This window comes from Protomyctophum bolini (genome assembly GCF_963924005.1).
Source record: "Protomyctophum bolini genome assembly, chromosome: 20".
Classification (NCBI taxonomy): Eukaryota; Metazoa; Chordata; class Actinopteri; order Myctophiformes; family Myctophidae; genus Protomyctophum; species Protomyctophum bolini.
Window position 1 is genome coordinate 23826535 of NC_137881.1, and position 129261 is coordinate 23955795.

General features: G+C 43.8%; 4 protein-coding genes across 4 annotated transcripts; 2 read left to right on the forward strand and 2 right to left on the reverse strand.

The window, feature by feature from the left end:
* Positions 1–197: 197 nt before the first annotated feature.
* Positions 198–26918, reverse strand: sh3tc1 (SH3 domain and tetratricopeptide repeats 1). The gene is made up of 24 exons (XM_080791999.1): positions 26330–26918; positions 24324–24395; positions 20449–20579; positions 18913–19018; positions 18527–18673; positions 17504–17702; positions 16674–16750; positions 15646–15841; positions 14467–14597; positions 13874–13915; positions 13216–13547; positions 12644–12976; positions 12002–12163; positions 11543–11754; positions 10827–11031; positions 10299–10515; positions 9936–10076; positions 9030–9254; positions 7913–8099; positions 7134–7284; positions 5548–5670; positions 4647–4797; positions 3340–3536; positions 198–1424 (listed from the first exon to the last, which is right to left on the reverse strand). Exons 1-24 carry the CDS (start codon positions 26523–26525, stop codon positions 1098–1100), a joined length of 4260 nt encoding a protein of 1419 aa, XP_080648125.1. The 5' UTR covers positions 26526–26918; the 3' UTR covers positions 198–1097.
* Positions 26919–29670: 2752 nt separating this feature from the next.
* On the reverse strand, positions 29671–35931 carry LOC308335265 (gamma-glutamyl hydrolase-like; the record flags this gene model as incomplete). The annotated part of the gene is made up of 8 exons (XM_080792283.1): positions 29671–29681; positions 30601–30738; positions 31743–31833; positions 33033–33139; positions 33930–34068; positions 34248–34332; positions 35622–35736; positions 35853–35931. 8 exons carry the CDS (start codon positions 35929–35931, stop codon positions 29671–29673), a joined length of 765 nt encoding a protein of 254 aa, XP_080648409.1.
* Positions 35932–39745: 3814 nt separating this feature from the next.
* On the forward strand, positions 39746–44403 carry LOC308335504 (histone H2A.Z). The gene is made up of 5 exons (XM_080792551.1): positions 39746–39881; positions 41087–41164; positions 41614–41727; positions 42185–42314; positions 43183–44403. The coding sequence occupies exons 1-5, from the start codon at positions 39879–39881 to the stop codon at positions 43242–43244; spliced, it is 387 nt and encodes a 128-aa protein (XP_080648677.1). The 5' UTR covers positions 39746–39878; the 3' UTR covers positions 43245–44403.
* Positions 44404–53450: 9047 nt separating this feature from the next.
* mllt3 (MLLT3 super elongation complex subunit) lies at positions 53451–121020 on the forward strand. Its single transcript, XM_080792170.1, has 15 exons — positions 53451–53589; positions 55254–55434; positions 80029–80111; positions 80995–81138; positions 83596–83637; positions 86243–86374; positions 91562–91908; positions 92807–93254; positions 108995–109070; positions 110676–110729; positions 114702–114843; positions 115441–115540; positions 116452–116520; positions 116980–117051; positions 119754–121020. The coding sequence occupies exons 1-15, from the start codon at positions 53578–53580 to the stop codon at positions 119883–119885; spliced, it is 2034 nt and encodes a 677-aa protein (XP_080648296.1). The 5' UTR covers positions 53451–53577; the 3' UTR covers positions 119886–121020.
* The last annotated feature ends 8241 nt before the right edge of the window (positions 121021–129261 follow it).

The window sequence follows — 129261 nt, forward strand, 5'->3', positions numbered from 1 at the left end:
ATGCATTTAAGCACTTTCCGAAATAGTGACAACAGCAAATGTACAAGCTTTGAAAATTGCTTCAAATGCAGCATAAACAGTATTAAGGAGGGGTTATGACAGTGACTACAGCAGACAGGATATCTGATTCATTCACTCCTCACCAAGAACAATAAACACTCTCACATTCTTGTAAAGTTTAATTTCAGCATGGTGGATTTGCATAGTGATTGTTGATGATAACTAAAATTGAAGAGAAAACTGCCGTACTGTTTTTGTGTGACTTCTCTCCTCACAGCAAATATGAACCTGTATGAGAACAGAATACAAAATGACGGTATAGCAATACTATAATGTGATCTCACTGTGTGAACAAACGGCTCTCAAATCAATACTTGGCAGCTCCACACACACACACACACACACCCACACACACCCACACACACACACACACACACACACACAGACGAACACTGATTTTGTTTCAAGTCATTCCATCGTCGCTGTCGCGCAAGGCCATCGGCCATCGCCGCCGAGGCTCGCTACCCCGGGTGCAGCTCATAAGCCTCAGGCCTGACTAGTTTGTTATGTCATGTTGTGTTGACAAAAACCCAGTGTCCCTCTTCTCGAGCCACGCTTGGAAAGAAACACAATATAATAATACTGTATAGATTCAGAACCACAAGTATCTTATCATCATAACCACCTCCAACCAGGCTTCACTGGTGGTCATTATAGCTTTTAATAATGTGCTTAAAAGCTTTCGAAATTGTTATGAAATAATAATCAAAAAAATCTCAAATCTGTAATCCTGGTCTCTATACTGCCTCCCCCTGGCCAGCCGGGGCTCCTGATGGAGAGGAAAGGAACTGGTTGGAATTACGTGTTCCTTCCATGCGCTATACGTCCAACCGGGGAAACCCCACCCTATCAGGTGAAAACAAAGTGGCTTGGACTCCTCATTCATAGAAGGAAGCATGAGGTCAGTCCGTTGCTCTCCCCAGGTTGGCAGAGGGAGTGTGTGTGGCACCCAGGATTTCACTAGACAATTGACACTGGGTGAAAAAAATGGGATACAAAAATCGTGGGATAAAAAAAAAGAAGAAAAAAAGAAGAAATCAGTCTTGATCGTTGAAATGTCTCTTCTCCTCGCGGGACCTCTTCCTCTCCTCGACGGACGTCCTGTACTGCGTCGGGGCGGTGTCGTCCCCTGGCGACCCCTGGTGGAGGTCCTCCGGGGGCGCGATGTTCACCCGCCTCACGTTGAGGTCGGCGGCGAAGCCCCGCGCCTTCTGGTAGAAGAAGAGCGACATGGTGCGGTCCAGCAGGAAGTTGTGGTAGATGGTGGCGAGGCGCGTGCACAGCTCCAGCTGCGAGCGCTTGTTGCCCAGGTCCATGGCGGCCGCCAGAGCCAGGTGGTAGTAGCCGGCCGCGTCGAACGGATCCTGCGAGTAAAGAACGTACAGTAAAGAAACCATCCAGCACATAGCCTTTGTTTTATTCAGTGGTGGATGAAGTACTCAGATGCTCTGCAGGAAGCTATACGAGAGGCATAGGCTCTATATCGTTGATTTGGTATCCTAATTGAATGTGTGTGCTCCTGCCTGCGTGTGTGCGTGCGTGCCAAGTTGCCAACTATGAGCTGGGTGTTTCTTGGGTGTTGTTGATTACAACTGACTGTGGTTCACAAACATGTTCATGTAAAAAAAATATATATTAATATGTATTTGGCAGAGGACCCCCATCTGAATATAAGCTAGGGTCCCCCCTACAAAATTGTAGTTATATTTTATAGCAGATCTACAAGCTCACAACACGAGCAAGCTTGTAGATTATAGCTATTTTCAAATAGCCGATGTACCGGTATATAGGTTTAAAGCGGTTAAACTGATTTTGATAATATATTAATATTTTTCTTAACCCCCCCCCCCCCCTTAGGGACCCTTTCTGGAAACCCCTCAAGAACCCCTCGAGGGTCTTTGAGAAGCAGTAGTCGTAGAAGCAATAGTATAGTAGTAGTAGTCTTTGAGAAGATGTAGCCTAATGTTGGTATCAGTGGGCAACTGTGACACACTGTGTCTCAGATATTACTACTGGTGATAACCATACTCAAAGAGCAACCACTACTAGCCTATATTTAATAATGCACGGCAATGTTTCCAGGCAATGTTTATTATTAATAAACATTCCCTGGACGTTCAATTTCTTGTGCTCACTGTGCAAGCAGCAGCCTTAGATCGCCATCTGCTGGCTGAACATATTATAGTCTACACAATTTTCTGTGTGGAATCCATAAACCAACTGACAGTGAGTCCCCCTCCTCAGCACATGGACTTGGACTGTGTTTATTATCTTTGGACATTTAGACCTAATTATGTTAATTATGTTCTGTTTTAGTCTCGTATTCTGGTAGTTTTGTTAATTCCCCAGTGCTTCTTATTTTGTAGTATCGTTCCTCTAGTGTTTCCTGCCTAAATGTAGTGTTTTATGTAGTTTATGTAGATCAAGGTTTGATCATAGGGGGAGCTGTGGGGAAAAAAGCATGTTAGCAATAGTTCCAGGAAGTGAGATACCAGGAACATTTATAAAAGTACAGGAAGTGTAAGCCAGGGGTTCCATTTTAGGTATCAAAAAGAGTGTTTGGTGATGGTTTGTCAAAGAGACTTTTAAGGCTAATACTAAACCATAATCAGGAATCAGAGACAAAATACTCTAGTGGGGCCGGAATTATTTTTAGATCTTCAGAAGGAAAGTTTGGTAAAAGCAGCACTTCTGACGGTTTAGCTCTGAATCAATTCAGAGCTTTTGGACAAAGGGGAACCTCCTGTCCTGTGGACCACTGACTTGAAGGTTGGGTGAGGAATACACTTTTTCCCTTTTTGAGCAATGCATTGCCTTTTTATTTGATGGCTTTATGGATTACTTGATTTTTGGAAAATAGATCTACAATTTTTGGTTCTGATTGTTATACAAATAGTATAACAATTATATCATGCCCTTAAATAGTGCTTGTACTTGGAACTGTTTGGCCGCCGTGCCAATTCTTAAAAACATTTTAGTTCCTTAGTTGAAGTGCGATGCTGAACTCTGAACTCTCAAATGGTTTGAATTGGTGAGAGAAAACTGCAGAGTGGCCGAGGTTTGTAAGACCTGCAGTTGCGGGGATGTTTGTTTTAAAGCGATCTAACGTCAATCTTTGATGGGTTATCGTGTCTTACGGTGGTGGTGAGTTTGGGGGAGGGTCGGTTGGGTGCCCTCTCCCTCCCCCCGGCCCGGTAATGACTTGTTCTGCCAGTGAGCGACCATGTCGTACTACAGAGTATAAATTAGACTTCAGAAACATCGCAAGTTGTTTTTTACCTTCAGGTCGTAGAAGATGATGTCGCCCAGTGTCTGGTACACTCTGGCGTAGTACAGGGTCTCCTCGTCGAACTGCAGGGGCGCGGGGCACAGCGCCAGCGTCTTCAGGAAGTAGTGCTCGGCCAGTTCGAACTGGCCCAGACGATGGTTCAGCGTGGCCAGCCGGTGATACGCCACGCGCTCGTTCAGACGCTCACCTGGCAACGTTGAAACCAAACATATATACACCTGTTACTTTTATTTACCTCACTGGTACATTTTAGCTGTTATCCACTTGGGGGATTGCATGGGGCGGAAACCCCTTTTGGTGTTAGCATTATGTTATGCTTTAGCTATTTTTGAAAAATAAAAGAACCACTGACATATAAACATAGCTTTTTCAGAAAACTGTCAGGATGTAGAAGACATTTTTAACCTTTTGTGGAATTATTTAGGGTATACAATATATAGCAAATGGCAGCAGACTCTCTCAGCTGAGGGTTCCTTGGCCTGAAAATCGTTGAAGACCCCTGGTATAGACCTTCTAATTCTCTGAAGACAAGCGTACTTTCGAGGCAGCATTCTGAATCTCTCAAAGGGCTCGTTCTTCTCTCAATACACAGGCTCGCTGCACACCATACTTCTGGCTGCATTGTCTACAGTACTGTACATAGCTACACCACACTGACAGCACATAATGAGAAGTCAATGCCAAGAAGAGCAGACAGTGTGAAAAGCTAAAATAGCCATTTGATAATCTTTTAAAAGTGCAAATTAGAGTTAAATTATACATGTGTAACAATAATACAAAGAACTTGAAAGAAAAAGGCAAAACTTTAAATACAGGAGCAGCGTATACTTAACAGTTAGGATGGCACAGTAAACATAGGTGTCTCCATACATAGACACATCATTTCTATTGTCTCTCCCTCTGTCTGGTGTAGGGGGTCGTGTCCAGAAAGCATGGATTTGAGTGAACCGGTGCTCTGGATAATTGGATATCATGTCCAGAGAGCGAAAGTGTTTTTTTCCCGTAAATGAACGGGATACTTGAATGATCACACTACACCGTCACAAAAAATGTATTAATTTCAGACAATTCAGGCATTTGGCAGACACTCTTAATCCAGAGCGATTTACAGTAACCAAAAAAACATATTAAAAATAGCAAAGCCACAAGCTCGAAGCTTGTAGATCATTGAGCAGAATTTAAGTTTTGAGAAGTGACGTACCCAGAGTGACGCTGATGTCCAGAATAAACGCTTTGATAAGTGACGTACCCAGAGTGACGCTGATGTCCAGAATAAACGCTGTGAGAAGTGACGTACCCAGAGTGACGCTGATGTCCAGCGCTGTCTGAGCGAACTCCACCGCCTCGCCGTACATCTTGAGGCTGAGCAGCAGCTCCGTCAGTTTGTTACACATCCTCAGTCTGGTTCTGGTGCTGCCCGTCTTCACTGCGATGGGCAGCGCCCGGTCCTGTGGGAGCACCACACACACACACACACACACACACACACACACATTTGAGCCACAGACCACCATTTGATGAGATTTTGCTTATCAGACCCAAAACTTGGATACGATTTTGTCCACAATTCCATGCTGTACTGATGTTGGTATACCATAAGGAGAGATAACAGGCGAATGTTGATCAAAATAACAATTCTTCTACATTTTCTAATTGTGTAGACTTCTTGTAAAGTATGTCATGCAGATATTTAATTATAATTTAACTCCTGAGAGTGTAAAATGAAATTTGGTTTCCATTTGTAAGTCTCTTCTTTCTGCTGACGACAGTGCACTGGAGGGAGACCTCTGAGATGTTGAATTACATTTCGTACCATTCATTCATCATAGATACGCATAACAACGCAGAACCACCGGACATACCGCGCAGTAAGGGCGGCCTTACTTACTTTGTGATCGGCTACTTTCAGTGTGCAGCAACTACTTTAACTCAAGCTTGAGAGTGCATGCTATAAGCTCACACCTGGCAGGAGCAGACTTATGTTAGGGTCATCGGTCATACTCTTATTCATATATACTCTAAGGTCATACTCAGTAGAAGCTGAGTGTACAGTATGTTAGGGTCATAGGTCATAAGGGTCATACTCTGTAGAAGCACACAGTCTTATTTCGGTCCTAACAGAGTGTACAGTATGTTAGGGTCATAGGTCATACTCAGTAGAAGCAGAGTGTACAGTATGTTAGGGTCATAGGTCATACCCTGTAGAAGCACACAGCCTTTTCTCGGTCATGGCTGCTGTTGAAGAACACGTCTCCTGCTGCCTCCAGCAGACCCAGGATGAAGCTGGTGTTTCCTGTTCCCAGACCCATGTCCTGAGCTACCTGAATGAATGAATGCATGAATGAATGTGTCTCCTTCTACATCCAGTGGTTTTACGTAGACGTGTAAAAGGACTAGTTTGTCTCACAAAGGAGGCAAAAAGGAAAGTTTAGTCACATAACGACTCCATCTTATTCTGTAGAATCTTGTAAAAATTTACATGTATAGAGGGTATGCGCATGCTTAAAGTGAATGGCACATCGAGTGGCAAAGCATCGTGCAAAGTGAGTTTAACATTGTTTAATGTTTAATGCAATCAGATGGGACTTTTCTGTTTGGATGTATGGGCTGTCAAGGCCAGGAAGTAGTTTTTTGCCACTCATTAGGCATTCCTGCATAACTTCCCGGTTTGATGATGATGTCACGCGCATACCCTCTATTGTACAGTATGTATGTTTCGCGCACACATGCACGCACGCACGAATCTACGGCCTTGCAATATGCATGGAGATTACTCAGAGGTGGTGATATTTTTTGTAGTTTGTAATTTTTTAGATAAAGCGGTTGATGTACAGAAGGTACCATTCACTCTACTAAATGGTAGGTTCCTGTACTAACAAGAATCTGCTGGTTCCAAATCATTGTGTGCAGTGTGTGATTCCACAACAAATGACCAGTTATTTCACTAAATGACCGCCTTTTCACAACCACTGTAACACATATGTAGGCTACTGTACTGTACAAACAAACAGTATAAACAGAAACATATACTTAATGAAAGAATGTACAGCTGATTGTATACTGTGAGTCTTACAGGTCTGACTGTAACTCTGAGAGTGTGCAACGTGAACCTTCTGGACCATTTGGTTCACTTTCTACACTCTCAGAGTTAAATTGAAGTGCCTGTCCACATGTCTCATGGTGTTATAAAATTGCAAACAATCATGGCCATGGTCTTTATCCAGAACGACTTACAGTTGTCAACTAACACGTTACTGTCACAAGCGTTGAGTGTCACACAGTGCGACGTGTCGGTCGACACTTCAATCATAAATCATAAAAATCATAAATCTCCTTACATACTTCCTCAGTGACTAATACTGTGTTTACTCAGGCTCTGATTGGTGTTCGGTGTGTGACGTCACACCTTGTCTGAGTTGATTGCCATGCGTCACACCCGTTTTCGGTGGACGATATTGTAGTCCGAAAACCAGGAAACTACCAGGATTTACCCGTCTGAAGTGAGTGGTACTGTACTGTACTGTACTGTACTGTACTGTACTGTACTGTACTGTACTGTACTGTACTGTACTGTACTGTACTGTACTGTACTGTACTGTACTGTACTGTACTGTACTGTACTGTGTGTGTGTGTGTGTGTGTTAGGCTACGCAACAGTGTCACTTGGTGGTGAACAAATGCTATAACGCTATTTCCGTGCTCGGACAAAGCCAGGGACACACATTGCTGGGCAATGCTCAAAAAAGACATTAACCAAACAGATTGTTGGGGTGTGGTTTCAGACCTGGATGTACAGGTCAACCAGCTCCGTCTGACCCAGCATGTGGTAGATCTTCCCTGCCTGCAGCCAGCCATACGCCTCCTTCTCCTTACGACCCAGGTCGATGAAAATACCCAGACTCCTCTTGGTGTAGTCCAGAGCCATCCGGTAGGCTCTATGACACACAGAGACCATTTAGGGAATGTTAATTGGTAAGAATCTGACAGGGGTTACAATTCAATGTATTGAGATATAGAGTGTCTCGGTCCCGCCCCGACGAGAGGCCCGGGAAATAATTCCCCGTTCATTTTCCCCATAGATTTTTCAAAAAGTGTTTATTTAAAGACGTTTGCGCCACAGACAAAGCCAACTAGGCTCGTGACAAATCATGACGATAAACACAATGTTTTGGGCAGATCAAATAATTAGTAAGGGGGCAGGACTGCAACGCTCTATATCGGCTTCTAGCATGTTCATTCAAATGGCTATTTTGTCTAATCTAACCAATCCTAACAAATTATTGTATTATGGAAGTTTTACTATTAGTTTATAGTGCTAAAACCGTGTGTTTATTGTGTATTTAAATCCCCATAGTAGCAGCTACTCTTCTCCTAGAATGACAATATGGTATTGTACATCATTGCATAAATATAACATAACTCACCGACCATAAATATAACTTCCGTACACACCCGCACGCATGCACACGAATGTGCAAGTGTGTACGGATATTATATTTATGGTCGGTGAATTATGTATGTATGTATGCACACGCACACACACAGCACCCCAGTAGCAGTAACCTGGGTGTTCCCAGGCTGAGGTAGCGCTGGCTGATGGCCTCCAGGACGTGTCCCTCCTGTCCTCTGTCCCCGTGTCGCTGCAGCAGGTTGACCAGGTGCTCGTTATAGAGGATGCACTGTCCCAGGGCCCGGTCGGCGCTCACCTCCCCGTACAGATGGCACAGCCTCTGGGTGGCGCTCAGCTGGCCTGGAGGCATGCATGGCGACACAAATGGTGCATGTCGTTTTGTACTATAGCCAATGGTGGACAGTATCTAAGTACATTTATAGAGGGCATGCGCATGCTTAAAGTGAATGGCACATCGAGTGGCAAAGCAACATGCAAAGTGAGTTTAACATTGTTTAATGCAATCAGATAGGACTTTTATGTTTGGATGTCTGGGCTGTCAAGGCCAGAAAGTAGTTTTTGCCACTCAGTAGGCGTTCCTGCATCATGATGATGCTGATGATGATGGCACGCGCATACCCTCTATTGGATGGCTTGGTTGAATGCTTGATTCTGATTGGTCAATCGCTGAATTCAGCTGTGTTATTTCTGTATGACCGCTCCGCTCTATAACAAACCGCTATCTATAATTGAAACCTCAGAGCACCTGCTGTGCTGTTTGGATTTTATGCTGTATCCATGTAAGACGGACATGTAAACAGACACACAATGTCATTTACAACTAAACATTGCTTTCAAGAATGTCTTTGAAAACATTTGAAGCGAGAAATAGACAATTCAGTAACCTGAATCTGATCAACACCGAAGCGACCTTATGGAATTCTTTCATTACCGTAAGCAAGCAAGGAAATACTAATAATAATCAGGATAATTGACAGTGAGTGGTGGTCATTATGGAGAACATTACCGACATGATGATTAGGCACTGACGCACCGTCAATTATCGCTTACTTATTGCCCCTCGCGACGTCCCTTCATGTCCCTCACACGAGGACTAAGAACTTCTGCATTTCTGACACCAATTTGTGCACCGAGTTGGAATCAAAACCTGCTCCTGTTCCGAAACCGAGACTCGCAACCCACATAAAACAGAGAACATGAAGGGGCAATCATTGTGTGTGTGTGTGTGCGTGTGCGTGTGTGTGCGTGTGCGTGCCTCTCTCTACTCACAGACAGCATGGTCCGCGTACACAGAGAGCAGCAGTGCCCACTCTAGGCAGCCTTTAGCGTTGTGCAGGTTTCCCTGGTCCACATAGTGCTGTCCCAGCTCCAGTAACACCGTGATGAAGTTCTCCTCATGGTGGTCCTCTCTGTCCAGCTCAGAGAAGATCTCCACGGCACCGAGGAGATGAGTCTCCGCCAGGCGTTTAGCACCAGCCTTCAGGCACAGCATGCCTGCAGAAACACAGGAGACTGACTAAAGTGGGCGTTGAGAACTCAAATGTGTCTATTTGTTATTTTGCATAAGAGAGGGAGGACGGGTCCGGTGGGACACATCCATCGACAGACAAAAGGAATAAAGTACTGGATTAATTATTAATTAAGTGACTAACGTTGATTAAGTGACTCGTTTTGTCGTTTCGATACCAGAGTCTTGACTCTGGCATAACACAGCGGCAGTGACTCAGGCTGCTTGGGAAACATAAGGTTCCCAGTTCGATCCCAGGCTCCCCTGAGATAGTGTCAAAGTGTCCTTTTGCAAGACACTGAACCCTCTGAGCAGGTTGGTGCCTTGCATGGTTTCCTCCGCAGTCGGTGTGAGAATGTGTGTGTGAATTCATGCATTCATTCATTCAATCATTCATTCATTCATTCATTCAAACCATATTTTATTCTCGAAAGATATTGACGTTGTCGTCCTGATGCATCGCAGTACAATTTCATTTTCACATCAACATTGGGAATGGCTAAATGTAATTCACATTGGAAAGGTCTTTGGAGAAAGCCCCTATAAATAAATTTGCAGTGTTTTATTGATATATTGATTAAAGTCCCTGATTGTAGCTTTAATGTAATGCGATATTATGTTATGTATAATATAAAGAGTGTAAACATGGAGCGGTAAGGGTTTTTCACCTAGATTAGCCAGAGCTACAGCCCAGTTGTGTCGGTCCTCAAACTCCTCACAGATGTCGATGGCAGACTGGTAGCTCTCTGCTGCCCTCCGCAGGTCACCCATGCACCGCAGGGCCACGCCACGCATGTTGAGCACCACACCTAAACACAGACAAAAGAAAGTGTATTTTATTTCAGTCGTCGAGGCTAGGGCAAGTGCTAAGGCGAGTGCTGCGCGCTAAGATGGAGTCTGAAGAGGTGAGAGGTTCTTAGACGTGGACCGGAGGCTAAAAAGGCCATCTTCACCTTTCTGTGACCCTTGACCTCTCCCCTTTGGAATAAAAGAAAACGACATTACAAAAAAGCATTTAATCGGTAACAGACCTTCCTGCGGCGTGGTGCAGTGCTCCGGCATGGCCGCCAGGATGGCGTCCAGGATCTCCACCGCCGTCACCGGCCGGCCGTCGCAGACGTGGAGCCACGCCAGCCACACGAGGGCGCTGTTTCTTTCGAGGGCTGCTGGCACAGGGGCGAGGCTCTGAGAGGACTGGGGAGGGCTGCGGATGACCAGCGTGTGCATGGAGCGCACGGCGCGGCCCACCTATAGCGTGGATTTGGACAAGCATATTTTTATTTTAGTTGTAGTCGTAGTCTTTTGGATAAAATTCAATTTAGTCAATTTAGTGTTAGTCTAGTTTTAGTCGACTAAATGTCTTAGGATTTGAGTCGACTAAAATGTGTTTTGGCAGGCCTTTATGGCGTCGTAATGGCAGATTTTTCACTTGGTTGCGCTCTGAAAATAGCCCATCTACAAGCTCACAACACGTCGCAGCGCGACGTGTTGTGAGCCGGCGGAAAAAAGGTAGTCGATGAACGTTTTTTGCCATAGTTTTAGTCGACCAAACGACCCACCATGCCGTGCTTGTGGAACAGCTGTGAGAGACACAGAGTGACGGCCTGACTCAGGCCATGGTGGTGCTGGTCCTGCCCTCCTGGTCCGTTCAGTGCCGCCGTCGTGGGCGTGGCAGGCTCCTGAGTGAAGGACAGCGCCCGGGACAAGTACGGCGCTACCTGAGCCGGAATGGAGGAGCCGTCCTTCTTGATCCTGAAGATGGGGCTGTCGCCATAGTGACATTTTCATTGGTTTGGTCGATGGTTAGTTAATAATTGATGGTTGTTTTTTATTCATTGATTACAAAATTACATTTACATTACAATTACAAGTAGTAAAAAGACAATCTACAACTTGTAGTGTGTGTGAATGGGGGGTTGGAAAATGTATCATAATTTTTCAACATTTTTTAGAAGGGCGCAGACAACCATGTGGACACATTAATTCTACATAATGTGAAACTTGGGCCAAGCGAATCGGATGCTACAGTTTTAGGCGTCACCATCCATCCAAAAGCCAATTTTAGTATAATAAAGATCGGCAACAAAGTTGCCGATCTTTATGCACACCTGTATGCACACCTGTATGCTCTGAGGCGGGTGCGTAGGCAGGGCTCAATGTATTCAGAAGAATGTGCACAAAGACCCGCACACCGCCTGCACTTGCAATACGAACTTTATTTATAGTCAAAGACCTTCTTTGCTCAGTATAATAAAGACCCAAGTGGGCCTCCTACCCGTAGAAGTGTGCGGCGTTCTGCAGGACCAGAGCCAGGGCGCTGAGGCAGTCACTCAGCCTGGCCGAGGGGTGCAGGGAGGCCTGTCTGCTGGAGCTGAAGCTGAGCTGGGGCAGGCCCAGCTCCCGGTACAGTCTGCCCAGGAGCAGGTACCCGTGGCTGGGGGAGACGCTCCCCCCTCCGGGGCCCGCCGCCTCCTCCGTGGAACGGGGCTGTCACCAGGACACTTACATTTAAGTTGACGATGAATTGTCACACTAATAATTTGCGATTAACGATTGAATCACGTTTCTTAACGCGCTTAAAACGTGTCACTTCGTGCCGTGTTGTAAGCTTGTAAATCTGCTATTTCTGCTTTTTTTTATGTGCGAACAGTTTCAACATTGGACACGATTATGACAAAATAACTGCGATTATAATTGCGATTAGACGATGATGTAATAATGGTGACAACCATACCGTGGAAAGAACCAGGAGTCTCTCGATAAACGGCACGGCGCCCGCTGCCTCGACGGCGTCGCCCCCCCGCCTCAGGTGAAGCTTGGCCAATAGATAACAGGCGCGGGCCTCGGCCATGGCGTTGTGCGACAGCACGGCTTTCTTCAGGACGTACTTCATCACCTAAAGGTCATTGGAGACAAACAATTGCAACTTCAGGACATACTGTATGCAACCGCTCCATAACCAAAACGGCAATTCAGATTTACAATGACTCTACCCTCCCTCCCTTGCCCTGAATTTGAACTCTCAAAAAAAGAAGGGTTACAAGACGTTTGCGCCAACTGCAGTGGATTAAATAAGACGATGCTTAAATAGCTCCACCACATAATCCCCTCAGCCCATGATCACTGTTGCTGCGTTATGTGAAATGCATTTCATACAATTATTTTAATGCATTTGTGTATTTTATGTAACTAGACCGGTGTCCGGCTGTAGAGCACCGAGTCGGTTCCTGCATACACTAACTGAGACAGAGACATGGTGCATTCATAGATAGATGTTGTTTTTTCTGGTGTATACTGACTGCCAAAGGTGTGCCAAAGGCAAATTTCCATTTAATGTCAAATTGACAATAACATTTTCTTGATTTATTTTTTTTACCTCCGAGTCCTTGGTCTCCATGCTCTCCGCGCAGTACGGGAGGCCCATGAGCAAGGCGCCGACGCGCTCCGCCAGCGCAAAGTACTTCTCGCCGTTCTTCTGCACCAGGTACACGGCGGCCAGGCTAGCGTAGACGCTAGCCAGCAGTCTCATGTCCGCGAAGCCGTCTCGCGGCACGCTCAGCGCCTCCTCCAGGTAGACCCGGGCCTGGCTGAACTTTGACCTCCCGGCACACAGCTTGCCCAGCAGGAAGCACAGGCGGCTCTGCGACCAGTACAGCCGCTTCTTCCTCGCCGCCTCCCGCGCCGCGCCCAGGAAGGCCGCCAGCTCGTCCTACAGTGTCAATATTTATATTTAGATGAACTGTCTACAATCTACAAGCTCACAACGCGTCGTGATGTGATCTGCTATTTTCAGAGTGCACCTGAGCGCAACCAAACATAAAATGATCTCTTCTCCACTAGTCCCTCCCTAAGATGTTAGTATAGTTTTTTCATTTGTTGACGAAATTATTATGATCAATTTTGTGAATTCGTTTTTATTTAATTTTCGTCAGTGAAAATCAACACTACCTCATCCGATTGGCCGACGAAGGCGGAGGAGGCGAGGAGCTCCGGGGTCAGCCCGTAGAGGGCGCCGAACTCCGGCTTGCAGTCGGAGCCGTCGAGGAAGGCGAGCAGTGGAGCGAAGTGCTCCGCGTTGTTGTTGCTTCCTTCCACCACCGGGTGGACGGTGAAACGCGGAGCCGGAGCCTCCGGGACTGGGTCTTCTCCTCCCCGGGTCGGATCTGTCTTCGCGGCGGTGCAAGAAGAAGGCGGGTTTTTGCCTTGGTTGAGAATCCGCAGAATATTCCTCTTGAGTTCGGCCGGCGGCTCAGCGTCGACTTGGCCCGAAGAAGAGCCGCCTGCAAATGGTTAGCGAGAGGATTAATGTGTTGTGAAACAGCGGTAGAGAGACTGCATGCTTGGAGACGAATACTCAATATGAATTCAGCATGTCAAAATCAGTGTGGCCAGATTCTGCGAGAGAAATAAGCAACCAGGTGTATGAAAACAAGCACAAAAGAAGCGACTAACACATGAGCACTTTAAACCTATATACAGTACATTTCAAAAATAGCATATCTACAAGCTCGCAACGCGTTGCGATGCGTTGTGAGCTCCTAGATCTATTTTCAAAAAATATATATTTTAAAGAAAAGTGGCACATTTTAAATATGGAAAAACCTACTTGGCGCTGCTTTCTTGTCAGGATCCTGTTGATTACTTGGATCTGAGAACAAAACGATGAAAAGGAAAAACTGAACATAAATCCAACCATCCATGAAAACACATTAAATCAACAACAGAGGAGTGAGTCGTAATGAAAGCAAGCTGAACATTCAAGCCTCCTCATCAACATGGTGCTGCTGCAACAAAACAGCAATGTGTTTGTAATAATCGCTGAAACCCATAGGGGTTCAATCCAGTCTAGTTTATATGCTGTTGAAATCAACGAGGCCCCACATTTAGCTCCTAATGTGTCTTTTTAACTTGAAATCTGACTAGAGCAATGGTATTTGCAAACTGCATGATTTGTGACACTGCGTGATTTGTGAGTTGGGAAAAAGTTAAATATGCGCTGACAATCGCATTCTCACACTCGTGACGTCAACCGGGTGACGGCTGAGGACAGGATTTGAGTATATGCCATGATACAGCACTATTTGACATTTCGGGAGTACCTGCAAACCAAACCTTGCATGCTGATGGCGGACATGATCATTTACTGTTTTCTGTCCTTATGGGCACGCAACTCAAACGGCGCTGAGTTATCTGTGTTACCCAGCTTGTAGATGTAGCCGACATCAATCTGAGCCGTCTTCTTCAACAAGTCCACGGTCTCCTCGATGACCTGCTCCTCTCTCAGTCTGAAGAACTCCCGCTCCTCTCCATCCAGGAAGATGTCTGTCGATCTGAAACAGAGACAGATTGTTCAGAGTACTGAAGAACTCCCTCTGCTCTTCATCCAGGAAGAAGTCTGTCGATCTGAAACAGAGACAGATTGTTGAGTACTGAAGAACTCCCTCTTTTTCTGAATGTAGCCTTTCTTATTTTTTATCTTTGATTTTATACCTGCACTAGATGCGCCCAGACCTCTGTTTATGCTATGGTGTCTCATGTCTGTTGTCCTGTATTGTTTGTATTGTTTGTATGTTTTAAACCACTACTCTTGCTGTAAACCTAATTGCCCTTCTGGGACATTAATAAAGACCTTGAACCTTGAACCTTGAACCTCTCCTCTCTTCATCCAGGAAGATTATTGCCAATCTGAAACGGGGGCAGATTGGACGGTCTCTGCTACTTTTCTGTCTACCCTTGTGTCCTCCATGCACAAGGCACATTGTTGTTGTTGATGACAATAATACACATTATTCTTACACGGCTTGGTTTAATGCTTGACTCTGATCACTGAATTCATCCAATTATTTCTGGATTAATGGCCGATGAACTCAATTAAGAGGCCGCTGTCTAATCAAATCACACAACGTTGCTCTCAAAAGAAATTGAAGTGAGAAATAGATGATGCCGTAATCGAAAACTGATTATATTTGATCAACACTTTCCGAGGAGACCATGTCCGCCCAGGACGGACTTATACTTTCATTACCATAAGCAAGCAAATACTTAGTTTTGTTGTTACTTTTGTTGTCAATTTAGGAATTAATTTAGCCGTGCAATAAGCGCTATAATTGACGGCCAGCCGGTCATTGTTGAGAAATTAAACACTTCAGGGTGATTATGGCACCTCTGCGAAATTATCCCTGACAATATTGAGTATAATTACTTAATACCTGGCAGTTAATGTGTTATTTAACTAATCTAGCTGGGGTCTCCGGACCGCACTTTGAGAACCATTGAAATAAAAGCTTCTAATTGGACCAGTAAACAGAGGCGCTTACGCTCCACTTACTTTATGAACTACTGAAATAAAAGCTTCTAATTGGACTACGCTTCACTTACTCACAAATGTCATTGGACGGTTTGACCAGGCCGGTCCTGACCAGCCCCACCTCCCCCGTCGCCTCCAGCCTCCCCACGAACCAATCAAAGCAGGACACCAGCAGTCCCACGATGATGATGTCATCACCGGATGCCACAGTGAGCTCGTCGGGTCCCTCTGAGTCGTAATCTGCAGAGGCCACACATCTGCCTCTGGCTGAGATATTACATTATATGAGATTAGTTTAGATTAGATTATATTTATATACCATTATATAGCATAGGCCTAGCATCCATAGGCCTCTCATTGTAGAAACGGCGTACATGATAATCCGTGGTACTCGTGCACGCGCACAGGGTTATTAGTGTTATTCATGCTCAGAATGGCATAAAATGCCATGTTTATAGCCTAAATAAAATGTTAATCTAAGCCGCACTGAACAATACATCACTTATGCTTATTTTGCGGATTTTGCTGGCACTGGCGCCACGCTCTGGTCTGGAGGGCTGGGTTGGACTGGGCAGTATTGTGTTAAATTATATTATATTAGTCTCGGTTAGATTAGAATAGTTCAACCCATTAAAACCGGTAAAGCATCATAATTGTAGCATTGGCTGTTAAAAAATAGCAGATCTACAAGCTCACAGTGTGTCACGTCATGCTGGGCTGCGAGCATGTACATCTGCTATTTTTGAAAAACATCAGGTCTTAATGGGTTGAATTAAATTACATTCAGAATTAGACTTTATTGTCACAGTCACAGTAAACGTTTTTGTGCATAGTTCCCAAGGCAGGAAAGAAAAGGTGAAGTTTAAAGCTTTTTCCACAAATTGTACAAATAAAGGACTTTCCCATGTGTTTCCCACATTCGATGTGGCAAACATTTGCTACAAAACTACAAGGATTTCTTTTGCTTTTTTTGGGCACAAAAAAAGAACATCCTAATGGTTTGGTTCCATCACGTTTGTCTTAATGTTCTCATATAATATGTACAGTATATCCAAACATAAACAACGTGGAGGTCATTTGGCTCTTAAGTGCTACTCACCGAATTGGAGAGCAAACTCACAGGCCGGCTTGCCTCCACCAACCAGAATGTTTTCTGGACAGGACTTCAAGAACCACCTGTGGGCAGACATAGCATATCATTCAATAAGTCGATACTCAGTTAACCACTTTTTTTTTTTTTTTTTTTATAATCTTTATCCCATGATTTTGCAACCCATTTTTCACCCAGTGTCAATTATCTCCTGGGCGCTACACTTCCTCTGCCACCCTGGGGGGGTTGGCAGAGTAGTCATGAGTAGTCCTAGCTGCTTCTTTTCACCTGACAAGGCAAATATTTTCGAAGAGAAGACTTCCGCACACTCGACTTATTAAAAGCAGGTGTGTAGGCGACAAAGCAGCAAACGTGTAGAAGGAGGGAGACCCGCACACTGCCACTTGCTGGTTCCAGAGCTTTTTATTTCATGTCAAAGTGCAACGTTTCGGTCTTTCGACCTTCTTTAGGCAAATATTTTCCAAAACTCTGTGTGACTTTCAAATTCTGTGTGGATGTACTCATGCCATGACTCATGAGTCATCATGACACAAAGTTGTGTATAATGAACTTAACCGTGAACCCAATCTTGTCCTAATTGTATAAGCCAAACTCCCCAAATCTTTTTTATAACCATAAGACAACTATTTCTCTTGTGAGGATCTCGAAAGTTATTTTAGCTAATAATTCAAGTACATGCACGCACACACACACACACACACACACACACACACACACACACACACACACACACACACACACACACACACACAGTATATATACATACACACACACACACACACACACACACACACACACAGTGTATGATAGTGACCCACTGATAGAAGGGAACAACAGGCTCCAGCGTAGGGTTGGGTTTGGTTCCTCGGGCTCCATCGCCCAGGCAGTGCACGGTCCACCCGGAGCCCAGGAAGGGAGGCTCGAACTGGGCTATGTCTCCCTGCTCCAGGTACAGGTCCCCTCCGAAGGTGGAGCTGTCAAACATCTGGTTGGCAGTGCAGTGGGCGAACAGCGAGCCTGTTGGGACAAAAATAAAAGAGTGCATAATTGCTATTTGTGACAATCTTTGATTAAACGTTGTGATGCCCTGTTGTGAGCCTGTCGATCTATTTTCTGCAATCTTCAATTTCCAATTGAGGCATTTAGCAGACACTCCGAGGCCTTGGTACATGTTGACCTACCGTTCTGCATGAGGAGGCTCCGTGTGTTTACCTTCCTGCATCAGGAGGCCTTGGTACATGTTGACCTACCGTCCTGCATGAGGAGGCCTTGGTACATGACCTACCGTCCTGCATGAGGAGACCTTGGTACATGTTGACCTACCGTCCTGCATGAGGAGGCCTTGGAACATGTTGACCTACCGTCCTGCATGAGGAGGCCTTGGAACATGTTGACCTACCGTCCTGCATGAGGAGGCCTTGGTACATGTTGACCTACCGTCCTGCATGAGGAGGCCTTGGTACATGTTGACCTACCGTCCTGCATGAGGAGGCCTTGGTACATGTTGACCTACCGTCCTGCATGAGGAGGCCTTGGTACATGTTGACCTACCGTCCTGCATGAGGAGACCTTGGTACATGTTGACCTACCGTACTGCATGAGGAGGCCTTGTTACATGTTGACCTACCGTCCTGCATGAGGAGGCCTTGGTACATGTTGACCTACCGTCCTGCATGAGGAGGCCTTGGTACATGTTGACCTACCGTCCTGCATGAGGAGGCCTTGGTACATGTTGACCTACCGTTCTGCATGAGGAGGCTCAGTGTGTTTACCTTCCTGCATCAGGAGGCCTTGGTACATGTTGACCTACCGTCTTGCATGAGGAGGCTCAGTGTGTTTACCTTCCTGCATCAGGAGGCCTTGGTACATGAGGCTCAGCGTGTCCTCCTGGATGGACACCTCCATGCCCACGGCCCTGTCCCCGTCCACACTGTCCAACCAGAACTCCTGGTCCAGCAACAGACTCTCCATGCACTGACCCACAAAACCTGCAGTTGATGGGGAGGGAGAGGAGAGGAGAGGAAAGGAGAGGAGAGGAGAGGAGAGGAGAGGGGATCACGGGACAAGACAAGGAAAGAAGAGATTTGATATGAATTCTATTGTCTCATTTGCATTTTTGTCAATTCCCAAAAAGTCCCATACATGCAATTTCATTAGGCCTACGACAAATATACCCATTTATTTGCACATGAATGTAATCAAATAATCACACTCCATGAGTACATACCTAATGTGCAATATGTAGTGAACTTCCATATTTCTTCAAATGTTTTGAATGTTACAAACATGACGTTCTCGTCACAGTTGATGGACAGGAGGTGAGCTGACAACTCCTAGAGCGAGAGAGAGAGAGAGAATATTTTAACTCATTTACGAAGGGATCGCCTTTTGACGCCTCCTGGTCCAACTGCCCTCCCTGCCGAGATCGCATTTTGACACCTATTTTAATATAAATTGATTCCGGTTCACAACTGTGTTATGTACGCGCTCGTAGTGAGGCACAAAGATCATGCATGACCTTTTTCTTTCTTCCAGGAAATAAAATGTCTGGGTTTCCGAGGCTATGCGCATGACCTGACTAAGATGTAATAACATGGGATTGTTGTCTTTCCTGCCTCGCACCCTGGACTTGCTCCAGTGCACACCTAAGTTCTGGCTAGTTGCTCATTGACTGTAAAACCAGTTTTTCAGCTTCTCCAGACAGAGTACCTGTGATCTGATCCTCTGATCTGTTTATTCACTGTTTTCAACAGTGACCACACAGGCTTTAGTTTCTCTCTGTAGGCAGGGAGAAGCTGATGCAACTCGATTATTTGAGTAGTTTAAAAACATAAATATCACACATATGTCACACAAAAACATCATAAGTAGCAGATCCACAAGCTCGAAGCATGGCATGAAGCGATACGCTTCGAGCTTGTAGATCTGCTGCTTTTGATGCTCTTGAATTTGAATCCTGAAAAGTAACAGTTTTGGACCTATGAGGACAGACAGACGACATATAGTAAGCAATAATACCCTTGTTGAAACATCCTTTACTCTGATTACAGTATGGGAATGATTACTTTACTGTCCACAGTGGCAATTAGATCGCACTGTAGCCATAACAGCAGCAGAGAATGCCCTCTGTTATACACGTATTACTGTTATGATAAAACAAAAACACATACTATTCATGTTTTGAAATGGAATGTGTGTGTGTGTGTGTGTGTGTGTGTGTGTGTGTGTGTGTGTGTGTGTGTGTGTGTGTGTGTGTGTGTGTGTGTGTGTGTGTGTGTGTGTGTGTGTGTGTGTGTGTGTGTGCGTGTGCGTGTGCGTGTGCGCGTGTGTGCAAGATGCTAGTTTTTATTGTCTCCACCAGGCCGAAGACATGGGGAGAGAGTATGTTTTGCACTCCGTCCGTGCGTGTGCGCGTCCGTCCGTCTGTTACCAGCTAATCTCCGGCACCGTTAACCAGGTCGATGCCAAATTTTGCACACACTCTCCCTGGATGCCTCAAATCATCCAATTGCCATCCAAGGCGTAAGAACAAATGGCACCCCGGGCCTTTTCACATTGGCCTATTACAGCGCCACCAGGAGGCCACAACCTGACCTGGCCTGGTGGAGACCTGTGCACCGAGGGGCACTTAATCTAGTTTCAGTTCATTTTAGTTAGTTTTGTAAACGGTTTCATTTAGTTATCGTTTTAGTTTTTTTATTTTGTTCTGTGTGTGTGTGTGTGTGTGTGTGTGTGTGTGTGTGTGTGTGTGTGCGTGCGTTACCGTGAACAGAGCGGTGACCTCGGCACTGTCGGCCTCGAGGAGGCGGAGCTTCCCGCGCAGCACTTCCTGTGAGCCCTCGTCCGCAGGAAGTCTGTCAGCACCCTGGACCATGGACAACAGCATGGGTAGGGCTGCGCACGCAGCCACGCACACATAGGCATGCACATGCACACACACACCCACACACACACACACACACACACACACACACACACACACACACACACACACACACACACACACACACACACACACACACAGTAGCCTACAGTTAGCTGACTTTAAGATTAGATTACATGACACTGTTAATGAGGTGAGGAAAGATTCATAGAATGGAGAAAGATTTAATTGGATGAATCGATGCCAAGAAATCAACTTTGTCGACTCGTCTGTAATTTGATTTGGTGAGCAATGCATGCACAACAACCGATTAGATGGTCTCCAGTCATTCGTGAAGTGTTTGGGATTGGAAACAATGTGGCAAATAAATCTGATTTCAGGCAGAACAATGTGGAATGACATCTTATTGACCTGAAAATGACCGAAAAAACAGCGCATCCCTGTTGTTGTTGAACGAAGGAACGGTGGGGGGAAAACAGCAGTGTCACATCATCCAAAGTGACACTTTCAAATCGGTTCCACATTCCCCAAACTGTCCAAGGCAGGACAAGCTAAATTACTCACCTTGGCCCTGTCATTTATTGATGGCAACACTCATTTTATAGCACAATGACAATGTGTTGTAGCTAGCTACAGTAGCCAAGCCTTCATCACAGCACATTACAGCTATCATCATAACCCTTATGATAAACATTAGACGCGCAAACACACCTCTCAAATGTTTGTCTAAAGTTCAAAATCTGTAACAATATACAGTATGTGGCGTTATGTTATTATTTTTGATAGTATATGGTTTTAGACTGATGCTAGGGTTCGTGCTTTTGTCGCGAGCATACCTACATTGTAAATTGTTATTATTTATATGTGACCAACGTAAAAAAAAAAGTTCATTGAACTCAGAGTTAAATTGACACTGATGATTCAGTCTCACATGAACAATGGTGGCATTTAGACAGACAAAACACAGACTATGGCAGCTCTTAGAGGCCATGAAACCGCCACTCAGTCACAACCCTCACTCCTCTCTAGTTAATGTTTGTTAAAATTTAAATAAAACTGTGTGTGCGTGTGCGTGTGTGCAGCTTTCTGCTCGTTCAACCAGTTAGTGCACACATATTTTAACCACTTAAGCCCCAGTTTATACTTTGTCGTATACTGGGGGACGGGGGTTGTGTACTGAAAGTAACCAATGTATAAGCCATTTCTCTAGTTGGCATGCCCCCAAAAAATAGGGATCCCAGATACAAACTGCAGGTTGAAAAGGACCTCAGCTCTGAACTCACTAGAATCTGCACCAGGTCTAAACTTTCTTTAGACCTGGGAAAAACTGAATTCATTCTCTTTGGATCAAACAGTAATCTCAGCCAGGCAGATGGCTTCTTGGTTAGAGTGGGTGACAATATTATCACACGAAATATGAAATTAGAAATGACCTATTTAGTTTCCATCCTTGAGGCAAATCTTTTCAGTGATAAAATGGCCAACAACGTAATCAAAAAGGTCAACCAAAGAGCAAGATTCCTGTACACTGTGTACAGGATCTCCTCATTGGTCAACAAAAGACAGGAGCCCTTCTTCTACAAGGTTTCTTCGACTATGCATGCACGTCTTGGTACCACAGCAGCTCCAATGCCCTTAAAACAAAGCTCCAGACTTCCCAAAACAAACTGGTCAGGCTACTATTTGGCCTCACTCCCCGAACCCACCTTGCCCCTGCCCATTTCCATAGGCTCCACGGCCTCAGGGATTGTTGTTATCCTTACAGCATTACTGTATAACTGTACCTAGTAGTATTCAATCAAGGTGTGAAGCAATGCAAAACATGCATATCTATATATTATGCATATTATACAATGATGATCATGACATGTCAGTGCCCGACCGACCAGATGTGACCCTCTGGGAGGGTGATTAATCAGTGACTTTAGAAGACATAGGTTCAAGGTACAGGAATGAATCATTCCATTATCATTCTCTCACATGATTTCCTGACCGCTAGTCAGCTGCAGGCTTTACGAGCCTTCATAGGAAAGAAAGACTATACTGTTTTATATAGTACTGGAATTGTAAAATCAAGAGAAATCAAACGTATCATCAGGCCATAAACATTTTCTAGAAGAAGGCTTAAGCCTTAAGTTTGATGATACGTTTGATGATAGTGTGATGCTGCTGTTTCTACTGCAATGATGGCCAGTTCAGCAGAACAGAATAGAATAACATGGTCATAGTATTTGACACCAATATGATCATGACAATAAATTAAACAATGCATTTCCCACGTGAACGTATATTATCGTCCCTACTCTTGGGGTGAACATTTTGTTAAAAATAGCCGATCTACAAGATACATGCTACAAATGGCGACGTGTTGTGAGCTTGTAAACCAGTTATTTTTGGTGAAGAGATTTGCTGCCCTATAGCTATCTTGCCCTTTAAAATAGTTCAAATAGGCGTTTTACAACTCACAACACTTTTTAAAATGTTTTTCAAAATAGTTTAAAAAAAATGCCATTAAGGCATAAGGGGCAAGGGTCCCCATTGGTGACATAGAGGGGGGAAAGGAGCGTACTACCTAGCATTGACCCTTGAGGGCCCCCGGTTCAAATGAAGTATTTAGGGTTTAAATAAGTGATTAAATAATGATTGAACTGTGTCTAAGCATGCACCAACTCACTTACTGTACCCCCGCTATTGGCAGGAGGGGTGTTTAAAATGGGAGAGAATACTTTGGAGTTGGTTCATCTGTGGACAACAATGTGCCTCAGAATAATGTTTGCTGGACCAAAGGTTGAGGTTTTTGAACTTTTGTAGCTCCCGAGCCACTGACATGTGACATCCTAGCCTCGGACATCGCAGGCGTTTTGTACTGACATCCTAAAGACGCTGCTCAGACGGGATAATAATGATCATGATGTTTGACAACGGCTCTAACCACTGTGGTGGAAACACGACGGTCGCTGTGGTTTCCATGGGCCTTCTAACTAGAATATCGTCTCTGTCGGATGGCAACCTCTTATCTCCATATTCCTTTTTATTTTTATTTTTGTAAATGAACGCCCTACTAAACCTACTTGATTACACTACAGCGTCACACCAAACCATCAAACGTAGCACACTTGAAACGCAGCGCAAAGTGACACGTTTTGAGCTTGTAGATCTGCTACTTTTGATGGTTTCAAAAGAGACAATATTATCCATAATAACAGCAAAAGACTAAACACGTCGCCAACAACATTTTCCACGTCCTCATACCGTAGCCTTCTGTGGTTGGAACGCTGGACTTTCCAGCAACAGATTTCATCCATTCCTGTTCCTTCTTCCAGTTCTAGAGCTGTTATACTAAAACCACAACAACACGGGGGGAGAAGAAGAACTACATGGATGTGACCAATCCTGATTTTTACACTGTGGCTCGACAGTAGTCCAGTGAGTTCATAAGATGTTCTGTATATCTGTGCGGAGATAAACCAATTGTAGTGATGCGCAGGAGCGGGATTCGAACACCAGACTGTCACTCGCCAATCCAACGTGCAACCTACCGTGCCAATAGGGCTGAGCCCGATTGGCAGGGCTGTTGCGGGCCGAGTCTTGGATGGGGGCTACACAATCTAACCTGACTCCGCCACATTGCGGCAGTATTGAGTTCACACGTTCCCCCCCCCCCTGAGAACTCTGCCACCATCTGGCAGAGTCAGGTTTATACACGATCATCAGTGCCACATTTCTTGTACACACTGACTGAGATGGGGTGTTACCTGTTGGGAAGCTGTCCTCAGACGTGGGTAAACCCCTCCTCAGACTGCCAGCGTCCCGGGACAATGCTCGCTCTGGAAACCAAAACAAACCCACAAACAAACATTATACATAAGTCCTGCTGTGAGCTTGTATAGATCTGTTATTTTTGAACGGCGAAAGTATAAATGGATAAAAATGATTTTGTGATGATGCTACATCACAACCTTCGGGTCCCTGCGACATACTAGCGTCATGTCCAGATACTTGTCCGTGTACTTCAAGCTGCCTCATGCTACAGAAACAGGAGATATGGCTCCTGCCCTATGGGCCTCATGTTGGCTCGACAAGGCTTACTTACTTACTTTACATTTCCCACCACTGTTTGATTGGATGCTTAACATTACCTGTTGTGTTTTCAATAGATTGAGCTGGACTGTCAGGATGTCAGAGGAGTGGTTCTGATGTGCAATTGCTTGATATTTATGTTGTAGATTGGATGAATTGTTTTTGTAGTTCATAGAGATTTGTAATACAGGTTAAATGTATATATATATATATATATATATATATATATATATATAAATCCAGGCTCATTAGCTGCAGCTTGGTATAAAAGGCAGCAGGTTTGGGTGGAAGTCTGGACACTGCCACCATGCCATGTTGATGTGACGAAGACTGAAGGTTATCTTTGTTGGTGTTTGGTGAATAAATACACCTTCTGGTTGAACTTTGTACCATGATGCCTGCTGTCCTCTCTCTGTGTTGAAGTTCTCTTTGTTGCATATATACATATCGGATTACCGGATAGTAGCTGGTTGTTTGGGGAAAAAAACATTTATCCCAAAAGCCAAATCCCTGTCCAAAAACGATCTGGCAGCAAATCCTGATAGCCTAAGACAGTTGTGTGTGTGCCTTATGATATGCCCATTCTGTTCAATTTGTAAATTACCTTGATACAGCAACCACTGCTTTTAGCCTATGTTTATTGTAACACACACACACACACACACACACACACACACACACACACACACACACACACACACGCACACACATTCAGTATTTAGATTTGATATTAATTTGATCGGACACGCCCCCTTCATAAGTTCCTATACAACCCCGTTGTAACTTCAAACTCCTTGCTTGTAGATCTGCTATTTTCAAAGAAATTTGAAGAAATTACTAAATCATATCGACAGCCAAACACTGAACCACTGTAAGGTTTTATCGCCTATTTTTGTCGTTATTGCGTACTATAGGCCTATCTTGATGACAGTTATAGGTTCCTTGGTTTATAAAGTGTTCCAACAAATCCAGTTGGACTGGTGTGGAGTCTGGACTATACTGCACAAGCTGTGGGCTTTCCTTCCCTGTCAGTAGAACATTATCACCACCACAATATTGGTTCTAGCATTATGAAATCATTCATGCAGGGCGTTCACATGATAGATGATCTGTTCAATATTGCCTCACTATAATCTCTGTGTGTGTGTGTGTGTGTGTGTGTGTGTGTGTGTGTGTGTGTGTGTGTGTGTGTGCGCGTGTGTGTGTGTGTGTGTGTGTGTGTGTGTGTGTGTGTGTGTGTGTGTGCGTGCGCGTGCATGTATTGTTTCACACTTGCTTTGGCACGGTAAACACATTCCACATTCAAATATAAAGCCCCTTAAGAGAGAGAGAGAGAGAGAGACAGAGAGAGAGAGAGAGAGAGCGAGAGAGAGGTTGAACAACATTGGGCCAATGCTGATGTCACTCCCATGGGGGCATTGGCCCTGGCCTGCACTGACTGATGGTTAAAATAATCACGTGAGTGAGCTGCCTATAACGAATTAACGATAGCTGCTACTCCATAGTAAGCTATACCGTTACACGGTAGTCTATAGCATACGTACATACGTCACTGACTTGCCAAAAAGAGCATTATGGAGCTTGTAGATGATCATTCCTTTTTTGTGTTAGGGCCTAAGTGACACACACACACCACCACCACCAGTTATTATTGCCATGCAGTCATTCTGTTAATTCCTACCCATTCTCTTGTTGTGCCTGGTGAGGGTGGTCCTCTTCAGTGCCAGGTGGTCCTCTGCTGTGCTGGCGGACGACGCTGCCCGGGAGCGGCGGCTTCCAACGCCGTTACGCACGGGTCCTGCTCCAGACCCCGTCCCGGGAGGACCCCCTGTCCCTGTCCCGGGGTGGTGGTCCTGCTCGGTGCTTCTTGCGGACATCACGGATGGTGGTCCTCCAAACTGCAGACAGTCTTCCTATAGTCCTCCAGAGTGCAGTCCGAGTGTGTGTGCCGCATGCGTGCTAACTAGACATCACGCGTCTCTCAGCCCAGAACAGAACAGTGCTGCGCAGTAAACTTTTTATTGTCATCATGGTGGAGGAAGAAGCTTATAAAAGTTACAATCCTTCATCGGGTCTACCGGTCTACTCAAAACTACTGTGACTAGGTTGACGACGTCAAGCTGTTATAGAGAGCCAGTATAAAACTCGGTGCATTTTATCCAATGCCAGCCTAGTTCAGTTGCGCAAAAATGTTGTGTTCCTTTCTTTGGGTTTATTTGTTAATATTAGCGTATCCTACCAGTCATGTCCTGTGCTTTGACGCGCTGACTTCCAGGTTAATAATCGCTGACTGAACAAATAAACGCCGTTCCCATTCTCTCTTAAACATTCCAAAAACACACACGCACACGCGCGCGCACACACACACACACACACACACACACACACGCACACACACACACACACAAGCACACACAGAACAGAAGAGAGAGAGAGAGGCACGTATGCTAATGTATAATGTCAAGTTTTCATTCCCTCATAATTTGGTACACGGAATCCTCTTCAGGCTGCAAGTTAATCATTTTATTACTCGCTCCACCACGTACGTACTCAATCTATGTCCTTTGTTTCCCCATCCCTCCTTATTTTCACTCTCTGATTTTTTTTTCTTTCTCTTCATGCCTGGAGGATGTGTGCAGTGGTGGAAAAAGTACTCAAATGTTTTACTTAAGTAAAAGTAGGCCTATCAATATACTGCAATATTACAAGTAAAAGTCTGGAATTCTAAATGTAGCCTATTTGAGTAAATTGGCATCAAAATGTAGCAAGTAGCCTACCAAAAGTAAAAGTAGTCATTATGCAGTCTCATTTCAAGTTTTCATAACATATTTTGAAAAAGTGCCCTTCTGGGCACAGGTCTCCACCAGGAGGATAGGAGAGTGTGTGATGTTTGGCAAAATGTTTAGGAGTAATTTAAGTTTGGGTTGTGTTGGTGTGTGTGTGTGTGTGTGTGTGTGTGTGTGTGTGGGGGTGTGTGTGTGTGTGTGTGTGTGTGTGTGTGTGTGTGTGTGAGAGAGAGAGAGAGACGCAACTTGGCCTGTTGTAGCGCCACCATGAGGCTGATTTGAAAACTGTCAAGTGGCATTTCTTCCTCAGCCTATAGTGGGAATAGGCATGCACGGCTTGGGAAGCCGTGGATATGCACGTCTTGGGAAGCCTCCGTTTTGTTAGTGTTGATAATCAAATTATTTTTGTCACACCATTCCACTATTATCTTTTTTATAATGGTGTGTAAAAAAGAAATCTAAAATGTGCCAAGGACATTAAGGCCTTTGCCACAGACACATGGATGACCCCTGACGATGAACCCAGAACCATCGACAGACCTCTAGATTCTGTTCAGTTCAACCACCTCTCAGAACAGTGACTCAGGGCCAGTTCTATAGCCTGCCACTATAGGGTGGGCAGAAATACCCCCAAAATGCATAGGATACTATATCCTATCGTCATATCTATCTCCTTTGACCAACAGTAACCCAATTTCCACTAGCAACTGTTCAGGTGGGAGTCTCTACAAATGCTGCCCGCCCCATCAGAAATGATGAATGGTACAGATATTTTGTGGTATTTCTCATATTGGCTGAAAATAAACATTCCCCATAACTTTTGATTGGGTGGGCAGGACTCACGTTTGGGTGGGCCCGTTCTGGGGGGGGCTGCCCCCCTGCCCCCCCTAGAAAGGGTCCTGCAGTGACTATATGTTCTTGTTATGTCCATGCAACTCCACTCTGTCTCTCACATCCCAGGAACTCAGTCAGCACTTCCCTTTCCTGTGTCACTGCTGCTAGAGTAGAGCTGTCCAGGCTAAATAGATGTCCCGTGTCCCTGCATGCTACAGAGTAGAGCTGTCATGCAGGCTAAGTAAATGCTTTGAAACCAAAGATGCTTTCTTTTGCGTTTCAATCTATCTGAAGCATTTGGCTGGAACAGCCTGTAGGCTGTACCCATACTGCTTGTATACTCTAGTTGTGCAATAGTGCACCACCCAAAGATGTTTCCTTCCTTATTTGGGGGGCATAAGGGTGTCTTAACACCACAATGTCACCACTATTATACACATAGGGCTCCATCTTGCGGCAGGGGCCCTTATTCCTTAATTTGGGGATTTAGTACTGTGTGAGAGGTGTGGCCCCGTAAAATTTGTTATCTTGTGCCACAGTCTAAGTCCCTAAAACACCTCCATTACCCCTTACATTATGCATAGGTGTGGTTTGGGCGTTACAATGATTAAACCAATCACTGTGCCACCTGCCTTTAAGAGATCCATTCTCCATTTAACATTATGCCCACTTGCCCAGTGATTTAACCACCGGAGCTGAAATAACGTTGAGCGGTGGTGAGTAAAAACAGTGGTGGTTTGCTCTTCACCGCGGCTTTAAATCTTCTCTTTGCTGTCCCTATAGCTGGCACAAAACCTTCTCAGATTAGTTAGTGTGGTTAGTTAGTGGTTAGTGGAAGTTAGCAGTTAGCAGTATTGACATTTAACACTGCAATTTTAGGCCTTGCTTTTTTTGTACCTTGACCACAAGTGGGCAGTGTAGAGTGGTGTGCGGTTAAGCTCTAAATAGTACACCCTGCAGCACTGACTGTGAATAATATCATCATCTGTCATCTGGTCTGTAATTTTACGTCATAGTGTAAAAAAACACAAACATTGATGACGAAGGTGAGGACGCAAATTTGTGACTGGCCGAAATGTGATGATGTATGATGATGTACGATGATAAGAGCGCCCCTCACTTCACATGGGTTTGATTTTTTTTTATTTCTTTATGATGATTTCCTGTTTTCTTTTAATTGAAAAAGGTGCATGGACCCTGTTGTAAACAAGTGCAATGCTTAATCACGGTTCGTCCACAAAGTAACAGTTTTTGTATGGACTTGCAATCAATCAATCAATTGGTCTGTGTGCTTGATGTGTGCAAATAACAAAGCCAATAGGCGGGGTCGAAACTGGATCTGAGCAGTAAATAGAAAGTGTTCTCACATTTTATTACTGAGAACATACAGAACATAAAAATGTCACAGAAGTGCTGCAGGATGTATGCACAGGCGAACATCCTCGCACTCACAAGTTCAATTATTTAAAGGGAAACTATAGGTAACATTTAGCCTTTTATATAAATATTATTGCGCGCCACCGCTCATTTCCCTCTGTCAGGTGTGTTTCCTTGCAGAAAGACACACCCCCCTGTCTGTATTTTGGTTTTGTTCCACTGTTTATGTTGACATTTCCACCAGGCACGTCGCTGACCATTTGGTTGCCCAACTCGCATGTTTGTGGTTGTGCACCGATTTGATTAATTGGCCTATAACTTCCTTGTGACCACCGCGCTCTGACTTATGGTGCGTTACCAGCTTAAATCAACATTATAGAATTGGTAAAGGGTTGCACGCACCAAGAATGCATTTTCAAAAGATTTATCATTAGCGCAGCTCATTTATCATTAGCGCAGCCGGCGATAACTAGACTTCTCAACAGGCCCGAAAATTAGGGCCCGGCCAGCCGGCCTTACCTGGGCCCTACCTTGGCTGGCCCGAGACCCCGCCTGGCCTGACTAATTTGCACACATTTTCCGCTCTACCCAGCCCAAACACGTCAATTAAAAAAAATAAAATGTGCAGGTTGGTCATCGTGTATGAATCATGAATGTGTGTGTAAATCAGTGAATGCTAATGCACCGATGTGCTTATATAAATGCACCATTTACCATGCATGTATTTGTATTAACGCAAGTACAATGGCTTCCATTAAAGCATGCTAACTTTCCTGGAAAAGAAGCCTGCGGTTACTAGTAGCTTGGATTCCAGCATATTATAATGAGCCCTGATTTTATGAAGAAAGGTTGAAAAGTGGTGAAGTGATCCTTTAAGTACTGTAACATTCACTCATAAACACACACACGCACACACTCCTAGCGCTAGCAGCCATGCCTGCCGGTGGCGTCTCACCTTCCGACACAAAGAAGATGGCAGCGTAGAAGGAGATAGACATGGCGGTGACAGAGTGAACCATGCCAGGCTTGTCTATCCACTCAAAGGGTGCTTTCTCTGGATGCCACTGGACTCCATAGAATGGATACCTGTAGGCTGAAAGACAAGACGAAATACATTTAAAATATAGTAATCATACAAGTAACAGTAGGCTGGGAGACAAGACAACATACCTAATAATAATAGCATTAGTAGAAACTATGGCTCTCCCCAGGTTTGCAGAGGGAGAGTATAGTGCCCAGGATTACAGTTTTGGCAATTTGCAGTTGTGAGCAGTGTTGCCATAATGTGAAATGTTGAATTATCGTACTGGAGGCTCGTTTCCAAAAAGTAAAGGTATTTCTGGCTAGCTACAAATGAGGACAGGTATGTAAATGTTTTAGACAGGGGTGAAACAACTGCTTAAATCAGGCTTAAATTGCATATTATTTAGTCAGCCTGTGGCCAGTCAACCCCCGTCTGTATGCACAGTACTGCTTCCGTAAGATTGCATTGGGAGAAAACATGGTACTGACTGACTTCATACGCTTGGTAAGCAGCGGTTGTTTCAGCAGGGCTGTCTAAAAAAATACGAGCCTGTCCTAAGTATATCATCTAGCTGGAAATACCTTTACTTTTTGGAAACGATACTGCTTAAAGGGTTTTCGCCTGAGTTGACACAGAACCTCTTCTCGGAGCTAAGAGTGAGCTTCCAATTTCCAAACGGAGCTAATTTCAAAGAAAACTATCGTACACAGCCAAAAAAGCTAAATCAATACTGTATGTAATTTCACAAAAAAATGTGTATTTATTTAGTGTAAGAAACAACCAATGCATCACATTATGCTGTGTTGTAGCAGCCAACGTCCTGGACCTCCAAGTACAGATCTAGGGTCAGATTTACTGATTTAAAAAAAGGTCAAACTGGATTCCAAACCAGCAGCCAAGGAATTTAGTAAATGCACACATTTTCTGTGATATGGCGAAATTATCGTACATTTGGCCATTTTTTGAATGCGTGCAGAGGGTGAAATTATCGTACATCTGGCAACACTGTTGTGAGCTACTCTGCTACACTCACGACACCAAAGGCTGAGGTTGTGAGCCACTCTGCTGCATACCTTCCATGGTGGAGATGAAGTCGGTGTTGCCGTCACTGTTGGTGGACAAAACCTTATAGAACGTCTTGAACTTGACGTTATGGTTGTATTCCTGTTGGATCACATACATTCATTTACCAGCGATGGAAGTATAGTTACTTAAAGGACCACTTCACCACTTTTCAACTTCTCTTCCTATAATTGGTCCTAACTAATGTTCATGATGAAATACCACAATTTTTTCCTACTCAGTCTGTGTCTTATAGGAAGGCTGTGGGCAGAAACCCATCCACCATGCAGTGACATCATCGATGGTGAATCCAAGCTAATAGAAACGGCTGGCTTTCTTTTCCTGAAAAGTTGCAATGCAAAAGTTGAAGCCATCGTTCTCACGATAATACAAATCTAAATATAAAAAACAAATCTTGTTTAAAAAAAGAAAATCTGCCTAATGATGATGTCACTGGTGGACGGGTGTCCGAACTGCCCAAAGCCCTCCTATGAGACACAGAGAGTAGGGGGGAAATTGTGGTGTTTTATCATGAACATTAGTGAGGACCAATTATATGAAGAGATGTTGAAAAGTGGTGAAGTGGTCCTTTAAGTAAAAGTAATGCAATAATGCAATGTAGATACCGGTAATAATAATAATCAGTTAAATAGTTTATTAGGGATACATCGTTTCTGCCTATACGGCCTTCATCAGGCTATCTTTCTAGATAGCCTGATGAAGGCCGTATAGGCGGAAACATTGCTGGTTCCCTAATAAACTACGGTATTTCAAGTGCATTTGAAGACAGTGTGAGGGAGTTTCTTCTTTTTCATGACATCAGTCACTTGGCTGACCTTCTCCTATACACCTGTGCAAAAGCCTTGCTTTTTATTGTAATAATAATCTAAATCTACAAAGTAACTAACTTCGATTTAAATGTCTTGATTGACTGAATACACGTACAGGATCTCATTGGAAATACAAGCCTTGGTTATAAATGGTGCATTTATATAGTGCTTTTATCCAAGGCGCTTTACATAGATTGTGCATTACACACACATTCACCCATTCACACATATACATTCACACACAGATGGCGGATGAAACAATGCAAGGCACCAACCTGCACATCAGGAGCAATTAGGGGTTCAGCCTTGCACAGGGACATGGCGACACTATACGAAGGCTAGGGAGCTCAGGTTCAAACAGGGTACCTCACGGTTCCCATCCAGCTGATTGGCCACTCTACCCCTGAGCCACTGCCGCCCCATCATCCATCCATCAATCAATCAATCAATCAATCAATCAATCAATCGTACCTGCATTGAAAAACTCCATTTGTGGAAGTTGGGGGCGATGTTCTCCTCAGCCAGAGACTGCATCAGGTGTCTGGGAAACCCTCCGAACAAACGGCTGGACTTGGCCTCTGGAAGACACACGCACGCACACGCACACACGCAGACACACACGCAGACACACACGCAGACACACACAATCGATGATCACTCCTCCATAAGGGTAAGAGGCGAGCTCATGCACGTGCAGCCTGCCATGATTTACAGGCAGGCTGCATAAAGGCTCATACATACTGCAGTTTTTGGTGATCACTGCGGTGTAGTTTTTAAAGGGTTGGAAAACTACACCATTACGTCAGTCACGGTGATGATCAGATATCACCGCGGACACAGACCCACCTCTCTTTTACTATCAGACAAGTCTTTTCACTCTGGAGCTATCACCCCGCTCACTGATTGGTCTAGAAGTTGGGTACACCACAGGGAGGCGGGGTCAATCCTTAAGGACATCACCATGACCTCAACTCTTATCACCGCTTTAGGTGATAAGCTATCACCTAAAATGATGATAACCTATCACCAAAAACTGGAGTATGTATGAGCCTTAAGTGGTACTGTGATGCAAGCAACACGGCTGCAGCTAATCCAATTAATTATGTATGTGTACTGTTAAGGCCCACGGCGTATACTCCAGTTTTAGGTGATAAGGTGACCACCGCAGTGGTTGGGAAACTACAACATGACGTCACTGAGCTGCAGTGATAATCGACTCACCGCTCACCCAAACACATCTCTCTGGTTTTACTAACCACCGAAAAGGTGAGTATACCTTATCAGTCACCTAAAACTGGAGTAGGCTATGCGTTAAAGGCCTTTAGGTTTTGGGAAATGCTGGCTCATTGTAAGATGATTATTTATTACCTTCTGTGAATGTGAGAGGCAGAGCCACAGACAGAGTATCTGTCTGGACGCGGGTGTTCTGGTTCGTTATGAGGACCACGAGCAGCTGGTGACCCAGACACACCCCCCAGATGGGGAAGTAATCCCCCGCATCGTTGGCCTGAGGACCACACAGAGGACATCAAACTGATCAAAGTTATGTCTTCATTCTTCAACACACACGCATCTGGTAATACAAGTAAAAAGCATCAGGCCAAGCCAATTTTATTCAACGTACGTTACCTTCAGAGCCAGTTCATAGATCTTTACCTCCACAGTCAGTTCACAGAAGATCTTTACCTTCACAGCCAGTTCAAAGAAGATCTTTGCTGTCCTGGCGAACCCTGACGTCTGAAGGTCAGCACATCCTCCTGGCAGCATCAAACTGATGAAGAAGAGAGGAGGTGAAACCACACCAAACTTCTGTAAGAACAAAGACTCCTAACAAATGGTAAAGTTGCATTTATATAACGCTTTTATCCAATCTATCTTTACATAGATTAGATTGTGCATTACATTCACCCATTCACACACACACACACACACACACACACACACACACACACACACACACACTTGCATACACTCGCATACACCGGTGGCAGAGCAAACCATTATAAAATGTTCATTGTGCTTTTTATCATAACATTTTTAAAGTGAGCTCACCCATTTATGGAATGTTATATCTGACCCCAGTATCTCTTGTCAGAGAAATCCTGGTCTTTATACTGCCTCCCCCTGGCCAGCCGGGGCGCCTGGTGGAGGGGAAAGGCACTGGTTGGGATAACGTGCTCCTTCCACACGCTACGTACATACAACCGCGGAAACTCCTCCCTGTCAGGTGAAAAGAAGCGGCTTCGACGCCCATGCATAGAAGGAAGCATGAGGACAGTCCGTTGTTCTCTCCAGGTTGTCAGAGGGAGTGTAGCGCCCAGGATTACATTTGACAATTGTCACTGGGTGAAAAAAATGGGTGAAAAAAATAATAATAATAATGAAAGAAAGAAAACGTATCTCTGTCAGAGCACTTTCACTGACTAATGACAGGTGGCCTCCTGTGGGGTTAATGCCCGAGGTGGCATCCTGTGGACTGAGCTGAGATGGCAAGGGGAGACTGCATGTCTCCCTGCTGCAGACCATTGTGTCTCTCTCACTCCAAGTGAGATTACAACCTAACCCTAACTCCCATTCAGGACGGGAACCCCTTTTGCGGTTTTTAACCTTCTTATTGCTATTTGTAGCCTACAGTAGCAACATAACATTTTTCAGAAAATGTAGCTCAGGATTTAGAAAGTGTTTATACGCAGGTTTAATGTTTGCCTTTAGTTCAAAGTTTGTTTAGTAAACGCATTGACAATAAAGGGAAAATGTACGACATAATGTGTCATATTGTCATATTGTCTCTTTATTGTTAATGGCGTTTAATGTACAAGTGTTGGCACCGTTTGTTTACATCACCATTACATCACCTAATCAACATGAGATGAGTTAGACTTTAATATATTAGCGCCCCTCACTTTACGCGGGTGTGATTTTTTGAATCATCGAAAGTCCTAAATGGGTTAACCACACAAAAACTATGCCCAGCCTAACCCTAACCTTAACCCTAACCTCAATAGTAATCTCAAAACCACAGCCATCAGGTAACTAAACATTTCAAATGTGAGTGCATGCCTGACGGGCACCACTCTGGCACCGGCAGACTCCAAGAACTTGACGAAGGACCCAACGATGTAGCAGGAGCCCCGGGCGAAGGTGTCAATGGGACTGTTCTCCTGAGCCAGTATACCTGGGACAACACAGAGGATTAGTAGAGACAACACAGAGGATTAGACTCGCAGGCAGGCAGGCAGGTGTGAAATGTACCGATGATGGGCCGGCAGTTTCCTCTAGCGCCCCCTGTACTGAGCCCTTGGGGCTGCTGGGGGCTCAGCCCGTCCGTTACTGGGCCAGGAGAATCCAAGAAGGCCAGAGACGCCAACATAACTAAACTAAACGAGCACGTTCACAGCGGAACCTGTCAGTAGGCTATACTAGTAGTCTTGTCAGGTCTGCTATACATTACTGACAAGCTGCTTTTATATGTACAGTACAGCTCAGCTGTTGCCAGATTTTGCAAGAGAAACAAGCAGCCAGGTCGATGAAAACAAATCCATAGGTAGTTCCACCAAGACAGGTTTCAGCTGTCCTCAAAAACCTGTCCTCGGAACCTGTCTATTCTGCATTGCATTGACATAGCATACCGTAATTAATTACCCAGTTCGGGCTATGGAATTTATGACATATGTTTGCTTTGAAAGTTACGTCAGCTATTTGAAAATTGCAGACATCTGCAGACATCCAGTTCCTGGCTGGTGCTGGACTAAGGTAAATACAGTGAAGAGAAGAAAGTCCGCACACAGGTTTGCTCCAATGGTGTTTTCTTTTATTTAAAACACCATAAGTTATAAGACACGACGTTTCGGCCGCGGGCGGACTTCATCAGGTGATAGTTAGTATGTGACAACCTCCCTTTTATCTAGGTCGTCATGAGTCGTGGTGTTTTAGTCCCATAAAAAGTGCTAATTCAATTAAATTAAATTCAATTCAATTCAAGGTTGATTGATTGATTGATTGATTGATTGATTGATTGATTGAAATACTTTATGAATAGCTTGCAGAAAAAAAACACAGGAATACAAGGTTCAATACAAGGTCTGCTAAGAGGATTTAAACACAATTAACTAAGCCTGTATATATATATACATACAATTCCTGACAGTGCTCAGGGTGTGTGTGTGTGTGTGTGTGTGTGTGTGAGTCGTGAGTGACATGACAATAAATATATATTTTTGTCATGTCACTCATTGGTGTTTGTAAATTACCTACCCAGTCAGCCTCAGTCACGTGACGTGACGACCTAGATAAAAGGGAGGTTGTCTTATAACTTTTGGTATTTTAAATAAACGAAAACACCATTGGAGAAAACCTGTGTGCGGACTTTCTTCTCTTCCCAACAAAGAAACAAGCCCATAAGTAACTACACTTAATAAACAAGCCTACCTGCAATCTACCCGCAACCTGCAATATTTACAAGCATCTTTACAGAAGAACAAGCTCAAACTCGCTTAAGCAGACATGGCAACACTGGATGCAGCAGTGGTGTAAACTAAAGTAACTATAAGTACTAATTTACTCAAGTACTATACTTAGTACAATGTTGCAACTTGCATGCATTGGTAAATTTGATTTTACTAAAGTATTTTTACTATTACTCGACTAGGTACATCTTAGAGGTAAATATTGTACTTTGAATACCAGACAACTCGCCCCTTTACCAACTCGCCTCATACAGCCGGCAGAACTGCACTGCCTGGTATTCCTAAAGTAACCTAAGTAAATTATGCTTAAACGGTTAAACCTAACCTTATTCCTGACCTTAACCTCAGTAAAACTATGCCTGAACCTAACCCTATTCCTAAACTTAACCCCAGTAAAACTATGCCTAACCCTAAACGTATTTCTAACCTTATTCTCAGTAAAATAGTTTTGAATAAAAGCTCTTAAACTATAAGACTGAATATATTGACAATTTAATTAACAAATACAAACTTGACTAAACATTAAGGAGGGACTAGTGGAGACAAGGTCCAGTAAAAGACAAGACATTTTATGTTTGGTTGTGATCGGGAGAATTGCACTCTGAAAATAGCAGATGATCACAAGATCACAGCACATCACGATCGCTATTTTCAGAGCGCAACTCTGCAGTGTGTTGCCTATATAGACCACACTAACTAGGACTTTCTGCGCTTTAATACGCAAGTAAAGACAAAACAAAGAAATCAATTGAACGCTACATGCAATCTAGTTGTTATATGCCTTGTGAGTTTAATATTGGGAATTGGGTCGCCTGGTTTTTATTTTTGAAAAATGGGTCCCCTGGGGGAAAAAACAACGTTTGGGAACCAGTGTACTAGGAGCTATACGTACAGTGCACATGCAGCACGCATACAGTAGCCTACAGGCTACACATTGTGCTGCGCAGTGCTCACTGAGTTTTTGTTGTCCTAGCCTGATGTGTCCCAGTTCCCAGGTCAGAGACACAGTACAAATGAACCTATTAACCTATTATATATTATTATACAGCAAACTTGTACTGCTGACTGTTTGCCGTAACTAAAATGTGTGAGCCCCCGGGCCCATCTTGTTTTTCATGATTTGGCTCAGCACCAAGACAAAGGGAGGATGTGCGTTATTTTTGAGGGGCGCGCGCTAGCCCCAGAGCCATTGAAGTACGACAGTTACGACGTCTCTGTTCACTTCATGGGGCCAGTCCAATGGCCACTCTTCTACAAAGACTTCTATTGGGGGGGATTCAGATTTTACGGGGGCCAGTTTCGAATTGCAGCGGTTTTGAAGGAGCCAAGGGATTTGCATGTCTTACTGACTGTTGGTAGGGCGTTCCACATTTTGGTGGCATAGGAGCGAAAATAATTTAGTCCCTTGTAAGAATTGAGTCCCTTGTATGTGCCGAATCTGGATGCACATGGTTTGTTGCACTCCCTCTGGTGTTGTGTGTGTGGACTTCGTTTACATTAAGGAAGTATTTAGACAGGTACATGGGTATCTTGGTGGTGTATTGAATCTTGTGGACCAGACCCATTGCACGATGCTCTGTCGTCGACCCTAAGCCATTCCAGCCTGTCAAAATGGGCAAGGGTGAAGTGGGTTGGGGGGGTGAGGCCATGAAGGAGCCTGACCAGTTTGTTTTGGGAAGTCTGGAGCCTTGTTTAACTATGCGCTAGCCCCACCAATGGGCCAGCCATATGACTATGGACTTGGAATGTGTGTTGAGACTCTCGAGAGCCTATAGGCTGCCTAATTATACATTTCCTGTCCCAGCTAATTTGCAAAAGGCAAATTATGATGTAGGCCTAATTCATGCCTGGCACGAATTGCATAATAATTTAGCAAAGTCTATGGACTTTAATGTTTGTTTAGGGTAATCAGCAACGTCATTATGCTGATATTAATACATCTTGCAATAGGCCTAAATGTATTTCATTTTTCACGGACATGAGAACATACCCACAAAGATCTGGGCGCCCCTCACTTCACACGAGTTTTTCTTTCTTTGATTGCAGTGGAATAACATAATATTTATTTTATAATACTTTGAGTGGTAGGAGTGCAACAATAATAATGAATGGACACAATATAGGCTACAGGCTTATGCAGTATATGCAAAGAAAATGAATTATAAAAACATACACTCACCTCACATCATGTGCTCAGTGTAGGCTACTGCATAGCCCTGGGCAGAAAAATGAAGTAAACTGCAGCTGTGTGTGTGTGTGTGTGTGTGTGTGTGTGTGTGTGTGTGTGTGTGTGTGTGTGTGTGTGTGTGTGTGTGTGGGTGTGTGTGTGTGTGTGTGTGTGTGTGTGTGTGTGTGTGTGTGTGAGTGGGGGGGGGGGTGTCCCCAGTTCAAATGTGATTATTTTGGGCAGTCCCCAGTTCAAGTATGATTACTTTTGGGGGGATGCGGCCTAAAAATTCCACCCTTGGCCTAGAGAGCCTACACAACGATTATACGATATATCAAACAAATTTGGGGCGGGGACGGCCGGGATCCTGGAATATCATAAAGAGTTTGTTTGTGTGAAACAACACTGAACAACTACACTACCCAGAGACCACTGGGACATTTTCCTTCCTGCACGCAAGGATCGACCGTCGCGATTGGCTCAACGCCACGCCAGTCGAGATCTGATTAGCTCCCTGCCTTTCCCGGAAGCGCAGGAAGCGTATAAAAGTAGGCGGGACTACGACGCATTTCATTCAAAAACCAAACCAAAACCAACATATTCATCTGAAGAAGAGAAGAACATACACCACGGCGTCTTGTAGCACAACAACTTGACTATTATTATTACTGTCTGTTTTTAAACATGGTGAGTCTCTCATTTTAGTTTTTCAAGGTTATTGATTCAACACGCTGCTTGCGCTCGAGTGAGTGGCTGTTTAAAACGAATTAACAGCCGGCTCACTCGAGCTGCTATGCTGTAGTTAGCTGCTGGATGCTAACACGTGTTGCCATGTCTGCTTGTTACAAGCAACGTTGGGCTTTTTTCCCCTATTCTGTAAAATCGCGTATATTAGTAGTTATGGGATGGATGCATTCTTGTTCTCTTGGCTTTTTGTACTTTTTTACTCTTATTTGAAAACTTTTGAAAAAAGATTTTGATTATTATAAAACCTACAATAACCACTTCATCCCATGGCGGCCCATCTATTCCCCCCCCCCCCCCATTTCATTTGAATACTTGACATTTTTTCTGCACAATGGTACTACGGTACTTTATGTACTTACTGGTAAGTACATTTATTATTGAAAACAATACTAAACTTAAGTTGTAAGGGTACTTCAGTAGGTTGTGAATTTCTTTCCACCACTGCTTATTTCTCTCGCAGGATCTGGCAACACTGCTGCGAAAGGCACCGTATGTGTTTTAATCATTGATCACTGATAATGCTCACGTTACCTGCTTTTGAGTTTTTTATAATTACTTTAAACCTGGTGTCCTTATTTTAAGGCATGCTGCACGTTTAATTACACGCGAGATTTTAAGATCTACAAGCCCATGATGGCTTGTAGGTCTGCTATTTTCTCTTGAGTGTTTAAAGCAGCCGCTTCTCAAACAGTGGTCCGGGGTCCCTGAGGGCCGTTTCCAAGTGGTCCCCACCAGCTAGTAAATGATTCAGTTGGTAACCACATGGACCCTTATTATAGATCAACCTTTGAGAGTGAAATTGATTCATTGTGTACACTCTCCACGACTTAAATGATTAATCATTTGCATTACAAGAAGTCTACTTTATTAACAGTTAAACTGTTAATAAAGGGAGAATGTAGAATACCCGTAATTGTTTTTGATCAACATTTCCCTGTTATCTCTCCTAAATGTACCAACATAAATTCAGCATGGAATTGTGGACAATCTTATCCAACAATAACTATAATAATATGAATTGGTTTTGGGTCTGAGAGGTTAAATGTCATCAAACGTTGGTCCGTGGCTCAAATTCTGAATTAAATAATAGACCTGTCATTGATATGAAAAAGGTGTATTTTATGACATGATGTCCCTGTTTTCAGGCTGGTGGCAAGGCAGGTAAAGACTCCGGGAAGACCAAGACCAAGTCTATCTCTCGTTCCCAGAGGGCTGGACTGCAGGTTCGTTTGCTTTAAATCAATACAATGCAGCCATTGTTAATGGGTTACATTTGAGTCTTAAAAATAGATTTGTCAGTAACGTCATCTCGATCAGTTAAAGTGTGTTTTTGTTTTTGCTAAAGTGATTTTTAAATTACTGTTAAATATTATCTCTGTTCTGATTGTGCTCTTTACTGTAGGAGTGTTCAGAAAGAAATGAACGGACCAAATTGCTACGTGGACACTATTTAAAAATGAAGCTGATTAATTGCCTACTCATTACTTGCTGGAAATGTGTGATCCACCTGAACATTTATGTTCTGTTCAATCCACCACACTGTTGTTTTAAAGAGCTGGAGAGACAGAACTATTAACAATGATTACAATCAGAACACAGAGCTTTGACTATTTTTTTTTCCCCCCAACAACTTTTGGTTTTAACCAAAACATAAATATTGTTTTTGTCTCAGTTTCCAGTGGGTCGAATCCATCGACACCTGAAGTCCCGGACCACCAGCCATGGCAGAGTTGGTGCCACGGCCGCCGTGTACAGTGCTGCTATCCTGGAGTATCTCACTGCTGAGGTACGCCATGGTTTGATTTCGTAAGGGCTTCCAGATTGATCTAGTTGCTGTCTGGACAGAAACCCATCCGTCTATATATAACACATTTTCCAATGACCGGGGAGGGAGGGTGTTCACCCCATTATAGCCTGTCTGTACTTGTTTTTATAATATGTACTATCCAGTTGATGCTCTAATTAAAATTCTGAAATATATTATTTACACATGAATATGACGTGCATTGCATATATATGCTATGACTATGCTGCACTGTCACTTTTGTTTAGTGTTCTTTCAGCTTGTGTTGCGCACAACTAAAATGGCTAGTTCATTTCCCCATCCGGCACCTTGTGAGGTTTTAGTTCGGCATTCTTCATACTTGGTATATTTGCTTCCACTTCAGTTCACGGCCCGAGAATCCTGTGCTTTGCCCTCTCAGGTTCTGGAGCTTATTGTGTTTTGTTTTGTCCTCTCTCAGGTTCTGGAGCTGGCTGGGAATGCCTCTAAGGACCTGAAGGTGAAGCGCATCACGCCGCGCCACCTGCAGCTCGCCATCCGTGGAGACGAGGAGCTGGACTCGCTCATCAAGGCCACCATCGCCGGCGGCGGTGAGTACAGTGCTCAGCCGAAATCCTCTGGAGATTTTCCCTCACAATGTGTCGTGTTGCCATGCGTTGAGAGCTTCTGGATCAGCTATTTTTGGGGCACGACCCCACACACTATCTACTGGAGAGGCAGCGTACGACATGTATTTATCAGTATTTAGACTGCACTTAATTGTTAAAGCTCCTCATTCTGAATTGAGCTCATCTCATACCCTGGGGTAATGTTTTATTTTCAAATCCTGGTATAATTCATTCACCAGTCAGTATTCTTGGTTTTCCAACTCCTCATGCCATTGGTTGGTTGAGTTCATTTTATTTGATCCAGGGATAGCCAGTAGCTCTCTGCTTCAAAACACAAGTTCATGTTTCAGCTTTATTACTTGAAGATTTTATTTTTGGTATGTGAGTGATGCAGCACTTTACTTTGGTTTGGAGTTGAATTAAAACTCTAAAGTATTCAACCAGTGTGTGGACATTCTATTCAAAGTTTTCAAATGTTTAGCTGTAGGCATACAGTGTTATGTTTACTTGAACCATTCATTATTTAAAAGATGGTATTTCAGGCAAATATTGAAGGTATTAAAAAAGAAGCCTATCCATCATTGCCGTAGGAAGAAAAATAATCCTTGCTACCCATCCTTCCCACGAAAAAATAAAATGAATTCCTTGCTACCCATACTTCCCACAAAGATTTAAAAAAAAAATTTGAAGCCAATACTTTAGTATGTTCAAGTAAATGTTGTAAATCTGTACTTTTCCCACCACTAGATAAACCCTAAACATGATTTCTAATTTCAGTCATGTGATTTTTTTTTGGGGGGGAGGGCTTATATTCCATCACAATGGCTGATGAATTGTTTGTGTTTTGCAGGTGTCATTCCGCACATCCACAAGTCACTGATCGGGAAGAAGGGACAGCAGAAGACTGTATAAAGTGTCATGCAGATGTTTTTGAAGTGGCTTCAGAGAAGCTCATTGGTTTTTGTTTTGTTGGTAAACTTGGTATTAAACTTGTGTTCAGTTTAAAACCGTTCATGTGGAAATATGGAATAAGGTTCAGTGAGTTCATCGTGTAAAGTGAGATGCAGGGACCCTCCGGGTTCCTGCAAATTGAACCAAATGGACCCATGTTTTAGAAGGCCTTTTATAAGTCAGCCAATGGGTTTATTGAATTTATGCTCGGCACTAGAGTCCTTCTGGTACTTTTTAATTCATGTTGAAGCGCACTGCAAACGCAGGACATGTTTCAGCATCAAGCCTGCTTCGGCAGAAATGCGTCCCTCCATGTTTGTCCATGCGATTGAATAATGACTTAAAAGTACCAGAAGAGTGCTGGGCTGCTGGCTATTTCTTTCATACTGTAAATCGTAGGGGCAACTTGTTGTTGGATCATGTGTGTGTGATAGGAGTGGGACCTGAAAATATGGAGAACTACGCCTTGGCAGGGAGAAGCCAGGGGTAACTGGTGGATCTGGTCGTACGACCTAGTTATAGGAATTTAAAAAATCGACATGCGTGGATGTTGTGGAAACATTTGTTGGTTCTTTCCAGTAGGCGCTTTTGGCGCAGCTCCTGGTGGAAGCTCAGGAGCAAGCGGTAGCCTGTAATCTCCTTCAGGGTCTCGTCAGACTCCTGGGCGGTCTGGCGGATAGTGGCAGCCAGGGACCATGATGGCCAGGTAGTCTGACTGGACCGCTACGCGCTCCTCTGCTGCACTGCAATGTGTTTATATTGCTTCCTTCATGGCCTCTGGACCTTCTCCAAGCTCCGGGTGTGCTCCGTCTTGCCTTTGCCAGGGAACTCCTTCACGAGCTGGTGTCTGACAGCAGAGTGTTGTAGTGGCTCTCCACATTTACCTGTTGCAGAGTTCTTCGCCAGCAGGGCTTCCTCTGGCATCGCCCTGCCCAGGCATAGTTAAATTGTCCGGTCCTATCGCACACGGTCATGCTCGACCTCCCCGGCGAGGTGGCCTATTTTAGGTTTTTAGGGCACGCTTTTATAGCTGAATGTCTTGTTTTATTCAGTTATTTATTTATACCTTAAATGTTGTTACTTTGTATTTCTGTTCAATAAAAGCTGGGCAGCCACTGGATTTTTGTATCGTTCATTCATGAGCGTGTATTTAAAAAAAGATTCTAGTCTTTTGAATACTGTCATATTTTAGTTGTCAAATGTTTTACTTAATAGTTTAACTAAATCTACAGTTTATTTAGTAAATTAAAATGTATTTTGATGTCTCTGTAATGCCTGGTTTTACAGTTGGTAGCCACTCTACTGCAGTCTATACAAATGTACTTATGCCTTTGGCTGAGAATATATAGAGCATCCTCTAGATGGCACTATTACACCATAGTCTACCAAAATGGAAAACACAGCCTCCAGTCAAAAGACAATATGCACATAACAAAAGGCAGTGGTTCTCAAGGCAGTTTAGTTCGTGACCCCTCAAAATACTCGGCACCCCCACCCTGAGCTCTTTAGACTGTCGTTCCACAAATATTGTGAATATGTCATGTCCATGCTTAAATATAGTATACTGTACAAGAAAAGACAATCTAAGTCAGAGGCTTATTGTCGGTATCAGCCATTTCAGTGAGCTAGACCTCTGGTAGATGGATTGCTGAGGTGGAGTGCAACACCTACCATCAGCTCCCAGTATACTTTAATTCTGCACAACTTCAAGCCATATGCTCCTCATGCACTGTGTTGACCACTGTTTTTACCAACCACCGTTTCGTTGGTCACCGTATCACCTAAAACGTGTATGAAACGCCTTTAGTGTCTACTACACAATCACATCTGATCTTTGAGGTAGAAGTTGTCTTCTAGTGCTTTTGAAGTGTTCTTTTGGACTGACCAGCAAAGCCCAGCTTTACCGGTCTTCTTGCCCACATTAGCCTGACTGGGTGACCTGCTGAACAACTATAGTATAGGCTACCAGTGGTTTTCAACCTTTTCCATATCAAGGCCCATTATTATTTCAGCATTTGAGCCACAGTCCACGGACCTCCTTTGACATCTTACAACATCGAGGAGGGAATTCGGTATAGCTTGGAGCAGCTATAAATGTTACTTTATTCAATGGTCATCTAATCCATGTCTATAGACTTAGAACAATTATTTTTCTTTCTTGGACCTGTACACACCTGATGGTCCTGAATAAGAGAGCCATATATATAATCATCCGGCCTAGACTGGCTCACACAGGCGATTTAGGAACACAGACCAGGCTTTCCTCCGAGGTGGAAAGTCTGGTGATGCGAGGTTATTCTAACCTACAAGATGTGATGACATTGAGGCTGACATAACAGACGTGACATTTCCAATTTAATTTCCAATACTTTTACTTCTACTCCACTACATCTCAGATCCAAATACCGGTATTGTACTTTTACTCCACTACATTTATTTGACAGCTTTAGTTACTCTAGTTACGTACAAAACACACATTAACCTCTTCAGCCCTACACGTATCTGTACATTTTGACCATTTGAAAATAGCAGATCTACAAGCTCACAATGTGTCGCGTTGTGACGCATTGTGAGCATAGATGTAGATCTGCTATTTTCAAAGGATTTTATGCATTCGAAAACTTGTGAAATGGGACATTCTGCATAGTGAGTAGTGGGTACTTTCTTCGTTTGGTACTTTTAAGTACATTTTGATGCCAATACAAGTTTTGAATTGCAGACTTTTAAACTGAGTATTTCTATATTGCAGTATTGATACTTTTACTTAAGTTAAACAATTGAGTACTTTTTCCACCACTGGAAATTGTCGGCAAAATGGGAGAGACCGCCATAGTTTATGGGGGGGGGGGTCTATCTGTTTGCGGAGGGATTTCAGACCCCCAGGGCCACCTCCGCCATTGTTGTCAAATTTGCACAGAGGGAGCGACAATAATTCAAAGGCACTTTATCATAATATGTCTTAGCCGGGGGATGTTGTGTTGGCCGCGGCCTCCCCGCCGTCGCTCATACTCCTGTGGCCAATCGTGTTGACCTTCCTGTCGGCGCCCCTGTGGCATTCTGGGTGGCGGTTTCTCGTACGCCCCGCGTCCTGAAATGCATACAAATTAGCCTTTCAAAACATTACAATCAAGTTATGTCGAGGACAAAGGCGAAGCGGACATCAAAAGGGGGACAAGACTGGCATGCATGGGCTCTGGAAGCTTTGACTCTATGAGTGTGTACACATGGAATCAAATGGACCCTCACGGGTACATTTGGTTCAGACCTTTGTATGGATCGACTGATTGACTGACAGACAAAAGGCCTTATAGGTGTGAACATAATCGTGTTTCTGTCGGGTGGAAACCTCATACTGTACGTCCAAAACTGTTCTACTTTTCAGGATTCAACTTAGCAGATCTACAAACTCAAAACGCGTCGTTTCGTGCCACGTTTTGAGCTTGTGTATCTGCTACTTTTGCTTCTGGGTGACGCTGTAGTATAGTTTGATCAAGAAAGGACGTTAATTCATGAAACAATACACAAAATATAAAAATGTGGAGATAAGATGTTTCTGCCCCGACAGACAGCAGAGATATTTGTGAGGAGATTGCTCTAGTCTAGCTAGACTGAGGGGCGATTACAGATGCTATTGGTTCACCGATCTGAGCCCCCGCCCCCACCTCCCCTCCCTTGTAGAAAACAGCAGAGAACACTGACGTCACCGCATTTAGAGCGACACACCTCTGCACTGTTATTGGTTACTGAAATACAAGGAAGTAGGGCTTCCTATGCCAGATTTTCCAATGGGTTTCCCCAGGACCCTGCAGGCTTTCAGTTTTGAACCGAATGCGAATGGAAATAAAAGCCTGGGTATCGAGGGTAGCTTGGGCTTGCTTCATTGGGTTAAAAACGGCCATAGCGTCATCACGAATGTGATGAGGTCATCACAAATGTGATGAGGTCATCTCATCAAATTTGGGCCCATTTGGGCAAGTGGCTATGGCCGAATCATGAAAACCCCCTATAGTTTGACACGTCACATGTTACTTAAAGCATAATGAAGTTTTGAAAATGTTGCCATGTATAGGTTGTTGGTACCCCAACTTTCAGCAGCCGTCACATGGTTTCCCAAGGGAGTTGGAACAAATTGAGATGTGTAGACACCGTTATAAACAGCTAGTGGTTTATGGTTTGCAAATTTGCCACAGCTTTCGCTATAACTTTCCCTTATTAACTGGTAAAAACTCTTTTGATAATTGTTTTTTAATCCCCACACACATACACACGCACGCACGCATGCGCTGCACACACACACACACACAACCCCAAACCTGGTCTTTGATTTTTTGGGGGGGGGGGGGGTGGCTTGGCACCACTCCGGTCCTTCCCCCCCCCCAACACTCCAAACCCCCACAATGCTTTGTTCCTCTGTCTTGATGGGTCCAGACGGGCCAGCGGACCGTGACCCCTATGCCTGGCAAAGCCCACCCTTGTGTGTGTGTGTGTGTGTGTGTGTGTGTGTGTGTGTACGGTATGTCTGTGAGCCCACAGACACTCCCCCCCCCCCCCCCCCCCCCCTCTCTCTCTCTCTCTCTCTCTCTCTCTCTCACACACACACACACACACACACACACACACACACACACACACACACACAAAGGAGGAGAAAGGGGGTGGGTGGGTGGGTGGTGATCTTGGACAAATCTGTGGACACACACCCTGAATCGAAGTCTCATCCTTGGGTAAAAAAAAGAAAAAGAAACCAGATTACAGGAGCTGTGTGTGTGTGTGTGTGTGTGTGTGTGTGTGTGTGTGTGTGTGTGTGTGTGTGTGTGTGTGTGTGTGTGTGTGTGTGTGTGTTCTCATGAGCTACTCATGTGTGATGGAAGGTCTGGGCTGTGCGCCATTCACACCAAAACCGCTCCTTCCAGCCACCTGCCACCACACACACACAAACACACCCACACACACACACACACACACACACACACACACACACACACACACACACACACACACACACACACACACACACACACAGACTTGCAGACTCATAGACAGACAGACTTGAGAAAGTGAGGAACTTGAACAAGGCCAAGGAGAAAGAAAAAGTTAAAACGTATCTGAATTCAGAGTCCTTCTCCTGTTGTCTGGTTTTGTCTGTTCGTTCTCCTTCAGCAGTGTGATCAAACCGGACATCAGGTTTGGAAGGAGCTACGCAGTAGTTTAATTATAACCCTGCAGTTGACGATCGTTTAACTTTAAAGCTGGCATCCCATTATGGGTGAAAGTCTTCTAAAACTTTAAAAACTTTCAAAAAAGACAAATATTGCCCTCTCCCCACACAAAAGAGCAAGAAATGGCAGATCTGGAGAATGTCGTGCCACAACAAAATAGGCTTGTGGTGCGTTAACACGGGCATGATGAAACGATCTAATCTGCCCGTGTGAACGCAACATATTGGTGCGTTCACACTTCACACGGGCAGATGAAACGATGCAAAGACGCGTTGTGAGTTCATTTGGAGCAGCTATATGCATCATTGCGTTTTTGCATCATCACGTCGCTGGCTTCCATTGACAATGAATAGTAGACTGCATCGTTTAATTTTGAGCCAGCCAGTTTTTGACTGCAGTGTTCATGAGGCCTGTATCCTGTACGTTTGATGGTTTATATGTATGTGTTTATTTGTAAAGTATAGGACATTGGACAGATAATAAATATAATTTAATATCTCAACTGACACTTTTGGACACTGAACTTTCTCAGCAACCTGCAGTAGCTAAAGTATGGGCACTACGGGTCTTGCGCTGCCGCCATCTTGGAGTGATGCCGCATCTAGTGGTGATCCAAAAAATGACAGAGCTTCGTCTCTTGTTCGATAATCTCTTTGGTGTGGTGGTGGAACTCAAAGCCTTAATTGGAAACAAATGGAGAAAGGGGACCCCCTGCTTTTCTCCCTCTTTAATTGACTTAATGGTTGAGCACTGCAGTCGGCTTGGCGTGGCTGGCTGGCCCCTGCCAGTTCAATTGAAGTTCAATGTGCCTCGCTTACATGTTGTTATACCCGCAAAGCTAACATTATACGCATATATGTGTTATTGGCAGACAATAGGTGGCTTTGAATTGACGCATGAATGCGTTATTGGCAGCAAAAAGCTCATGTTTCCCTCATTTCCCTATATGTGTAGGCATCTTTGTGATTGGCTTTTGGCAGACGGGGTTCCCCATGCACACCGCCAGGCAGCTAGCCCACCCTATCCTAAAACACAGGGACACCCTTCCCCTCCCTCCCCCCACCACAGCCAACCCCACCCCCTGCTGCTATCTGATTGATAAGCCCTGTGGCGTGTGGTGTGGTGGCTGCCTGTGCTGTGCTCTCCACCGCACCGACCGCCCGCCTGCCTTGCCTTCCACAAACACCCCACTCTCTCTGGGCTCTCTCTCTCTCTCTCTCTCTCTCTCTCTCTCTCTCTCTCTCTCTCTCTCTCTCCGCATCACACACCTGTCACGGATTGGACCTGAGCTGCTGCACGTCGACCACACACACACAGGCAGGTAAGCACCGTCCGTCTGTTGAATCTCTAATTTATACTGAGCTTCGTCCTACATTTTCTGAAATACTCCTCTAGCCCTGTGCTGAGGCTGACTGGGACTGGGATGTTGGTACCATAGGAGAGATGACAGGCAAACGTGGCTCAAAATGACAATTCTTCTATATTCTCTAATTGTGTAGACTTTGTGTAAATTAAGAATTGCAGACTTTTAACAATAATTTAACTATTTAACTAAGTAAAATGAGTTTAATGTTACGCTCTCAAGAGTTAAAGATCTATAATTAAGGGTTTATTTGGTTACCAACTCTCCATCATTTAGCTCCATGGGGACCACCTGGAACCCCCTCAAGGACCACTGGTAGTCCCCGGACCACTGGTTGAGAACCACTGGTGTAAAAAAACAAAACGTTCCAGTTCTTTCTAGAGACCTGATGTATTTACTTTGCCCCGTCCCCCCCAAAAAAACAAAAGTACTCTGCCAGCTCTGCATTTAGCAAATAGAAGAGGGGACAATGAGTGGAACATTGTTGAGCCCCACCGTGCTTTAGAAAACACATGACTGTGGCTTTACTTGACTGACCGCATGCATGCATGCATGCTCATTGCATACAGCCTTGTCTGTTGCCAGTGGCGGAAAACGTACTCACATTTGTTACATACTCACATTTGTTAAAAGTATATGCAATGTATAGGAATACTCTGTTACAAGAAGAAGCCCAGTAATCAAAAATGTCTTGAGTAAAAGTACAAAAGTGTTGGTATCAAAATGTACTTAAAGTACCAAAAGTATAAAGTAGGCCTACTCATTATGCAGAATGTTTTAAAATGCATAAAATGAATGAAAAAATCATTGGAAAATAGCAGATACAAGCTCACAGGTAGAAGGTACTGGGTTCTCTCCTCCGCGTCATCAGTGCCCAATGCCCATACCCTAGGTGGGGTTGGCAAAAAGGTATTTTTGTATGGAGTTTGCATGTTCTCCCCGTGTCCCCTATAGGGTATAGATACCCTCACAAAAACATGCAGTAATCCTGGTCTCTAAACTGCCTCCCCATGGCCTGATGGAGGGCAAAGGATCTGGTTGGAAGGAATAACGCATTCCTTCCACGGGCTATACGTGACAATACGTCCTATACCGGGAAAAAAGAAGCGGCTTAGACTCCTCATAGAAGGAACCATGCGCTGCTCCCTAGGTTGACCAATGTTAGATCAGTTTCCTATGTCCAGCTTTTAGTGTATGTTCACAAACATTGTCCTACATAAACATTAAATTCCCATTGACAATGAATGGACAATTTTACATCATAGTGTCTGATGATGTCATAGTGTACGTCATGATGATGTACGATGATAAGAGCGCCCCTCACTTCAAAGGGGTGAGATTTTTATAGTATATTTTGTTGATTACTTTTGGTGCAGTAATGGTCTTTTTCTTTTTGAGGTAAAGCTCATCAAAGGTCACTTAAGTCTTAAGTGACCTTTGATAAGCTTCACTTCACTGTCACTTGATGAGCTTCACTTCACTGTCACTTCACTGTCATCTGGGGATGACAGGGACATGATGTGGGGAACCGACCCACAGGTTGAGAACCTGCACTGAAACGTGTCCCAGTAAGCGTTGGGTTGATGTTATCTTGGGTGGAGTGTGTTGTCTATGTTGTCTATATATGGGTGCACATCCACACCCACATTTGGGCTGTGACGTTTGCAGGCTCTCACTCTCCCTTCCTCTGCATGAGTCTAAGGAAAGGCCTCTATACTGCCTCCCACTGGTCAGCCGGGGCGCCTGATGGAGGGGAAAGGAACGGTTCAGAATAATGTGTTCCTTCCTACCGGGGGAAACTCCCCCCAGAAGCGGCTTGCTCACTCCTCAGTCCTCATACATTGTAGAAAGCATAATAATAATGCATTTTATTTATATAGCGCTTTACATTCTCACGAATTTCAAAGTGCTTACAGAGTTAAAAGCATGACAAAAAAATGTGTGGTACCCAGCCTAGCTAAACTATAAGGGTCAGGTTAAAAAAGCAAGAGGACAAAATGTCACGGGAATGCTTTGGTAAAAAGGTAGTTTTCTTTTTTTTTAAAGCATCACTGTGGCGCTCTCAGGTGCAGGGGAAGAGAGTTCCAGAGCCATGGGGCTGTGTGGCAGAACTTAAGGCCTGGTCGCCCAGTGCGGAGATTGCTGTGAGGGATGGGGAGAAGGTGGGTGTTGGAAGAGCCGAGGCTTCGGGTGGATTTAGGCTGGGGCAATGAGTTCTTTAAGGTAGGGCGGGCATTGCCGTAAATGCACTGGTGAGTGAGAAGTAAAATCTTGTATTCAGTCCTGAAGGCGATGGGGAGCCAGTGGAGAGAATAGAGGGTGGGTGTTATGGTCATATTTCCACACTAGCTAGCTGCGCTGTTTTGAATGTATTGGACTATTGGAGCCTCTGGAGGCTCTTGATATAGGGATCCCGATGAGCAGTGCGTTGCAGTAATCCAGTGCATGAGCTACAGAAGCATGCATGAGCTCAATTCGGGGCTCTCTCCAGGTTGGCAGAGGGAGAGTAGCGCCCAGGATTACAGTTTATAGGCAATTGGCACCGGATGAAAAAATGGGTTACAACAATCGTGGGATAAATAATAAAATCACACTATGTCTATGACACTATATATGTCTATTTGCTCAGACACTATAATAGTGTCATCATATAGTGACTATGATGTCTGAAGCCTGTCCTGGGGGGATATCCGGACATAAAAACAAATCCATTCTTCATGTATTGATTGCATATTAGGGCCTAAATTGGAACAAGGACTTTTTTTTGGTAGCCTACTATCCCTTTTGGAATAAGTGTTTGACTGGACTCTGTTGCTGTTTTTGAGGGGCTATAGGTTTAATGTTTGTCTTTAATTCAATGTTTGTTTAATAAACGCCATTGACAATGAAGGGAAAACTTACGTCATTTTGTAACTCATTACGTCATATTGTCTCTTTATTGTTAATGGCATATTTCATGTTTTTGTTGCCACCGTTTGTTTTACATCGCCATTACATCACCTATTCAACATGAGCTAGACTTTAATATAGTAGCGCCCCTCACTATTAGACATACATTTTTACATTCATGTCTAATAATCTATTCAATCAATGAATCAATTTAATATGCAATCAATCAATCAATCAAGTAAGTATAGGCTATAGCTCTTATTTCTGCAAGTGTGGCATTTAAAAAATAAAAATAAAAGGCTATAGGCTAGGGCGGCTAGTTTTTTTCAGGGCTGAATGATAGTATAATAATTAAGAGAAAGTTGTGGCCTCGTGCATGTTGTCTGTCTAGCTCTACTAGTGCTCGCACGCGGTCCACCGCACTCCTCCAGACACGCACGCACGCAAGCACACACACACACACACACACACACACACACACACACACACACACACACGTCACACACACACACACACACACACACACACACACACACACGGTACAGAGAAAGAGAGGAGGAACAGCGCATGCGTTCTCGTCTTGCTTGCATCCTCTCTCTCTCTCTCTCTCTCTCTCTCTCATTGAGACTCCTGTAGGTTTGTGGGAGGAGAGGAGGTTGGGACTGGGGGGAGTCATTCAGTCAGTTCAGTGCAATCAACACAAGGAGCAACACAGAGTAGGCCTACTCTAGACCAGAGAAGAAACCATGTCCTCCTCCTTATCCTCCTCTCTCAAGTCTCTGCTGCTTCGCGAACTATAACGGTCCAAAAAGGATGAGATGAGATGGCCACCTCGGTAAGTCGGAGCCCAGGGGTCACTCGCCACACACCACCTGGCAACAAGACGGACAACTCGCTACATTCTAGAACCGGCGGTTATAGAAAGAAGCGAGTGTTCGTCTTCTTGCATGCATTACGCGCAAAGAGCGCACGCATGCACGCACGCATTACCTACCTACCTATTACCTACATGCATGCAGAGAATCGCTTCTTGCAAAAAGCGCACGCTAGACTCTCTCTCTCTCTGTGTGTGTGTGTGTGTGTGTGTGTGTGTCGTTACTCGTTTTGCACGTTTCGCTTCTCAAGCAGTGCCAGGCTGCGTGTGTGCATGTGAGAGGCTGAGACGTGGTGTTTGTTCGGTGGAGGGGAGGGGAGGGAAGGGGGCTTGGTTTCCATAGTTATTAATGCCTCTTATTTTAATATTTATTTGTTCCAATCGGTGACATAACATTATTATTTGTGTGTGACGGCGAGTCCCCTGAAAACGTGTGGTTGTTGTGGCTTGCATATTGTGGATTGGATTGGGATTATGATCCAATTCCAAACGGTGTTAATTTTGACAGCAAAATCTGATTTAGTCACAATATTTAGTTTTAGTCTTATAGTCTTTAGTCTTATAGTCACCTAACATTGCTTTCTTAGTCTAGTCTTTTAGTCAACATAAAATTATAAGACTGTTTTCCAAAGCGAGTAGCCTAGCCTATTCATTTCGATGTGTCATGTAATGTTCTCATCTTTACTTTTTTTTGAGTGGTGCTAGCCACTCCTATTACGTGACTTTGTGTGTACGATATGTCTGTGTGTATGAGCACGGATGAGTCATTACTGCTGGATGGTACTGTTGAGGGCAACACACACACACACACACACACACACACACACACACACACACACACACACACACACAGAGGCCAGGGAGGAGGTTGGTACAGTACAGCAGTGCTGTACTGCTGTACTGTACCGCCCTCCTCCCTGGCAACACTGCCTGGCACCACTCCCTGGCACCACTCACTTCAGATGGGTCTGATTTTTTTTAAGCCTTAACACAAAAAAAGTGTCTTACTTGCTCACAATGCCAAGTTTTTTTGTGTGTGTGTCAGAAAGAATGCTTAGAATGGAGTGGTTATTGTGCATGGAAAAGACGCAATACGTTTTGCGTATATTATTTTCTTCTCAAGTGAGTCAGTCGGTTTTCTTCTGGTGCACAATGCGAGTTATTGTCAATAAATGTGTCTATTTCTTTGGGTTTGGCGGGGTGTGCCTAGTTAGTAGAAGCCGGTAGACTTCATGTTATGTTTGGAGAGGAGATGAGATGGTCTCCGTTTGGAACCTCACCCTCTACTCCGCTATGAGCTCAGAGAAGTGGTTTGTGTCAGGATATCCCTGCATAGGTCGAGCCCTCCAACAGCAGTGGAGAAAGAAGTAAAGAGCTATGCAGTACAGATGATAGAATTTGGAGTTGAAAATAAACATTTTGGAGCGGAGTGAAACAACCGCTTAAATAGTCTTTAATACACTTATTAAAGTCAGCTTGTGGCCAGTCAACCCCCGTCCGCATGCGCAGTACTGCTAACGTGAGATTGCATTGGGAAAACATGGTACTGGCTGACTTCATAAGCTTTGTATAAATCTTCTAATATTGAACTTTATTATTAAACGTTACCTCCTCCACACACACAGGGAGCTGTGCAGGTGAAACTGGAGCTTGGCCATCGCGCCCAGGTCCGGAAGAAAGCCACGGCGGAGGGATTTACGCACGACTGGATGGTGTTTGTCCGCGGGCCCGAGCAGAGCAACATCCAGCACTTTGTGGAGAAGGTGGTGTTCCACCTGCACGAGAGCTTCCCCAAACCAAAAAGAGGTAGGAGGCCTTTTTATTATTTTATTATCACACCTGTGCTTTATTATCACACCTGTGCGGGGCTCATCGGCCATGATCGTGTGGCCGTGGATCAGGAGGTAGAGCAGGTTGTCCAATGATCCGTGGGTCGGCGGTTCGAATCCCGGCTCCTCCTGTCCTCATGTCGAGGTGTCATTAGACGCTGAACCCTACATTGCTTCCAATGAGTCGGTCGGTGCTTCGCATGCTAGCTTGACACCATTGGTGTGTGAATGTGGGAAGTGAGGGTCGACTGTTCGCCGCTTCACCTCCCCATGAATGAACGAACCATTGTAAAGCGCTTTCATTCTTTTTTTGTCAAATTTAAAATAATATAACCAGAATCAGAGCTAGCCTCGAAAAGAGCTAGCCCTGAATGACCATAACAGGCCTGTAACTCTTGAGATCACAACTCGGTTGTGGAAAGTCCTTGTGCAGTGGTCAACATCTGTGGAGAATGTCTGAAGAGTGAAAACTGACTGAAAAGGTGGACTGACTAATGGCAGGTGTGGGGAATTCTGCAGTTGTAGGCTGGAGTTGCCATGGCAATCTCAGGCAGAGGCTGGAAATGTGGGGATCCGACCAGAGCCTTTTGTGGCAGTTCTGGACAACCGCGTATCCGATCGACTCAAGGCCTGGAACTGCACTCCGTGATGTGGAAGTTGGAATGCCTGTGTCGCAATTTAAGTCGGTGGGGTGAACGGCTTTTGACACACAGAGGCGTGGTGCATTTATAGTAAGATTTGGCATTTTATAGCAGATGCACGAGCTTGCATCTGCAAGCGAGCTTGTAGATCCGCTATCTTTGAATAGCCAACACATGGATAAAGTGGTTATGGTGATAGTGATGCTACGTTAACTACTATTGCTGGGGACCCCCTGGAACCCCCCCAAGGACCCCTACTTTGAGCAGCACTGCTCCAGACTTGGTAAACTGGCCCTGAGTTGTCTCTGCACTTGGACTGCTTTCTTTCTGTCTACGTACACCAAATCTCTCATTTGGTTCCTCCTATTATATCAGTTGTTTTGCCGGTGGGACCCCTGGAACTCCCTATAGGACTCCCCCGACCCCACCTTGAGAACATATTGCCACAATCCATCTTAGACTCCTGAGACATGCTTGATTCAAGATCCATTCATATGCTATATTGTGGTTATTGTCGATGGTGATCACACATCACTCTGATCACTCAACATCACGGATCATTCTAATGTTATCTCATCGTTTTCTTCATGCAAGTGGCTTTGATTATGTTGGATATCTTTGCTGTCGGGAGGAAGCCACCTATCTCAATTATTTTTTAATAAATCAAACAATCTTTATGTGTGTTGTGTGTTGGTTAAAAAAATATTGAACCAATGAAACGTAGTAAAAAGCATTTTTGTATTTTAGTTACAGTGGGCAAATATAATGTATTGAGGCATATTTGTCTTATTAGCCAGGGATAGTTTTAATGATGTGCTAGATATTTGGGTTTTTGATCGATTGATTGAATACTTTATTAGTCGGAAATGTGAACGGCAAGTGGCACAGACAGTAAGACATTAATTAAAAGCTAAAAAGGATAACACAAAAAAAGTACTGGGGACTTGTTTCCATTGTGTTACATGTATTAAATTCATCAGGTTACTAGGACGTGAAGAACGAGGCAGAATTAAACGAGCAATGTATTCGGCCGCAGACCCTCATCTCAAAATATGTTTTTCCAGGGACAGACCCCCCTAGAAGCAAATATTTGACTTAAAAACATTTGCTGTGAAAGAATATATATTAAAAGATTTACACACGTTTTCACTTTATAAAAATAGTGACACAGATGCGTTCCAGGTCCTAATGGGTTAACACACCGACGTGTAGCCTTAGACTGTTAAATCCTGCATGCTGATCTTTGGGTGTACAAATCTAACTGAATTGACCCAGTTTGGTTATATTTGTAGATTTTGTACACACTTGTAACACATCTACCCTATTCACCTTTTTCCTGGGCTGTGTGTGCTCCAGTTCCTGTTGATTTCATTGGATATCATTGGTCATCTGACCAGTTTCATTGGCTTTCATTGGATCAAATCGACAGGAACTGGAGCACACACAGCCCAGGAAAAAGGTGAATAGGCTGAACATTTTGGTGGGAAAAAGCTTGTAGCTTGCTTATTTTCAGAGAATACATTTGGTATAGAGGGGGGGGGGAAGTGGGACCAAAACAGCAGATCTACAAGATAGTGTCTCTGTCGAGTGGGAACCTCATATGTCCAAAAACCTTTATTGTCAAGATTCAAATTCAAAAGCATTTATTGTCAAAAGCATCAGATTGATGCTTTTGTGTGACACTGTAGTATGATCGAGTAGGATGTTGATTTATGAAAAAACACCAACAACTATGGAGATAAGAGGTTTCTGCCCGACAGCAACGATATATACGTTTGTAGCAATAGTTTTCACTGTGTGTACCTTCTTGCTGTTGTGTACGATTAAGAAACGGATGAGAGTAATGCTCAATGTGGGCCCCTGTGGTCTTATAACAAGCGACTTTGGGGCTGCTTGTTCTGTAAAGTTGCTTATAAATATTGGGCTTAGTAGTAGTTGTTAAATTGGGCTTGTTTTGAATGTGTAGTTGTTTATTTTGTGCTTGTTTCTAAAGAGTACGTTGCTTATTTGGGCTTGTTTCGAAAGTGTACGTTGCTTATTTGGGCTTGTTTCGAAGGTGTACGTTGCTATTTGGGTTGTTTCTGAAGTGTAGAACTTTGCTTATTTGGGCTTGTTTCAAAAGTGTAGTTGTTTATTTGGGATTGTTTCAAAAGTGTAGTTGCTTATTTGGGCTTGTTTCTAAAGTTTTGTTGCTTATTTGGGCTTGTTTCTAAAGTGTAGTTGCTTATTTGGGCTTGTTTCTAAAGTGTACGTAGTTGCTTATTTGGGCTTGTTTCTAAAGTGTAGTAGCTCATTTAGGCTTGTCTCTAAAGTGTAGTTGCTTATTTAGGCTAGCTTGTTTCTAAATTATAGTTTCTTTTTGGGCTTGTTTCTAAAGTGTAGAACTTTGCTTATTTGGACTTGCTTCTTAATGTTGCTTAAAGGTTGCGGAAGAAATTTCTCTATGGACAATAACATTGGGTCATCTTAGAATTCTCTTATATAAGAATTGTGGTAAAAGAAATCTAACTGTCTAAGCGATATTGTGGGGGAGGGATCTCTCTATTGTTTACGATAGTAACGATACAAAGTCTGTTTCTGGCAAAAATGTAACTAATTCGGTGGCAGTAACATTAGCGTTTTCTCGCCGTCAGTTGATTCTTCATATTCCATACTACATATCCAATTCAGAAGGGGGAAATAAAAATGCAACCCGGATGTGTAAATTACGTGAAAACCTCTGCGCTCTAGTTGCTTGTTTTCCTAGCCTTGGTAGCTTATATTTCTCTCTCACAAAATCTGGCAACACAGAGAGAGAGAGGTATGGTGGAGAACGTCTGGCGGCAAAGGAAGGGATCAATTAAAATATTTTTGCTGGTTTTTGGAACTCGGGACCCCCTCCTGCTCTCGGCAGCGTTTGAGCTTTCTTTGGCGTGACAAGCTCTGGGAAGTGTGCCAAGGGTCTGTGCCTCTCTCTCTCTCTCTGCCGGAGGGGGGGGGACCCTGTCCTATTGTAATTACACGGGATTCGGATTGCAGGAGGGAGGAACATTCAGAGGCGTCTTTTTTTATATTGAGAACAGTTGTAAGATCATGCCGCCCTGTCTGTTTTTGTCCGCGCTCAGTCTCTCTCTCTCTCTCTCTCTCTCTCTCTCTCTCTCTCTCTCTCTCTCTCTCTCTCTCTCTCTCTCTCTCTCACACACACACAATGCATCAAGTTTGTAGATCGGCTGTTTCCAAATGGCCAAAATCTATAGGGCTGAAGTGGTTCAGACTAGTTATGTTAGACTAGTACAGAATATCTGACCAAAAATATATTTATTTTAAATGGAAATCGTATTCGTACATCAACACAACATGTATTTTTCCTCAAAAGAAGCAATTCAAGGGTTTGCCCCCCCCCTCCCATCATTTGATTGAAGCGTGCACAATTTGTAAGGCAAACATGTAGGAGAATCACGATGGTGTGAATACTAGCCATCGTTTGTATTCAACACCTCTTGAATCTTTGCTGGTGCGTGCGTGTGTGCGTGCGTACGTGCATACTCGCTTGTAGATCATTTCGTCGACTAAAACATCTGCAGATTTAGTCGACGAAAATATTATGACAATTAGTCGACTGAAAGTAGACTAACACTAAAACATTTCAGATGACCTAAATGTGACTACAACTAAATGACATTTCATGCAAAATACTAACACAATATCCTGTCAAAATCAACACTGCTTAAAAGTGAGCAGTGAATTCTTCCAACATGTGAAAGTGATCTTTTTCTTTGCCCTGTGTGTGTGTGTGTGGGGGGGGGGACACCTGAACAGAGCCGAAAATGTGCACGTATAGTTTGCAAAGGTATACATTTATCAACCTGACCGCAGCGCAGCACTCCCTGATTTATGAAAATGCCCCGGAATTGACGGACTACTTCAAACGTTTTTTTTTTCTTCTTCTTCTTTGACGAGTAGATGCGAAAAAGCTGTGGCGTGCACGCCGTGATATGGAAAGCCTGTATGAGCGAGTGCACGACGAGACATGACCGCGGCACATGGAGGACGATCTCGCGCCAGATTCGTTTTCTACCATGCCTCTGAGCAGTTCATAAATCAAACACACACCCCCCCTCCTCCCCCCTCGGTTCTACTACCTCGTCTGGTATGGACCCTACAAAGAGCGTAAGCCATTAAGACGTCTTCTAAAAAAGGGGCCTTTGATGACAAGGTGGACCGAATAGGCGAATACGTTTTGGCTTTTTTTGCGCTCGTGCACACATACACATACACATACACATACACAAATGAATAGTGTGATAGTGAAGTATAAAGTACAATATTTGCCTCTGGGATGTAGTGTATTCACAAGCATCAAAAGTAGCAGATCTTCAAGCTCGAAATACGGCTCAAAGCGACACGTTTTTGAGCTCATGGATCTGCTACTTTTGATGCTTCCGTGTGACGTGGCGGTGGTAGTATGTAGGGGCGTTTAATTTTACGAAAAAACACACGTTAAAATAGTGAGCGGTTGTTTCACATAGGACTAGCACACACACACGATCTTTTACTCCGGTAAAAATATCGAGTACTTTTTCCACCACTGCCCCCCCCAGTCAGTGTTGATAAATGTGACGTGGAGTTAACCCCGCGCTCGCTCACTACATGGCCTGCAGCGCAGCAGGAGGATACTTAGCGTTCAGTAAATCTCGGGAGATGACACATGCCATGGAGATCCCTCCAGATCCCCTTATGAAGTGCGTGTGACTTATGTGTTTTTACATGGTGACAAATTGCCGGCCCTAAGTACTTCCTGTGAGCTATTAGGGCCATCAAAGGATCCCCCCCCCCCCTCCCTGGTTTGGAGGGGATTCTAGTTGAAACATACCCCCAAGTAAGAATATAGATTATGGCACAGAAGAAAGGGAAAGAAATTGCATATTTTTGAGGCACAATGAGCTTCGGGAGAATGTTTAGACTAAAGTCAAAAGGGTTCTCTCGTATCAAAGGCCTCTTTTCCAACGGGGCTGAAGCGTTACTTTTTTGCAGATGTGATATAAACGATGGCAAAAGCAAGCGGAAAATCGTCATTTAAAGAAAGAAAAACAAAGGGGAAAGTGTGTTCTGCCATTGGCCATTGGATTTCCCCCGTGAAATGGACGCTGGTCAAGCAAACCACATTCAAAGAGTCTGGTTGCATAGCCTGTGTGTCGTTTACACCACAGGTCCATTTGGTTTTCATTTGTACACTCTAGTGTAGAGTTAAAGAATCACTGACAACCTTACGGTGTGGTGCTGTGGGTCTCATATACACAGGCTTGTGTTTGAGGGATAACAATCCTGGATGAGCGCTCTCGCCATGCTACAGCTGGCTAGACCTCCCCCCGCTCTCTCTCTCTCTCTCTCTCTCTCTCTCTCTCTTTTCAATCCTCTCTCTCTCACATACGGACACACGCACGCACACACTCACTCGAAACTATCCATTAATTGCATGCAGGGGTGCACATGTATATCCGGACGGAAGTCTCTCAGGGTCGCTACCTACCGAGGAAGGATACGTGCAGGGCAGGCACTCTCTTCATGTTCTGCTTATTCCAAAGAACTTATCTCCTTCCTTCCTTCCTTCCTTCCTTCCTTCCTTCCTTCCTTCCTTCCTTCCTTCCTTCCTTCCTTCCTTCCTTCCTTCCTTCCTTCACTCGTAGTCTTTCTCTCCGGCCACATCATGTGATTTGTGTGATATTTCTCACTTCTCAACCAGTGGTTCCAGGTGGGCCCCTGCTAAATGATGGTGATAGTGGTAACCAAATGGACCCTTATGATTTTTTTTACTCTTGAGAGCGTAACACGAAACCAAATGGACCCGTACGGGTCCATACTTTTTCCACCTACAGTATGTTGAATTCTACCACCCCACCACATTCCAAAAAATGCTACCAGAGAGCATCAAATCTCGCACCACCCGTCTCAGTAACAGTTTCTACCCCCAGGCAGTCAGGCTGCTGAACAGCTGACCTTTAACTGTATTGCACTGTTTTGTCACTTCACTTGCACTTTTTTCTGTTTTCTTTGGTCTTTTTCTTGCACTATAGATGTTTGTTTATGTCCTGTGTATGTAAGACTGAGAGTGCTCTGAGCAAAATAAATTTCATTGTATTTATACTCTGTATCTATACACATGACAAATAAACCTGAACCTGAACATACTGTATCTTTTTAAAGGAAAGAGCCCATTTGCAGTTTATAAAGCATCTTGTATGAATGGCTGGAGCTCAAATCTTTCATATTCTATTGCAAACCCAAGGTCGATGGTAATGTTTTTGCCTCTGTGAAAGCCTACCCTACCCATATTGAGGTTTTTGGCAGTGCTGAAATTTAGGGTTCATGTCAAAACCGAGCTTTAGTCTAATATGCATGGCCTTGGCTGTTGTTAGCATTTCTCAATATTGGTGTTGCTGTCAATTACAGACGGGAAAATAGATTTTGTCTCTTTTCCGGGTGGAAACCAAAACTGTCCAAAACTGTTAACCTTTCAGGATTCAAAAGGGGTTAGAATATGGGTTAGAATATGGAGACTATAGTCCGACAGCCAACAGGCTTTTTTGTTCAAAGTGGGACATTTGGTATGTAATTTTTTATTAATTGGCCTAAAATATTGTCTATTCATGAATCCACCTGCTGACCGGCTGTCATCATTGGGCAATTTATTTTATAGTGGGTTATGTGACCATATACATGTCCAAATGTTCCCATTTGGACAACGGCTATGGCCATTTTTAGCCCAAGGAGTGTTTTTTTGTGCAAAACTAATGCTTGGAATGGATTCAGAAATGAACCCCCCCCCCCCCTAGTTTGTCCAATTACTTGGCTAGAATTTGTGGTATGGCTTATGAGGCTTATAGCTATCATGCTAATGACTGTTTTGAAGGGAGGGGGAAGTGGAGACGGTGAGAACCGACCGCAAATATAATCGGGGGAACTCCTTTTTGAGTGAGCGATGAATGCATAGTAAAATCCACTGTTTACGTATACTGTAGGGCCTTTCACGCACACATGCACACACACAGACACACACATGCACACACACCAAGCACGTCAAAACTGGATAATTATGTGAGCTACCACGGCAATGAACTGTAACGTACAGTACCACACACCGCTCTCTGCCCACACACACAGAGAGAGAGAGAGAGAGAGAGAGAGAGTGAGAAAGACTTTTTTCGACTTAACAACTAATTCATTCATTTTTTTTTAAATATATTTTTTATCCCACGATTTTGTAACCCATTTTTCACCCCTGTGTCAATTATCTAATGTGATCCTGGGCTCTACACACCCTCCGCCAACCTGGGTAGAGCAACGGACTTAACTCATGCTTCCTTCATGCCTGAGTGTCCAAGTTGCTCCTTTACACCTGACAGGGGGGAGTTTCCCTGGTTGGACGTAGCGCGCGGAACTTCTTTATTCTTGAAATTGTTTACATTCTTCTTTTTTTTCTTTTTTTAGAGCAATTTATAATTTACAAAAGTCTCATAATTTACAGAAAAAAGCACACCTTCTTAAAAAGCTCCAATTCATCCATTTTTTTTCATGAAATTTGTATTCAAACAAAACTCTTGCTTTGACTAAAGTGTTTTTCGTACAAAACTAATGCTTGGAATGGATTCAGAATCATGAATAACCCCTAGTTTGTCACAGCGCTGAGGAAGGTCCACTAGGCCGAAATGTCTGCTCGTCAGAGGTAAATAAATCATGTGAAAAGCACACATATCTTTTTCTTTCTTTGTTTATTGGTTTTTTCAGAGAAGCATTAAATACTGGAGTTGAAAAACAAGAAATGGTGGCATTAACAGCTTCTCTTAATAAACCCCACAAGTATAATGTAGAATAAATACATTGAATTTTCAGAAAACAAAACAAATAAACCTTAAATACAGGATTCAATCATTTAGAATTTTTTTCCCCTTATATAGATAGGATATATAAGATCATAAAAAACCTTGAACGATTACTATTGCAATTTTCTTTTGGGTCAACTCTTAGATGAAAACTAACATTGGGAACAGTCGATGTTTGGGAAGCACAAACGTATGGGGCACATAATTGACAAGTGTGTTGGGATTGGTGTGGGGTAATTGATCACAGCACCTGCCAATTGTGTGCTGCATAAATTGGTGCTTCCCAAAGGACGTTTTGATGTTCAGTCCGGGCCCCTCGCTGGAGAGAAGGTCGTCCAAGGGCAGCTCATGGAAAATTGGAGATATTTGACTAAATACACACTTTTTGCCAGAACTTTCAAATGGATATGAAACTAGTCTCCAACCCTAAATGAAATACATTTCAGCCATTTGAAAATAGCAGATCTACAAGCTCAGAGTGCATCGCATCAAAATAACTTGAAATGGGACGTTCTGCACAATGAGTGCTTTTACTTTTGGTACTGTTAAGTAGGCTACATTTTGATCCCAATACTTTTGCACATTTACTCAAGTGCATTTTGAATTCCCAGACTTTGACTTGTAACAGTTTCTACATTTCAGTAGTGATACTTTTACTTAAAATAAATGTGTGAGTACTTTTTCCACCACTTGAGTGTATCTCCGTGACACATTTTGAAGAGGTGATAAAAAATAAATCACAGCCTCGTTCGGGAGGACTCATTTGGAAGTTTATTGATTTCTGAGAAGAGACTCAAGAATCGATTAGATCTCGCCGGTCCGTGGCTGAACTGCTTTTTTTTTATCCCAAAGATGCTGACGCCAGGTGATCTGCTGACAGACACAGACAGGCAAGGTGACAGGCAGTGGTGGAAAAAGTACTCTCATTTCTTACTTAAGTAAAAGTATCAATACGGTCTGCAATATATAGAAATACTCTGTTACGAGTAAAAGTCCGGAATTCAAAATGTACTTCAGTAAAAGTACAAAACTATTGGTATCGAAATGTGCTTAAATAAAGTAACAAAAGCAGAAAGTACTCATTGTGGAGAATATGCCATTTCACACGTTTTCGTTTTGAAAATAGCAGATCTACAGATCTACTATCAGCTCACAATGTGTCACACTGTGAGCTTTTAGATTGGCTATTTTCAATTGGCCAAAATGTATACAGGGCTGAAGTGCGTACTGCATGTTTTGTAATAATAATCCAAATCTACAAACTAGTACAGCTAAAGTTTTCAAATAAATGTAGTGGAGTAAAAACCCTTGAGATGTAGTGGAGTAAGTACTGTAAAAGTAGCCCTACTGAAAATCTGAAATAATCAAGTACAAATACCTCAAAATTGTACTTAAGTACATTACTTAGTTACTTAACATCACTGGCGACAGCACTGTGACAGCACAGGTCAGGGAGAGTTGCGCACATCAGCTGTTTTCACCCTCTCGTTTCTTGAGACCTACAGTATTTTGTAAAGGAAAAAGAAAGGTGCTTATGTCGTGGCTTTCATTCATCCGTCTATCTGTGGGGCTAGACCAGACGTGTTACTTTGACACTGCTCAGCAGTACTCTGGACATTTTAAACACGTTAAAGCAACACACGCACACACAACTGACAACAATTTACAATTACAATTTAGGCATTTAGAAGATGCTCTTAACATGACAATGACATGACACATGACGATGACAAGAACAGTGTTGACCACTTAAATCACTTTAAAAAATGTTATCGTCTACTGAGTCTTATGTGAACAGTGAACACCCCAGACAGTTTTTAAGTTGCTCGATTCAGTATTTAGATATTTGATACTCATTTTAGCTGCCCCGCCCCCTTCCAATACAAACCCATTATAACTTCAAACTCCGTTTTAACCATGATAGATTCATTGAAATCACCCGACTTTTTTTACTGGTGACTGATGGGCTGTGGTTTTTTAATTACTATATTTGTTTGATTCTTTAGTCTCCAGGAGTCCTCATTATTTTCCAAAAACAATTATTATAAATAAATGAAAACAGTAAATGAAAAACCACAGCCCCCTCACATATTAGCAGATATATAACACCTTGTAGATCTGCTATATTTGAAAAATCTTGAACATTTGTGCAAATCTTTTAATATATATATTATTTCACAGCAAACGTTTTTAACTCAAATCTTTGCTTCTGGGGGGGGGGTCCCTGGAACAAAATATTTTGGGATGGGGGGGGTCTGCTTTCCTACTTTTCTCGCTGTGTAAGGCCTCGTTCCTCACCGCAGGGTCCCGGTACCACCAGGCAGGGGGGGCCAAAAAATGGACTCTTAATACGACGGGGTGTTGTGAGCTTGTAGATCAGCTATTTTCCACAATTCTAGTTAGTGAGTCAAACTAGATGTAATGTCTCTTTCTTCTCCTACATGCACCAAGTACCTGTCAGAATGTTGGTTCCTACCTAAACTACTGCTCTGAAACGGACACAGAGGCAGTTATAGCGGACCCCCGCAGATAATAATAACGCAGCTGGTAATTCATTAATTTAATCAATTTGGGCTTGTTTTTTTAACGTTCTGTTTTTGCAAATTCAGAAATATATTGAGAGAGACACAAGTACACTAGACACTACTTCCACCTCTGTGGCACACACAGAATATCTGCCAAGAACCCATTAGGTTATATTTTTACTAGGGCCCACACCCCCCCAACGTGCACGCGCGCACGCACACACTTCTTTAGGCGGCTGGAATGTCCTACAAAAGTACCATCCGGGCACATTGTTTTGATATGAAGGACAGGTTTTTGGCACAGCTGAGCTGAACGCTGAACGAGGAGACGACACCGTAAAAACCCAGAGTGTTCAATCTAAACCGGAGGGGTCCGTTTGGTAGGAATTCTGGAGTTAAACAAACACTCAGGACGTGTACAGTGTATAGGTATGCGTCACTTTCAGTTAGGTCTTGGCATCGCCGCATCGCTCCGCACCCGGGATTCTCAAGAGCAGCGGTATAAAGTACAATTTTGAATAAATAGCAGAAATAGCAGATCTACAAGTTTACAACACATCATGAAGTGACGTGTTGTAAGATTTTGTAGATCAACTATATCTGCTATCTAATTTAACATTTGTGGAGTTGGTCACCTGACCAAAAGCGGTTAACAAAACTGGTCGACATGTTCTGTTGCCCCAACAGGGGCAGAAACGGGCAGAAACAAGGCCACAACCACGCTATTTACACACACTACAACTCGCTTACAATTCGCAAACCTGGCAACACTTCTCCGTGTTCTCATAGGCCCTCCAGGCCCGCCCCCACAGCTACTTTTCACTCTCACAATCGGCCATCTTGCTTTTTACTTCGATGCGCGAGTGGACATTTAATGCAAATACATTAATTATAGCTCCAGCAAGCAAACACAAACACCTCAACTCCATCTCATTGTGAATAACAATTCCGAGGGGAAAAATAATTTTTGGAACGCCACTTTCACCCAGTATGAAGCTAAATGTGGAAGCCGTGTGTGTCACACCAACACTGGTGACCCAGAGAATCCTGTGCCGATTCTCAGGCATCTGGCCTGAGGCACTGCCTGCGAGTTGGCTCTGCGTGCGCTTTTTCCAACTCTCACTGATTTATCCAGCTCACACGTCAATCACAGTCAGCAGCTCTCAGCCTGCACACACACGCACGTCTGTCTTGCGCACACGCGCACACACACACACATACACACACACACACACACACACACACACACAGGAATGGCTATACGGCGGCGAGACAGCGCAGCACGTTATAATTTTCAGTTTCATTAAATAACTGTCTTTCTCAGCGTGCGCACGTGCGCACACAACATTATTCAAGTGAAATGCGTAACGCCAATATTGGGCTCATATAGGCTACCAATACACGACGAAATAACTGACAGGAGTGACGGTGCTGTGAGTAAACTGAGAACGCTTTCTGACAGAGAGAGAGAGAGAGAGAGAGAGAAAGACAGAAAGACGTGTTAGAGTAACGCGCGCGAGCGAGAGAGAGAGAACGTCAGAGAGAGAGAGAGAGAGAGAGAGAGAGAGGGAGGAGGGGGGGGGGGGGCAACAAGCTAACAGCATACGTTCGTTCTATGATCCATAAAACGACAGATCTGCCGTTTAAGGGCAGATCTGCGGCCGCGCAATGCTGTGTGTTTTCGTCTTTTTTCCTTTTTCCCTCCTGCTTCCACATGACTGCAGCCTCTGATAGCTACTGTGCTAAAGATGCTAAAGCAACACAAAAAACATCCACACGCAAAACAAACCAGGGACCAGGGTTGCCACATATCGTGGATGTGAGAGTGAAACAAGCAACCAGGTCTATAAAAATGTTAATAGGCCAGTTCAAAGTAGGTAAATCAAAAATGGTCCGGAAATTAGTCTTAAAATAATCAATTATAGTGTTGACTGTCAAACTTTGTTGTCTAATGTTGTTTCAGAGCAGTGGAACTCAAACATTTCCATGTCAAGGACTACCAATAGATAAACAAGTCCAAAGTAGCTTATAATGATCAGACTTGGCAACACTGTCTCTAGGTTGAACGTTCCTTTACAAGCTCACACATATGAAATATGTTTTTTTGAATCTTCAAACTGAGACATATTTTATGATAATACTGTTAGCACAGTCATCATACTCCAACAGCATACAAATGGAACCAAATGGACCCTGATTTTCCCAGAGAGCAAATGGTATCAAATGGGGGTCTGTGGCCTAATGCATTTCAAACTGGGGCTTCTTGGTATTATATTCTCTGCATATCTTATCAACTTGGGGTGAATATTTCACCACAATACTTTACTGAATATTTCACAAGAATATAACACAAGAGTCAAATGTACGGTCAAATGTAATCACAATATAGGCTACAGATGTAAATATTTATGACACAGTAAAATGTCAAAAAATAGTGCTATCCCCCCCCCCCCCCCACACACACACACACACACACACACGACAGGCAAGGCTGTTGTTTGCATCGTTAGCAGGCAGCAGCTACCTTGGCACTGCTCTCTGTGACTGTAGTTGTTTCACCATGTTTGCGTATTTATGAGAAATAAAAAACACTTTCTGTTATTATAATAATTTATAACCCATCCGTTACTACATGTGCAGGGCACACTACTGAGTTTAAAAACACAGCTGAAACATGAAGTGGAGTCTGTCAACTCTGTCAACGCAATTTCCTTCTTCCCATATTGCGCTGCAACGACACTAGGATTGAGCCCCCCGAAGGGGGGCGAAATTCTAGTTTTGTACATTTTTGGAAAGAGAAATATATGCCCTGTGCAATTAGTGATTACGAAGCCTAAAAGTCAAACAGAAATCATATAAAGTTCCAATGTTCAATGCAAAAAAAAAAAATCACAATTAAATCGTCAACCTAAATTTGTAATCGTGACAGCCCTAATGACATGCCACAGTTGCAACCTCTGGTAGTCGATCAGATGTTTTGTTTGTTTGCGTGTGTCCTGAAAGGAGGACTGCTGATTATTAGCAACGTTGTTGTGCGTTGATTTATTTTCGACCCGCTCACATTTGATACTTTTGTTCATTGAATTATCGAATGATTCGTCAACAACAAGCTTCTCAGGCCATCGTGTCACGGAAAGGGAAACCACGGAGCTGGTTTGAAAACGCAGGGGTAGTGTCTGTGGCGTGCCTGCGCGCAAAATGTTCGCTCACAACATGATACCAGCTCAAATGTATACAGTATAGATGGTGTGGTTATTGGAATGGTGCATTTGACCATAATGTTGTGGTTATTGGAAGACTGGTCCATTTATTAAACGGAGAACAAATGCAATCTCTCCCCTCTCTCCCTATTTCACCCGGTCTCTCATTTCACTCTTTTACTCTCACCCCCCCCCCCCCCCCCCCCCATGTCACTATCTCATAACACTCGCTCTCTTTCTGTCTCTCTGTCTCTCTCTCTCCACCTACTAAACTCCTGTCATTAACTACTGAATGCCCCCCCAGGGCACCAGAGTAAAATCAAAGGCTTGTGCAGGAATTTGCCAGTAATTGTTTTACGATTCCAGCAGAAATCATACCTACGTGTATGTGTGGGTCACAGAGCACAGAGGAGCCACTGCCATCAAACTGCAGGGCACGTTGTTCCTTTAGTTATTATAGTATAACTAAAACGAACAAAATAATGATTAAAACGAATCCTGCTAGTGCGTATTGTCGGAAAGTGCGCTTCGTTTGGGCGTGAGCTGAGGCGTGAAGACTCATTCGAATTCTGGTGCGGATCAAATAAGCACATTGTAAAAGAAAAAGCGGGAGTTTCGCCTTGCTTCAAAGCGCAGCAGAGGGCGAATCATCGCAGGTGTGAATGCAATGCAATCGCATCAAATATAGCGGATGAACCAAAGAATGTGCCATTGTTTGTGGGTTGAAGAAGTTGGTATTTGGCACATGAGGAGGAAGGAGAAGGCATGATTACGCAGGACATGGTCTAATGAAGAGATATAGAAGCCCTCGTCTCAATATGGCCAGTCGATAACACTCATCAAATGCTGAAGGTTACACCCAAAAACACTGCATTTTACAGGATATATACTATAGCGAGAGAATGGAGGCGATTGCACATTTGCACAAGAGTTTGCGCTCGTAGTAAAGTCCTGATGGCTCTGCTGATCTGGAGTCAGATTAAAGTGGTAGGTTTTTAGTGTGTAGACTGTGTAGACACACAGACACACACAGACACACACACACAGACACGCACACACCGCTGGTTCCTGAAAACAGGAACCAGGCCATAAATGGCTTTTCTCTCTCTCTCTCTCTCTCTCTCTCTCCCTCTGTCTGTCTCTCTCTCCTGGTTTTCTCAATGAAAGGGGGGAGGAGGAGGAAGCAGTTTATTGAAGCATGTTTTATAAGGGCTGTCTCTTGGCAAGGGCTACAACTCCGCCTCCACACACACACACACACACACACACACACACACACACACACACACACACACACACACACACACACACACAGCTCTGGTTTCATTAATGAGCCGAAGGTGAACTGTTTTTGTGTCGACCCGTACCCTTCGTCTACGCTCTTATTTGTCAGGCAGAAACAGTTTGTAAGATAATAAGCTTCTGCTGCTGTCCAACGATTAAATACTTTAATTGCGATTAATCACATGATTTGTATATAATCGCACAATTAATCGCAAATAAGTATGCGTTTTTTATCTGTTCAAAATGCACCTTAGAGAGGGATATTTTCCATGTATTTTATACTGTTAAAGGGCAATACCACTCATATTCTCTTAAAATATATATTTTTTGCACGATCCCAAACAGGAGCCCTTGGTTCCACAGCACCTCAAAGGCCCTTAATTCTTTTCAAAATTAGAGTGCCAGCAGATATGGGAGTTTTTTCTTTGAAAGGTCCCCCCTTCCGTTCCCCCCCAAAACCAGCAGGCATAATGTTCCATACCTCGCGATGGTCACGCTAAAGTCTCTCTAGAAGCATTAATATTCCAAACGATAGGCTTGTTGAAGTCAGAAATGAAGACGGAAGAATGCACATCTGGTCAAAACCAAGGAGATTAGGAGATACGAGGCATTCTTTCTGAGCCGTAAACAAGGAAGTGAACGGCAGCGCGCATGCGTAAAACGGCAAGAAGTATGGCTAGGAGAGGCCAACCAAAAAATAATAATCTGAATTTAAAAAATAATCAATCAATAAAAAAGCTCTAAGACGTGTGCACACGTCCAAGGGGACCTACGTACGGTTGGATTAGATATGACGTTTGTATACGTCCTACGGTCTGAATGTGTGAACAAACTCCACACTCACAACACAAGATGTATCTTCTTCCTGCTCCTTTTCTTTTCTGCTATGGAATATGTAAAAAAGAAAGTACAAAGTAAAATTAATATAATCATGTAAAACCATAACTGAAATGAAATAAATAAATATGAAATGAAATGAAACCATGAGGGAGTTCAACAAACCATGTTCAACCCATATTCGACTCAAATAAGGGATTAATTAAGTTAGCTCCTATTATGCTACTTATAGAGAGATGACTTCCGCACACCCGGTAGGTAATTTGGAGTAGGTGCGATGATGACGAGCTGAACCCAGCAAGTGGCAGTGTGCGGGTGTCTCTACTTTCCACGCTCCTATGCTACTAAAATGTGGAACGCCCTACCAACAGCCATTAAGACATATGAATCCCTTGACTCCTTCAAAACCTCTCTCAAAGAGCAACTATGGACAGCTGCAATTCGAAACTGGCCCCCGTAAATAAATTAAGTCTGAGTTCCCTAAACATATTTTGTTACAGGGTCCCCCCCAGAAGCAAAGATATGAGTTAAAAACATTCGCTGTGAAAGAGTATATATTCAAAGATTTGCGCTACATTTTCACAATTAAAAAAAAGCGCGGCACAGATTGTAGATCTGCTAATTTTCAATAGCTAAAGTATAAAATAATGGTTGGTTGGTTAAACACTAAAGTGACACAGATCCAGTTTCAGAGTTCCAGATCTTATACTGCATTAACCGTGACAGTCTGAGTCAGAGTAAAATGTACCACATTATCCATTGCCAAAGAGTGTGATGACGAAGGAGAATGATGGGAATAGTTTCTTTGTCGGCGGAGACACAACGTTTTCACAGGCGTTTTGTGAAATGTGACATTGAACAAACAAAGCCAGATTTACAGCTAAGTGGAGTGAGCGTGTTTATTATGCCTGACGGGAGGCCAAATACCTGACCACCATTCACCATCGACTACGCTCTACGGCCGTTGAGCTGATGGGAGCTGAAGGAAAAATATTCCCTCATTTGTGTCCAACCCTCAGGATCAATTATTATTATGCGTTGCTTGGCAGTAAGACCGCCGACATATTCCTCTGCAGAGAGAGAGAGAGAGAGAGAGACAGAGAGAGACTTGGTCTGGATCCAGATGGATCTCGACCAGACCACTTTTAGGGAAGTATAGCTGCTCTTACTGTAAATTGGTCGTAATGATGTTTTTCTAACACACTCATTTTTTGTAGCTAAAGCGTTAATTGACATTGACAGTTTCATTTTCGAGTACTCAAATGTTTAGATTTTATGGACACCCAAGTTAGGTGTGCATTAGTTAGGCCCATGGACCCCAATAAACACATTGACTGCCTGCATTGTTTCAGTCATGTGTCCATTCCAGTGCCGAAGGTATTTGTTATTAATTCTTTCTCTGCCGCTAGCTGTGAGCATAAAGGAAGTTAGCCTCTGCCACCATCCGCATTCACTTTGAGAGAAGGAGTTTGCCCGCCCCACCCCACGCCCAATACACACACTCAATAGGCTACACACAATTTAGTATTATTAGCACAAGCACATAGTGTTAGGTCTCGCCAGAAGCGTTTACATGTCGCGGTACAAAGTCACAAATTACATCCGAACTTTATATGGCTGAAGATCCACCATGGACAGCTCTGCTGCATTCCGATTTATGGAGATTATATATACACAGAGTATACGTTGGGGTCCCTATATACAGTATACAGACCTTGCAAATGGTACATACGGACATGACAGAACAATAATTAAGGGGGGAAAAATGCCTTAACCATTAGTTCACGGATAAGCAATCCTATCACTGGAGGACCGCATGGCATGAATTTTGCAACCACGACCAGCGACGCGACCGTAAATGAAGCTTGTTTTGATTAGAATCGGAATCTGGGATTAGAATCCGAGATAAAAGGGTTTTAAGATTAAGATCAGTCTGAAGTCAACGAGGTGGAAGATTCTTACTGACGATCTCAAACTGGTCCCCTGGAACACCCTCGCTTTGAGAATCGTGTGTGTGTGTGTAGCTCACAACGTGTTGCGAACTTGTAGATCTGCTATTTTGAGGGCAAACAAACATAAAATGTCTTGTCTTTTAGTTCTACTATCTCTTCTCCACTATAGTCCCTCCCTAACATTTTAGTCTAGTTTTTAATGTGTTGACCAAATTGTTAGTATATTGGGTCATATCATTTTAGTCATCGTGGCTTAGTTTTTATTTAGCTTCGTCAGTGAAAAAAGGTAGTCGACGGTCATCATAGCTTTAGTCGATGAAATCGTGTGCATGTGTGTGTGTGTGTGTGTGTGTGTGTGTGTGTGTGCGTGTGCGAGCATTGAGACACAGATGATCGGTCCCCTCTGGCAGCAAGTCTCCTAAACTTTGATGAGGTCGACCGCGGATTGTTAATCTTTGTGTGTCGCAGAGGGCTTTCCTTTCCCCCCTGGCGCGGCGCTTTGTGGCTCTATTGGTGCAGCGGGCTCCGGGCTGCACCGCGACCACATCAGGATATTGGCTCCATGTGTTGAGCCCTATGAGGAGCAGTGGTGGAAAGCAACTTAGTACATTTGCTTACTGTATGTACTGTACTACTGTTTAGACCGGAGGACGATTCTACGAATGTCTTCGAAATCCTGACCGTTTTCTGAAAGACCCAATGTTTCTACGTCGGTGGTTCTCAAACATTTTCATGTCAAGGACCGCCAAAAATATATGTAGGCCTAATTGGCCGCCGACCCCCATCTGAAAATATGTTGTTCCAGGGACCCCCCCAGAAGCAAAGATTTGAGCTAAAAGCTTTCGCTATGAAAGAATATATATTCAAAGATTTGTGCCACACAATGTTTCAAAAATAGCAAGCTCGTAGCGTGGCACTCGGTGCTGAGCTTGTACCGGTAGATCTGCTATTTTTCAATAGCTTAAGTACAGTATCACATAATGCTTAAAACAACAAAATGGGTTCCCGTTCTGAATGGGTTAAAGTACAAGACCACTTTGGTAGAGGTGTGGATTGTATTGTTACCCTGCCATGATGTAACGCAAAGATAGACAAGAAATCAAAAAGAATTGCTCCACAATTTCCAATACTTTTACTTCTACTCCACTACATCTCAGAGGCAAATATTGCTACAATTACAATGCTGCCAATTATTTGAAAACGTGCTATTTCGTAATCTACCTAAAACCGGCCGAAATCCGCGCGTGCATGGTCGATCACGCACGCGCACAGTCTTTATGTGCATCGCTGCGTAAAATGCGATATTTTGGGCTTGATTAGAGCTTAATTTGATTTAGTTATTAAAATAGTAGTAGTACCGGATGTTATTGTTCCTTAAACCGGAAGTGACATCGCCAGATTCACTCTATTTGGTCAAAATCGGCATATAGTGGTTACCGCCACCTTCAGGACTGAGTGTGAGAATGAGATGGAGTGTGTATATCACAGATATTTCTATCTGCATTAAAATGACGAATTAAACATATGAATAGTGCAGGCAGAAGGCACAATCCACTGTTAATTAGGCTGGCCATAAGCCAGTTAATTTCCAATTGAATTGCATCGTTCCATTTAGGCCAGTGCCCAATGGGCACCGCTCTATTGGTACCAATTTCCAATACTTTTACTTCTACTCCACTACATCTCAGAGGCAAATATTGCTACAATTACAATGCTGCCAATTATTTGAAAACTTACTATTTTCTTTAGATTTAGATTATTATTACAAAACATACAGTAGCGACTTCAGTCATACATTTCGACCTTTTGAAAATAGCCCAAAAAGATTATTTTGTACATTTGAAAACATGGAATATGAGCCATTCTGCACAACAAGTAGTTTCTACTTTTCCTACTTTATGTACATTTTATACCAATACACTGCAGTGCTTTTAATCAAGCATCGTTTAGAATTCCAGACTTTTAGTTGTAACAGAGTGGTTCTACAATTCAGTATTGATACTTACAGTATACTTAAGTAAAGGAGTTGAGTACTTTTCCCACCACTGATGAGGAACATGTGCTCCACTCTGCCCGCTGTATAATCTAACCGTCGTGTTCTCGTACAATCAGACGTCTTGACTTCATACGTTGTCGTGCGACGGCGGCCTGAAAATAGCCGATCTACAAGCTCACAATTTGCGGTGTGAGATTGTAACCTGTGATTTCCAGCCTCTGCAGACTGTGTGTGTCAACCAACGCTGTATTATGCTACGTTCACACGTAGCATACCATTCAATGTCAATGGAAGCCACGACGACATGACATTTGTAGCTGCTGTAAAATATACAACAGCTACAAATACGCGGTGTAGCTTTTCATCTGCCAGTGTGAACGCAGCATGATGCTTTAGTTTAGTTTTAGTTTAGTTTATTTAGATCAAGTCAACAGTGTAACATAAATCATTACATTGAATATTACATCCTCTATTTCTTATAGGTTGATCGAAAAGGCATCTAGGTCGAAGCTCAAAGCTTATTAATGCCTATCCTTTGTACATTATTTATTCTCTAATAAAAACGAACACGAACACATTATTCAATATTTACCTTCAAAGATTCATTCTTATACCTCCAGGCACACACACGCACACGACACTCACACGCACGCACACACTTTCTCTCTCTCTCTCTCTCTCTCTCTCTCTCTCTCTCTCTCTCTCTCTCTCTCTCTCTCTCTCTCTCTCTCTCTCTCTCAAGGGAGGTATGGGAGGCTGGCAGCGACGCCATTTCTCTCTCTCTCTCTCTCTCTCTCTCTCGGGCCTTGTTTGTGTTATCATCTGAGACCTGTTACCATGACACCCTGTGACACACACACACACACACACACACACACACACACACACACACACACACACACACACACACACACACACCTTACCATCTGTAGAGTGTCCCTTGTGATGGGTGTGGCTTCATCATGTCTCATTTAATATTATGGTGTGACTGACGCCATCAAATACTATATGGACTACAATATCGGTGCTGTCGGGCAGAAACCTCCCATCTCCATATCTTATCCTTTTGTGTTTTAACGCCATACTTGATCACACTACAGCATCACGCAAAAGCATCAAAAGTAGCAGATCTACAAGCTCGTTTTGAGCTTGTAGATCTACAACCATGTACTGTACCATATGAGCGCTGACAAAAAAAACGACTGTTTTTAAACGAAATGCGGACGCCAGAGGGACCTTTTTATTGTGTTTAATTGTCCACCCTGTCCCCATGGCAGATGCACTGTGACTCTGGCATTGTGGCATTTTCCGTAGGGCAGCGGGACAGGTGGGTGGGTGTTTACGTCCTGAGTCATGCTCAGTTAACCCATTAAGACCTGGAACGCATCTGTGTCACCTTAGCTTTTAACCACTTTAACCCATTTTGACCTGAGATCAGGTTCTAAAAATGTCTTCTACATCCTGACAGTTTTCTGAAAAAGCTATGTTTCTATGGCAGTCGTTCTTCGATAAAAAAAAAATAGCAGACCTACAAGCTCGTAGCGCGCCACCATGAGCTTGTAGATCTTCTATTTTTCAATAGCTAAAGCATGACATGATGTGTGTGTGTGTGTGTGTGTGTGTGTGTGTGTGTGTGAAAAGGTTCCATTTGTAGAAATGGGCCTCAGGTCTAAATAGGTCTTTACGTGTTGAGTGTTTACGTTTACATTGGCTCATCTCCACTCGACCAGATTTCATGTGCTGAATGGAGTCTTTTAGAACCTGACCCTGTCGCACCATTAATGGTGACCCATGTGAAATTGAACCTGACCCTGCCGCACCATTAATGGTGACCCATGTGAAATTGAACCTGCCCCTGTCGCACCATTAATGGTGACCCATAATATTTGTGCAGGGCCAGGGGGGTACTTTCGGTGGACTGACCTGGCCCCCAGCCAGCCAGCGGTCATTTTAGTTTGTATTTGTTGACGAAATTGTCAATATATTTACATTTGTCGTAGTTTTATCCATCTTAGTATTTATGTAGTTTTCGTCAGTAAAAAAAAAGGTATAGTCGATGAACATTTTTCATCATAGCTTTAAGCCCAAACCACACCAATGATTCGCCATCCGACTCCTTGCAACTACCTGCTCGATAAGAACCCAGCTCCATAAGCCTGATCGATATGGTGCTCCTTATCAATAAAAATTAACGAGCTCCATCCCTACCTGCGACAGAATGGCGCTTCAACTAGACATGTCCCACACAACAGCCGAGGTGCGCCGTGCTGCAACGGATATCTGAAACCAATGGGTTTCCGTGGCAACAAGTTTTATTGCGACTTGACGTAAAGTGGCATACACACACACACACACACACACACACACTAGAGCCGGCAGACAGATGGACGGATAACTAGCGTTTTCTCATGCCAATAAAGCCCCTTATGATGAATTGAATCACTTGCGATGCAATGCAACGACATGCGCCGACGTGCAGCGGGACATACTGTAATGTCAGACCTCTGCGACAAACGCTAAAACGGTTTAGTTGCGTCTCAAATCATCGGTGTTGCTTTTCTTTTGTTGTCGTAGACTAAATCAACCCTGCTGTGTGTAGTGTACACAATGTAAACTATAGTTGGTATTCTGTCTGCTAACTCCTCTGGGAGGTTGTCTGTCTGCCTGACAAACAAACACCCTCCTGGGTACGGTACGGATGGGTCACCTGAGCTCTTACAGATGGTTGTATTGTGTCGAATAAATCCCTACTGGGACACGATGACGCACACACACACACACACACACACACACACACACACACACACACACACACACACACACACACACACACACACACACACACACACACAGAGGCATGTCTGCCTGACTCGCCGCCATCCAAGGTGTGTGAGATCTATACAAATACACCGCCCTTTTTTAATTTGAGCTCCAGTTCTCCTGGTTTAGGATGCGTGGAGAATCTGGTTGGATGGAAATAGAAGCTGAAGCTATACCTCTAATGAGGTCTCAGGAGAGAATGGATGGATGGATGGATGGCACCATAACTAACTAGCAGCCAATGTACCTATTGTATTATGCAGGAACTGTACTAGTCATATAAATCATACATTTCCACCCACGCTGCCAGCGTTTTGGGGCATTTTCTTATACCTGTTAAGTAGTCCCAGACTATTCATCTTCACTACGATCGCACCCCGGACCGTTCAGCGAGACGTTTACATGTGCGTTGGCAACGAGATATAAAAGAAAAATGATTAAAGACTGATAAAAGACGCGCTGTGATTGGTCAGTAGTCACTTGAGTGGCAGCGACGCAGCGTGCATTCCGCGCGGCCAATGAGGCATCTAGGTGCTAGCCCCTCCTATGTCCAGCTTTGAGGTTTTGTGTAAACACAAACATTGTTTTGCTACCGTTTCCTATGACTAGTTTTGAGTGTTTGCTAAACAAAATGTTTCTAGACATAAACATTGATGACAAAAGTGAGGACGCAAATTGTGATTGGCCAGAATGAGATGATGTACACTAGTATGATGAGATAAGAGCGCCCCTCACTTCACACAGGTGTGATTTGTATTATATCTATGAAGTTTGAAGCCTGAAGTTTTTTCCTACAAATAAATAAAATAAAAATAATTATTCACCTAAGGCTGCAGAGGTTCTATGTTTAATGTAATTCCAAAGTGTTTAAGTGACAGATGCATGGTTTTCATATTGTACTGAACTTTGGCTAAAAGCTTGTGTTTAATGCACGTGGGTTAGCGTTAGCAGCATCATCATCATCATAACAACTTTTCCCACTATTTGTTTTTGGCTTTTCTGCCTTTATTGATAGTTGAAGTTAAGATGGACAGGACAGAATCCAACCATCCAACCAGATTCTCCACGCATCCTAAACCAGGAGAAAAGGGGAGAGACATGCAGCAAACGGGACTCGAACACGCGACATGCTGTCAGGCCAGAGCCTATACCTGGCTACTTACAGGACGTAGATAGACATTGCACCGTAATTTTGTGTCGGGATTCTCAGGAAAGAAAATTCCTGTCTCAGCTCTCTGTACGCAAAATTACCTCCATGCCTTTGGTCTGCCACGCACCGAGTGGCGCGCTACGAGCTTGTAGGTCTGCTATTTTTGAAAAATCGAAGAACGACTGACATAGAAACATAGCTTTTTCTGAAAACTGTCAGGATGTAGAAGATATTTTTTTAAATCTGATCTCAGGTCAAAATGGGTTAACAGTTGAATAATGGATTTCTTTCTTTCTTGTCGTTGCAGTGATCAAGGATCCACCCTACAAAGTGGAGGAGTGTGGATACGCAGGGTTCATCTTGCCCATTGAAGTTTACTTCAGAAACAAGGTACATTTAATCATACAACGGTACATTCTTCACCTTTTGACGGCCATTTTGTTTGGAGAGGCGCTCCGATCGATCGGCCACTGATCGCTTTTTACTCGAAATCGGTGCTCTGCAACTTAACCGATCCCCATGACACGTTTTATTGTGACCGATCTGCACCGCTTAAGAGGTATAACAAGTCAGATATAACATGGTATCAGGTTTTTACAGATCCAGACGTGCTAGATCAGTGGTTCCCCAAATTATTTTGGGGGTCCCCTGATGATTTCTCACTCAACAGTAAACAAACCAGGGTATCTACATATTTTAGAAGTACAGTATGCTACTTACATTAGCATTGGGTTTCTAGGTTGATGCAGAAAACGGAAAATGAACCGGCCATCTTGCTTGGCCCCACCAAGTTGTTCTATACTATTTTTTTAAGATTTGTTTTTAGGCTTTTTAGGCCTTTATTGATAGTTTTCAAGTGAAGACAGACATGAAAGAGGGAGAGAGAGACGGGGAGAGACATGCAGCAACAGTCGTAATGAACGGGACTCGAACACGGAAAGCGCTGTCAGGCCAGAGCCTTTATGTGGTATGCCCCTGGACCGCTAGGCCAGCATGCGCCCCTATCTCGGACTGCTTTCTCAGATTGCGCCCCGTTTTATTCAACGGCCCATAACCAAAATAGTCTTCAACAATGTATTCTCCGAGTGAAAGTTAATCCTATAGCGTCCCTTCACAACACACATCGTGAGTCTACATCCGGTTTCCGATTTCCGGGTACCGGTGAATCCTTCAAAATAAGGGTTTTAACTGGAAGAAATGCTGGCAGTTAACAGATAATAATTGTACATGTATCATGCTTTCTTCCCTGTGGACGGACCTCCATCGTCTCCAGGAGGAACCGAAGAAGGTGCGCTTCGACTACGACCTGTTCCTGCACCTGGACGGTCACCCGCCGGTCAACCACCTCCGCTGCGAGAAGCTGACCTTCAACAACCCCACAGACGACTTCCGCCGCAAGCTGCTCAAAGCCGGAGGGGTAGGAGGAGCCCCGGGTCCACTGTTGCTTTTGGACCTTTCAATTTAGTTTTAGTCATGGTCTTTTGAATGAAATCCCGTTTTGGTTTTAGTCATATTGTAGTCATCCGAAATGTTGTCGTTTGAGTCTAGTTTTAGTCGAATAAATATGATATTTTGGTCGACTAAATGTACAGTTGATTTTGTTGAAAATATATTTTGGCAGGCCTTGATGACACCATCAAGGCATATTTGACAATAATGGCATGGTGAAAATAGCCTAACTACAAGCTGCGACACATTGTGAGCTTGTAGATCTGCTACAGTATTTTCAGGGCGCAACACCCAAACTCAACCAAACATAAATGATTTGTCTTTTAGTTCTTACTTTTCGTCGGTGTTCATAGGTAGTCGACAAAAACAAATTCTGCATAGTTTTAGTCGACAAAATCAACACTGGTTGGAAGAGTGCAAGCTTGGAGTGGTGGGTTGTGGGGCGAGGAACGGCTTTTCTTTCAGGACTTACAAAAGGTTTGGCGTTTGACTCCGTTATTTCTGTAAATTGTGGTATCCAGGAAAAGTCTCCAAAACTCGAAACCAGCAGCCATAAAACCATTCTCTCCATTGGAAAACCACTCTAAACATACAACGGGGTAGAGGCCACATCTGAATCTATATTACGTCCAATTAATCAGCAGCTTTTCAGCGGGATATGTTGGGCTTGTGTGTGTCCTTTTAGGGGAGAGGGAAACATTATCGTTTTATGTGGCCTTGTGACAACCACCGCGTGTTGTACATTTCCACCAGCGTGGCCGTCGTGGACCTTTTTAGTAATAAGAGTCCAGCTTCTGACAGCCAGGAATGTGAGTGTGGACGGGGGTCTCTGTCGGCACATGACGAGGCCCCCACCACCTCCGGGCTAAGGGAAGAGGAGCGGGGGTGTGTGTGGGGTGCATAAATAAAAGTGCACTTGGCTAACGGTCGTAAAACACTCTCTGACGGCGGTGGTCCGGGCTGGCTGGCTGGCTGGCTGGGGGCCAACAACGGAGGCTTTACATTTACTCTGTACTGTACTGTAGCCTACAGTACAAGAGTATGTGTCCAATTTCCAGTACTTAGGCAAATATTTATACTTTTACTTATTTGAAAACTTGAGTTACTAGTTACTTTGTAGATTTGGATTATTATTACAAACATACATTAACCACTTCAGCCCTATACATTTCGGTCATTAGAAAATAGCCGATCTACAAACTTGAGCTCGTATCTGCTATTTTAAAAATATTTTTTTGGGGGGGGGGGGCAGGGTTCAGATAGGGCAGACCCCAAAACATCTGAATATTCTAAACCCCATCTGGATAAGTTATTTTTTTCAGTTTCTTTTTTTCTTTTTCGTAATCAACTTAGCTGATCTGTGTTTACCCACAACGCATTGCAGCATGTTGAGAGCTTGTAGATCTGCTACCCTTCAAAGCCATGTGCTTGAGCTCCACGCACGATTCATGAATCACCAACAATTTTTTTTAGTCCCCCTTTCATTGAATTCCCTCTATGTTCTGTGGCAGCTTGAAGCTGGCACGTTTCCATTTGCGTTTCGATCTTGGTATCGAACAACGCGTTAAAAAATGAGTTTGTTTTCACTTCACAAGTGCACATAATCGTTGCTGTCAGGCAGAAACCTTAAAAACACTGCTAATAATCTGCGTTTCTGTCAAACGGACAAAGTGGTCTCATTGGCAGAGTGGTATAATTTACACTTCAGGGCATTTAGCAAGGTTATGTTATGAGTATTTAAAGCACAGCAAGCATTAACTCTAGTCAACAAACGGCATAGTAAATACTAGACTGTAAGTAGAGTAAATATGTGATTCTAAGAGACTAACTAGGATATTCCAGGTAAACATCAACCCAATAGCATTATGTCTAAACAACCACGTCGTCTAATTCCTTGAGTGAGATCCAGGGGGTCCCCAGCATCTAAATGATAGTTTGGAACCAAATGGACCCTTATGGGTCTGTAACTCTGAGAGTGTACAAATGGACCCAAATCGACCCTAATGGGTCCATTTGGTTCCATTTGTACACTATCCAAGTTAAATTAACATGTGACGGTGTGTGTCTGTGTATGAGACGGTCTCTGTCCACTGACGGTGTGTCTCTGTGTATGAGACGGTGTCTGTCCACTGACGGTTGTCTCTGTGTATGAGACGGTCTCTGTCCACTGACGGTGTGTCTCTGTGTATGAGACGGTGTCTATCCACTGATGGTTGTCTCTGTGTATGAGACGGTGTCTGTCCACTGACGGTGTGTGTCTGTGTATGAGACGGTGTCTGTCCACTGACGGTTGTCTCTGTGTATGAGACGGTCTCTGTCCACTGACGGTGTGTCTCTGTGTATGAGACGGTGTCTATCCACTGATGGTTGTCTCTGTGTATGAGACGGTGTCTGTCCACTGACGGTGTGTCTCTGTCCTCCACAGGAGAAACGGGATCCTCACAAACGAAGCTCAGAAGACTCTAAGGTAATTCTAACATGCTTTTGGGGGCCAGGTGTACTAAATGGATTCATTTATTGATGGAAAAAAAACAAAAAACGTGTGTACTTCACAAACAACACTGACTATTATCATTAATGCAGAGCACATGCATTGAATACATTTGACCACATTAACCATAGTCTATTGGTTCTCAAAATGGGATCCGGGACCTCCAGGGGTCCTTGGGGGAGTACTAGGGGGTCCCCAGCTAAATTTGTTATAGCGTGCCTGCCTGCGTGCGTACGTGCGTGTCACATTGGTGGGACATTCAAAATGATTTTGAAAAATCTTGAAGATTATAATAATTTAGAAGGCATTTGTAGGGCATGATGTAATCATCCCCAGGTCGTAATGGTTAAATGGGTTAATACACTACAGCGTCACAATCATTTTGTGGGGGTAATGGTCCAAACGTTGGTGCCAAAGATAGCAGATCTACGGGACGTGTAAACCTGTCGCTTTTTAGCGACTGCGTCATAACGGGCGAACGTCCAGTGAAAACAGCTGAACGTTTTGCCAAGAACGGCTGCATCGGTGGCCTATAGCCCACCTATAATTAACCCATTTTGACCTGGGAACGATTCTATGAATGTCTTCTAAATCCTGACAGTTTTCTGAAAAAGCTGTGTTTCTGTCAGTCGTTCTTCGCCACTCAGCATAACATAATGCTAACACCAAAAGGGGTTTCCGCCCAGAATGGCTTAATTATATTAATCAGAATCATATCAGTTGGATAGCTAGATGGATTTACTGGAACCTCCAGTGTTATGATCAGAGTTGGGGTCCGTTACTCATAAAAGTAAGGCACTACATATTACATATTACTTTTGAAAAAAGTAATGCCTTACATTACTTTATTACTCCCTGGAGAAAGTAACTAGTTACATTACTCGTTACATTACTTTTGCGTTACTCCATAAAATCGCCTGAGATGCATTGTCAAATAATTTGCACTGAACTGCCACACAACAATATAATATTTAGTTTGGGCTCTGTGAGGCCAAATCTCATCAAATGGTGGTCCATGGCTAAAATGCAGAATACATACTGGACCTTGATATGAAAATGGTTGAAAACCACTGTACCACGTGGTTCTAGGCAAATATTAACTTTCCCAACAATATATATTCAAATAAAATAATGAGACTGAGATAAATCAGTAGACTATAATTATGTTCACAGTGCTTTAGGATCCCTTTCTTTATGATGTGGAGTCCCCTGCTCCATTGCTCATTAAATGTAGTTTTTCATTTCGGCATATTTGGTTTATTTATCTCTACATTAACTAACTAGTGATTGTGAGAGCACACGTTCTACAACAAGCAAACAGACCCTCCCATTGGCAGTGTTGCCAGGTTTTAGAAGAGAAACAAGCAGCCATGTCTATGAAAACAGCCCAAAAGAAGCCTGACTGGGCTATCATAAAACAAGCCCAAAGTCGCTTGTAATAAGCGGACATGGCAACACCCCAACGCCTGCTCTGTCTCTGTGACAGTGGGGAGACTGGGAGCTTTCTGTGCAGCGGAAAAGTGCTACGGAGATTTTAATACAGAGACGACTTAAATGACAGTTATGACACAAGCACTGTAGGCTATATCACAAAAAAACGGACAATGATGTGTCCGGCCAGAGGTTGAGTTGGGAGGAGGAAAGGTGGGTCTAAAACCGGACGTCTGGCCACCCTACGAGTCCACGACAGTAACGAAAAATGCTGTGCTGCTGATGATCTGACACCGGTTTGACATGTTCTAGTCCGTACTGCGTTGCCAGCGCACCATTAGTGTTCATGTTCAACTCATCTCCGTTGTGTGCATTATTCTCTAAAGCAACACTGCTGAAAGCAGCCACATGACGCAAGTAGCGAGTAACGGCAGCGCTAAAGCGACCAGTAACTGTAGTGTGATTATCAATTTTGGAGGAGTAGTGTCGTTATATTACTCGCTACCGACCAAAGTAGTGTCGTTACAGTAACGATATTTTCCGTTACTAGTTACACCCAACTCTGGTTATGATCATGGACAATATATATTACTATAAACAAATGTGTGTGTATAAAAACAGTTTTACTATGCATAACTGACTTGAACAGCACAAGCAGCGGTCAGCAATAATATGTGCTACAGGGGTCAGCGATATGTCCTTCAGGGGTAATTGATATGTCTGTACCGTGGCATGACTAGGCCAAATCCGTGGCACATTTTACACTGTCAAGAGTCAAAGATCTATGAGGGTCCATTTGGTTGCCAGCTCTCCATCATTTGACACTATAGGACAGTGGTTCCTATCTGGGCTACATTGAAAATGAAGGCCTGCCCCTTAACTGTACTGATGATGATGACACATTTCATTTTCAAGGACCCTCCTTAACTCTGAGAGTGTACAAATGGAACCAAATGGAGCTGTATACACTCTCAGAGTTACATACCCGCAATGGCCATTTAGGTCTATAGCTCTTTGCGTTTGTTTAAATACAAATTGTGTATGTCCGCGGCAAAGGTAGACTTTCTTTTTGACAAAAATGTCCTGAGAAAGACCAGAGTGTGTGAGTTGCGTTAACTGTGTGTGTGTGTGTGTGTGTGTGGTGTTCCAGGTGATGGTAATGCAGGAGGGCTCCACCACCTCTCTGTTCGGTCAGCACCTCAAGCTGCCCACGCTGCCCAACAGCTCGCTGACCTCTGCCCTCTCCGACGCCAAGAAGAGCAAGAGCTTCCACGGGTCAAAGGTCAGTCGGTGTGTGTGTGTGTGTGTGTGTGTGTGTGTGGGCGGGCGGGCGAGCGTCCAGCAGGTACATGCATGCAGCCCTGGGGCTAGTCTCGCGTAGCCACACAACTATTCCATCATCTCCAAATGTATGACCAGCTGCATTTGAAAGTTGCAGGAGGCAACCGTCTGGCCTCGCGGGACTATAGCCTCGGGCTAGGCCAGCGTTCACCTCGCTCGCAACCTTTCTATGATGGAGATTTCACTAGTCACAATAGGATATCCATGCAGAACTTTTAGTATTGACTCGTATCATTGAATAAAGCTCCACTTCTTGTTTTCTCGTAAAACTCACAACATCCAAGGAATGGTGGCGATCGTCCTCGTGTACTTTAGGGGGATTTATTGAAAAGTCCAATCATTTTATTTCCATCCAAAACCTGTGTAAACCATCAGTCACGATGCAACACAAAAAAGTTTATATGAAACAAATGTCAGGGTATGATACCCTGAAGAAGGCATTTTGTTGCTGAAAACGTTGGTTTCATATGAAAAGTATTTTGACTACGAGCTATGCAACCTCTTTCTTTTTTCAATGTGTGTATAATACATGGCGACTTTTGTCTAGGCCTAATATAAATATTATGCTCGCTCCACTCAGTACATTTGTGATCTCGTGCTACATCGGGAACGATCCAGCTTTCATCAAATCAGCTCATGAACACAGAAGGCATTTCGACGTTGAGCTCTGCAAATTGAGAACATTACAAAAATCTGATTTCTGCGGCGAGACCGATTCTGTTTTCCTACACAGTAGCCTATAGGCTCTTTGAAACCTGCTGTATGTCAGTGGTTCTTAAACCTTTTCATGTCAAGGACCCCCAAATGTACAGTTATTAGCCCGTAGACCCCCATTTGAAAAGATTTTTAAGGCTCTAGCTGTGATTTTCAGACATTTTCATTTCAAGGACCCCGAGTTTGACATGCATTATTAGGCTACGGACCCCCACTTAATTGCCATTTATATCTCTGGGACCCCAATTTAGTTGTAAAATCAATGTTAATTTCACTCTGAGAGTGTACAAATGGATTTGGTTCCTAACTATCATTTAGCTGGGGACCCTCTTGAACTCCCTCAAGGACCCCTGAGGGTCCCCGGACCCCACTTTGAGAACCTCTGCTGTATATCGTTTTCTTTTAGGATTGGAATGAAAATTACCACCTGTCCAGTGGTCTCTCAGAGGGCTTCCAGGGACATTGAGCGACCCTTGCGGGTCCATTTGGTTTGATTTTATGCTCTCAAGAGTTAAATTATTGTTAAACATCTGCATTACTTAATCCAGGGGTAGGCAACCTTAGGCACCAGTGTCAATATTGGCACAGCCACAAAGTAAGGAGGGCGAGTGAGAGAGAGTATTTTTGGTTTAAAATAAAATATTTCATAATTGTAGACCCCTGACTTAATTTACATGAGAATGTAGAAGAATTGTTATTTTGATCATTTGCCTGTTAACTCTCCTGTGGTAACGCATCAATACAGCATGGAATTGTGGACAAAATCGTATCAAACAATAACAAAATATTCCTGGTCTGTGGTCTGAGAGGCAAAATCTCATCAAATGGTGGTCCGTGGCTCAAATGCCGGAACAAATGTGGGCCTTTGATATGAAAAGGGTTGAAAAGCACTGTTTTAAATGATAACACGTCCAATCGTCCATAAGCGTGCATGCTGCTTCCATTATAGGTGTTGTTTTTTTTAGTGTGTTTAAGCGCTATCATTTAGCATACTGGACGCTAGCAAGAGGTCTGCTGCACATGGAAACACTTTGCAATGTAAACACAATGAGTCTGATGGATTACCACTGGAGCGCTGGGTCACACATGCACACACACACGCATGCGCACGCACGCACACACACACACACACGCACACACACACACACACACACACACACACACACACACACACACGCGTATATACATTCACAGTGGTGGAAACTAGGTACATTTACTCAAGTACTGTACTACAATTTTATTTTATTTTATTTTTATTTTTTTCCAATTACTCCAATACTTTTTATGTCAACTCCATGTCAGAGGCAAATATTTTACTTTGACTCCATTTGAAAACTTTAGTTACTTTGTAGGTCAGGTCAGGTGTCGGGTGAAAAGAAGCAGCTTGGACTCCTCATGCATTGAAAGTAAGCATAAGGTCAGTCCGTTGCTCTCCCCAGGTTGGAAGAGGGAGTGTAGCATCCAGTATTATTACATTAAACAATTGACACAAAAATTTTGGTTACAAATAGTGTGGGATAATAATGTAAGAAAATAAAATAAGAGTTCCTCATTCTCTTGTGCAAGTGAAATACATATAAAATAGCAGCAGTTGCTTAGTATGCTTACAAAATACGGAACTGGGAATGTATATTTAATCTGCATGTCATCGAACGTTCTTCAAATAACTTGCATCATCAAACGTGTAGATTTCCATGATTGAATACTTTATTAGTCAGAAGTGCACACAGCACGAGGTACAGTCAGGCATTAAGGCTAAAAGGATAACACAAAAAATGACAATTTACAGCATTTATCAGACACTCTTAATTCAGAGCGACTTACAGTAAGCAAGAACAACACATGGTAATACATCAAATACATAGAAATAGTCATCAAAGACCATAAGCAAGCTGTAAGAACCTAACATCCGTCTGACAGTACAATATCCATCTGTATTCTGTACAATGAAACTAAGAGTATAGAGTGCTATGTCTACATAATATACCATCTAAATGACATGAGTTTAGCCTTTGCGTACGCCTTTAAGGTCGTCGAGGCTAGGGCAAGTGATACGGCAATTGCCACAAAAACAAATCCTGGGGACTTGTTTCCATTGTGGTCCTATGTATTCAAGTCATCGACATGACATTACAAATGGAACGCAATAGACATGTCAACGCTATATATGTACAAAGGAGAAAAGGGGAAAAATGAATGAAGGACACCTCCTTTTGATGGGAGAAATCCCATATATCCTAAATTCAATGTCGGTTTTTATAGACATCTATGGCCTGCCTCAAGTAACACTTGGTTATTTTAGTATCCTAATAAAAGTATCACACTCTAACTTGACCCTGGTAGTATACATAACCGGCTCTGTTGGGTGGAAACCTCATACAGTAAGTCCAAAGAGGATTTCAATTCCAAAGCATCAAAAGTAGCAGATCTACAAGTGCGAAACATGTTGCTTTGCGAGACGTTTTGAGCTTGTGTAGATCTGCTACTTTTGATGCTTTTGTGTGACACTGCTGTAGTGTGATCAAGCAGGGCGTTAATTTACGAAAGAACACAAAAAGTTAGAATGTGAACTGGAGATATAATAATAATAATAATGTGTCGCGAGCTCATAGATCTGCTATTTTCAAATGGCTGAAATGTAGGGCTTGAAGTGGTTAACATACGTATGTTTTGTAAGAATATACAAAATAACTAGTAACTAAAGCTGTCAAATGAATCTATCGGTGTAAAAACAAAATACAATATTTGGATCCGAGACGTAGTGGAGTAGATGTGAAAGTATTGGAAATTGGAAATACTCCAGTAAAGTAAAACTACCTCAACATGTTACTTAAGTACAGTACTTGAGTAAACATACATAAAGCTACAAGTTATAATTTAGCTATTGAAAAATAGCTGCTATTTTTGAAAAATCGTAAAAATGTGGCGCAGATCTTTGCATATATATTCTTTCAAAGTGAATGTTTTTAACTCTGGTCTAAATGGGTTAAAAGCTGCCGCTTTTTAGTGGTCAGCGGAACGACGGATAGCGGCGGGGCCATGCGGTGCAGCGGGCTAGCGGCTAGCTGGCCGAGCCTGGCTGTGGCTGCGTGTCTGTCTGTGTTTCACTCAGAGGACCACCACACTAAAGCCTGGCTGTGGCTGCGTGTCTGTCTGTGTTTCACTCAGAGGACCACCACACTAAAGCCTGGCTGTGGCTGCGTGTCTGTCTGTGTTTCACTCAGAGGACCACCACACTAAAGCCTGGCTGTGGCTGCGTGTCTGTCTGTGTTTCACTCTGAGGACCACCACACTAAAGCCTGGCTGTGGCTGCGTGTCTGTCTGTGTTTCACTCCGAGGACCACCACACTAAAGCCCGGTGGGACATAAACACATGTAAGCTTTCATGTGGGCTTCTTCCCTCCCAGGAGGAAAACAGGAGAGGCACAAAGTTTTGGTGGCTGTGGTACGTGGAGGGGGGGGGGGGGGGGGGGGGACTTTAGTGTGAGTGAGCGGGGGCCGGCAGCTTTTACATCCTGGGGTCGCGGGGGGTCAGCGAGTGGATATAGGAGGGCCTCCCGAATGAAAGGTTTTTTTTTGCTTTTTTTTTTAGAAGGTGCTTTTTAGGGGCAGGTCGTAACAACCCACCCGGCCCGCCGTCTAGACTGCTTAATGGCTTTACTGCATTGATGAAATATTGACAAGGGGTCCCAGAGGCATGACCCCGAGAAGGAACGGACCCCCCCCCCCCACACCCCCACCCTGTTCACAGCCAACGCACTTCCTCCCTCCCTCCCTACCTTCTCATCTCTCTACACCGGCACAGTGTTAACTGACGACTTCACCACGTTTCAACCTATCGTTCATATAATTGGTGACGTGAAGCGACACGTTGTGATCTTGTGGAGCTGCTATTTTCACTATATGTTTGGGTCCCGGGGGGGGGGGGGGAATCTAATTTCTCGGTTGGGGTCTCGAGCTAAAAGGTTTGGGAACCACTGGTGTAATGTATACTTCTACAGTACCTCATGTCTCCATAATGACCCATTGAGACCTGGAACGCATCTGTGTCACTTTTGCGTCTATGGGAAAATAGCAGATCTACAAGCTTGCAGATCTGCTATCTTTGAAAAATCTTGAAAATGTGGGCAAATCTTTAAATATATATTCTTTCACAGCAAAGGTTTTTAACTCAAATCTTTGCTTCTGGGGGGGTCCCTGGAACAATATATTTTGAGATGGGGGGGGGGGGGGGGGGTCGGCGGCCGAATATTTTTTCTTTTTGGGGGGTCCTTGACATGAAACGCTTTTAGCACCACTGAAATAGAAACATGTGTTTTTCAGAAAACCCATGTTTTAGAAGAGGTTTGTAGAATCTGGTCTCTGGTTTCAATGGGATAATGTTTGTGTGGGTTTTCTTTGTCTCTGTGGACAGGACGGCTCCAAGGGAAGCTCCCTGCTCACCACCAGCACCACCAGCACCACCGGGAGCAGCTTCTCCAAGCTCCACAAGCCGTCCAAGGACCACAAGGAGAAAGCTCCCTCCTCCTCCTCCTCCTCCAAAGACTTGAAAGAGCCCAAAACGACAGCAACAAGTGCCTTCAGAGACTGCAGTGGGGTCCCCCCCGCCGCCCCCTCTCACCGGGGGGAGGGGGGGCCCGGCAGCAAAGCCCCCAAAGAACCCTCCTCCTCCAGGAAACCCAAAGAGAACCACCAGCCCGTTCCTGTTCGCGACACCAACAACCCCAAGATGGGCTTCAAGGAGCCCCGGTCCATAGCCAAGTAGGCCTGGCAGCATTATTATTACAATTCACGCATTTAGCAGACACAGACAGAGCAGACTTAATCCAGAGCGACTTGCAGCAAGCAGGAACAACACATGGTAATACATCAAATACATAGAAATAGTCATCAAGGATCATAAGTAAGCGAAGAACAGTAGAATATCTGTGAAACTTTGAGTATACACTATAAAGTGCTATATGTCTACATAAAATGCTATCTAAGGGTGCATTCGCACCTCTACTTCGGTAGACTCCATGCGAATGGGCGGAGAAGTTGCATCATTCTTGCATATTTAATTTCCTGCCTTTGCCTTCACACTGCACACTGTCATCCGCAACAATTTGAAACGCAGCAGGGAACTTTATCAATGTGTTCAATTTGGGGAAGTAGAATGCGGACTGGTTCTTCGATGCAAACCAGTATTCAAATGGGCTTTCACACAAGCCAAACGAAGCGCACTTTCCGACCATTCGCAGCAGGATTCGTTTTAATACCAGTATAGCATGTTGGTGTGAATGCGACATAAGTTACATACGTTTTTGCATACGCCTGTAAGGTCGTTGAGGCTAGTGCAAGTGCTATGGCAAGTATGCTTATTAAATTATCACCTTGATTGCTGTTATATGAGATAATCGTATTGTCTCATGAAAACAAATACTTATTGCGCCCTACTTGATCACACTACAGCGTCACACACACAAAAGCATCAGAAATAGCAGATCTATAAGCTGGAAACACAGTGAAGCGATTCCAGATCTGCTATTCTTGATACTTAATAGATTTGAATCCTGAATACATTTTTTTGACATATGAGGTTTCCACCCGACAGAGACGGGTTTTTAGGCCTAACAAATTGAGATTTACAGATTTAACTTTTTTCTTTAACCCCACGCAGCCCCGTGTCCAAGGACCACCGGACCGAGGCGACGGGGCCGGGAGGTAAGGGGGGCGCCGCCCCCCACCACGGGGGTACGGGGGGCGCCGCCGCGCCCCTCGGCAAGCGCCAGTCCGGGCCCGCCGGAAATCTGGACAACGCCGGCGGCACGGCCACCAAAAAGCGGAAAAAGGGCTTTGTGGATTTATCGACGGGCAAGTCGACGACCACCGCGACCTCGGGGTCCTCGGACCACCACCATCATCACCACCACCACCACCCGGACAAAAAACAGCCGAAAGACAGGGCCGCCCCCCACCACCACCACCACCACCACCAGGGGGCGCAGATGGGTAAATCGTGGGCGGACGGCGGCGGTGAAGAGGCGGAGCTACGCAGGAAGACGGCGTTCCAGGAGCTGGCGGACCTGAATGACTCAGACGTGGAGGACATGTACACCAAGTCTGATGTAAGTCCACCTTTAATTCACCAAGTCTGATGTAAATCAACCTTTAATTCACCAAGTCTGATGTAAATCCACCTTTAATTCACCAAGTCTGATGTAAATCAACCTTTAATTCACCAAGTCTGATGTAAGTCCACCTTTAATTCACCAAGTCTGATGTAAATCCACCTTTAATTCACCAAGTCTATGTAAATCCACCTTTAATTCATCAAGTCTGATGTAAATCCACCTTTAATTCACCAAGTCTATGTAAATCCACCTTTAATTCACCAAGTCTATGTAAATCCACCTTTAATTCACCAAGTCTATGTAAATCCACCTTTAATTCACCAAGTCTGATGTAAATCCACCTTTGATTTGGTGGTTCATTTATTTCACTGTGTGTTTTAATCTGATACAGTAGCTGGGAGGGGATTTGTTAAAAATCATCAAGATTGTGCAAGTTTTAGATTTTTGGCATGCTCTTATATGGTAATAAGTTTTAGATGTTTGCCATGCTCTTATATGGTAATAAGTTTTAGATGTTTGCCATGCTCTTATATGGTAATAAGTTTTAGATGTTTGCCATGCTCTTATATGGTAATAAGTTTTAGATGTTTGCCATGCTCTTATATGGGCATACGTTTTTCAAAAACCACCTCAAACGAGTTGGGCTTGCCCCCTAGTGGGCAGGCATGTAACGATATATCGTAAATCGATTAAAACTTGTGACAATCGCAATTGGATTCGTGATGCAAACAGCAGAGGGCACGTTAAGAAAAATAAAATAAATGCAAGACCTTTGTAAGAGAATTGACCAAAAAAAAGGTACATAATGGTACTGTATTGAAAAGAGCTATAGGATAAGAGAAGAAAATGAAATGAGAAAGTAAAATACTGGATTTAATAATAATAATAATATGTTTCGGTCATTTGTCTGGAAATGTATTTTGTGTTAAAATAATCTAGCGGTCTGGGCACCAAGGTTGGTTCGAGTCCCGATCCCGACGACCTTTGCTGCGTGTCTCCCTTCCGTCACTCTCCCCGTTTCCTGTCAACCCACTGTAAATCTATCAATAGGCAAAAAGGCCCAAAAATATCTTAAAAAAAAAAAAAAGGTAAACAATCTTATTGTGAACATGGAGTCGTGATTCAAATGGTATGGTGAGATGATTGAATAGTTACATGCCTAGTGGCTATATCGCTGCGGTCTATTTGAACTTTTTGTGGGTTTTTTTTTGGTAAACTAGAGTGGTGCCCGGCTGTAGAGCACCGAGTCGGTAACGATGGAAGTTGGAGATCCGTGCCCCACCCGGCTATGCAATACCCGTTGTACCCGCGTCCGAGTATATGCCCATATATGGAGATTTCTGTATCTGTCTCTCTGTGTCCCTATATGGTGTGATTGTCCAGAACTGCCGGTCCAACCGATATGTCCATATATGGCCATGCCAATATATGGGCATATACTGATGACATCATGTATCTCCATGTATGGGCATAAAAGGGACTTAGATTGAGAGATGCAGATATTGGGAGCCCTAGTCGTCATGGTAACTGCCGTGAGTCAAGCCAGGCCATGGACTCCATATTTGGGTACACAACTGACTACCTGGAACTCCATATATGGAGATAAGTAGCAATATCCAAGTCTGACATCGTGGACTCCATATATCCACATCGCTGACATCAGCACTCCATATATGGATGCGACTGAGTCACCGTGACATCACATTAACCAATGCTATAAAAGGCCCAGTGATGTCAGATATTCTTCCAAATGCAACGAGCAACCCTCAGAGTCTTCAACCACCTCCCAGAGTCATCTCTTCAACGTGACTCTTAACGAACTCTAGACTGTTACCAGGACACAGAGATCTGCACCATGTCCAGTTATCTTCAACATGTGGAAATGGGTGCGACTGCCAGCGGTTTCCATTCCGAGGAGAACTTCCTGTGTTCCATCTGTCTGGATGTGTTCACTGATCCGGTCGCCACAACGTGTGGACAGTCTGGACACAACTACTGCAGGACCTGCATCACGCATTACCGGGACAATAATGGCGTGTGTCGGCGGTGTCCACTGTGTAGTGAAGATCTGAGGAGGATCCAGAAATATGAGGTGGATGTAACTCTGGATGCTGATACAGCACATCCTCGTCTCGTCCTGTCTGAGGATGGAAAACAAGTGTGTCTTAGAAACATATGGAATGATCTGCCACAGAACACAGAGAGATTCTCTACATGTCCCAGTGTCTTAGGAAAACAAAGCTTCTCCTCGGGAAGGTTTTACTACGAGGTCCAGGTTGGAGGGAAGACTGCCTGGACAATAGGAGTGGCCCGAGAGTCCATCAACAGGAAGGGAGACCTCTATCTTCTACCAAACTATGGTTTCTGGGCTATAATGCTGAGGAATGGAAATGAGTACGAGGCGTCTGCTTATCCTCCTGTCGTCCTCCCTGTGAGAGAGAAGGTCCAGAAAGTGGGAGTGTTTGTGGATTATGAGAAGCGTCTGGTCTCCTTTTATGACGTGGAGGCCAGAATTCATCTCTACTCTTTCACTGGCTGCACCTTCACCAAGAAACTCTACCCATACCTCAGTACATTTTTCAACCGTGATGGTACAAACTCTGCTCCTCTGATCATCTCTGCTTGCAATCACACAGATTAGACTAGTCCTAGACTTGTCCTCCATTCTCTGCCAGTGCTCCATTTGATTAGTTGGTTTTGTGTTCTGTATCTCGGCTACATTGAGTTTAAATAAAGGTGATGGTGATGAATCCTTGCATGTATGTACTATTATTTGTAATCAATATCAACACTGCTTCAAACATGCCTCAAGTTGACAAATTGGAGTGCGAATAATAAACATTATGGTGTGCAATTTTCCCTCAAACTTTGAGCGCAACTGTTGTACAACTGCTGAGCAACATATAATGGCAATATTAATAATAAGGGTAATAATAATACAGTCACAAAGTGCTTAACAGAAGAGTGCAAAACATGGCATACATCAAATAGGCAAAAAATACGATACAAGAAATAAGTAAATGAAACACTTTAAAAGCAGACCTCAGGACGTCTTACTGGTGTTCTATTCAAATCTAACTGTTGCATTACTTTTAATACTATAGGCTACTAGGTCAGTTAATTAATAAAATAAGAAAATGGTTTTGTATAGCCATTATTATTCAGTATTATTATGTGAACAATAAATGTTGACAAAATATGAGACAACAAAATAATGCATTGACATACTGACATATTGATATTGTGTCTAAACTAAATATTATGTCTAAAAGGGTTAGCCCTGGGTGAGAACTGACAGGCATTATGGTGAATAAAATGCAGTAGGCTAATGTACTGTATGTATGCATGTAGCCTATACTACTGTATATGATGTGAGCATTTGCTAGGCCTATAGTACCATTTGTAGTAGGGGTGTAAATGGTACATTTGGTACTGCAATGGTACTGCTATTTTTGAAAAATCGACTGACATAGAAACATAGCTTTTTCAGAAAACTGTCAGGATGTAGAAGACATTTTTAGAATCTGATCTCAGGTCAGAATGGGATTATAGTTGGTATGGCATCCCCACTGCACGGTGGTGGTGGAGGATGGGGTCAAGCTGCTTTCTGTTTGAACAACGATAAGAGAGCTTGTAGATCAAGGGGGACCTTGCCGGCAACCATTCTAGATTAGTTTTTTCATTGATGAAAGGTTGAAGAAAAGATAATAATAACACTATTACTTTCATTCATCATTTTGTTGAGATGCATGGTTCTTCACTCGGTAACGTTGCATGTCGATCCTGCCAGCACATCCTGCAAAAAAAAGGAGAGGCTATAAATAAAACAAAACAGGTTTATTCGATTTTTTAATTTCTTTATCCACAAGCTTTTTTTGGTTTTTCGGTCGCCAGGTCCTCACATGATCGGGGGAGAACTTCCTCATAAAGTCGGGGGAGGGGATAGGGAGGGGGGGTATTTTTTTTAAGCCAAAGAGAGAGAGACCGGTCGAGAGAGATTTATGGTTTTACAACACCTGAAGAAGAATGGACGAGAGCAGGCAGTTCAACCCCTGATCCTTTAGCAGCAGTGGTCCTCAACCGGTGGTCCGGGGACCCCCAGTGGTCCTCCATGCAGGGGTTTCCAGGTGGTCCCCAGATAACTTAAATTATGTAACCAAAAGGCCCCTTATTAGATATAGAAGATGATTAGAAAATGTAACTAAATGGGTCCATTTGGTTTCATTGTACACTCTCAATTATTGCATTACTTCATGGTTAACTTGCATTTCTTAGTTAATTTGCATTAATTAGTTAATTTACAAGAAGTCTGCACAGTTGGAGAATGTAATGGTACCAACATCAATACAGCATGGATTTGTTGACAAAATCGTATCCAACGACAACAAGATATTCTACGTTTTGGGTCCGAGAGGCTAAATCTCATCAAATGGTGTCTGTGGCTCAAATGACGAATACATAATGGTCCTTGACATGAAAAAGGGTTGAAAACAACTGCTTTAGAGTCACTGCTAATGAAATGGAGGGGTTTTGGCATCAAAATGTATTTAAATTTCTCTTGTACACATTATGTTGAAGATATTGAAAATAGCCGATCTACAAGCCCACATCACGTCGACACTCTACTCTCTCTGTGGGTGACTGTTTCGCTAGGCGGGGAGCGGATATGGACTGCTCTACACTCTGTGTGGGGCTGTCCGACATGCAGCAGTACGTCATATGGACTGCTCTACACTCTGTGTGGGGCTGTCCGACATGCAGCAGTACGTCATATGGACTGCTCTACACTCTGTGTGGGGCTGTCCGACATGCAGCAGTACGTCATATGGACTGCTCTACACTCTGTGTGGGGCTGTCCGACATGCAGCAGTACGTCATATGGACTGCTCTACACTCTGTGTGGGGCTGTCCGACATGCAGCAGTCGTGGGGTCTTCTTCAATGCCTTTTTCGTGCATTCTGTTGGCACTGGCGCCAGATTTCAGCCACTGGTGGCGGGATGTAATCTGTTAAGACTCACCCCCGACATGTGTGGCCGGTTAAGACATATGTGGCTGGTTAAGAATCACCCGTGGCTTCCGTGTGCGGTTAGGGTTAGCTTATGGTATAGGGTTAGTTTAAGGTATAGGCCAGGGTGTAGGGTTTAGGGTTAGTTTAGGGTATAGGGTGTCGGTCTAATGCCATGTTGGACCAAACACATGCACCCGTTTCATTCTAGGATGGCGGATGGGATACGGCCCCCGCTTTACACTCTCATGGTTACAGAGGTGTCTGCATGGTCACATTAACACCCACAGAGGGGTCTCATGGTCACATTAACACCCACAGAGGGGTCTCATGGTCACATTAACCACATTAACACCCACAGAGGGGTCTCATGGTCACATTAACACCCACAGAGGGGTCTCATGGTCACATTAACACCCACAGAGGGGTCTGCATGGTCACGTTAACACCCACAGAGGGGTCTCATGGTCACGTTAACACCCACAGAGGGGTCTCATGGTCACGTTAACACCCCCAGAGGGGTCTCATGGTCACATTAACACCCCCAGAGGGGTCTCATGGTCACATTAACACCCACAGAGGGGTCTCATGGTCACATTAACACCCACAGAGGGGTCTCATGGTCACATTAACACCCACAGAGGGGTCTCATGGTCACATTAACACCCACAGAGGGGTCTCATGGTCACGTTAACACCCACAGAGGGGTCTCATGGTCACGTTAACACCCACAGAGGGGTCTCATGGTCACGTTAACACCCACAGAGGGGTCTCATGGTCACATTAACACCCACAGAGGGGTCTCATGGTCACATTAACACCCACAGAGGGGTCTGCATGGTCACATGAACACCCACAGAGGGGTCTCATGGTCACGTTAACACCCCCAGAGGGGTCTCATGGTCACGTTAACACCCACAGAGGGGTCTTGCAGTCAGTCCAGAGTGTCTGTTGTCCCATAATGAGGAGTGTGTGGGGGGTGGGGGGGTGGGGGGGGGCGAGTGGAGACAAATGCCAGTCGCCTCTCACTCACTTCCCGGGGCTAGCATCAAGCCACGCCGGTGGGCCCCCCCCTCCCCTCCCCCCAGGGCAGCTCACACACACATTGAGCCTCACGTGTGGAGTCCTTTGATTTTGATCTCTCAGGGGAGGAGGGTGTGGGGGGGGGGGGGGGTACGTTTGCACGTCGAGGAGGATGGAGAGAGGAAACATGGAGTAGGTGATGACAGGACGGGAAGTGAGGCGTGCGTTGTTGTTGTTTTTTTTTGTTTGTGAGACAAGCGTTTTCTCTCCGTTGTCTCGCGGCCACGGCCAGCCATGCCATGAGGTGTCTGGACTCGGTGATCTGCAGTGGTGGGAAAAAGAACTCACGTTTCTTACCAATACTGCAAAGTAGAAATACTCTGTTACAAGTACAATTGTATTTTGTATTGAATTGCGACACATGAGTGTGAGCTTGTTTGTTTCAATGGCCAAAATGTATATTGGGCTGAAGTGGTTAGTGTTTACTGTTTTGTAATAATAATCTAAATCTAAATCTATACAAAGTAACTATAGTAACTAAAGTTTGCAAATTGATGTAGTGGAGTCAAAGTATAATATTTGTATCTGAGATGTATGTAGTGGAGTAGAAATTTAAGTATTGGAAATTGGAAATTCTCAAGTAAAAAGAATACCTCAAAATTGTACTTGCATAAGTACAGTATTTAAGTAAATGTAACCACCTGCACAGTGGTGGAAAAAGTACCCACAAATACTTGTATTTACAAGTAAAATAAGTCTGACATTCTAAATGTACTTACTTACCAAAAGTAAATAGTCATTATGCAGAATGTCATTTCACAAGTTTTTGAATGTATAAACAAATATTTTGAAAATGCCTCGACTCTTTTCAAATGGCCAAAATGTAACTAGGGCTTTCATTGAAATGCAGCTTAAAGTGCTGTACAATACAGCAAAAACTGATTTAAAACCATACAGACAAAAGTCTAAAACGGATTGAAACGTTGTTTTCTCCTCCTCCATGAGATCAGTGCCCATACCCTATAGGTGGGGTCGGCGAAAGGGCCTTTCTGTGTGAAGTTTGCATGTTCTCCCCGTGTCCCCTAGGGTATAGGTACCCTCACAAAACACATGCAGTAATCCTGGTCTCTATACTGCCTCCCCCTGGCCAGCCGGGGCGCCTGATGGAGGGGCAAGGAACTGGTTGGAATAACATGTTACTTCCACACGCTACGTCCAACCGGGGAAAATGCTATCTAAATAATGTAAGGAAAGGATAAAAATGTAGGTAAAAAAATAAGAAAAGCTAAGTGGAAAAAGCACCAAATTACTCAATTAGCACAATATAGCAGAATTACAGAGCATCACAAATAGTGTTGTGACAAGCGGCTTGTCTGAACATGTATGAGTCATGCAGTGATGCAGGTTCTATTAGACCGGTGTATTTACTGCATAAGGAAACCATAATTGTACGTCTGCATTCACCGCCATGTCCACGGACACAGTGAATGAATGAGGCTTCACGGACTGCATTACCTCTTAATCATTTCTTATTGACTCATTTTCAGTTGTTTATGAAAGAGAAAATATGGGGAAAACATATTCTTAATTCAATCAATTAAGGGGGAATAAATAACATGAGTATAGATAGGACTGTTTTTAGTTCTACAGTAGTTAGTTGGTATATTTTATGGTGTACCGTTTAACGATGAACATGCAGCCAATGGAGCAAAGTCAGCGGACAATCCGTTCTCTTACTGCTAGTAGGGGCTGAATGTATGCACTTAAAGGGATATTTGACTTTCAAAAACACATTTGGTCATTGTATCGTCCACTCAGGCTTTAACACCCTAGGCCTAGACAGTTTTTAAGTTGCTCGTTTCCTATATTGATATTCATTTTAGCTGCCCCGCCCCCCCCCAACCTCTCCTATACAAACCCTTTGCAACCTCAAACTCCATTTTAACCACGTTAGATTCAACGAAAACACCCGTCGTTGGTTCTGGTGTCCTGATATTGTCCTAATACGTGAGGTGGCGTGAACCCCTCGTTGTGTCCCCATGTACAAGACCACAACGTGTCAAATTGTGACTTGAGTGCTTGTAGATCGGCTGTTCCCGTCACTTGACACCGCTGTGTGACAAAGGGGGTGATTAAGTGTTTGATTGATGCATACAAGCTACCACAGTACCTGGTTACAATCCTCTTGAAACTCCCCCCGGACCACTGGGGGTCCATGGACCCCTGGGGGTCCAAAAAGTAGTTAACGCAGCATCGCAGTCATTTGAAGCACTTTGTACATTTATACCTCAGCTATTCAAAAATAGTAGATCTACAAGCTCGCAGCACGGCACAAAGTGACATGCTTCCGAATGTACTACAGGCTTGAAACGCTTCACGCCCACATTTCGAGCTTGTAGATCTGCTACGTTTGAATGCTTTCGCGGGACGCTGTTAATTACGGTACTTTAAGACGGGATTAATGCAGACGTTGTCTCCTGGATCAGCGACGGGTCTGCTCCAGGTGTGCTCATGAGGGGCGTGACAACACAAGCGTAAAACAAAAGAAGCTCAACAGAATCCAGGTCTAGTCAGTCACGGGCATGTGCACGAAACGAGCAAGCGTGCGACAATTTCACGGGACCGCGCTCACGTAAATACACTTGCGTTGTCGCCCTCGACTTCACAGAAAAAAACCGCAGGTCTCATTGAAAATGAATGGATTAAAAAACACAAAGAGTTAGAATATGGAGATTAGAGGTTTCCGCCCCCCAGCAATGATAACCTATAAAACGAATGGAAAGTAAAGTATGCTACTATTGCTTGTAGTAAAGTACTAGTACTTGTAGTAAAATGTCCACCAACTTTCCAAGAATAAATTCTGACTGGGGTCCGGCGGCTTGAGTCCGTCGATCCTTCCTTCTTTTTGTCAGTGGTGGAAAAAGTATCAATAGTGCGATATATTGAAATAGTCTGTTACATGTAAAAGTCCAAAATTCAAAATGAACTTATTTACGTACAAATGTAGTGGTATAAAAATGTAACTAAAGTACCACAAGTAGAAAGTACTCAATATGCAGAATGTCTCATTTTAAGTTAACAACCTTTTGAAAACGCCTGATCTACAAGCTCACAATGCCGACGCATCGCGGCGTGAGCTTGTAGATCGGCTATTTTCAAGTGACAAAAATGTGGTGAATGTATGTTTTGTAACAATAATCTCAATCTACAAAGTAACTTGTGACTTAAGCTGTCAAAGAAATGTAGTGTATATGGTTCTGGGATGTAGTGGAGTAGAAGTATTGGATATTGGAAATACTCAAGTAAAGTACAAATACCTCAAAACTGTACTTAAGTACAGTACTTAAGTAAATGTACTTTCCACCACTGCTTTTTGTGGTCGCCGCCTGTCCGGTCAGAGAAGAGAGCGGCGAGGCAGATTGATGTTCGCAAACAAGCACTAAAAAAAAACTAAAAAAAACACCGTCCTTGAAGAAGAGAGAGGAGCTGCTTTGGTGGCTTTTTAGACAACGACAGGAGGACAAAAGAGCCCTAAAAGACGGAGTGCCGCTGAGATTTATGGCGCTGTGAAGAAGCCTGTCTCATAAAGACCAACACACCAGCTGTGTGCTGTTACCGCTGCCCAGGCCGCCCGACGCCATTGGCCAAGACTGCCTTTTTTTTGGTCCATTTTGGTTTTCTCTCTGTCTGTCTTTTGTGTTTGTGTGTCCGTGTGTGTTTGCTTGTGTTATTACACTCGCGAGGATCAAATGTCTACCACAACAGTGACGAGACATGTTTCGTCGACTACCTCTTCTTCACCGACAAAAACCAAATGAAAACTAAGCTACGATGACCAAAACTGAGACTAAATATATTGACAATTTTGTCATCAAATAAAAACTAGACTAAAATCTTAGGGAGGGACTATAGTGGAGAAGAGATCCGGTAGAAATAAAACGCAAGTCATTTTATGTTTGGTTGCGCTCTGATAATAGCAGATCTGCTGCTCACAAGATAAATTATTGTTTTACTGTTAAAAGGAAAATATTCAGGTTAGGGTTATTGGAGTTACTGAAAACTTTAGTTCCGAGTTACTTTTTAGATTTTGATTATTATTATTACATACATACATTAACCACTTCAGCCTGATATACTGTGCGTTTTGGCAACGCATTGTGAGATCATTGTAGATCAGCTATTTTCCAAACGGAACATTCGGGACATACTACTTTTGGTCATTGTTGATGCCAATACTTTTGTACTTTTATTCAAGTGCATGTTGAATTCTGGCCTTACCGCTATGTCCATATTGCAGTATTGTATTGCTACTTTTACTTAAGTAAAACATTGGAATACTTTTTCCACTACTGCCGATAATATTCAGTCTACAGTTCATGCTTACAACATTTTAAGCTTGGCTTGGTTGTGTCCAGCTTTGGGATTGGGCGTTACAAATGGCCAAAAAAAGGAAAGAATTGCGTTCATAAAATTGCTGTCCAACATTGATTTCCTCAATGTATAGCAATACAAAACTGTCTTGTCTGTCTATCTGTCATAATGTATCTCTCACTCACTCTCTCCATTCTCCAATGTATCTAGGTTTTTTTTTATTCTTTCCTTTTATCTTTATGGGGGGGAGGGGGGGGGCTACCTCGTTAAGTTCCCAATAGCCTCCTGTTGTCTTTGTTGAAGACAGGAGGACCCCCAAAACCACCCCCCTCCCTCCCCCTCGGCCCTCTCTTTCATTCCGTTGTTGTTGGTTTAGTAAGACCAGTCCAGTAGGTAGAGGGAATATGTTGACATTTTTAAAAAGCGCTGAAATCAAATGCTCGTTTTTACTTACTTACTTACTGGTATTATTCTATAATGGAGGCTTTTTGCAGTGTAGACGTTATTATTTTGATGCCAGGACAGTCTTCCTCGACTTGACTCATCTTATTGCGACGGCAGGTCGCAATATACTATGCAAACGTGCAGGAAGCCTGTAACACGCTTCCGTCACGTCACGCTCTTCATGTAACGCTGTACACACACGGGCGACACGCCACTACAGACAGACACACAGTCTCACACACAGTCACACACACACACACAGTCTCTCACACACACACACACAGTCTCGCGCACACACGGGCGACACCCACTCCAGAAAGTGTCAGCTACTCGGCTCTGGAGAAACAGCGGAGCGCTAAGCGACCCCGCATTAAACCAGGAAATGTCGCATCATGACTTTTGATTATTCCTTCTAAATCTGTGTATATAAAATAGCTAACTGGTCGAATCTCTTAGTTACAATCAATATTGTTCTTATAAAATATTTGGTTTGTGCCTAAGGGCCGATTCATACTCCTATTTTACCGCTGTTTTGGCGCTGTAGTGCCGAAATGATTTCGGCTCGTCAGAAATGTTCAGTAGCACCGAAGAGCCGACTTTAGGACGGTACCCGCCCCCCCGAACCTCAAATGACGTCACATTATAGGCTCTACAGAGCCGAACCGACTTTTATTCAGCTCTAAAATAGGAGTATGAATCAGCCCTAAGTATTAAGATTATGAAGATCGCTTTTGTCATTTAGACTGCCAGGGACTTCCCATCCACTTCCCATGGTCGCAGTGGTTTGACGCATATGGATATAAAGAATCAACTGACTGAGAGAAAACGCTAATGTTACTGCCGTCGAATTATTACAAATTTAAAATATCACTGACTGACTGTTGTGACGAGTCTGACGACACAGAGACAACTCCCTGAAAATATCGCTGAGGCAGTTTATTTATTTTTGGACCACAATGCTTGTATGAGACAATTTAAAATTAAACTTCTACGGCCCTGGACCAGGGGATGAGCGAGTGACATCAGGACTTCGGTAGAGATTTAACAGTTTGTCCGCATAATGAAGTGTTTATTTATATTATTATTCCGGTAGAGTGTCTCAGCCCTGCGGTCGGGTGGCAGACAATCCCAGTCAACAGCCCCTTCGTCAGCGACACCTTGTAATAAACAGCAGATGTTTTTGTCTTTAAAAAAAAAATTGAGGCTCAGATTGAGGTGTTTGAACAGAACGTCGATGTTAATGGCTCATTGCTAAATCGTCGCTATACCTCGCGAAGACTGATGACTTTTAATAATACGATTGCCAGATTAACTTTAAGCGTCGTGGATGACCTGCTGTATCGGGTTTCTGCAAGTAGATTTTTACACCATAACTGAAATGAACAGCATCCGGTCAGTGGCTTCCTTAACCCATTAAGACCTGCTGGAACGCAACTGTGTCTTTAAACCATTATTTTAAACTTTAGCTGTTGAAAACTAGCACATCTACAAGCTCATAGCGTGGCTGAGCGTGTAGATCTGCTATTTTTGAGTCTTTGAATAAATAACAGTTTCTTAATTGGAATTGGACGTTTTGGACATACAGTATGAGGTTTCCACCCGACAGAGGCAATACTGTGAGTCATAGTCATTGTGCCAAACAGGCCAGACCACCAGTGGTGTAAATTACATTTACTTACATACTGTACAAGCTCAGTGTGTCGCACTTTGAGCTTGTAGATATGCTATTTTCAAAATAAGTTTATACATTTGAACACATTTTTCTTGTAGTTCTGCATTGCAGAATTCACAGAAGAGTGAGTACGTTTTCCTCCACTGCAGACCACCGGTATAATGGTCTTTTTTTTCTTTTTTAAAGAAAAACGACAAGACACCAAATTCCTTTCTGTCCACCCCTTTCATGACGACGACTGGCCCCATGCATTTTCCCCATAGACATTTCAAAAAGTATTTATTTAAAGATCTGTAAGGCTCGAACAAAGCCAACTTGGATCGTGACAAATCATTTCAACAAACACAATATTTTGGGCCGAATAACTAATTAGAAAGAAGAAAAAACAACACAGATCACACAACACATGACAAAACTTCACAGCTCCTCTGTTGGAGAGAGGGGAAAATAAGCATATTGTGTTGATTGATTTGACTGTGTTAAGTTTGTGAACGTGGTTTGAACGATGGTGTTGAGCCAGCACAGCCTAGCACAGCACACGCATGTCTGCAGTGATTTGAGCATGGATGGTTCAAGTTCCCAGTCTGAGCCGGCAATCTGTCTTGGTCATGTGAGCAGACAGCTGGCAGTGCAGAGTAGAGCCAGCCCAGCTGTGTGTAGTCACAGCAGTACGACTACAACCAGTCTTCTGGTCCTACTGGTTCCAGAACGCCTGCTTTAAACCCCCACCGCAAAAGCGGATCCACACCTCCCGTGTTCGAATCTCGCCGCCACTACTTTTTCCAACAACGGCGACTAGTTTTTTTTGGGACGATAAAGTATAGTTTTAGACCGCGACGTCGAGAGAGAAAACACAGCGAGTTGCTGTGTCGAACGTTGCGAAGTTCGCTAGAGCCGACTCGGCCCCGTTTGCGTTGCAATGCGATAGGCACAGAATAATAAATTAAGCCGGGCAGTGCTGTCCTCCTGGAATAGAGGCACATCTAGCTGCCCGTCACTCAATACGGCCAGGGGCACGCCTCCATTTGCTTTTGCGGTGCGATTAGAAAGCAACCATCCAAGACACTCTCCTCAAGCCTTTCATGGTACTTTGATATAGCGGTGGGTTTCTCTAAGTGGGTGCCGTTATGCGAGTCCAAGGGTCCACATGTCTGCTGCATAGCCAATAAGTATCCACATGTCTACTGCTCAACCAATAAGAATCCACACACCTTGAAAGTGTCCCGTTTAAGCTTTTCATTAGTTCCTTTGATCAAGTTAATTTGTTGTTCCTTGAGCTTGATTGGTTCTTGTGCTCCTTGGCGTTGAATGGTTCTAGTGCTCGTCGGTATTAAGTGTTGATTGGTTCTGGTGCTCGTTGGTGTTAATTGATTCTTGTGCTGCTTAGTGTCGATTGGTTCTCGTGCTGCTTAGTGTAGATTGGTTATTGTGCTTGTTGGTGTTAATTGGTTCTTGTGCTCGTTGTTAATTGGTTTGATACTATACAATTAAATGAAATATGTACCATGAAATATGTGTGAGAGAGAGAGAGAGAGAGAGGGAGAGAGGGAGAGAGGGAGAGAAGCAGAGAGAGAGACTGACTTATCAAAGGCAGCGGCCATCAGAAAAAGGTCTTTAGACCGAGAGAGTGATGGTGAGATCAAAGACAGTGTGTTTTATCAAAGCACCCAGCCAGGGGTTGCTTGCTGCTTCATTCATTCAGACCCACTAGGACACATGCTGAACACTTGGCTCTCGTACACACAACATAAAAAGGATCTCCCCAGATTATAAGCACACACACACACACACACACACACACACACACACACACACACACACACACACACACACACACGCAGTCAGTGCATTGGAGCAGAGCACTGGTGAGAACTTGTCGGTGTGTCTGTGTCACCACATTTTGTTAACTTCCTCCTGAATCAAAGTGCACATCGGACGGGCACGTTCCTGTCCCAACCTTTTCTGGAGACTTGATTCCACACGTGTACTTGCTGTGTTGCAGTATGTTCCAGTAAATACCTACTAGGTCTGTCGTAATTATATGATTGCCTAATCGCGGAAATGGGGGATCTACAAGCTCAACATGAGTCACACCGTGACGAGTTTTCAGCGTATACATCAGCTATTTCCACTATTCCTATTCATGTTTAGTTTTTTTGTAGTCAAAAGACAATTCATACTCTTTTTGTTTTGTTTTGTACCGTTGTATTTGCTATAATAATGTTTGGTTGTCAACAAGAACCCTGGACTTGTTGTCTCAATCAGGACACAGCGGTATGCCTCCACTCAGCGCACCGTTTGAAAACGACGGCTTTAAAGGAGGTTTCTGCTTTGAATCTGGCATCTTTTGTTAACACACACACGCACGCACACACTTACGCACACACACACGCACGCAACACACACATATGCATGCGCGCGCACCTGCAGAGCAGCGTGTGATCAATTTGACCAGCGGTGTGTTTTATTTTACTGCCCATCATTCTTATCAGCTGGAAAACATTTTAGACCCCTAGCCGGGTCTCCTAAATCACTGCTTCATGCTGACACTGAGTGTCAGATATGAATGTTTTAATTCAATCGCCAGTGCCAGTGTTTTCAGCGTTTTACTCTTTTTATTATTATTATTATTATTATATATTTTTTGGAGGTATATGTGTCCAGGATATAAACACGTGGGAGGCAGTGGTGACATCTCTTTTCACACAGAGAGGAAATTTAAAAAATCTACCGCGACCATTGGTTTGTTTTGACCAAAAACACAGCCTGGGGAAAGAGAAATGCGAGATAAATCCCTTTTTCTGAATCGGATAACACTAGGGCAGGGGTTTTCTTCCCCCTACTTCCGGTTCCTGCCTGTAGTGTTTGTCTCCTAGCAACCGAGGATCATTCAGACGGTGGCAACGTACAAGCTAGCGCCCTCACAAAGCGTGTGTCAAAAAGAGCAAGGGTCACCATCTAGGTGAAAGATCAAAGCTACATACTCGGGGTCACTCAACCGAGGTCTTGCTCAGCGAGACACGTTGATGCATGCCCTACAGTGGGCGTTGTTTTAGTTATCGTTGTTACGCTATTTCGTAATCTATTAGTAATCTATGTCCTTGTTTGTGTGTGTGTGTGTGTGTGTGTGTGTGTGTGTGTGTGTGTGTGTGTGTGTGTGTGTGTGTGTGTGTGTGTGTGTGTCTGTGTCTCCCTGGGTTCTCCATCCTCTCACCCAGTCTGAGCAACCCAGTCCAGCCAGCTCCAGCGCTAGTTCCAGTTCAGGCTTTGCTCCCAACCTTCAAAAACGGCAAGGTAATTCTACTGGCACACACACACACACACACACACACACACACACACACACACACACACACACACACACACATGCACTGCATCAAGCTGAGACCTGACCATTATGTAGACCACTATGTCTGATTCACACTTCGCAGATCTACAAGCTCACAAAGCCTTGCCTTTTGGTGTGCGATGCGACAGGCTACTAAGTATAGCGCATTGTGCCGAATATAAGACGACGTTTTTTTCGTTTGTTTTTATCAATGAAAATATCCTAAAAAACAGGGTCGTACTATATTCGAGGTCTAGACATTGTATATGCCATTACACATCCGCGCCGATAGATGGCGCACATGCCACTGAAACCAATGTTATGAATGGAGCGATTGAAGCAACACGCACGGACAACTACAGCTGTGATGTACAGTAAGATGGACATTGCAACCTTTTTGAAGAGAGTAGTCCAAAAGCTGGCCAAGTTAACCAAACAACAGAAGAGAGGTTATGATGTCTTCTTTATTCAACTCCAACCAACAGCAGCGTAGCGCACAGTAGCCTACCTTCATAACACAGTGAATAAACATACTGTAGGACAGGCTGGCTGTCCCACACTTTTACCTGTCCCGCTAACAACATTGGCAGGTAGGAACTACCATTACATGTAAAAGCAATGAGACCTGAGATATAGCCTGATTGTTAGCTTCCGCAAAATTTGTCAGCACAACCATCCGTAGTTCAGACAGAAACACTCACATCAAAGTAGATTAACCGTTAAACACATGGAATACAGTTAGACTTGTCGTTAAAGGCTCCACTCTGGGAGTGCCCGACTCTGATCAAAAGGTGGAAGCAAGCTTGCCAGCAGTATTTAAACAGACCGCCTTGTTATTTTAAATTTTTTTAGGGGAACTAGCCCCTCCTGTGTCCAGCTTTGAGGGTTTGTGTAAACACAAACATTGTCCTAACACAAACATGTAATGCCATTGACAATGAATGGCCAGTTTTTAGTGTTTGTCCAAACACAAACATTGAATGCCATTGACAATGAATGGCCAGTTTTGAGTGTTTGTGTAAACACAAACATTGAAGACAAAAGTGAGGACGCAAATTGTGATTGGCCGGAATGAGATGTTAAGAGCGCCCCTCACTTCACACTGGTGTGATTTTTTAAGGGGCGCTAGCCCTTTCTATGAACATCTTTTGTCCCCACACGTCTCAAGATTTGCAATTGACAATGAACGGAGAAATTATGTCAGCATTCCGCTAAATATGACGTAAATTAAACATCAAAACATTAAACGCCATAGACCTACACATACAGACGTCCAAAGACGGCTTTGGAGGTGTGGGCTTTGGATTGATACACGGACGTCCCCACACATCTTTGGCAGTGGCCGAATATTCCGTGCCGACTGCCGACCTTGTAGATCGGCATTTTTTGAAGATTTGGCCTATATTACTAATGACACAAAATAATAGGGAATTCCACTTCCGAATGCCTTGTGGGAATCTCAGCGGAGATGCTGACCTGTGTCTTGTGGTGGGAGACTGGGAGTGATGGTCAGTGACGCGCGCTGTGTTTCTGTGTGTGCGTGTGCGCTTTGTGTTTCTGTGTGAATGCAGTGATGGACTTCGTCATCAGGAAAAGGGTGGCTGTCCCTGCCACTGCGCATACAGGTAACCAACCCCCCCGACCCACCATCAGAAAGCAAGGTCCGGTCTGAGTCCCTGACATCCCCCCCCCCCAGTCACATCTGCATGGACGTCACTGACACTCGACTTGTGTTGTCTCAATCTGCACGCACATCGAGGCCATCGCACACCCAGTGGTGTAAAGTAACTAAATACATTTACTTAAGTACACTTAAGCACTTCCATTTCCAATTTCCAGTAGTTTTACTTCTACTCCACTACATCTCAGAGGCAAATATTGTACTTTTACTCCACTACATTTATTTGAAAACGTGAGTTACTATTTACTTACTATATTGCAGTATTGATACTTTTACTTAAGTAAAACATTTGAGTACTTTTACCACCACTGCGCACACCCACCTACACCCCACCCATCCCCAGCATGTTGCCGTTAGGCCACAAGGACTGCTCAGCCCTCACCCAATCACAATGCAGCATGTTGCCTTTAGGCCACAAGGACTGCTCAGCCCTCACCCAATCACAATGCAGCATGTTGCCTTTAGGCCACAAGGACTGCTCAGCCCTCACCCAATCACAATGCAGCATGTTGCCTTTAGGCCACAAGGACTGCTCAGCCCTCACCCAATCACAATGCAGCATGTTGCCACAAGGACTGCTCAGACCTCAACCAATCAGAACGCAGCATGGCCGCTCCGTGCATGATGACCACTGTCCTTGTCAAGGGTCAAGGCCAAAGGGGCGAAGACCCCTTATTGTTTTTGAACAGATTCCACCGTTTTGGACAGTTCTGTGCTGCTGTTTTTCACGGAATTCTGCAATATGTAGGGATCGCTCAAGAACTGAAGCTCACAGTCATTCCCAATTAATTCATTATATGATCTGCTCTATCACTCTTGTCTTGACATCAAAAATGCCTCCTCAAAGATTTTCCTAGCCTGGTTAACCACCCTTGAACTTGCATTTCCATTAGTTTGTGTGGAGTATGGACCCTGCTAATGCACGTTTGATTCTTGGGGGTAACAAAAAGTGACATGATCTCCAGTCTCCGACCTAATTTGGAAGAGCATGATGCCACGCCTCTCTATGTTAACATTACTAATTAGTCCTAATACAATCATTGTAATTACTTGCACAAGCAGAGCGCGCAAGTACTGTGATCGGCTGGGTATGTACGTCAGTGTTATCCACCGGCCAATAATGGATCGGCTTATCGCTGCTTGCGAAGCAATAGGAAAAATCACACCGGTGTGAACTGAGCGGTGCAGGCTGCTCAGCAACACTGCTGGCTGGCTACAGTTATAGTTATCTAGTGCTCAGTGTGAATGGCCCTTTTAGGCTGCTCAACAGTGCCACTTTAGGTCACCCAGCAGTGTTGCAGCTGTTCGTACCACAGACAGACAGACAGACAGACAGACAGAGACAATGGAGCGGTGAGGCACCGCTCAAAAAACAGCATAATGTAGGCAAATCTCTCAAAAATGGATGGCCTACACAAATCGGCATTTCTATGTTTGGGCTGCAACAGTTTATGTTGTGTGTGTGATGTCAGACCTCAGCTCCTGGTCAGCTTATATAAGTGTGAGTTGTCTCCACTTCATCTCGGTGTTAAGTATAGTGCTTTATCCAGAGGGACTTTCCTGAGTGAAGTGAAGAGAGATACAGAGAAGAGGGAGAGAGCGCTATAGTATAAAAGACCATTGTCCCAACCCAAAAGAGGAACCTAGAACTCTCATTCTCATCACAGTCCATTTATAGCTGCATTTGATGATGGAAAGCAGGAGTGAGGCCCAATGTTTCCAGACTCGGGTATCCAGTTCTGAGTGTCCATATCCCTGTGCCTCCACCGTCCTCCATGAACCCATGAAGAGGAGCCACAACAACGACCTCTACTGCCAAACACTGAGGAATGAACAGATCCCCTCAGCAGCCTGTCTGAAAATAAAGTGCTCTGTAACCAGCCAGAAACAAAGAGACACAGATGAACCCAAATCTAACGGTCATCAACGGTTTACCAAGAGTTTAGCTCTGGCGGGAGAAGTAAAGAGACATCAGCCGAGTTACACAGGAAAGAAAGCCCACAACTGTAAACAGTGTGACAAGAGTTTCAGTAGGTTAGATAGTCTTAAGACACACCTGCGTCTCCACACTGGAGAAAAACCATACCACTGTAAACAGTGTGACAAGAGTTTCAGTAGGTTAGATAGCCTTAAGATCCACCTGCGTCTCCACACTGGAGAAAAACCTTACTACTGTAAACAGTGTGAAAAAAGTTTCAGCAGCTCAAGTCTTCTGCAGGTACACCAGCGTATCCACACTGGAGAAAAACCATACCACTGTAAACAGTGTGACAATAGTTTCAGTCAGTTAGGTGGTCTTAGGACACACCTGCGTCGCCACACTGGAGAAAAACCATACCACTGTAAACAGTGTGACAAGAGTTTCACTGTGGCAAGTCACCTGAAGAGACACCTGCTTCTCCACACTGGAGAAAAACCATACCATTGTGAACAGTGTGACAAGAGTTTCAGTCAGTTAGGTAGTCTTAGGACACACCTGCGTCTCCACACTGGAGAAAAACCTTACTACTGTAAACAGTGTGACAAGAGTTTCACTGCGGCAAGTCCACTGAAGAAACACCAGCGAATCCACACTGGAGAAAAACCTTACCACTGTAAACAGTGTGACAAGAGTTTCAGTCGTTCAGGTAGTCTTAAGACACACCTGCGTCTCCACACTGGAGAAACACCATACCACTGTAAACAGTGTGACAAGAGTTTCAGTAGGTTAGATAGCCTTAAGATCCACCTGCGTCTCCACACTGGAGAAAAACCTTACTACTGTAAACAGTGTGACAAGAGTTTCACTGCGGCAAGGCAACTGAAGAAACACCAGCGAATCCACACTGGAGAAAAACCTTACCACTGTAAACAGTGTGACAAGAGTTTCAGTCATTCAGGTAGTATTAAGATCCACCTGCGTCTCTGCACTGGAGAAAAACCATACCACTGTAAATAGTGTGGCAAGAGTTTCAATCTGTTAAATGACCTGAAGAGACATCTGGACACTAAGGAGCAAGGTATCTCCCCACCAGTGGTGAATACTGAATAGTCACGCATAACATGTCATGATACAGGATAGGTGGGCACCTCGATGTAACATTGGCTATTTTGTCCAAAAATGTTTACCCTAACCCTTAGGTAATGTAAAGCCTATGTAGCCTTGATGTGAAAATGCACAGTACAACATTATCAGACTTAGTTTTATCTTTCAATTTCTTTTTTATGCCCAAAATGAGTGAACGTAGAGGTTTTGCAGCAATTTGTAGCAATTGTAGAAATATTTAGACCTTAATGGGACAATAAAGATTATTAATATTAATATTATTATTATTATTATTATTATTAATAAATGTTAAACATGTTCTAATCATGTATACTTTACATTCACAATTAAAAAAAATATATAGCTGCAAGCAGTGATAAGACAGGGCAAAGCAATAAGAAAACTTACACCTGTGTGAACTGAGCGCTGCAGGCTGATCAACATCACCACTGGCTGGCTCCAGACAGACAGACACGGCCAGTCATTGGGAGCGGTTAGGCACCAATCATAAAACTTTATGCAATATGCACAATAAGCCATAGAAACATAGAACATAAAGTTGAGAGAAAATAATGTGTGCGTGCGTGCGCGGCTGCGCTCTGGCCTACTTGTGTGCAAGGCGCAAGTTGGCACCTCGAGTGCCAACTTGCCATTGAATGCCATTGACAATGAATGGCCATTCATTGTCAATGGCATTCAATGTTTGTGTTAGTTTTGAGTGTTTGTGCAAACACAAACATTGAATGCCATTGATAATGAATGGCAATGGCCAGATAAGAGCGCCCCTCACTTCACACGGGTGTGATTTTTCTTTTTTTAGAAGGACAAGAAGGGCTTGACCTTATCGATTCTCTCTCTCTCTCTCTCTCTCTCTCTCTCTCTCTGAACTAGTCTTAGGTCCGCTGCAGACCATAATCCCAGACCTGCACTCAGACGACCACTCGGACGACTCTGAGGATGACGATGCCAACGACATGGAGTCTGACGTGGATCAGAGGGCGGTGCACGCGCACCTGACGCACCGCCAGCGCAGGTCAGAACCATGAAATGGCGCTAAGAGTTGTAGAGTAAAAGCACCATTTGTACTTTGTTGTACAATGGCCTCACGTGCTGAAAATGGCCGTTCTACAAGCTCACAGTCCATCAGAGATTTGATGTGTTGTGAGCCTGTAGATCGGCTATTTCCGCCGTGCGATGAAGTGCGAATAGGGCATAATAACCCACCGTGGGAGTGTGCAGAAGACCAAGTGAAGTCACCGCTGAAACATTCACCGTACGATGTGTGTAGATTCGTATTTAACCTGAGCTCAAATCAATGGATATCTATGTTACACGAGTTTGAGTGACAGATGTCAATTTGAGTGACAGATGTCAATTTGAGTGACAGATGTGTATGTTCTGCAGGGTCAGTTTGAGTGAGGGATGTCAGTTTGAGTGACAGATGTGTACTGTATGTTCTGCAGGGTCAGTTTGAGTGAGGGATGTCAGTTTGAGTGACAGATGAGATGTGTATGTTCTGCAGGGTCAGTTTGAGTGAGGGATGTCAGTTTGAGTGACAGATGTGTATGTTCTGCAGGGTCAGTTTGAGTGAGGGATGTCAGTTTGAGTGACAGATGTGTATGTTCTGCAGGGTCAGTTTGAGTGACGGCAGTGAGAGTGAGAACAGCTCGTCCCCGTCGCCTCCCTCTCGAAACGAGGCCCCGCCCCACCTGAAGACCAGCAACAACCAGGTAGGATCATGCCTGTACCTGTTCTATGTCTAACTAATCATTCTTACGTCCTCAAAATGTGTCCTCAAAATTTGAGGCCGAAATGTGTGGACGGAATGCGCCCTATGATTGGCTGGAAGGTCTGTAGCCATGTCCCCAATGTGTCTGTCTCACATCGTCTGTACTCTGTAGCCATGTCCCCAACATTTCCTCCTCTGTCTGTCTGTCTGTCTCACATCGTCTGTAGCCATGTCCCCAATGTGTCTGTCTCACATCGTCTGTAACCATGTCCCCAATGTGTCTGTCTCACATCGTCTGTAGCCATGTCCCCAATGTGTCTGTCTCACATCGTCTGTAGCCATGTCCCCAACATTTCCTCCTCTGTCTGTCTGTCTGTCTGTCTGTCTGTCTGTCTGTCTGTCTGTCTGTCTGTCTGTCTGTCTGTCTGTCTGTCTGTCTGTCTGTCTCACATCATCTGTAGCCATGTCCCCAATGTGTCTGTCTCACATCGTCTGTAACCATGTCCCCAATGTGTCTGTCTCACATCGTCTGTACTAGCCATGTCCCCAATGTGTCTGTCTCACATCGTCTGTAGCCATGTCCCCAATGTGTCTGTCTCACATCGTCTGTAACCATGTCCCCAATGTGTCTGTCTCACATCGTCTGTAGCCATGTCCCCAATGTGTCTGTCTCACATCGTCTGTAGCCATGTCCCCAATGTGTCTGTCTCACATCGTCTGTAGCCATGTCCCCAATGTGTCTGTCTCACATCGTCTGTAGCCATGTCCCCAATGTGTCTGTCTCACATCACCTGTAGCCATGTCCCCAATGTGTCTGTCTCACATCGTCTGTAGCCATGTCCCCAATGTGTCTGCCTCACATCGTCTGTAGCCATGTCCCCAACGTGTCCTCCTCTGCTGTCTGTCTCACAGATCCTGGAGGTGAAGAGTCCTTCCAAGCAGACCAAGCAAGATAAGAACAAGAATCTAGAATGTGACAAGGTGCGCATGCAGGAGTTGTGAAGGTTTTAGTGGCTGGTAAATAAGTACTGCTTCTGTAACTGTAGGGAGGTGGTATTTTTGACAAATATTTTGGAAATAGGACTTGAGTGCTTATTAATATATATATATTTTATATTTGTATTATCGTGAGAACGGTGGCTTCCATTTTCATATTGCAGGAATAGAAAGCCTGCAGTTTCTATTAGCTTGGATTCCCCATTGATGATGTCACTGGTGGACGGGTTTCTGAACTGCCCACAGCCCTGAGACAGAAAAAATGCGTGGTATTTTATCATGAACATTAGTGGGGACCTATTATTATGAAGATAAGTTGAAAAGTGGTGAAGTGGTCCTTTAAGAGACATTGTAACTATGTTATTTCATGATTATTATTCGTACTTGTTGTTGAAGTTGCTGCATTGAAAAGAGAATGTCTGTGACACGTTGCTGTGGTTCTAGGCTTACCTCGACGAACTGGTGGAGCTGCACAGGAGACTGATGACTCTCCGAGAGGGACACATACTACAACAGGTTGGTACCAAGGGGCCAGTGAGGCACTCCAACGGTGAAGTGCTGGGCCCTAGTGGTAGGAGGAAGGACTGCAGGCGGACCCGTGGATTCATGACGAGGAAACCCCGTGCAGCTGGGCTTTAACATTGAGCGCTCGGTTGCACAAATGCATTGGACCACCAAAATCTGGTGGTCCAATGCGGAAATGCGCCCAAAAAGGCGGAAATAGACGGTCCTTCCCGGTGCTTCAAAACGCCACTGAGCTACTTCCACTGACATGAATAGCGGAGGGGGCGGAGCTTCGCGCCAGATCAGTCTCTATCCTTTTAATACTCTATGGTTGGTACGGACAGGTTGTAATGACACAGAGAGAGGGACACACATGTATGTGTAACATAACACAGAGAAGGACAACAGATTGGTAATGACACAGTGACAGTCTTTCTGTGACTCTCAAGCAAATGGTGGACAGTAACTGTACAATACAGTAAAAGTACAATATTTGCCTCTGAGATGTACGTAGTGGAGTAGAAGTAAAATTATTGGAAATTGGAAATACTCAAGTAAAGTACACATACTAGTATAAGTAATGTACTGTGTGTAATGTACTTTCTGCCACTGCCATTTAGAGACCGGAGCTTCTTTTTTCTTTTTCTTTTTTGCCAGAACGGCTTTCCAAGCCTCTGCTTTCTGTCAGCAGATTAGCCACGGCACAGTGGGCAGCCTTCCAAAAGGCCATGCTCCACATGCATGTGATTTTATACTGAATTGAAAAACATTCGATGCAGACTTTTTTTTTTTAAATGCATGCCTGGACTGACTGCTGGCCCCCCAAGATTGTGTGTGTGTGTGTGTGTGTGTGTGTGTGTGTGTGTGTGTGTGTGTGTGTGTGTGTGTGTGTGTGTGTGTGTGTGTGTGTGTGTGTGTGTGTGTGTGTGTGTGTGTGTGTGTGTGTGTGTGTGTGTGTGTGTGTGTGTGTGTGTGTGTGTGTGTGTGTGTGTGTGTGTGTGTGTGTGTGTGTGTGTGTGTGTGTGTGTGTGTGTGGTGTGCACTCAAGGGTGGGCACAGGAATGTTGATTCCTGATGCTGTTGGCTGGGTTTCGGTACCATTTAAAACTTGCTTTGTTCATGTACATCAAATAGCAGATCTATAAGCTTGTAGCCTCGGTATCCAAGCCTGGGAAAACCCATTGGAAAATCTGGCATAGGAAGCCCACTTCCTTGTATTTTGCTAACCAATAACAGTGTAGTCACTCCAAATTTGGTGACGTCAGTGTTCTCTGCTGTTTTTCATGCCAGCAATCCGGCCCTCTACACTATAAATCACACAGGCTGGGCCAGGCTAATAAGCTAGTAGATCGTCTATTTTTGGAAAATATCATTAACAAAATTATTATTATTATATTATTATTATTATTAGTAGTATTATTATTAGTAGTAGTATTACTACTACTATTAGTAGTAGCAGTAGTAGTAGTATTCATATTATTATTATTACCCTTATTATTATTATTATTATTAAATTGTTAAACTGTGATATATCATCAAATGTATATCAATTTATCCGACAATCTATACGACATGCATGGCAGGTTAAAACTAAACCGTGGCTTCCTCTGAGATTAGGTTTAGGGTTGGGTTTTTTGGTTAAGATGTCAGCCTCATGACTGTAGGACTGTTATTAGTACATCGGACCAAACACATGCACCTCATGGCCAGCCCACCACCTCGGTCCTCGGTCCCTCACGCGAAGGCCAAAGGGCCGCATACCTGCTTTCACTCAGGCAGGACCAGGACAGCCCTTTGGCACGGCATTGTACCACGGCCGTCTTATACGAGGCTCACGCTAACTTGGAAGAAAGCACTTATAGAGGGAATGTAACAGCGGTGCATGGGGCATCTTTCTGAGATGTGAGGAGTTTTCTATGACATGCACTCATTTTCCAATCTGTGGGAGAGGAGAGGGGGGGGGGGGCTGCTGACTTAATCATTTCCATGTCTGCTAAACCGCCGGGGAGGTGGAACCAACGGCGTGCGGAACTCGGGGTGGATTAAGCTTGATTGTGTGGCGACGCATCGATGGGGCTGTTCTATATGGGGGGGGGGGGTTTCAACTCCCCCCGACTTCCTCAGAGAGAGAGAGGAAGTACCTTTTGTAAAAGTAGAAATATCAGCGGTGGAAAAAGTACTCTCTGTGTCATGCGATTGGCCTCGACAAATAGAAGCGCGGTGTGGGGAGGATTCTTTTTTTTTTGGGGGGGGGGGGGGGGGGATTTTGTGGTTTTCAAAATGAAAGACCCTGTGCATGCTCTCAATGAATGTGCATATTGTTCCAAAAGTGTGTTTAACACATTCCCCACCATTTGTTATTTGTTGTAGATCTACAACAAACCACTTATAGTGGTTAGGATAGCTTGCATCGTAATCCTACTTACATTAGCATGGGGTTGCTAGGTGATGATGCAAACTGAAAATGAACGCTCCTGTTGTTCCTTTCAAATGTCTTTATCTCGGATTCCTTTCCCACATTGCATCCCAGGTCAAAATAAGCTTTATTCGAAGGCCCATAGCCAAAGTATAATGGTCGCGGTAACACAATAAGGGTTGCACTGAAAAATGCTGGCGGGTATACGGGGTGAATTAATGAAATAATGCTGGCCTTATGTCAAATGACAACACGTGCCTCTCTAATGACACCTCTGCTTTTCTCCCCTCTCCTCCAGATCGTGAACCTCATCGAGGAGACGGGACACTTCCACATCACCAACACCACGTTTGACTTTGACCTCTGCTCCCTGGACAGGAGCACGGTGCGGAAGCTCCAGAGCTACCTGGAGACGTCGGGACTGTCGTGAGGAATCGGGAGTTCCCGGAGGACCCTTGGGACTGTCGTGAAGATCGTGGAGTTTAACCTGGAGATCTTCGGGATTGTCCTGAAGCTCTAGAGATCACCCTGGAGAAGTCTGAACTGTGGTGAGGGATCTCTGGGAGTTATCTGGAGATCTTTGGGACTTTTCGTCACGAGGATCTGAGCTCCTGGAGACCCTTTGGGGATTGTCGTGACATTCCTCCTGGACTCTCGGAAACGTTTGTCGTGAGGATCTAGAGTTTTCCTGGCGAATCTCGGGACTTTGTCGTGAAATTCGGAGAAACAGTTAGAACCTCGGGACTTTCGTGAGTAGGGATGGAGCTTGTTCATTTCCATTGATAACGAGCACCTTATCGATCAGGCTTATCGAGCCGGGTTCTTATCAAGCCCACTATGGAGCATTTTATATTATTTAGTGGAAAGACGGGAGACGACAAGAAATTCTGAACAGAACCAGTATATTTTACTAGGGCCGTCAGATGGAAGGCAATTGACCTTTTTACTTTAGGTAAATAATATTGAAGAAACCGTTAAGTGGTTAAAGTGTGTACCGTCACTTTACAAGCCTAATTTTGTTTACCCGGGCAGCATTTTGTTGTCAGGTATCAATAATTTTTTAGACCAAGATGTTTGTGCCAGCATGGGTGATTAGATTTATTTCGCCTCTTGTCTTGATTATTTAAACATGACGTCATGGGCCGCTATGCTCGATAACAGGCTTGATAAGCCCAACGCTTATTGATACCTGGTACTCAATAAGCTTGTTATCAGGTTTTTTTTTTCTGGTTTCGAGCTCCATCCCTAGTCGTGAGGATCCAGAGATGAGCTGGAGACCTCAGGACTGTTGGTGAGGATCTGGCGTTTCTCTGAGAACCTCAGGACTTATCGTGAAGCTCCAGCATTTTCCCTGGACCCTCCCTGGACTGTTGTGAGACTCTTGAGCAGCTGGGCTGCTGTACTAGGCACACCCAAGTCGAGCTCCTTTCTCCTCCTGCCCTTTTTGCTTCATTGCCGTCCCCTCGCCCCCCTCCTTTCGAACTTGAACTTGAACTGTCGCAGCAATGCAAAAGCCCCCCCCCCCCCCCCCCCCCCTTTACTCTGTGTGGCTGGATCCCGTACTCCCCCACCGTCGCCTGACCAAGCTTAGCCGGCGTAGACTAGACTTCCCCGGTGGTTATCAAACTTCTAAACTTCAAGGACCCCCCCCCCCCCCCCCCCTTACCTCTGAGTCTGACAGTGTACAAGTGGAAATAAATGGACCCACTAGGGTCCGTTTGGCTCCATTTATACATTGTCAGAGTTACAGAACTTGTAATGGCCCATTTGGAGACCCCTCAAGTAACCCTAGGAGTCCCTGGACCCCACTATGAGAAGCACTGGACGAGCTGCCAGCAACTGACTCTAGCTGCTACTTTTCAATACGCTCCATTGATAGCCCCCTAAAGACAGAATCTGATTGTACTACTAAACAACGATAAACTCACCAATATTTCACCCCAGTATGCACATGATGAAGCGGCAGTTTTACATCACTCAAACGTCCTGTGTACCACCTGTTTTTCCGAAACTGCACATAATGCTGGACGTGGGGTGATTTAAAAAAAGAGCGCAGCCCCTCTGCGTTTCACAGAGTCTGTTGACAGAAGGTCGCTGATAACAAGTTAAACAAAGCGTATAATCCAAGCCGTGTCCATACAGGTGTGATATTAGTGAGTTTATCGTCGTTTTAATACAAGCAGATTGGATTGCATCTGTTTCATAAATCGGGGCTGTCGATGGTGGGTGTTGCAACTTAAACCTAGTTCATACTCACGGTCCTGGTGTTGCCGTAAATGGCAGATCTACAAGCTCACAGCGCGTCACGTTCGTGGCGCATTGTGAGCTTGTAGATGTGATATTTCCTGAGCATGACACTGGCACTTGGCCAAGTTTAACCGAGGCTTCTGATGCTACTACGTCTACGTCGCTTGAGGCTGTAGGTGTGTCTCGTATGAGAGGGGAGGGTCTTCCCAACCCAACAGAAGCCAGAGCCTTGGTGGTCCGCTGCTCCCCCAGTAAGGGACGAGAGCGCCCTGTTGACCAGGTGACAGATTGACAACCCACCCCCTCCACAACAGAACAGAACGGCCTTGACAACTTCTGTCGGACTGAGCAACGCATTCTCACTCCAAAGATGGCAAACGGATGACCTGGTACTGATTTGACCAAACAACGTTTGACCGAAAGGAGGTACCCGCAACGGAACATGTTGACTGGGGGAGAGGGGATATAAGTTACAATTCTGGGACGGAAAGGTTGATTTTTAAAAAGTTTACCCCTGGAGGAAAATGGGGGAGGGTTATTATGCCTTTCTAATCTCAGTCCAAGAGAAGGTAGGCTAATTTTACTTTGAGTCCAATGGAGGGTCATACAAATTTGAATTAATAAAATAGTCAATCAATGAAACAATGACGGTCGTTGACAAGCAAGTGTGAACGACCCGGTCAAATCTCCCTCAGAGAGAGAGTCTATTCAGCGTCTCAACGATGGTGATTGACACCCCTAGGGAGGGGCCATCTTTTTATTTTATCACTTGGGGAAGGTCATTGATTTTTGTCAATGACCTGTCAAGGCATTTTATACCAGAGTACATAGATTTTCTCCAGGGGTACACTTTTCGACACATCCCTAACTTGAACGCTGCTGAGTCGGCTGAAGCAACGCTCGGCACAGCACAGCGACTCGCTCGCCTTCCTGGGGGTTCTAAAGTCTGTTTTAAATGACGCGCCTCTGTCGGTTTAATGGCATAGTTCACGTCCAAAAAATATTTTCTCTATCGATTACTCCATTACCCCATGGAGACTTGTCGCATTCCTAGTAAGAACAATAATTTGATGACCGCAGTGGTGATTTTGCGTCGCAAAAAGAATGCGGAAAAAACATAAACATGGGGTAAGTAATCGTTTGAAGTTAGGTATTTTTTTGGGTGAACTATCCCTTTAACATTGTTTTCAGAGGACCCGTCACATTTTTACACATTGCCTTTTAGAACAGCACTTCCTCGTTTCTGGAGTGCGGGGGATGGTCATCATTCGTCCCAAGAGGTCACGATTGGGCCGTTAGGGGGCTGAGGCCTCATACACACGTATCAAACAAATGCGTTTGATACGTGTGTGTATAGATGCGTTTGATGTGTGTATATGGCATCAGTGTGCTGAGGGAGAGAGACACATCATTGTTGCTCTTCAATGAATGTGAATATTGTTACCATGTATGTTTCTCCTGATTTATTGGTTGTTTCATTTGTGACAAATGCATGGTCAACACTGCCTTACAACATTTTTTTTAAGTGTTATTTATTGAAATTTGATTTGCAGGTGTGCGTGCGTGAGCATGTGTGTGCGTATGTTTACTAGCAAAAGGAGAAAAAAAGAAAAGGAAAACCTGGAATTATGTGTTAGCTGCACTTCACGTTGGGCATTTATCTTGGGATCTGTGTGTGACAATGGAGCGTAATAATTTAGACGCGGAGAAGCTGCCCTAAGATGCCTTGAAGGGCCATCAGACGTAGGGATGGAGCTTGTTCATTTGTATTGATAACGAGCACCTTATCGATCAGGCAGATCCCACTATTGAGCATTTTCTATTATTTTGTGGAAAGAGGAGAGAGAATTCCAAACAGAACCAGTATCTTTTACAAACGGAAGGCAATCATTGACCTTTTTTACTTTTGAAAAAATGATATTGAAGAAACTGGTTAATGTGTGTACTTTGACTTTAATTTTGTTTACCCGGACAGTGCTGGTTGGCAGGTATCAATACACTTTTAGACCGACTGACATGTTTGTGCCAGCATGGGTGATTACATTTAGTTCTTGATCGCCTCTTTTGTCTTGATTGTTTAAACATGACGTCATGGGCCGCCATGCTTGATAACAGGCTTGATAAGCCCAAAAAACCTTACCGGATACTCAATAAGCCACTTGTTAGCAGGTTTTATCAGGTATCGGCTTTGGAACTCCATCCCTAGTCCTCTCTGTCTGTAGCTGTATGACGTCATGCCTGCTTCCTATGCAGCTGCTGTCAGTAGCTGTATGACATCACGTGCCCATGGAACTATACGCTTGCCTAAAATGCCTATACGCTTGCCCCTCAACTTCTCTGCGCGTCCAAAATAAATGCACGCCTCTCATTGAAAATGAAGCACTATAGGCGCTTCAGTCGCTCTGTGTCTGAAATGGCAATTAATCAGATGTTTTCCTAGAACGAGTGGTACAGTACAGGTGAAAGATTTCATAACTCCATCCCGAGTCCACCGCAGCTCCGACCGTGGGGTTTTGTGGTAAATCTGTCAGTTTGATCGGTCTTTCGTAATGACTATAGATGCTCTCCACAGTGTTTGTACTTCCGGAAGTCTGGCGAAACGAGATTTCAGCCGTGATTTCACCCCTTTGGGCCGGCCCATTTGGGACAAAATACTGTGGAGGGCATTTAGTCATTAAAAAATGTATTCACACAAGAAAACATACGATAATGTTGATACAAAGTTTCTGCCGAATGATATCTGCATCGATGTTTTCCGCTGCAGGAAGTATCCGAGGCATCACAAAGAAAGCCGTATATATTTTTGCTGGAATTTCAGTAACCCAAAAGGAATGGTGGTTTCGATAAGGAAAATATCCATGTTTCCAACAACAAGACAATTTATTGACAGTACACAAGGTCAGGTGGCAAGAATGCGTACAATTAATATTAGAATTTGACAGTCTCTGCGTTGGTGTGCAGGGGAAACGTAGAGGAGTGATGGTGAGCGACTCGAGATCAGATGGAGAACGATCAGCTTGAGTACACGGGTATGGATGCAGTACTCATTAAAACTGTCCGGAGGAAGTGTATAATGTGAGAGTTTGCATCCACGTTATAAAAAGAGACCTGTCCCCCTACTGCCTGTGGTTACGCCCACAGATTGAACACAAAAGACACCGATCCATATGCTCGATATTGGGCGGTATTCAGCACCATGACGCAGCATTCCATTCCATTCCTAACAGACATGCTGAGAGGATTCTTTCTGTTCAGAGACGCACTCGCCTCGTCTCCTACTGCCCAATTAGTCTTTCCCTTTATATTACCTGAACCGTAAAGTAAATCCCTGATCTGAACCCTTAGGCTTGGCATTAACAAAATATATACCAAGCCGTGGATTTCTCGGGTTTAGAGCTTAAACCCTCCTATGCCAAACCAGAGAAATCTCGGGTTTTGTTGATTTATACATTGTCTGCTATTGACGTGTATATATATACATGTTTTAATAGCCGTCTGCTGTCTGCGATTGACGTATATATATACGATTTATAACGCTTTATATGGATCTGAAATGGCACTGCACTAGGCAAAGCTTGCTTCCATGTTGTAACGTCAGCCTGCAGCAGAGAACATCGATGCAAGCAGATAGTTGTTTGGATCTTTAGTGGCTTTACAGGCTCAGATTGAGGTGATATGGGGTGAGGGACAATGTTAGGAGCTTAATAAAACATTCTCGCGACCTCCCGTTTAGCATATTAGACCCTTACTCGAAAATGGCCGATTACTACTTCTGGTTCACAGGGGTCTTCTTCGCAGCCTTTTTCGTGCATTCCGTTGGCACTTGCTCCAGAGCGCTGACTGCAATGGTGGCATGGATTCGTTTAATTGTTCAGAATGAAAAGAAAAGAAAAAAAAACTTTTGTTTTGTTTCATTTTGTGAATCGTCCTTGTTGGCCGTGTTGACAAGTTGAAGTTGATTTTGAGAATGGGCTCTACTGTATGCACACAGAATGACTCTTCCTACTTCCGAGCCCCTTTGGTACTTCCTTCACAGGTGCTACCAATGATGCTAATGAAGGCTCTGTTCCTTTCTGGTCAAACAGAGTCAGCGTGCTGCTATTGTGCGTGTTGGCTCATTGGAAACACTCTGCTACACCAGTGGGTCTGGGTGTGCAACTCTGCGAGTGTACAAATACACACAGTTATGGGCGTCCTTTGGAATTAAAACGTTTGAGAAACACTGTACACCAAATGTAACAGAGCCTTAATTAGTAACATCGCTAACACCTGTGAAGGAAGTAGGGAAGGGGCCCGGAAGTAGGATGAGTTCTCTTGCTGTGCATGGACCCTATTGGGGAATTGTTTGTTTGTTTGTTTGTTTGTAAAGGACCATGCAGGTGTTTTTGGCTTGCCCTGTGTCTGCCTTATATGGTTATGTATTGTGTAAGGACATTCAATAATAAATACTTCTGTATGACGTGCAGAAATCAGGAAAATGTGCAACCTGTGGATGACTGGATGTACACGTTTTTTTGGCACTTACTTTTAATTTTAGAATTCTAGAACCTTGGTCAAGTACTTATTGTTGTGTAAAACGTGGAGTCATTTGAGTGTGCGTGCTGTGAGACATGAGTTCAAAGCTATGTTGAACTCCATGGCCATCCTGTTGGATGAGTGTAGCTGGATTATACAAACACACACACACACACACACACACACACTTTAGTCTTTGCTTCTTTTGTTTTTGCCAAGTTTTATCAAGTGACTTAAAAAATGCAATTTTGTCATAAAAGAAGATCCCCAAATTTCTTAGCCCAAAGATGTTAGTTTGTTTTGTTAAATCTATTGCTGAAAGTGTACATAAATTCAAGCTTTATATGATACAGTGTTCCTTGTTTTACTGGACGTTCCTGCAGTGCTACTGTGTTAATGGATGTGGTTTTAACAAGTCTTTTAAAAAACGTAGTCTTAGACCCTACACACAGAAAGCGAAACATGATTAAATGTTTCTTTAAAGGTCCTATAACATAAAATTAAAGTTTTTTTTGTGTTTTTTGGGCTCCCCTATGTATTTTCTATCCCTACAAATTTTTTTGAACAATCAGGCTTTCTTATCATATTGATAGGGTATGTAAATTTGTCTCCGAAACAGTTCGTCTGATTTGGTCGTACGGTAGACGTCCTCCATATGGCCCTACTTTGTATAATCCCTCCCCCTCTTCAGTATTCACTTCCAAATTTCCATTTCAACTTTGTTTGAATGTTGATTTTTGCGGAGGTGTGCGGAATCTCCTTCGGGTTTATGAGTCTCTCACCCGGGGGAAAAGGACACAGGGCTCAGGGCTGGGGAGCGGACCGGGAAAAGGCAGGGGAGAGGTTAGGAAAACATTGCAGCGTGTTCTTTCTTTTTACTTGTTAATTTGTGTATTTAAAACATAGATTACCTATCAAATCTCCTGATTGCACCAACATTCTTCTTCTTTCGTGTCATCATCAGATGTCCAGCTCAGAGGCGTACAGCCACGCCCTCGTCTCTGGTCCCACATCGAATAGGCCGGCCTCCAAGGGTGGTTTATACAGGGGACAGGTGGTGATTATGTGGTCAGCGGTCTGCTCTGGCTCCCCACACTCGCACGCTGCTCTGTCCGTCAGGCCCCACTTCGTCATGGATGATTTGAAACGTCCGACCCCAGTTTGCAGGCGGTTCAGCGGGGTCCTTGGCCGGCGTGGCAGTTCCTCTCCTTCAATGCCGCCTCCCGGGTCCTGGATGTAACGGTGGATGCGTGTTTGTCCCGACTGACTCCAACTCCTGCTTCCAGGCTGCTACCGGCCATGCCTCTGTAGACATGTACTCAGGGATAGACCTGAGCATCTCTTGGAACACAACTAACTAATGTCTATTACAACCTTAGACCCTTTATTGACCTTAATCCAACCGTTTGGATTTGGACTTAAACTTTTTTTCGTCTTTAGTACTCAATTATTGATGAGGCAATAGGGCAACTATATGAAATATAGCAGTTCCATCATTCCAGACCTCATTCATTTTGCATAATAATAATAATAAAAAGAATATGGCCATATTTAACCGAATCTATGCCAACCACAAGATATCTAAACAAAAGTAGCCTAAAAGTAAAATTATTCATTATACAGAATGTCCAGTTTCAAGTTTTCAAATGTATAAGAAATCTTTTGAAAATAGCAGATCTACAAACTCACAATGCGTCAATGTTTTGTAATCAACATCTACGGAGTAAATATCAACCCCAGTTAGTAAAGTAGGCTACTGTAAAGGTATACCTTGAAATGTTCTACTCATTACTCAAGTACAGTATACTTAATTGTACTTGGTTACTTTCCACCACTGGGGGAAAGGTTGTGGAGAGTTTATAAATGTACAGCGTCAGTGCCGGGAGGTCAGAAGGTCAACCTCTCTTCTCTTCCCTTTTCCAGTGGACGAGGAGTGCACATAGTTTGGGGGCCAGCATGTGGTTTCTATGTGGGGGCCTAAGTGTGGTGGGTGGTCTGATAGTTGGATGACATCCAATCTCTCCATTTGCTTTGCTTTTATTTTCCAACAAAGGAAGTATTGCACATGAAGCTTTCATCGTTCTTTTAATGTCGTGCGTCTTATCAGGGGGGCTGAGGGGGGAAGGGAGGGGGGGGGGGAGAGGGTGCAGCATTAGACAAATCTGCTTTTCTTGTTGCATCTACTAATGCGCCTGGTTCCCATTTGCACCGGTGTTGATTCCACATGTGATAACATTGATGGAGAAGAAGAGGCCGTTTGGGAGGGGGGGGGGGGGGGGGGGGGGCTTTTCTATTGGTTTTGCTGTGATGATAAAGCTGCAATCCGTTAAGTTGTGGCTGTTAAAGCTGAGATCTGTGACTTTCATGTCCTAGTAGGGGTGGTTAAGAACCCAGAATTTGGATGGCATACCGGATCATGGTCGCTCTCCCTCTGGTGTTGTGTTGTGGCTGCAGTGCAGGTGTCACACTAAATAGTTTATTACAGTGTGGAAGGCCATCTAGGAGGATTCTTTTAAACCAATAGTTATAGCACACAATTCTAACACCCTGTTGTGTTCTAATAATTTTAATGTATTTATAGTCATTTCCTAAGATGCATGTTCACATCCCAATGTTAATGTTTGCACCCAGCTGTGCTTTGCTTGAGCGTGTTGCTGCGCACTGATTAAAACGCAGTGGTCGGAAGTCATTAAGTACAGTTTTGAGGTATTTGTTTACTTGGGCAATTCCAATACTTTTACTTGTACATCTCGGATCCAAATATTGTACTTTTAATCCACTACATTTAACTTTATTTACTAGTTATTTGTAGTTTACGATATTACAAAGAAAAAATACGTTAACCACTCCAGCCCTATATACATTTTGGCCATTTGAAAATTTCAAAAGTTACGAGTTCTACTATGACATTATTGATACTTTTAGCCTATACTTAAGTAAAATAAAAGTGAGTACTTTTCCCACCGCTGGTTAAAACGTGACCTCTCTCACCTGGACCACCACCATAAACGTCCACCTAATTGGATATCAGCCGTGATGAATGA

Bases quoted from the DNA above. Each gene is read 5' to 3' on its own strand.
- sh3tc1 (XM_080791999.1), bottom strand. From the start codon at position 26,525: ATGTCCGCAAGAAGCACCGAGCAGGACCACCACCCCGGGACAGGGACA. The intron at 20,580-24,323 runs GTAACACCCCAT...CTGCGTGCGCAG, and splicing joins TGAGGACAGCTTCCCAACAG to CCCTACCCATGCTGTTGTCC. The intron at 8,100-9,029 runs GTGAGTAGAGAG...GCATGCCTCCAG, and splicing joins GTACGCGGACCATGCTGTCT to GCCAGCTGAGCGCCACCCAG.
- LOC308335504 (XM_080792551.1), top strand. The intron at 41,728-42,184 runs GTACGCCATGGT...GTCCTCTCTCAG, and splicing joins TGGAGTATCTCACTGCTGAG to GTTCTGGAGCTGGCTGGGAA. The intron at 42,315-43,182 runs GTGAGTACAGTG...TGTGTTTTGCAG, and splicing joins GGCCACCATCGCCGGCGGCG to GTGTCATTCCGCACATCCAC.
- mllt3 (XM_080792170.1), top strand. The intron at 55,435-80,028 runs GTAGGAGGCCTT...TTGTCGTTGCAG, and splicing joins CTTCCCCAAACCAAAAAGAG to TGATCAAGGATCCACCCTAC. The intron at 115,541-116,451 runs GTAGGATCATGC...TCTGTCTCACAG, and splicing joins TGAAGACCAGCAACAACCAG to ATCCTGGAGGTGAAGAGTCC.